The sequence below is a fragment of the Trichoplax adhaerens genome, genomic scaffold (genome assembly GCF_000150275.1).
Source record: "Trichoplax adhaerens TRIADscaffold_3 genomic scaffold, whole genome shotgun sequence".
Taxonomy (NCBI): domain Eukaryota; kingdom Metazoa; phylum Placozoa; class Uniplacotomia; order Trichoplacea; family Trichoplacidae; genus Trichoplax; species Trichoplax adhaerens.
The window spans coordinates 5039908-5154776 of record NW_002060945.1 but is presented as its reverse complement, the minus strand read 5'-3'; the positions used below and the strand labels follow the sequence as shown (position 1 = coordinate 5154776).

The 114869-nt window shown below is 32.2% G+C and overlaps 14 protein-coding genes across 14 annotated transcripts; 7 read left to right on the top strand and 7 right to left on the bottom strand.

Moving 5' to 3' along the window:
• Positions 1-4603: 4603 nt before the first annotated feature.
• Positions 4604-6196, top strand: TRIADDRAFT_54592 (uncharacterized protein; the record flags this gene model as incomplete). Its single annotated transcript, XM_002111014.1, has 3 exons — positions 4604-4913; positions 5289-5414; positions 5709-6196. The coding sequence occupies 3 exons, from the start codon at positions 4604-4606 to the stop codon at positions 6194-6196; spliced, it is 924 nt and encodes a 307-aa protein (XP_002111050.1).
• Positions 6197-6455: 259 nt separating this feature from the next.
• TRIADDRAFT_54591 (uncharacterized protein) lies at positions 6456-14840 on the top strand (the record flags this gene model as incomplete). The annotated part of the gene is made up of 16 exons (XM_002111013.1): positions 6456-7296; positions 7451-7485; positions 7619-7693; positions 8416-8499; positions 9049-9193; positions 9694-9800; positions 9967-10178; positions 10292-10364; positions 10929-11012; positions 11159-11288; positions 11369-11460; positions 12405-12498; positions 12727-12902; positions 13239-13345; positions 13853-13910; positions 14796-14840. The coding sequence occupies 16 exons, from the start codon at positions 6456-6458 to the stop codon at positions 14838-14840; spliced, it is 2358 nt and encodes a 785-aa protein (XP_002111049.1).
• A 276-nt stretch (positions 14841-15116) lies between these two features.
• On the top strand, positions 15117-17356 carry TRIADDRAFT_54590 (uncharacterized protein; the record flags this gene model as incomplete). Its single annotated transcript, XM_002111012.1, has 7 exons — positions 15117-15127; positions 15414-15506; positions 15640-15746; positions 16504-16622; positions 16790-16955; positions 17106-17146; positions 17276-17356. The coding sequence occupies 7 exons, from the start codon at positions 15117-15119 to the stop codon at positions 17354-17356; spliced, it is 618 nt and encodes a 205-aa protein (XP_002111048.1).
• A 2672-nt stretch (positions 17357-20028) lies between these two features.
• TRIADDRAFT_54589 (uncharacterized protein) lies at positions 20029-26847 on the bottom strand (the record flags this gene model as incomplete). Its single annotated transcript, XM_002110472.1, has 11 exons — positions 20029-20133; positions 20219-20264; positions 20337-20401; positions 20518-20620; positions 20719-20861; positions 20938-21062; positions 21224-21275; positions 21391-21468; positions 22242-22388; positions 26054-26276; positions 26768-26847. The coding sequence occupies 11 exons, from the start codon at positions 26845-26847 to the stop codon at positions 20029-20031; spliced, it is 1167 nt and encodes a 388-aa protein (XP_002110508.1).
• Positions 26848-34951: 8104 nt separating this feature from the next.
• On the top strand, positions 34952-37138 carry TRIADDRAFT_23040 (uncharacterized protein; the record flags this gene model as incomplete). The annotated part of the gene is made up of 3 exons (XM_002111011.1): positions 34952-35143; positions 36190-36436; positions 36714-37138. The coding sequence occupies 3 exons, from the start codon at positions 34952-34954 to the stop codon at positions 37136-37138; spliced, it is 864 nt and encodes a 287-aa protein (XP_002111047.1).
• A 2361-nt stretch (positions 37139-39499) lies between these two features.
• Positions 39500-49582, bottom strand: TRIADDRAFT_54587 (uncharacterized protein; the record flags this gene model as incomplete). The annotated part of the gene is made up of 13 exons (XM_002110471.1): positions 39500-40231; positions 40371-40919; positions 41521-41767; positions 42192-42513; positions 42647-43562; positions 43771-43831; positions 44006-44242; positions 44883-45018; positions 45121-45583; positions 46077-46227; positions 46388-46503; positions 46867-47068; positions 49116-49582. The coding sequence occupies 13 exons, from the start codon at positions 49580-49582 to the stop codon at positions 39500-39502; spliced, it is 4599 nt and encodes a 1532-aa protein (XP_002110507.1).
• A 1527-nt stretch (positions 49583-51109) lies between these two features.
• Positions 51110-57638, bottom strand: TRIADDRAFT_22897 (uncharacterized protein; the record flags this gene model as incomplete). Its single annotated transcript, XM_002110470.1, has 15 exons — positions 51110-51210; positions 51284-51321; positions 51399-51460; positions 51568-51684; positions 51783-51901; positions 51992-52078; positions 52172-52377; positions 52684-52800; positions 53041-53148; positions 53231-53311; positions 54102-54182; positions 54387-54473; positions 54680-54763; positions 55118-55178; positions 57554-57638. 15 exons carry the CDS (start codon positions 57636-57638, stop codon positions 51110-51112), a joined length of 1434 nt encoding a protein of 477 aa, XP_002110506.1.
• A 1034-nt stretch (positions 57639-58672) lies between these two features.
• Positions 58673-62206, top strand: TRIADDRAFT_63767 (uncharacterized protein; the record flags this gene model as incomplete). The annotated part of the gene is made up of 11 exons (XM_002111010.1): positions 58673-59090; positions 59538-59843; positions 60070-60200; positions 60294-60435; positions 60567-60654; positions 60766-60879; positions 61102-61282; positions 61366-61455; positions 61631-61708; positions 61866-62003; positions 62082-62206. 11 exons carry the CDS (start codon positions 58673-58675, stop codon positions 62163-62165), a joined length of 1770 nt encoding a protein of 589 aa, XP_002111046.1. The 3' UTR covers positions 62166-62206.
• A 636-nt stretch (positions 62207-62842) lies between these two features.
• Positions 62843-67589, bottom strand: TRIADDRAFT_63252 (expressed hypothetical protein; the record flags this gene model as incomplete). The annotated part of the gene is made up of 6 exons (XM_002110469.1): positions 62843-63169; positions 63294-63430; positions 63784-63903; positions 64050-64196; positions 64355-64496; positions 67102-67589. 6 exons carry the CDS (start codon positions 67587-67589, stop codon positions 62932-62934), a joined length of 1272 nt encoding a protein of 423 aa, XP_002110505.1. The 3' UTR covers positions 62843-62931.
• Positions 67590-72866: 5277 nt separating this feature from the next.
• On the top strand, positions 72867-75172 carry TRIADDRAFT_22944 (uncharacterized protein; the record flags this gene model as incomplete). Its single annotated transcript, XM_002111009.1, has 2 exons — positions 72867-73022; positions 75032-75172. Coding segments are annotated over 2 exons (297 nt in total), but the record flags the coding sequence as incomplete, so codon positions are not given.
• Positions 75173-82854: 7682 nt separating this feature from the next.
• Positions 82855-85022, bottom strand: TRIADDRAFT_14211 (uncharacterized protein; the record flags this gene model as incomplete). The annotated part of the gene is made up of 8 exons (XM_002110468.1): positions 82855-82985; positions 83085-83191; positions 83298-83511; positions 83593-83747; positions 84088-84206; positions 84427-84519; positions 84613-84680; positions 84800-85022. Coding segments are annotated over 8 exons (1110 nt in total), but the record flags the coding sequence as incomplete, so codon positions are not given.
• Positions 85023-94327: 9305 nt separating this feature from the next.
• On the bottom strand, positions 94328-97201 carry TRIADDRAFT_22351 (uncharacterized protein; the record flags this gene model as incomplete). The annotated part of the gene is made up of 13 exons (XM_002110467.1): positions 94328-94429; positions 94648-94824; positions 94943-95047; positions 95227-95356; positions 95448-95556; positions 95633-95702; positions 95802-95957; positions 96052-96281; positions 96371-96444; positions 96529-96611; positions 96698-96759; positions 96910-96998; positions 97095-97201. Coding segments are annotated over 13 exons (1494 nt in total), but the record flags the coding sequence as incomplete, so codon positions are not given.
• Positions 97202-105105: 7904 nt separating this feature from the next.
• Positions 105106-106842, top strand: TRIADDRAFT_54580 (uncharacterized protein; the record flags this gene model as incomplete). The annotated part of the gene is made up of 2 exons (XM_002111008.1): positions 105106-105320; positions 106305-106842. 2 exons carry the CDS (start codon positions 105106-105108, stop codon positions 106840-106842), a joined length of 753 nt encoding a protein of 250 aa, XP_002111044.1.
• A 2688-nt stretch (positions 106843-109530) lies between these two features.
• TRIADDRAFT_54579 (uncharacterized protein) lies at positions 109531-113900 on the bottom strand (the record flags this gene model as incomplete). The annotated part of the gene is made up of 11 exons (XM_002110466.1): positions 109531-109722; positions 109862-109937; positions 110190-110275; positions 110708-110765; positions 110868-110940; positions 111075-111198; positions 111521-111634; positions 111872-112035; positions 112193-112257; positions 112442-113266; positions 113872-113900. The coding sequence occupies 11 exons, from the start codon at positions 113898-113900 to the stop codon at positions 109531-109533; spliced, it is 1806 nt and encodes a 601-aa protein (XP_002110502.1).
• Positions 113901-114869: the final 969 nt, after the last annotated feature.

The window sequence follows — 114869 nt, the reverse complement described above, 5'->3', positions numbered from 1 at the left end:
GGATACTACTTTAACCGATAGGAAAAAGAAAACGGCAAAGCCTTCTGGGATAATTGCTAATAACCTTACTAAGTTTGATGGTTTCAGAAATGAATACTAGTCATTAAGACCAGCGTACCTAGATAATTTATCAACTCCGCCAAGCACTTCTATTTTTTAGAATCCCTGTGCCTGTTATTTCAAACGAAAATATGCTTATATGACTTAGTGAATCAATAATGTTATTAAATCTCATTATAATATCAGATTATTGAGCATACCTATTATGGACGATCTATCATCCTATAATCCCGAATACGTTACTGCAATTATCGCGTGCCAATATTTCTTTTAAATTAATTTCTATCGAAGCTATTCGTAATAAAATTCTCATATATTAAGCTTCTTGTCAAGCGAAATCGTTGTTACCCCTCATGTTTCAATTTATCGATATCTATTCTCAGTTTATGGTCTTGTCATAATTTAAACTCTGCGATATGGAAAAGTGCAGTAAAAGTCTATAAGTAAATACTGACTGAAACGCTCTTTTACTAAATGTTAAGCACACACAGCAAAGTAACATGAAGATAGAACTGTTATTAGCATAGACACATCTACAACTTTTCAAAACTTAACTCAAAATGTTCCTGTTTATACAGGAGCTGTCTAATTTATTATCAACAATAGCATTATTATTATGCCTTGCTAGGAGAGACATCTCCAAATGAGATGTTCCTTATATTACATAGCTTTTCTATCAGTAAATATTTTTAACCTATTATTACTCATTCTTAATCTTAATCCAAGCATTTATATTATCTAGTTCAACTATCATTAGCTAGAACTTGAATCATCTTACTACTATCTATATACACACAATAACAATCAATATCAAATACGTAATAAACTATTACAAATAATATTCACGTAAAAGCATTACTTATCTTACCTAGCACTGCAAGTATGGATATTTTCCATGTTAGCTACTACTGTATTATTAGACCATCATAACGGTAAGGTGATACCGTAACAGTTTTATATCAGCGCAGACAAACCAACGCTAATATCAAGTACAGCCAAGACAAGTAAAATTCTCCGTAAAAATCTACTACAATCGGAAATAACCACATTCTTAACATAATATTTTCTATCAAATGAAATCATCGATAGCTTTTCTAATTTGTTCTAAACTCTAATTGTGATTATCCTTCATTATCATTATGTGGTATCTAGTGCAAGAAGCATGTTTATATGTCAGCGTAAATGGTATCTTATAATGATATTGTGACTAAAGTATACTCGTACATGGAGGATAGAGCACAATAACTGTATTGATATTCAGCGTGGAATATCTAGTCGTATCTAAATAATATTACTTCATGGCAAACGGAATAATAGCTTCACTCTTGACTTACTTTTATAGAAATAGTTTCATTTGTCCTTATTTCTTGTAGTAGGAAATCGGATAACTACTTAGTAACATCAACTGGTATTTTATCTATGCGTATCTTTCATGTCTATTTTTTAAATATTCCTCTATTGTCATCGAAACTAGACTGACTATTTCTGTTTCTACATTTAAAAGAAGATAGGATGATATCATAGCTAATAATATTCCATAATTGACAAATTAATATGTGAATTAAATAGAACTAAACTGTTTTCTTTTTATTTATCTTACTAAATATCTAATAACTGTTTTTCCAATAGTGGGAATAAATTCACCCAGTCAATACTATTACTTGAACATACACTAGCGGTCATAAATTGCTCTTGTAATTAACCATCATTTGATTTAGAAACATATTCACATATTACTATCTGCTTTTTTCAGTTATGCGGTCCATAATACCAAAGTATTCAACAAAGCATGTAGTAAATTCCTCGCATTCTTCTTAATTGATGTTACTTTTGGTGATAATTTTATCCTTTGCAACTATTTTTATTTCATTTTTATCGGAACTTTCGCTTGTTTGCAGATACCGACAGTGTCATAAAGCTTTGAATACTATTTATTAAATAAGTGTTTAATAGCACTTGAATCTTTAACACTCTTTACCCTTTTTCACTGTAACTGAAAGAAATTACAAAAGTTGATGTATCCTCGTATTAATGGCTTCAATGATTGTCTTGTTAGAATTATACGTCTCTGATATTAATCGGACCTATAACGCTTTAAAGTAGATATTAACTCGTATTACCGCGGGATAAGCTTATCGCTGAATATATTACCATGTGTAAGATCATTCCCTTTTAGACGATATAATATACCAGTTAACAATATTAGTATTTATAACCTTAACGTAATCGATCTTAACCAAGGATAAATTTCCATTCTTTCTTTTACATTAATCCGTATTTACTGAATAAGAGTTTATAAAATATTGGCAACGTTTGAGTTAACTGGTAATTTGTACCGTTAATATTTTTAACTCCTTCACTGAGGATTGGTTTCAATTATTTACTCTTACCTAAAAATTGATAACCTATATCTGCGAGATATAGACTTTAACATGTTGGATAAAGTACGTAAATTAACAAGTAATTCTATAAACTTAACTCGATCAATCCCTATCATTTTTGTTACTGCATGAAATTTTATATGTTTATCGATCAAGCATAGAATCATTAAGCTCAATATTTAAGTTAGTAACCAATGTAACGTTTTAAGTTAATCAATTCCATTAGCTAAAGGTCTATATCCTTTCTTTTTGCTTTAAAAGATTTTATCCTCTCATATTGAAGTTATATAGTACGTACATACCTATCTGATTAACCTTTAAGCTTATTGTAATATCACAATGACAAGACTTTATCTATAGCCGGATTATACATAAACTATCGGTCCAATCATCTATACCTTAATATAATTTTTACATTTCTGTTTCATACTAATTCAACGCTAATTAACTTAACATAGGATTTACTTAATTAGGCTTCCCATTATCACTTTTAAATCACATAAATAGTTTCTTTAGTGTAATGCCAATTATTAACGATCAAATTAATTTTATCCATCTAATTTCATTTGCTCCATTATTAATATTAATCAGTTTTGAGATTTCAATCTGTTTAGTGATGTAAATATCTATATATAGAAGATAGGATAAACTCTTTCTAACAGAAATTTCCTTTATAACTAATCACACTTACTACTATGGACTGAGACGTAAGAGCTCGTAACTAAGATTCCCATTCTATTGAATATTTGGTAACTATTATTTGCTATTGTGATGTTGTAATGTTTTGATAAATTCTCGATCAGGTAATGGTATTTCAATAGTCTTCATTAAACAATATTCGAAGCCTTCTTGCTCTACTGCATTGGGAATCACGGACATGTTTCTTAAGTTAACATCCCAAAATATTCACTATTTATTAAGCAAACTAAATTCTATAATTTATGTTATCTCCTCGTTAGCTTTTCATTGACAATTATTATATCTGTAAGCTTGATTACCTGATATAATTTACTTCGATGTTCGCTATCATACGCAATTTTATCACCTTTACTGATAGTATGTGATGGTTGTACCTTTAGAGTTTCCATCAATTTGTTTAAACATAAATTAATTATGAATCAGTTACAAAATCGATGATAAAGATGCTTTATTTGAAGATAATGTCCACCGGTCTTAATTATTATTAAATTCAAAGTAATGTTGTGGCCAAAACATTAATAAAATCCCAGCACCAAGTACTGTGATTTAAATTAATTAAGAGTACCCCTTTGATTAACTAACTTAACTGACAAATTAGATGAAAAAGATGGGATAATCTGATAGCCTTGAGGCTAGATTCAAATTTGACAAACATCATCGTCATGCCACAGATCAATGATAGCAATCTTTCTTTCGACATAAAATCTTCTACGTTATTCTTCATCATATGCTTTCTGCATAAAAACCCTCCCACCGTTCTTATCTTACAGTTTACTATTCATTTTTCTATATAAATATTCTAAAAATCGTAATTCTTTTAAGAAGACCTCTTAATTATAACTTCATAAAGTTTAGTCCACCGTCCCCAATCATTAACTTAAAATCACTATTTTACCCATAAATCTTCTTTTATCCTTTTCACTTGTCGACGAGAAGCATTTTATGTTATTATCACTATAAGTTACCAGCCATTATTTGAATAACCTAAAAAGTACATAAAAGCATTACTTTGCCTATAAAAATCAAAATACCTTAAAGTTATCCATTATAATAAATTCAATGTCTGGTTCAGTGCATACATAACCCAAACCAGCAATTCCTGAAAGGTTCTTCTGGATGTTAAGTTAACATCAATTGAAGAATGGTTTTACGTGTCAAATCATTTATTCTAATTTCAATATCTGCAATCCTAGAAGTTAATTATGAGAAATTTATATAATCTTTACACTTACTGGGAAAATCAAATTTTGGAATATCATCATCTATTTATGTTTATAAAGATCATGGCAAACTAAGAATTTGTTAATATGAGATCTTAGCCACTGTTGCCCTTAGGATTTAAAACGGTATAAAGTAAATATGGGTGTCTGATTTTCATATTTGGTTGACATTTTTCCACTAGTTATAGAAATTTAGCTGAAGAATTTACGAAGCGTTCCACTAGCGTTGATTACTCGTCAAGTATGTCAAATAATTCATTAATCCTTCGTAAGAAAAACAACTCGTCATTATCTATGGCTTCGGATGACAACGACAAAGTATGGAATCGTAATCATACAGAAGAAAAAGCAAGAAATAGTTTAAGCCAATCATCTTCTTTCGATAGCCATGAACACACTAACGTCGATAGTGGTCCTAGCTTAAGCAGCAGTAGTAGCGCAGGGAGCATAAACACTTGTCTTCGTGCTGAAGGAGTTAATGTAACAGGATCAACTAGCGATAATCATAATAGTTGTGTAACCGCTGAAAAAAACAAAGGATCTCAAATTCCAGGTAAGAAATTAACATTGTGTATTCATATTGCATCATAAAATTTACTGGTAGCATACTGGATATATTTGCTATATACATAGATTGGTAGGGATACCATAATAAATGGAACAAATTAGCATATATATAAATATGGTTATCGGTATTGAGAACCAGTTGCAGCAAAAATTATTTATTTATAAAGGATTAAAGTGTTCTAAGTAGTTTAAAACTGATTTGCTATCAGCTATCACATTACAACTGCTACAGTTGAGATTATTCTTAAACGTTTAAACTATTTTTAATTAATTTAAAAATTGATTTACGAACATTTGCAATTGCGTGTGTTACTGTTTATATCTAGAAGTAATTAAAATTAATACACATATTTCAATCTAGATAAAAGTGTGTATGATCATTACAACAACAATATGGGAATTATCGATGGAACTATGTCGTTGCAACGATATCAACGTATAGCCGATATAGGTGTTAACCCAAATTTCTTTTCATCAGATCACTACAGTAAGTTCGTTCTTAGCTCTTAATTCCTATATAAAAGTGGTATATCCTTCTTTATCCATACAAATATATTATAAAATGTTTTGTGATCTTTAATATAATCACTTCGACAAATTGGCTTTAACGATTGTTTGTATGGCTAAATACAGTGCCATCCATAATGCTGAAGTATTATAGTTATATGTCAAGTAAAGAAAGGATATGTAAAACTTACTAAAAACAAATATTCTTATTCTATAGATGTATTATTACATTATACCTTATCATAAAATAAATTTAAATTATTTTTATTAACAGAGAAACTATCAAGAACTACAAGTGGTCAGAGCAGAAAAAGTAGTGGTAGTATAGAAGGACATTATCAACTTGAACAACAAAATACTGAAAGTGATTTCAATCGTCTTCGGCTACAACTTCCTGATATGAAATCTAAACCTGTTGTACCACCTCGATATTCTGATAACAACCAATCTATGGACTACAATTCAGATTCCGATATTGCAGCTCACATGCGTCGCCGAAAATTTGCCATTGATCATCATATTAGTAATAAAAATGATTATCTTCAGCATTTGCCTACTAAACAAGAAGAAAATAACTTCCTTAGGCAACATAGACCGTCACTAAAATTAAAAGAACATCCTAGTCATTATATTGCTGTATCTCGTGACGATGAAATGCTCAATCATGCTACAGCAGGTGCTAAAAAACCTTCGTACGAAGAACATATTCATCAACAAGGTAATTTTAAATCTGATAACATTCAATCGTTTGGCTACTTTTGAAGCGTAAGTGATTCAAAGTATTTTAAGTATTTAACACACTGTAAAGCTTATAGTTGGGATTATTATCACTGTTAAAATGAATAGCAAGGTATAATCCATCTTGTTATGGGTATATTAATACGTAGAATAAATAAAAGTAATACGTGGTGTTATTTACCACTAAATATCTATAATAAATTTAATAGTAAATCGATCTATTCGCAACTATTTTACTTAAATAGGATCTGAAAAATTGCATAAGTCGCACAGCACTAACAAAATGACCTCAAATAATGTCATTTCTCCTAATTCGGGTGGCTATGTTTCCGATAGCGGACCTGCGTATTACGATGATACTAAGAAAAGAGCAAATTCAAGAAAATTGATTACAGAAAAACGGGAAACCGCTAATCAATCCAAACAACAGATAGGATCGGCAAATACTAGCGATTATATCGATCTATTACGACATAGCAGCAAAAATAATCCTCAAAATCATGCAGGTGATCGTCAAGTAAAAGATAAAAGCAATTATATTGATCGGACTTCGCTGCCAGTCAAAAAGTTATCTAAACCGGAAAAATCACCAGTAGCAGTCCCATCGAATAATGATAGCCAAGTTAGTCCGCGGATTAAATTAAAAGGGGACAATGGTAAAAAAAAAGTGATACAGCAAGAAAACGAATCTGGAATCAGCAAGAGGCCTCAAAAATTAATAAAAGACAATAGTCATCCACGGAAAAAATTTAATAAAAAACATGCAGAAATGAATAAATTTTTAAGAAATTTAAACTTAGTCCGTAGTCGACTAATAAGATCAGCTAGTGATAGTACACTTAATAGCCCAATAGTGCTACAAATTACTAAATTTCAATCCAAATCTGACCTTAATGACTCGTTTAAAACGCATTTACATAAAAGTCTTAGTGATAGTGCTCTCTACAATCGCTGTAATAGAAAAAAAAATCACGGTTATACAATCAACTACAAATCGATTCTATCATCGGGTATTCCAGTTAAGACAATATTAAGTCCATATGTAGTGACAAGTAATAAAAAAGCTGCTTCTCATGTTTCACAAACAAGTATTAATTGGTCTCTAGAACCTAACAATCGAAAAGGTGAGTAGATCTGATAAAGTTTAGAAAGTATGTGAACTTAATTAAATTTTATTTTATTTCATCACGTTATCATACGTGACTGAATTACTTATGAGAACTATGAGCTTTCTATCTTATTCAATTTATTTAATATAATTATAAATATCTATGCAAGGAGCTACAACACCAGGAGTAAAATCATTTCTTAACGTAAGTTTACTCTGGATAAAAAGTGTTCTTTAACTACTATAAATATACATTACCGTTAATAATACTCAGGTTAATTTATTTTTAATTAATAATTTTGGCGTAATATGTATTTCAATTGACGGATTTAAAACAGGTAGAAGAAGTCCTAGAGGAATTTAAAAACTCAGAAAGAACAATTTATGAATTGAAGCATAAATTGAATAATAATGTAAGTTTGTCTAGAAACCTTAGATACACATACTACTAAAACATCATAGATAAATTTATTACTCGTAATTACTGTAATGAAGCATCCAATAACGTTGATTTATCAGAATCAATAAAAATTCTGTGACTAGCTGAATACATGTTACGGTGTTACCTTACCGTTAGGATAGTTTAATAGTGCAGTAGTAGTTAACATGGAAAATATCCATACTAGTAGTGTTAGGAGAGATAAGTAATGCCTTAACGTGGATATTATCCGTGATAGTTTACTACATGCTTGATATTGATTGCTATTATGTGTAGATAGTAGTAAGATGATTCAAATTCTAGCTGATGATAGTTGAACTAAACAACATAAATGCTTAGATTAAGTATGAGTAAGTGATTAAAAATATTTACAGATAGAAAAACTATGTTAGGAATATCTTAGTTTAAAATGTCTCTCCTAGTAAGGTGTAATAATAATATTGTTGTTATTTATAAATTAGACGGTTCCTATATAAACGGGAATATTTGAGTTGGATAGTGTAGTAAAAAGTTCTTGATATGTCTATGCGAATAAAAGTTCTATCTTTACGCTACTTTGCTGATGTGTGTTTAACGTTTAGTAAAAGAGCGTTTAAGTCAGTACTTACTCATAGACTTTTACTGTACGTTTCCTTGTCGTAGAGTTTAAATTGTGACAATACATAATATTAAACTATCAACTTGTTGAATTATTAGGTTTATGTTTTTCATGCCTTCCAAGACAATATTACGAAACTAAGTCACGATATAAAAGAATTGCGAGAAAAATTATACGAAAAGGTTCATTTGCAATGGAATCGATACTTATTTTGAAATAATGTTGATGAGTAGGAAGAAGTTTGAAACAATTAATCTTCTCTTAAAGTTATAATCGCTTCGCAAGAATAATTTTCGTTGTAATGTAAACGTAGCAGTATACTCGAATACTACATTTCTAATTTTCTGGATCAAAATAATCGTAACTCAATACATGTGCTGTATACTGTTCAGCAATATCTCACGAAGCAGTTATCTTACTAATTCTTGACATGACAACGTCAAGAACTTTTACAGAAGGTGACTTGCAATTGAAAATCAATGTTACGTTAAATTACAAACTCACCTCTTAAAACTTGGAGATGTATATCAAAACTTTAATTTAAAAGTTCTAGCGTAGAATCTTAATAGCCTCTAATATCTTTCCTCAACATTTATAGATATTATGCTATTTTGAGGAAAACTTATGTGTAACTACGGAATGCAGTTTAACTACTAATTTACTTACTTAATAGTAAATGATAAATCCATTCTTAATCCTCTAACTTCTCTGTTTGTGTTACTCCATTTTAGGATATTAAAATTATTGAGCTACAAGCCGGTTTAAGAGCTTATCAAAGTCAGCATGAAATTAATATTTCCAGTAAAAATTTGCTATCGCGACTTGGTAAAAGGAATACCGGTAGTGCTGGCAGTAACACAGACTCAGGATCTACAAGTATATTGGATGACTGTAATGTTCTCACTTAATAATTTAATGACACAACACACGAGCGTAGATTGTAATATTAGACTATTTTACTAAGAGAGAATAGTTGAATGTGACTTTTATAGAATTCCTTCCAGATGAAGACTTAAGAGAATAGATATTTGCTTATCTTAGGATACAGAGAACTAATTTTTTTAACTTGTCTAACCGTATAGTATTTATACCAAGAATATGTTTTAGTAATTGTAATACATGAGATGTGGTATTACGCGGCAACAATTCCTAGATGTTATCTGTAGATACGCATATACGCGTATACATCATTAGTATACAGCACTTGAGATAACATATGGACTATTCTTAGATTAAATCACAATAGCTGCAATATCTCTTTCTATTTGAGAATATAGCACTAGGATGATTAATACTGTAAATTTGAATATTTAAGCACTGAATAAAGCATTAAAGTTTGACGGGTGAGAATTTAATATCATGCCTTTCATTATTAGTTCAACTTGATCGAAGTGATACTGGTTCAATCGATGCTGGCCAGCTAACAGATGTGACTACTGATGACGAATCTGCCAAGAATAAGAAAAAGAAGAAATCCTGGATCGTAAGTACTCAGTATTTTTGGCTGTTGTGTGCACGAACAAAATATATCTTAAAAGCATAATAGGTGTATCTTGATCAAATATATGCAACAAATCCGATCCAACTTTTATACTTTTAAGCAACTGATATAATTTTCTTGGTTTTGATCTTGAAAATTCATCTTACAGGGTTTTAGATCATCGTTTGCGTCTAGAAAGAAATCTTCAGGTCGTAAAGATGATATATTTAATGCAGATATAGATGTAAGAGCTGATACGGATCCAAATTCGCCAAGAACGGCTACGGTTGGGCGATCTAAATCTACAAGAATGGATACTCCACCTAGTATAATAACTAAAAGTATAACGAACCAGGGGTCAACGGATAAAGAAGACATTCTGTAGGTCTATGTAAAATAATTAATGTAATTTATTATAGAGCTCCGAAATTAAAATAAATCATCTTAAGAAGATAAATATAGAGAAATCAAATCAATCCTAAAATCATTTGTAGTGATTCTTCAACATCGAAAGTAACAGACTTGGAATTAATCGATGAATTACGAACTGTCATCAAAACTAAAGACGTAAGTGTCCATTAATGTATACGCTGTAACTTGAATTAAGGTCATAACAATATTCTCGTTGCAATAATAATAATATCACTAAGGATTAATCATATGTTATTGAGTAATGTACACTTGTCTATTTCTTCTTTCTAAAGTAATAACCTACTGTATTTGCTTTACTTCGTAGATTGTTTGTTATCGCTTCGTTATATAGTCTATCTCATAAGCTCTTTGAATAATGATAGGACAGTAACTTAAAATTATAGTAAATCATACTAAAAAAATCTTCGGTAGCTGCTTTAGTGTCATAAGGTATAATATCTCGATTTCAAATTTTTGAGGATGATGTCTTATTCATCAGACATAACAATCACTGCCCTAGAATAACTAGGGTTTTGTAGTTTTGGTAGTGCATTTTTGCGTATGTATCTGAAATAACTCAATAATTCCTACGAGTAAGTGATCTAGCTCGAATTTACTCTTAATAAATTTAAATTTGTATAACAATGATGTTCTTGCGTTATTGTATTTGTATTACAACGTTTTACAAGAATAATGAAACTTTATTATAATAATTTATAGGAACGGCTCAATCGCTTACAAAGAGAAGCTGTTACTTCAAATTATCAATCACTTCAGTTAACTAAAATAGTGAAGGACTTGCAAGTAAGGCATTATTAAATAAATTAGTATGTGATATATTGAAAGAAATTTTGTATGATGTAGTATAGTATGGATAAATAACCGATTGCACTTTTAGTTTATAAGAGTAATTAGACAAGCCGATGTTTAAATTTATTTAATTAACATAGACTCAAATTCTACAACTACGTCTGGAAAACGAAAAGCTTAACTTTCAAGCTAATCTTTACTCGTTAAAGACGCCTGAAGCAGGCTCAGATGAATCTATCTCGTTCAGAGATGATATTGGCGTAGGACAAAGTATGTAAAGTAGATTCAAAGTAATGGAAACTTAAACTGATACAAGTAAGATGTTAATACTTGATATCTTGATCATATAGATAACAAATTAAACGCCAATGTAAAGTTAAATCAATTAGTGGTCAAGATATATGTTGGAAGTTCACCAGCATTGATACGGCTACTTATAAAGGTAGTGTTAAAATTCACTAGCAACTGTTTTGCGCTATGAAATCGATTTTTAATCCATGGTATTTTGATGTTATGATATTTCCAATTCCTGTGTGATATTATGAATCTTTATAATGCAATATGGGATTTTTAAGTAATTTTAAAATATTGCAGCTGCCACATAAAAATAGGAATGATATCACCATTGGATACCTGCAAATAACATCCAATACTCTATGGAGGAATGTCGATGAGAAATTGACTATTTTATTCAAAGTATGCATTGCTTTATTTCTAAAAGTATATCTTTACTTTATGAAAATTCGTTTACAATACTGAAATACCGAAGAAAATATTTAATTAAGTGCTATTTAGATTAATAATTATGACTTTGTGTACCGAAGTTGGTATACGAGTAAATACTTCATTTAGAAAGTTACAGGGATATTTCAATTCCGATACACTGTAATTTTTTGCTCATTCCTAACATGTAACATAATTACCACGAAAAATTGAACTTTAAGACGTAGTCTGTCCTAGCAATACGATGTCTTATTTACTATAGGTGTAGTAATATCCCTAACTTCCCAGGTAGAAATTATCCGTTCGAGATCTAGATCAATATACGTATTTATAAATACTTAATTATAAGAGAGGATCAAGTTAAAATATCAGTACAACTTGCAAGTTCTGAATAGTATTAATACAATATCTATCTCTTACTAGATTACATTTCATAAAATTATGAGAAATTGATCGAAATGTGTCAGAGTAACATAGATCAAAAATAAGACACTCATATGTAAATCAGAATTTGAAAATATATTTCATGTCGCTCTTCTACGATATATGAGAGCACTACTTATTTTAAGCGATGAATTTATGAATCATGTTCGGAATGATCATAGAAAGATCTTTTGATAAACATATTTACGATACGCATCTTGGTTGATATTGAATTCATAGAGACATTGCAGCCTAATTGATCCCGAGGGAGAGCTCGGTCTTTCAGCATCTAGCATCGAATGCTACGAAATAAATACTGTAAAGCGTTACATAGGTAAGATATGTAAGTTCTTGTAAATGAACAAGTAAAAATTAATGCCATTACTTCCTATGTTCATGATCAACTTAACAAATAGTATGTAGCTATTGCTGTTCTGCAATCGCGCTCTATTGTAGCCCTATTGTAGCTTATCTGAAATACAAAATTACAATAGAATAGTGTATACTGTTAGTGAGTGATTAATAAGTAAAGTGACTTCTTAATCCTATTATAATAATACAGAAAAACTGATTAATTTAATAGGAGATGAAGAGAATAAATCAATAAAACCTTTCCATTGTTCGAAAAAGAAAGACCGCGATATGCCGATGCTGATTTTAATCTATCTAAAAAGTGTTCAACTTGGTTTTACAGACTCTATAGTATATCAAACACTAATACCAAAATTTTATATTCAGGTACAATAGAGAAAATATTGATCGTTATGTTAGGTTAATTTCAGCTGCTGTAGGTCTTTTAACTAATAGAATTCCTTAACGAAATTGCTCTATCTTAGCCATAATAAATGTGTTAAAGAAAATTCGGTATCGACTTATGATAATATCATTAACTAGACGTATATAGTTTAAGTAAAGGCAATTTACTTATTTATCTTTACTAATGCAATAAATTTTATTTCCACATTTGCCCTAAGCGATAAAATAGTTACAGACACGAACAAAAAATCACAAATGCACATTTAGGATAACATGAAATATGAATGATCTGATTTAATTTACTTATTTTGTCTTTAGCGATATTTAGCATTGCTATTAGATAATCGCTTTGTCATAATTGATGGCGCTTCTGGGAGTATAAAAACGTTTCTTGCTTTTAAGCTAGCAGAATATTTAGTCCAAAGGTACGAAGGCAGTAAAATGAACACTTACTGTCTTATCATTTTATTTTGTTTCTTTGTACATACAGTATCACCTTTAAGATCATTAAGAATACGCTTTCAATAAGTGGTTACATTAGCTATTTATACGATTATAAAAAAATAAATGTTATTTTGCTACAGTCTAGAGGATATGCTTAGGTGTAATACAATAATTCTATCCGGCCCCTGATTAAAATTGTTGCATTCTTACGTTATCTTTTACTGATTTGAGTATCACTCTAGTTCGGATAAATTCAATATTCAAAATTTTTAATCTTTACATTGTAAATGTTTAAATTAATTGAATTGTTCGGATTCGATTGTTACACTTTCTAGTCAATTGTCTTCAACAGAGTGATACTTCTTAAAACAATTTATCTTAATATATTCATCTTTGCTCTTATTTTATCATCTTTTCATTGTAAAATATACTTGATAATACTTATATTAATATGACTAAAACCGATATTATCTTGTTATATACTAAAGATGTGACAAATCAGTTGAAAAAGGAATAGGTATCTTCAAAGTTACCAATAACGCTGAGGTAATATGGTATCAATTTGGTAAACGTCTGTTGTCTATAATATCATAATTTCTATTTTGTGTACTTTGTATACTGACTCTTTCTTTACTCCATACGAATGGGTGATAATGATATTCATAGAAATATTCGTATATTTGTTTTCATTTTACTGTCACAAACCAGTTCTATGCAAAGATAATGAAAAGCTAAATCTACAAATCTTCTCCCTAAACCACGTGTGAGCGTTAAAACTTGTCTAGGAAACCCTAGGTAGTACTGTACTCCTCTCTAATTCTACAGATCCTTAGTGATTTGTATACCTTTAACTCGATGTTGAGCACTAAAATTAAGAGCTAGCCTATTATACAGGATGCCGGGCTTATGTATCTTTCTATAGTAGCCAGTTTTGATTAGTATCAGTATTTCCCAAAATTCAGGTAATGAATTTATATCTATTTAACGCCCAATCAGTACGGTAATATTTAAAGACATAGGTATCCGATGACTAATAGAGGACAGTTAGATTACAGTTATTATTTTTTCTCATTTATAAAGTCATTCAAGTCATAATTGTAATTTACTGTAAGCTAATAACGATCACATATTATGCCACAAGGCAACTAAAAAGTATGTACTTTTTCGTAACCTAAATATGGCTATGTCACTAAACATCTCTAACTTTTCTTCTGTGAGGTAACACCTTAAAAAATTCGCTATTTGTTTTCATCAAACTTATGGTATCCTATAGTTATTTCTCCTTGAAGTAGAGATCTGGATAGATTCATTTTATGAACAATGGTCGATATCAGAGAGATCATTTTTATTTTTGACACTGATTAAAGTTCTATGATTTTTATATACAACTCTTGAAAATTGCGATACCTGATTTTATGAAATTGATTGTAGGACTTAATCAGTTACTTGAAGCAGCAACAGAGCAGCGGGTACTAGTCTACGTATTATATTATGAATGCTTTAAAAAATTTAATTGTACATTAATTAAATAGAGCTAGTTATTATAAATTGATTTGACTCGTTGCTATTAATAATAGATCCCGGGTGGTAATCATTTTAGACGAACTTCATCATCTTAATTCATTGGACAGCGTCATTAGTAGTGGAATCTTTTCCCAACCTCAGTGGTAAGATGATCGCTTAATATATGTATATATATAAATACTCGCAACATATAGATATCCAATATTTATATACGTAGATTGTAAATACATGGTAACAAGGTATGCTCAAAATGGTTAGTTTAAAACTATTGTAATATTTTCACTAAACAGTATATAATTTCTTTGTCACGTTCAACGTATGTATAGTCCCTTTATTATTGGCACAATTAATCATAACAAAAGTTCCTATCTGAAAATTCACCAAAACTTCCGGTTAGCTCTATAATATGATTACATTAAATCTTATCGATCCTTCCAAAAGTAAACACAATCGCTCTGGCATTTTTCTACACATAAAATAAAAAAATACATAAATTCTGTTTTATTTTCGGTAAATTTCAATCAGATGGATATTACTATCAAACGATAAGCCACCAATTTCAACGCTATTAGAAAAATATTATGCTATTAGATCAGCAGAATTTAACCCAAAACCGAGGTAATTAAGTAATGTTTATAAATCTGTCTGTAATGACTAAAATTAATTAAAATCTCATTGTTTTGTAATATTTTGAAGCTCTACCAGGCTATCAATGTACTAAGCTTACTATTGCATAATTTTATAATCGTAGGAATGACGCTATACCATCTGTCTGTAAAGTATTTGATAAATTGCCAAAGATGTGGTCAATAATTAATGAATCTATACTTAAATTTGGTTCCTCCCAGTTAATGCTAGGTACTATATGTAAAGCAAATTATGCAATAACTCTGGTATTTACCTAATTGCCATAAAACAGCTTTGCAACAAGATAACGTAATATACGATCAATAAGTCAATTCCTTGAACCACGTATCAAGGAACGATATCTGCACTATCACAAACACTTTTGCTCTACTAGCAGACTACACAAAGACTTAAACGCCTCGTATTTTACGTTAAACATTAAGTTGGACAATTCTTCTTTATTTCACGATATACTGTATTTATATACTATTCCTCAATAGTTCATGAGTCATAGTTAATACAATTAACATTAGAATCATTTACTGAATTAGATATTAATTATAGCTACTGCTCCCTTAATGCAGACAACAGTATTTACGAACATAGACATATAATGACTAATACAGTCTAGTCAGATTACGATATGTCCTATCACGGAACATTTCCATGATAATTTACAGTCTACCATAAGTAAATTACAATCACAATGATTCGAACTGTAAGCAGATGATTTGCATTCCCTATTATAACTATTAATTTCAGTATGTGTATAAGTGTCACTGTCATAAAAAGTCAGTGCTATATTAAAATACAGTATATCCAAATTAGAAGTTAACTAAATAAGGATAGTCTAACAGAATTATCCTAACATAGATATTTCTACTGTAATACAGTATTAAACACTGTAACACTAATAAAGACTGAAATCATTTCTAACTCTCATGAAAGTTCGGTATTACTGAATACTAACTCATGTTACAACGATTAGGTCCAAAGTTATTCATGTCTTGTCCTTCTGACTATCAAAAGTCAGAAATATGGTTTACTGATTTATGGAATTATTCCATTGCTCCATATGTAATGGAACTTGTTCGCTGGAAATTGGAAGTTAGCTTAAGTTGCTTAAGATCTTAAATTATATTTTCATAGCTTAATTTCAAAATCATGATAAAGTTGCACCTTTCAATTTTTTGGCTTAGAAGTATTACCAGTAAATGAAGTAACTTTTGCTTTTTGCTAAATAATATGCTTTTACTCCCGGAATATTAATTTAGAATGCACCCGAAGCAAGTCTAGCAGATTGGAAATCTCCATTACAAACTATATTGAATACTGGTAATTATCCATGGCAAAATAATATTAATCAAGCTAAAGCCAATCTGAGAGATATTACTCCTCACGATATCCAACGTGAGCCAATTCCAATCAAAAATGTTAGCGGTAATGCGTCATTTAGTTATCACTTAGTAATTCTATATATACTGAAATTATTGTCAATTGTTGCAACACTCATTTTATATTAACCAGTTTTTAATGACTGCAGTATGTTCTACCTCTAAAATAACGCCATATACGTATATCTCTATTTAGATACCGAAAAATCTAACACGAATAATTCAGAACAGGATCTAGTGCGTTATAAATGAGTATTATTAATAACAAATTTAAAATCAAATTTATTATGGCCATGTGCGATATTAACCGAGTGTACAGTAATCTACATAAGATATAAACTTTAATTCATTTACATTACTCTGTAGATGGCTCTATTGAAAAGGGTTATGGAAATTAATAGCCCATATGCCTCTAGTGATGAACTGCCACTTGAGTCGAATATTTAAATTGGGTTTGATCAAATCTGAAGTTAGTTTAAGTACCGTTGTTGATTAAATGATCAATTTATATCCTAAAGAGATTTAAATTCATTGATACCGTAAACCTTTCCGCTTTTATGTTATTTATAATCGGCTCGAGTTATCGAACAAATTTAATCTTTAAACTTTATACGAATATGATTTATATTATATAAGTATATATTCCTAGTTGAATATTTAAAAGGAAAACTATCCTGCTATGGTATTGATATGATCAATTATAATTATATTAGATGTAATGATGCTTACTAGAAATTTTAATGTACTTTCCGATAGTCACTTGAATTTCATATTCTCTCTCTATACAGCAGACACCCTACTGTATATGTAAATATAAAAGTAGCAGCATACGTAATTAATAATGAACTTCATCTTATTGACAATTAATCCAACAAATTAAATCTGACAGTTAATATGCTAAAAGCCAGTATTTTGTAACTTATAAATGTTCAATTGTATAGATCTATTCTATGGCCAATATGTTAACTAATCTATCTATGCAAACATATAATCCTATATACATTCACTTTGTAGCCTTTCTATAATACATATATATTACTGTATTACACTCAAACGTTGTTTCAGCTTCGAAATTTGCACGATGATAGTCTAATGCTATTGTAAAAGTTTTTACATCATTGAATTTTGGAAAATTAATATCGCTTTCAATTCTGTAAATGGATCCTTTCAGCTTTGTCTTGATAAGTAGTCGTGTTGATTAATATTTACTGCACTCGTATGCCTTTAAACATCCGGATACGAGTATAAATATCGTATATCCTAGTGCAAAAACCATGTAACATGTGTTATTGATTTAAAATATTATGTGACTTGTAATAATGCAAGATCTGTAGCGGATGTTATTAGGCTGCATATACACTTATGTGAAGTTTTATTAATATCAGATTATCTTTATTGTAGAAAAATAAATTATAAAATCAGAACTATTTTGTGTAATCAGATCTTTTATAGAGTTAAGGTATCTTGGAAGTAATTTTGATTAGCGAAGGCGATCATCAATAGAAGAGCTCAATTCCTCAATACGAAACATTAAAAAAAATCTGTTATATTACTATAACGTAATTTAACTAGAATGTAATCTTGCTCTATTACTATTTACTAGCAAAATTTCTATTCAAATAAACGGAAACATAATCTGCAAAAAGCAATACTGTACATTAGAAGAAAAATTTACTGCTAGATTATCTTAAGATATATACGCTTCCTAAATAAGTACGAATGCTGAATCAAGTCCATAGAATAAATAAATTAGTGTGGAGAGTAAAGATTTACAGTACTGTATATAGCAGTGTACTGCATTAGGGGACAAACATATGACTTTTCCTCTTATGTTATCTATAACTGGTTTAAAAATGGTATTGAGGATACACAGTATTTATTTTGAGTATCCAGGAATGTAGCGTAACAGCATGATACTCAGCTAGCAACAAATTTTTGTTCAATTTGGTACGTTATCAGCCTAAGCATAAGAAAAATTTGATGTAGTTTATATAATTGTAATGGGAGCTTAACTATTCTACGAGTTCCGTGAAAAATACTGATATTACAGCGTATTAAATTACTCTTGATTATAAGGAAAAATTAAAATAAGATTATAATCAATAATAAGTGTCAGTAAACGTTGGCTGTTTTATCAGTTTACGACAAACTTATCAGGATAACGCTATGTAACAACTGGCCATGGGTATTTTAAACTACCTAAAACTTGATTTGTACTGTAAGATCGTTTTCACTGCAGCTAATTCATTAAATTTAGAACCTTTGATGAAGATATAAAGTACTGTGTGATTAAGATATGAATATATAAGTGCACCATTATCTCGGGGTTCTAAGTAAGAGTATAAGGTAAAGTTGATAAAAAAAATACCAAACATCAAGCAATCGTATCAGAAAGCAAATTATGCCTAAGCTATTTTTCAAATCATAGTAAGAGTTGACCATTTTTACTTAGTCCTTCATAAATCCTTTGAGCACCCACATACAAACGAATTTAAAAAATTACAGCTTATTAATAACTGACAAATGATATCAGATATTTCCTGTGCACTCATAAATTGTAGTATACAATATTGGCGGTAAAAATGACCAGCGGCCTGCAAAGAATAGGCTAAAATTTGCGATAATTAGTTACAACTAGTCATCGTATTATTTTCGTCTACTTAAAATTGTAGATTACTTAGTAGGCCAGGTAAGCATAAATAGAATAAATCAATCTTATATTAGGTTTCGTAAAATGAGCTTTCATGTACCAGAGGCATAATTTAGAAATAGTTTTCTTCTGTGGCAAGTTAATTTCTCCATAGGATTATTAAAGACATGAAAAACTTAAATTCATTCTATAATAGCGTAAAGGAAACAATAATATTAAATGAACTAGTAGTGGTAAATAGGCACTGATATACATAGGTAAATTGGATGAGAAGATCAAAGGCAAATTTGATGGGCCAGTAATAGTGAAAGAACATACGTTAACAATTTCATCAGTGTAGATAATAACTGATTATTATCTGCTAAAATATGCTACAAGTGTATCGTCACAATTAATAGTAAAATTGAAGTTCGTAATTTGTCAGCATTAAAATAATACAAGTAAATCTAAAGCCATTAAGCAACCTAATTTAAACAATTGATTCTAGTTTAGGCGGAGACAAATCCATAACTTTACATATCCATCCAGCAATATCTACTACTTCAGCTTCCCATTTCTGGATGAATGGCTTTTTCTGCAGTATCGAATAATAAGTAAAGCAATGAGACCCAGAAGAAATGAAATCGTACTACTTGTTTGTAATCTATAGTTAAACTCACAGATAGTTCATATAAATCTGGTCTTTCTTTAGGATCTTTTTGGAGGCTGTCCCAAATAATAACGGATTAGATAAAACATCGCATAAAGTATTTAAATACGATCATAATATATACGCACCAACAATCAACAAATTCTTGAAACTCCTTAGAGAAGACACCTCCTGATGGAAGTCTTGGAGGCGGCTATCATAAATTCGAGATTTTTTCAAGATTTGAGCACAAAGGAATATATTGGAATTTTTGTTATTCTTGACTGTAACACACTATATGCGTATAATATCTATCCGAGCAAAGGTTACCTGATTGACGATATAATCTAACAGTTCAAAGATGGCCATTGGCTTTGGAGCATCATCACCAGATACCGCTCTCCCAGGCGGTGCAACAGATGCTGGACTAAATCTGTTTATAGTAACGCATTAAAGGCAATTTTAGAATAGTGTGCAGAAATTTTAGGTTCCTTGGAACTCTTATTCTGAAAATAAGCATGTTATACGAACTCATCGTTTGCAATTTCTTGATTTAAACTTTCGTTGTCGGGTGGAGGAATGGGATAACGGCCAATAGCCATCTCCACTAATGACATACCGAAACTCCAGATATCGGAATGTACTGTGTATTGTGACCCAGTTAAACGTTCAGGCTGATAAAAGAGGTGAGACAAAATCAAAATGACTAATAGAACTAACATATCAAAAAAATCAATGTAGTATACATACAGACATATATGATCGTGTGCCGACAAAAGAATTCGCCATTGAGTCAATAAGTTGCCCACTCACACCGAAATCGCACATCTTTATCTCACCTCTTGAGTTGACTAAAATATTGGATGGCTTCACATCTGTAATATTAAAGTAAATTGATAAAATTGTAGTTGTAAAATGTAGTCAAAAATTACGAATTTAGGACATCTGACTGACGTTTTCGTGCTTATGATATCTAATATGGTCACTTGGCTAAGTTTCAAGACCAATATTAACTAGTACAAGCAATCAAATGTACCTCTATGCATTATTTTATGTTTCTCTCTTAAGTACGTGAGACCTTTAATGACCTTTATTTAGACAAGCAAGAATAGTTATTATAATTAAAATCAAAACCCTAGATGGGATAGCATAGATAACTTCATGGACAATGAACATCTTATTTTTCAGTAAATTCATACTTACAGCAATCGCGATTTTTCCTAAAATTGGTTCAGGTATCCTCCTAGCTTTTTTCATAACTTTATCAAGAGATCCTGCATCCTAAATTAGATAGTATACGTAATCATTACCACTTCATTGGTGTTACTTTCATACTGACCTACTCCTGGTAGTCATTTAATCTTATTATCTTTATGCTAACAAGAAAATTCGGACGTTGCTAATTTGCAATACAGCTGCACGAAACAGTGAATGACAGAATTAATGACGATCAATAGTAGATACCGCTTTCGTATTCAGCTGATACAATGAATACGTAATGCAGTAGATATCAAGGGAAAATTTATGAAATTATCAGTTTTAAAAAATATTTGAGAATTTTTAAAATCGTAAAATAAAGATAATAAGTGGGCATTGAGAAGCCGTTGTAGTATTTAAGGATACTATTACGTTGTAGGTTTATAATCGGCACGAAGCAAAGACACGAAAAGGTAAGTAATATCTATACACAAACGTACTACCGGTTAATACGATCTCTAGCATCAAGCATTTATTTAATGCTACCAGAATCTTATATTAATATTTAATATAGTGCAATTCAAGCGAAGAAAAACGTGGTTTATCAACAAAGATTTTAAACTTACGGTATCAAAACTGTTGTATAAATTAATTACAAGTATTCTCTCGTGCAGATGTAAATAATACTATATAACAGATCAAAAACTTTAGACCATAAGATAAGTATAATCCAAGCTATAGAAATAATTTACCGTACCTTAATATTCAAATAAAGGTGTCAAGATAATTTTATGAAAATGATTTTAGATAACAGCGACATAATTATTTTATGGTATAGTAGTGTATATCGTCCTTACCATATGTTCCATGCAAATAGAGATCTCTCCGTCGCTGTAAAAGGCACCATAAAATCCCACAATGTATGGGGAATTGCATTCGTGCAAGATTTTTAATTCGCGAATTATTTGATTTCTTACTGCGGCTTTTATTTCCAGATGGATTAACTGTATGATAAAGAATAATGTTGTCTATAAGTATATCAACGATAATGTTGAAGTATCCGATAAGTTCATTAATACAAAAGTGCTTTTATTTAAGTAATTGGATTACAGGGAGCCACTGAAAAATCTCTGTTTAATTGATTTACTAGCGAAAGTAAAGGGAAATATAGCATCGAGACAACATTCCCTTTACTCTACAAGAAACTGATTTAATGGAATTGACACGCGCATAATCTTTACGTATACTTAGCTACCGTTCTACGGCAGATAGCAGATACCTCCCTAGAAAACTTACATGGGATAATCATTATTGCATGTTAATAGCATTGAATAAAAGATTTTGTTACGTAGTTATGTACTACTGAGTTCAAAAGCAATCAATTATAGAAGCAAATACATACGTCTACTGTCAGAGGCTATGATTGGACAAAGTTAGTGAATCAATTTTGTTTAAAATAATTTGGATAACATTTGTTGCAATAAAAAGTAAGCAGTTTCAATTTTCACTGGTTACGCTTCCCTGATATCAAAAAAATCTGCTTGTCAAGAATGTAGATTACCACGAAGTAGCAAAACACTAAAATTGAGAGGCATAATGTTCTAATAAACTATGAATAGAAACCTTGACTGTCTGCCAATAATGAAAAATCAACGATCATCTTGTATCATACTGGATGATAATACGTGAAAGTATCTAACGTGCAGAGTAAATAATTAATTATTGTACCCTGAGATGGAATTCAGTATGACCGAGAATGGTAATTTGAATAGGAATTGAATATTTGTAAGTCCGAATGAATGCATGTAATTATTGCTGCTACATATTAAAAACCTACTTTTAATAGTTTATTTTAAGTAATTAATTTACGATTGCTATGAAGTTCATTTAGATTAAGTAAGCCATATCTGTAGGCAACTATTACTGCATATAAATTATGACTAGTACATCAAATTCTACCATAGTTTGCGTTATCCCTACTAATAATTCTTCCTTTACAGAATTTGAAGTTACAGTAGCTTCTTAGTGAATTACTGCATTATCATTCAGTTAACTTTAGTATTGCATACCTACATTCAATAAAACCTCATTTTTTACTCGCTACAAAACTTTTGTAGGTGATAACTAGGCTTTATTCTTGTAATTTGAATAATGATCTTGTTTTATGACTCTGATGTGAAAGTGTACAGTAGATTAGGATATTATTGGTGAGATGATGTAATGTAATTGTACAAATGAATAGCAGATTTTTGGGCACGACAAAATATAGCACGTCAGATTATCGTTTACGACCTTTTCTACATTTCGTAACGTCTACTTTCTAAGAAGCAGACGTTGAAAAATTATCATCTATCGCAACAATTACAGAATTTCGCGTAAGATCACAACATATGAATGAAGAAACAAATATAATTAATGATACACAAAAGTAAGTTTACTTATGTGACCTGGTGTTAAATAGCATTGCTACCTTTACAACGGAAATACAAGTAAATTAATTACTGTACTGTACCGTAAAATATTCATTCGATGTACACATTAGTGACAAACGTTATAACCAGGTGCAAAAACTGTGCAAGATTGACATCATGTCTACATTATACGTTATGTCAACTATAACGAAAATACAGGGTATCCCCGACCATGGAGATAGGTTGGCAAAGAATTCAGATACTAATACTAAAAAATTAAGCAAAAAGAGGATTATACAGTTTATACATACAAACTTTGATCTATTCAATTAGAATGGCATAATTTTCTGTGCATGGACTGTTCGGGGATAAAACGTTAGAATGTATTTAAATAGAATAGTAACAGTAGGGACAGGCTATTACCAAACAAGGGATAGAACGGCCATTCATCAACCCTTGATTTCTACATACCAAGTCACTGTTACAGTGGTGCTTCATACTGTATCACTGTATAGTAGAAACACCCGATGTGGTCTTTCAACGTGTATTGCATTACACTGTACACGTATTAGATAGTAATGACAAAATAAAAGTTAACTTATCCCTCGATTACCGGTCTTTTGGCTTATCAAACATAGTTGCAGTACACCTTTTCATACTGCAATCATACTCAAGGCTTAGTATTTTCGTGTATCGAAACGTTAAGCTACTACTATTAACTACTAGCCTTACACGCATACATCTGGAGATCTTATCCGTTCAAGTCCTACATACTGTATACAGTGTAGAGTCTGGATTATATAATTATATACAGTATATAATCAGTCTACGCATTTATGTTGGTTGTTGGTATTACAGCACTATTTTACGATGATGTTTAGGGATTTGGATCATTTTTATTTACAGTTAAAAATCTATCTGTATGCGTACAACAAAGTGACGTTTTGTATTGGTTGAATTATGTAAATTTGCTGTACTTTCTCGGAATGGATAAATATCAACAGACAGTACACTATGCGTGTAAATCGACGAAAGTGTTGAAATTCTAAGTTGTGATGATAAAGAATAAAGATAGAAACATAACGCTAATATGTTGATACGTACAGCACGAGTGCTCTCATATCGTCTCAGTCCTTGGCTAATCACATTCAAAAATATACAGTTGTCCGAACGATACGAAGACGAATACGACTACAGTAGCTACCCCCAATCGTGTATATAGACGGGATACTAAATCCCATTTGACTTGAATTATATTCTAAAGTCCGATAGCAGAAACTAAAGTATTATCAGGTGTACGACTGCATGTATACAGTATTTGTCAAGAATTGGTTGAGACATTCACAATCGTATCCACAAAAAATCATTGATGATAAAATTACAGTAAATACAAGCTCACCGGTTAGCGTACTTTGTCAGAGACGGAACTGGTGTATAAAAACTGGAACAACATTGTGCAATGTTTATGTCGCACAACAAATATCTTGCTATGAAAGTTTTGTAGTAAAATTTTTGTCGTAACTCGTAACGTACTACATTAGGCTTTCAAACTTTAAATTGATTAGGTATAGACAATATTTTCGGTAGGAAATAGTGCAGTTTTGTATATACAGTACAGTATACCCGTAATCCCGTATACACTCAAAGCCTAATATGTTGTACACCAGGATAATATTTTTTGACTGTAGTATGCTAAGCTGGTGTTCACTGGCATTCAAAGGTGCGAATTAGTAAAGATAATTTATGTACGATGAAACTGTACGTTTGATAGTACTGTATGTACGACATTTATCTTCTGTATACTAAACGTCCATACGTGTAAAATTTTGATCGAAATCGCTACTCTTTGGTTAATAATTTTAAGGCATAAGTTACAGTAATTGGCGTCTTTGGGTTTGATTGTATAAATTATACTGTATTATACAAATTTTCGTTATCCTAGTACCTGGAGTAGTTGATTGAAATAAAAATCATATTCGTAGGGGTCTATGCAGAAGATTTTAAGTTATTAATATTATACTGTACTGTACTTTACTGTATTAAGTTTACCGTGGACTACTGGAACACCACGTTAAACGATATCTTGATTAAGGATATGTACAGTACAGTAATATAATCTCAAGTCCAGTAAAGTATACGATGACAGTCGTAAATTAATTAGTCATTGCGCAAGCGAGTATGTATCGTTTGATCGAAAATTTTTAAAATTGAATACGCTATCATAGCTGCTCATTTTTTTACGACTCTATCGGTAATACCTTCCTTGCCATAATCAATCCACTAGGAGTATGTCTAACTTTGGTAACAACACCGCCATTACCAGCTCCTAGCTCACAAAGCGTTTCGAAGTCTTCACCATTTAGTTCCTTAACTCGACTCTTTTGATGCAAGAAAGCTTCCAACCTTCGCCGCTGCTGATCATCAAGGTCTAATCCATCCAATTTTTTGGTTAAATTTATTACTTCATTAACAGGTACGGCACTAGCAGGGAATAAAACAATATTAGATAAAATCAAAAGAGATCAAAAGTATCATTTAAGTGCGTATCATCATGGCCTAAGCTTAAATCAATTATAATTATCACTATTCGCATCAAGTTGAAAATTGATTGGCAAGTGTTGAGTACTTTAGAACTATCTCACACAGTGACTATCATACCTTATATCAAACTATTATAGACATCAATATTACTGTACATTATATTAATGGGTTCAATAAATCGATAAGGTCTCCAAATCCAACTTTGCGTTGTTTTATTTACATTGAAGCTTACGCGTACAAAGCTATGACCCAAAATGAACAGACTACATTGACAGGACAGTACTGAATTTAGCTCAAGTATTGAAATATCATGTAGAAACCGCGATTACAATATCCTTAAAAGAAATTAAATATACTATAGCAGTAATGAAAACTTTAGCTTTAGAACAGGATGTCAAAGATTTGATCGTTTTTATTAGATACAATCTTACTTGCTGGGCGATGGATCGGGAGACTCCGGTTGGGGTAACTGTTGAAGTTTTAAATTCAGCTTGTTCTTAGATTTTGACATCACGGAACAAGGATAACAAAGTATTATGTAGGCAATATACAAATAAACGCTAGATTCTGCAACAATTTTGCAGATTAGATTATAAATTCGTTGTTAATGCGTTGTTAAATTAGTGTGAGCTATAAGGCTTCTGCAGCTACAGACTGCTTTAGCAGAAAACAAATTTTTCTCTTTCCTCGATACACAATAATCAACCTTCAAACTGCTTCAGACTCATAAGAGTTAAGACCATGTTCAGACTATTGTACAGTGTACAGTACTTAGGTCTACTGTACAGTACACTGTACTGTACGTGCACTTACAGTACAGTAATGTGTTGTTGAAGGTTTTTGCTAGCTGCGTTATACTGTACTGTATTGTACTGTACAGTAAGTACTGGTTATACTGTACAGTACAGTATGCGGTAAGTCGGAAACTCATGGGCTTCATCCTGGGCACAGTAATAAAAAGTACTGTACAGTACAGTATGTACTGTACAGTGTACAGTACGGTAGATACTGTATTTTGATTACAGTACAGTGTACAGTTCTCAGTAGTCAGTCAGATTCAGTACCCTGACCTCAGCCCCAAATAGCCACATTGCAAGATCTGTAACTGTTGCACACAGAAATCGCAAACTACAGTACAGTACAGTACTGTACTGTAGAGTAGTTTTAAGACACAAAGCAGCGCGGAGTCTGATCACAGCCAACCAGTTACCGTACTGTGCTGTCAGTATCGATCGACCGTATCGTTCAGCCCACAAAAGCAACAAGTAAATGTTAATCATGGCCACAAGTGCTAGAAAAAAGGTACAGTATAGTACTACCGTGTCTTCAGGTTATTTCTCGATGGAATTCGATTAGCATCTGTATGATTTTTGTGAGCGCAAATTTTACAGCATAATAGTTAGCTATCGTATTAATAAAGTCATCTTTGTATTTTTCTACTGTACTGTACAGTACACTACATCTGCGATAATACCGACACTTCATTCGGTGATCAGCAAATGATTTCATACATTGAAATTAATATTGGTAGGTATTTTATGCATTGAGTACAGTATAGTTGTAAGCAAGATGTACACGAAAGTACTACTATCTTTAGGCCGTTGTATACGGGCAATTGACGTTTCAATCGATTCGTATGCAAAACCATGGCAGTTTAGACTCTTTAGAACTCAATTAATTAAATACGAAGTGAGAAAACGAATGTTGATGCTTACTATTGTGTCCTAATGATACTCTTTTTGCTATGTATCAATAATATATATATGCTGTGTATAAAAGTTGTCAGGTGGTATTGCAACGAAATCTGCCGGAACTCGAATGAATATGAACCGTAAACTATTTATTGGTAGCGAATATGTAGAAACAGAAGATGTAGACACAGTTGATAACATTGGTAAACCCGGAGCTAGAGAAGAAATGTTACAGAAAGAAAATGAGGCAAGTAAATATTTATTGTTACAGTATCGTCTGCTATGTATATTACGATATATTTCCTCTTTGTTGGATATGCATTCCACAACTATGTGTTACCGCCAGTTACACTCGGTCATTATTTTACGTGATATAGGATAATTTCTAGTATGAACGGTATTCAAAGCAGTGTGCATGCATTATGCTGTAATATTTATTTTTTATTTATATTTACAGGTTCTAAAAGAAGAGAATGCCAAGCTAAAAGAAGAGCTTGATGCAGCCAAGTTAGTTAATGTTCGCTTCACAGACATACCTAAAATTTTGCAAGTCATAATTTACTATAAGACCATTATCTGTTTAAAATTCCAGTATATCAACGTCTACCAGCATACTGTTTTTGATTTCTATAATTACAATTACATAACCATTGTTAACGAGTAATGCAGTAATATACGACTAACAGTATCTAATACTGTACGTACTTATACTATAATATTATATTATTAGATCTATCTTCACACAATTACTAGATGAAAGTTCCAGCGAAAAATTTGATGAAAGGCGAGTAAATTTGCTGAAAGCTACTGTAATACAGTTGGAACGTCAGGTGAATACAGTAGCTTGTTTAGTGTGTAAATTTGCTGCAATATTTATTTACTACTTAAAGATGTTGGAACATATTACAAATTGTGCTGTGAACAAAATAGTTGAACGTTATGTTTGAACTCCCAAATTGAAAGCTGAATGACTTTTTAACTTTAAATTTCCGATATGATAGGTTTTCGTACAATCTCAAACTATAGCTAGGAATGCTGAATCCATTGATTTCTTAGCAAGTACAGTAGAAGAAGTCCTTGGTAATGTGAAGTATGTACCTTGCACCCTTATAACGGAATCAATGAATAACTCTATCAATGTAAAAACTCACAAGTTGATACTCTATTATATTTATATTCATGTACCTGTACAACTGTTTACAGATACATTACCATAGTTAATCTGCGATGATATTCTATAATAAAATGCAAAGCATTCATTGATAATAGGATTTTTTGCGTAGTGTTATCTTTTGTAATAAGAGTCCACAGTACCGGTGAATATAAATGAACTAGTCTTACGACTACATTGACAGCATAGCTTTGATATTTACTAATTAAATATTAGATTATTGCACTATTAAAGAGATTTTTCTTACTAGCATACAAATTTATTATCAAAGAGCTTATAATTAATTATTATTACCTATGATATTTCTTATTTCTGCAGATCCGTCATTGCTAGCAATCAGAATACTGATAATGCTAGCCTTCAAATTTCTACGATAACGATCAAGCGTATCAAAAGCGATTTAGAATGTTGTAAACGCCGGCTATGTAAAACCGTTGAGGTAAATAATAATACCTTTAGTCTGATCATCTATACTGTATATTGGTAGTAATAACTGAATCATGAATGGCATATTTACTGATTTAGGAATCGAAGACAGTAAACAGAAATCCAAATACTTTTCTGTTTCCAAATACTTATGTCAACCAGAAGACTCGTGATCAAAATCTGTCATTGCTAGATGTGACCAGCGGAAAATTAGAGTATCTAAATCTAAGTCAAATTGTGAGTTTTAATAAGTTTCATGTCTGCATAAATAACGTAACCTATTTTAATCTACTACACATGATACGTTTAATTACTCTAGATACTACTTGATTACTACCTATTCTTAACATTGCACTCAACAACATTGCTTTAAGATTAGTTATATACGAATATAAAACTAAAAGAGCTATATTATAGCGCTATTTTACTCTATTCTAAAATGATTCTTAGATATATGGTAGTTGGTAAAGTGCCATCATGAGTCCAAACATTTTGCTTATATAAATCAACCAACTTTCTTACATTTATATAACTATTGGTAATTTTATTATAGTTTCTTAAGCATCTGCTTACAAATTTTGATGAAAATGAAATAGCACTATCATTACAGTACTTCTTTAATTGTTTACATTTTTTATAGAGAGATCTGATCTTAATGTTGGTACTTGCACAATAGATTAGCTTAACCATAATTCGTTCTCAACCACTGTTCAGAGATGAAAGCTCTAAAATTGCGGTAAAAATTAAGATTCTAAGAAGATTTAACGAGAAATACTTTGTTTTACAGGCTCAGCTGGAATCCAGTCTTGTAACGCTTTATAAGAAGCTAACGTCATTACGAGTTTCCTTGTCTACCTTACGTTTCAACAAGGACACTGAAAAGTCTTCTTTTTTAAGCGAGCATATTTCCAGAGCGTATGGTGAACATATTAATGAACAATTTGATAGTGCTATAGAATCACTTCATAAGTCTACTCATGATCTTCTTTCACTATCGCTCTTGGTCCCATCTGCTCCATGGGTGAGATTCGTTTCTTAACATAACGCTAAAGTGTAAGAGTGAACATAATCAGATCTTCAAGCTATAATCAATCCTCTGTAAACTTTAGGTTGCTCTAAAGAGAGCATTTCCGGCGAGAATTACGCCAGCCATGGTTATGTCTCATTTGCCTTTTATTCCTAAAAATAAAAAACAAGATGTAACTCATTGTCTGATTGGTTTTGCTTATAAAGGGCTTTTCAATACTATTAAATTGATTTATATATTAATAAAATAATTGAAAGTTTTTTCTGGAATCTATTACTAGGCTATTAGTGTCATTTCTGCTCTCCTTAAGGCCGTCAATTATGAAATTCTTATGAAGTCAATAGAGGTAAATAGATATCTGTTTGCGTTTTTTAACCTGCAACTATTTATGTTCTTTTGCTACGTTTCAGCATAAATCTGTTTTACGAGAAGTTAAATTTCACCAAACAGTTTATCAAATTCAACTAGATTACATCAATTCGATATTTACTAACATCAGGTTAGAATTAATTTTAATTATAGCTAGGTATGGATATCATACTCGTATATTATAAATACTGTATAACAACATGATGTTTTAATTAATTAGAAACGCATATCAGGGTTTTGAGAAACAAGCTATCAATAAGATCGTAATGCCTTTAAAGGAAGTGCTGCATTCTTTCACGGAATTAAGTGATACAGTTTCAGGAGAGGCTTTAAGAAATTTTATTACTACCTTTAAATCGAAAACGAAAGAGGTGATCATTTTTGTAGATATGCATGGTCTAATCAGATGCTATAACCCATTCCATGAAAAATCTTATTGAAGTTGATTGCAATATTTACCTCTAGTTATATGATGTGGCAAAAGCATTTGAGCCGTACAATAATAGTGATGGAATTAGCCCCGGTATACAGAAACAAGATATTTCTAGTTTAATGTACAATAAGTAAACTTAAATTATCTCAACATTTTTATCAACATGACTAATGTAGCACATTTCTATACGGATTAAAAGGAGTCGAGGCCCTGTCTACATACAGTCAACTTTTTAATGAAAATTTGGACGAACTTACGAAGGAAAATGCTCTCAAACGAGATCAATTAGCTAGTGATCTTATTAAAGTGGAAATGGAACGGGATTCTTTTTTAGCGTCGCAATCAATTCAGGATTTACTTACAAATCCCTCTGTGAAAGACGACAAAAGCGACGCTGTCTGCAGAGAAGATCAGCAAGATGGAGGGAAAGCGTTCCGTAAGACTAGCAAACTATTACCGCACGAACAATCTAAAAAGCAGAATTTAGAAGGTCAAAAGAAGACAGTAAACGACCGTGCGCATGGATCATCTAGTACAAAGGGAATAATAGGTACTCGCTCAAACTTTAAATCTCCCAGTAGTTCCGGCGTAATAAAAAAGCAAACTGCTAGTCGGAGCGGGGACCATGAAACAGAATCTAGTATGACTTATTATTCGAAGAGCAATGTCAAGAAACAAAGTGGGACGGCTAAGAGTAAAGATGAGCGCGAGGTAAAGGATAGTAGAATCAAAGAAGCCCTTAACCCAGGAGATGCCAAGATGATCAGCACTAGTAGTGAAAAGCCCAAGAGAATACCACTAGGCAATAGAGAATTATTAAAGCTCAAGCCTCCGACGTCGTACAAGACATGATTGACAATTTCTTCTTAGTTAATTGAGGTTTTGCTAAATTTGATATATACGAGTATAACATTATTGCTTACTAGCAACGGAGTATAAAACAAGTCAGCGAGCCGCGTAGAAAGGGTTAAAAATGCTGCTATGTTGCACAAATTTCCAGTAAAATGTTTTTATTTCATTTTTTCTCGACAATTTATTTACTGGATTCAGCGCTAAGACAGTTGGCATCAGCCAGATTAGCAACATAAAACCCAGTAGAGAAAACGTTGTTTATGCTAAATCACTCTGTAATGCTATAAAAAGTACCGGTATTTGATGATAACGTCTAGTCAGTATTGCCATTGGCTAAGGGCTACTAGAATAAGATTCTTTTTCTAGTTTACGGTATCATATGACAGTATCAATATACAGTACTAATGTTGCGATATACTGTATCAGCCATGCTTTAAATCACTGTGTTTTATGCGTTGTTTTCCTTGATAACCCTGTATACGAGAGCACTGTGAACTGTACACTGTACTTTTACCACGTTGATGCTGATGACGAAATATGATTTATGATACTGAATCATAAATTCTTGTTTGCAGTCATTTTTAACTTATTAACAAAGCCTTTTCTAGCATTAATACAGCCCGTGCAAAGCGCATATGCAGAAGTTTACGCGAATAATAACAGGACCCAATCCCAACGAGGACACTATCGCTTTTATTTTCTTCGAAGAAAAAAAGGGAAAATTTTAACTTGCCATCGGGAAGAGTAGATCTTGTATCCAATATTGTAAAGATTTATGCAGTACTACTTCTCATAGTACTTTTTAAATGTTCTATACTGTACTGAGTTTTGAACTCCATTCTTAATAATATCAATGCATTCATTTAAATGTTTAGCGATTACAAGCTGTTACGCTATCGGCATTTTTACCGACGCAGCTGGTATATTAAAATAAAATTAAAATTATTATTGTTAATTGACCGATCTGAAGGTTAACCCACCCCACGGAAACACTTTTCAGTACAGTACTAAACTGTATATAGCATTACTCTGTACTGTGTATGGTGCAATACAGTATATTATATACTGTTCTGTACTACTAAACTAGAGGCATCAGGCATGGAACGTCAGGCACTTCAAATCCCTGGCAACCTGAAATTGCATGTTTTGTTCGAGATTTAAAACGCAATTTTGGATGTGTAATATACTGCAGACTTGACTGTTAACTTATTGTTGCATTGCAGCTATTGTTGTGATAATTTATTAGCAAAGATACTTTTGTGTTTCTTCAATGTTAACCTCTTGAAGAAATCCTCTTCTATTCTTGTCATAATAAAAAGAAACTATGATATTCACTCATTTGTAGTAGGTCGCGTAACTACAGTATATAACTGACTGCTACTTTAATAGCTTAAAAACGCCCTTGTAATCGTAATATGATCCCGTAGCGAAAATATTAATATATAATAATATCTATATAATATAAATATAATCTATTAGTCAATTCCTTTATTACAGAAATTTATCCAAAATATAGTACTGAGTACAGTCTACTGCTCAAGACCCTCTGACTCTGAATGGTAAGTATCTGCCCATTGAATCTCTTAGTTCATTAATCTTGGGTATTCGTGAGCGGCTCCATATTTATTTTCTTATTTATTTATGCATTGTATGTACACTGTACACTATACACTGTATAGTAAGTGTATTGTAATAATGCATAATGTACGCGTGCTGTACGAAGTATATATAATTTGATAAGCATATGTAGCATAGTGACATGGCATTTGGTTTGTACAAAAATAACTGAACAGAGGATTCACGCGTTCTCTGTACTGTACTGTATATTGCGTACGTACAGTACTGTACAGTATACAGTACAGTATGTATTCTGAAAAGGGGAAACCCATGCAGCACTGTACTGTACTGTACTGTACAGTGTACAGTACAGTACATGGATCGGTTGCAACTTGCAAGCATACTGTACTGTACTGTACTGTAGTTGCATACACACATTATTTAAAGTTTAAAGTTTTTACACACGACCGTACAGTATTGTGCAGTACAGTACTGTACTGTACTCAGTGTACTGTACACTGTAAAGTAATGTGTACTGTACTGTAGTTGCATACTGTACTGTACTGTACTGTACTGTACACACAGTATTTAAAGTTTTTACACACGACCGTATTGTGTAGTACAGTACTGTGCTATATTAGCTTACGAAAGGTCATAGAGGTAAGAAAAAAACTTACCTCTACAGTACACTGTACACTGAGTGTACAGTACGGCGTAGTTAAAACAGTAAATCAGATCTACAGTACAGTACAGTACAGTACTGCACTGGATCCGAGTGCGAATGCTCGAGTGGCTGAAACCTGAAATCTCTTGATACTGTACACTATACGGTCTGTACTGTACTGTACACACTACAGTACAGTACACTAATTGCACTAATGCAGAGTGCAGAATAAGTATCGTACAAGAGCTGTACTGTAACTTTATTCGGATATTTGCGCAGATCGTAATTATACACATACAAGTATATCATATTCATGTAAGACAAGTTCAAGATCTTGCAGTATCGTATTATCTCGTTTTTAGAGAAACTTATTAATTTTATCGTCAATTTTATGGTTTTATACTCTATCTCGGAATTGCTGTAGTATGTCGGCAGTTGGCCGAAGTGACGGTCTCGTTCAGCGCCATACAGGTGCTGCTAAAAGTAATGAAAATAGAGAAACCTCTGCTAATGGGGAGCAGTCCCGGTACGATCAAAATGAAAATTACGACAACGACAAGCAAACCAGACTGACACTTATGGAAGAAGTCCTCTTATTAGGTTTGAAAGATCGTGAGGTAATTAACTCTTTATCTTTCCATCTGAAATTTTGACTGAGAATTTCTCAATTGCCTTAGCAGAACTAGATTTTAATATACTTTATATCGACTAAAAAAGTTACTAACCAATTCTGACAATAAGTACGCAATGCAGTACAGTAAGTTTGACTTCACTGCATGTTTGATATAGTAACTGTAGTGCCCATTGCGCTTACTATCGTATCCTATCAAGTAGATTCGGTCATTTTAACTTTACTAAGGACCGGAATGAGGTAACCGCCGGACTAACTATGTACAGTATCGGCTTTGCCAATCCTCTGTTATATAGTAGTGAAGGTACATTATAACAGTATAGTTGAATGAACTACGTGTATAAGGCACTGGAATGGCCGTTGAGATGTTTGACGGCCTTCGATTGAAAATGCATTGCGACCTATATGAGATATATTTCTAAAATATTAATTTGTATTATCACTTATACTTTCTCTACCAAGTGTACAGGCATGTCAAATCAGTACATGATCGACTTTCACCTGAAAAAATAGAAAATCTTGCCTAAATATGACTGTAGTGCTGTTACCCTAATTTTAGTTAAACAGCAACACACCGTCAACGTAAAGTCGTACAGTACAGTAGACTGTACAGTACTGTACTTTGTGTCCTGAGCACTCTGTACTGTACAAAGTACAGTACAGTACAACATATTGCTTACATAATCACATAGACATACAGTACTTACTACTGATCCATTATGCTATAGTACTGTACTGTAAGAATGAGCACCGTGGACCACTCATTGCCTAAAAGTTTATAGTAGTGTTATTCGTAAAATTTTAAGGTTAATAAACTTTTGATGAGAATACTGTAGCTTAGTATAAGTATAAATTTAAGACTACTGCAGAAACTACTGTAATCATATTATAATAACCTTTAAAATCGGAATCGTTCGTTTACTATTAGATACTGTATACTATACAGTATACGACCCAACTATACGCTGCAAAGCTTCACAATCCATTTAATTAAGGGACTATAAAAATATATCTACAAATCTGTCATTCCAGGGCTACACATCATTCTGGAATGACTGTATTTCGTCTGGTTTACGTGGTTGTATGATAATAGAGCTAGGCCTACGAGGGAGAATTCAATTAGAGAAGACAGGTTTGAGAAAAAGGAGTCTTGGTTCTCGAAAGATTATTTGTGTTAATGATGAACCAACTGGCGATGTCCTTTTGGACGAAGCTTTACGGCATATAAAAGATACTCAACCTGGTGAAAATGTTCAAACTTGGGTTGAATTACTGAGTGGTAAGGCAATATTTTAATATTCAAACGGTTTACAAATAGATCTTTCGTATTTTTTCATTTTTTGTACTAATCTTTGTAACTATTGTTAGTCAGACTTGCCTATAATTTGCATAGATGTACTGTATCTAACTAATGTTGCATTGAGATTTAATGTATACCGTATTTTAAGGAGCAAGTTAGAATCGAAATTACCCTATAGATTAACGAATAATAATCTTGAGATATAGGCTACCAAGGTTATACCTATTCAATAGATATAATCGTATATATTTTGTAGGCGAAACCTGGAATCCATTGAAATTACATTATCAGTTACGCCATGTACGAGAACGAATTGCTAAGAATCTTGTGGAAAAAGGCGTCTTAACTACCGAAAAGCAGAATTTCTTGTTGTTTGATATGACAACACATCCTTTAGTCAATTTACCGGCTAAACAGCGCTTAATTAAAAGGATTCAGGATTCCTTATTAACTCGTTGGATTAACGATGCCTCTAGAATGGATCCGTTTATGCTATCGCTAATTTGTCTAGCTCATGCGTCAGACGTATTAGAAAATTCCTTCACCTCACTGATGGATGATGATTATGAATTAGCTATGAAACGAGTGCATGAATTATTAGAATTAGATCCTGAATTAGAAGCTCAAAAGCCTAATGCGAACGAAGTGATGTGGAGTGCCATCTCAGCATTCGTAAAGTAGTCGTCATTATCGAGATTTTTATTCTCTTTGTGTCCGTGACAGGCGATGGACATGATTGAATAATGCAAGCTGATAGAAAAGAATGATTAACATCATTTCTAATCTTGGACAGAAAGTCCGGGTATAGAACGAAGTTCATAAAAAGAAGATTTGTATATCACTTTTACGTAGCAACGGATTGATAAACAACTGCGATAGTTTATTTTTTATTCAGTACATAATAATAATAGTGTTTAATAGCCGCGGTACTCTTATGTAGCTGTTTTAATGAAATCTACTGTAATCATTGGTAGCTTAGATATTTATTGTAGCAGATGAGTAAGTAAGAAATTTGCAATCGTTAACCGTGCTATATATATATATATATATATATGTAGTGTTACTTAAACCAATGCTCATCTGATTAAGAGAAAATTTATCTGTCATGCAAATGAATTGGTTTTTGCTAATCGAAGCGTCTATCATAAATTTGTTTAAATGTTTGTAAGAGATAATCATAAGATATAATAGAATATCATCAGTTGCAAACATTGATCACATTCTGTAATATCTTTCTCTGATAATTGCAGTAAAATTTGGATGATTATCCTATATTTGGATTCAATAACACAATCGTCATTATCTGGATTGTAATTAAATTAGGGTCAATAAACTGTATTATGTTATAGTAAATATAGTTAGCAATTCTTGATACTAGTCAGTTATAGAACATGAGAATTCTATTAGACGCTCTGACAGTTTAAGGATGAATGTGTAGAGAAATGAGAAGGAATTTGTGAAGAGAACAATAAAGATTTAGACTGGTATGTAAGATGATGGCATAATAGAAAGAGTAGAGAGTCAGTATGATAACTGAAACAGAAGTGTATTGATCTCGACTAATTAATAATAGTAATTGCATGTTTGAAATTATAATAGGAATATGAAGTGAACCTATGTGCTATAGAATAAACGGTTGTGCTCGATAAAATAATTATAGATTATAGCTAGTGTGACATACTAGAGGCGAACACTATTCTAAACTACTCAAATTTTTGAGTTAGTAGATTGTGAACCTTAAGCTTAAAAATCTATTCATTTAGTGCAAGAAAAGAAGAGAGTTTACGCTATATAGTAGCAGAATGCATAATCTGAACTTTACTTAGTGTTACATTCTATGATATGTTCAGCAAAAGCTTTTAATACATATACACAGGTTGAACTTTCTTACTGTTGTATATGCACAGCATTATTCGTCATTAGCTAATTGATCCCCTTGATATTAAGGAAAGAGTACTGTAAAAAGTCGTTGAGGAATGAATTCATATGATCTTGTTAGAATGCCCGACTATAATGGCATCACAGTATCGCAAGCTCTGAGTTCAGAGTTTGCCTGCTTGTTTAACAATCATTCCAACCGAATCCCTAATTCATGAAACTCAGTGAGAGGATCATGTCACAGAAATCTTGTTGTAGCAGTATGTAAAACTTTAAATTTTAAATTTGGGATAATATTGAGGATTGTAGTATCTACTTGCATCATAAAGAAGCTGCACGTACTGCGTTACACATCGATATGTAGGATCGCTGTGGTTGGTTTAGTATGTAAGCAACACTTGAAATGAATAGGGCTAGAAGTAGGGATACTCGGATAAAGAATTGCGTTTGAATTCAATCCTAATCGAAACTTAGCATAGGTTTGTTCTATACTCATATCAGTGACGGAAATAAAATGTTTTATTGGTACGTAAATATTTTAAAATATAATTCCAATTCAGTTACTGTAATGTCTGATAAGATTTTCTACTTGACCAACAGACAGTAAATAATGGACGTTTAACAGAAGTAAATAGTTTTTGAATAAATTTAGAATTATCTGCGATGTAAAATTTAGGAAAGCGCGTAGTAATTACTTCACTACCCAACTGATGGTGTCGAAAATAGAATATTCTCAAAAGATGAATTAAATAAATCTACCAAAAGTATAAAGTTTAAAGTATAATAAATTCACGAATTGTCTTGAAATTATCCTTTCTGAATTCATAAAGAAACCCTATTTGGAATCACTGCTGCCAAAACGTATAAAATTGTCATTTTATCGTCTTTTAAAAAGAGAAATGTAGTAAAGTAATATCTTACTACAATATGAAAACAACGTTCACTATTACATGATCGAATAGGGTAGTGATAAAAAATATATTATTTAATAGAGAGAAAAGAAACAGGTTTTACGTTTAGTGATACAAGATATCATAGCGTGGCAATGAGAAAATTCCGCGGTATTAAATTTAAAATTTAATAAAATTTTAAGATAATTTCAAAGATTTAAACGAATTTATCATCATGTTAATACATATACAGTAATATATGGCTTACTACTTGTTAAATTGCTTCATTATTTGTATGCCTAATTTTTAGCACTACTACACCAGGCGGTGTAGATTTCAATACATTGGTGACTTCATTATATGGGAGGCCTTGCATTGGAAGGCCATTAACTTCGAGTAAGTCATCACCAGATTCAATATTGCCTGATTGGCTAGCAGCACCATAAGGTAGTATAGATTTAATAACGACCGTGCTATCGCAACCTTTGCCAATTACACCAACGCTAAATCCTAGCCCAGCCGCTGTCTTATTGATTTTAACCACCTTACAATGGCTTAAAGTATCTATCTGCGGAACTGAAGCAACGGAGTTTGGGTTACTTAAAGAAATCTGCTGGTCTACCTGAGGGTTTGTGACTGCTGATTCTACATTATTTAATAATTTTTGCTTATCTCTTTCCTGAGGTGTAACAATTGAGCGAGAAATTGAATTGTTCAGTGCTTTTTGTCCATCTGGTTTTAATTCTATACTTCCTGTGTAGCTATTGCCTGACGATTTCCGCCTGCGTGATTGTGAAATTGCAAAAGACGAACTGCTTGAAGCTTTATGTCCAGTCATTGCCGGCCGAGCGATGTGTAATTCGACTGCTTTAGTTGAACTTTTTAATATTTGAACAGTTTGATCAGAGCCTTCTGTAATTTTGATACCATCAACCGCTAGAATTCTATCACCAAATTTAACATTGCCAGTTTGATCAAGCAAGCTACCTGGAGTTACCTTCCTTACCTATTCCAAGTAAACCATTTCAGTATCAAGTTATACCAATTAAGAAATATTTTTTATTATTATTTATAAATTGTTATAAACACGTTTTCCGAGAGCTATTAATCGAATTTATTGTATGAAATAATATAAATTAACTTACAATAACGGCTCTATCCGATATTCTACTGGCTACACTAAATCCATAGGTATTTCCTTCACGGCGAATTTTAACACGATGATAAGTATCTCCCGGATTCAGCAGTGATTTAAAGCCATCAGGTTTGGTTTCCTCGTCTTTAGATTGATCGTTATGTGATTGTGCGTGCTGTAATGCCTGTTGCATAGATTCTTGGACGTTAATATTACCATCGGGAGAGTCCTTTTGTTCTAATTGAATATCTTCTACTTTAATTACATCGCGAGATATACCTGTACCTGCACTATCGGTTATTGACTTACTACGGGGTAATCTGTGGATGACCATGTCGATAATACCTGATGAAGATGCTAAAATTACTTCAGCTTCTTCTGCTGAAACTCCTACTGTGGATTGATTATTAATTGAAATGATACGATCGCCAAGGAGAAATTTATTAGAACATCCAGCTGGTGAACCTGGCTCGATGTCTTTAATATAAATATAAGACGTATCCATATGATAGCCCTCTTCCACAGTAACACCAAAAATAGCAGCATCGCTCTTATCGATCTAAAAATATTCGTAGGATAGTCAATTCGCTAGAAAACGGTAATTAAGACATGAAAGTTTTTATCAAGGTGTTTCTAATATAACAATAGCAGCTTTCAGAGAGAATATTAAGAGAGGCCCCTTACAGTTCCGTCTGCTACAAATCAACGAGTGCATTAGAATCCAATAATTTAATTTGTATTCTATTGAATTATATGGAGTATCATGCATACAACTGCTGTGCTTATCCTACTCTGGATGACATTTTATATAGTAATATGATAATAATTTTTAACCCTAAGATGGTAGCGATAATCTATAGATTGATTATAGTTTATAATTGTTAGATGATCCTATGCAGTTGCGAATTACGCTAATTTTGTTACTGAATAAAAATTTATTTTATTCTTTAACTCATAAAATAGCATTCAATCTGCTTACTTGTTAACCGGAGTTATTAAGGGATGCAATTATGGTATTGCATTGCTATTAAAACTAATTTTACTTAAAATTTATTTTAATAGCAATAGATATGAGATACAAATCTTATTACAAGGGTGAAATAATTAAAGATCACAGCAGATATACGGTACTGTATATCAACATTACTGTAAGCAATTACCTGTACTGATAAAACTGTCAGTTCTTCAGATCCTGATTTAGGAGTTTCTATAGCAGACGATGAAGGCGCATTGAGCATTGAAGTGCTTAACCTCATTAAATCAGCAGCTCTCTTAGCCCAACTGTGTGCAGTTTCAGCAACAATAGTAACCGGTCCGTAGGGTAGCGATTTGAGTATACGTTCGATTTCAGATGACGTTTTACCTACTAGGTTTTGATTATTGATATTCAAAGCAAGATCGCCCACACTGCGGAAATTTAAAATAGAATAACACAATTACCATTAAATAATTGCAATTGTTTATTGAGCTTTGATTTTGAAGGAAAATCTTTTCATAATTGAATTATTTCGTTAACGTAAGTTATGAATTAATTCTACAGCAACGATTAACTAGTAATGCTATTACAATAATAGGATGGAGAAGCAATCCAGAACGCAATATTCATATATGATAATCCCGGCAACTATGAACTCAATAGGATATATCACCATCGAAATGCGCTTTAATTACTTCTAAAGCAGATTTTCTGTAATCAACTAGCGTGCAGAGCATACTGAATTAATAGATGATTGACCTCGCTTAAAATTGAAAGTATTGGATTATGTCACATGCAATTTATAAATTTTGTTAAAGAGTATACATTTATTTCTTTAATTAATTATTCACTTACGTTAAATCCTCTTTCTTATTGATCGTACCAGTTGAGCGATATTTTACTATTTTAAAAGACTGAGACGCAAGATCTAACTCTAACTTCAATCCAAGCCCCTTAGATCGAGTTTTTTGCAAAATAATATGATAGGGTTCATCAATTTTGCGTCCTCGAGGAATACTAGATAATAGCCGATATTGATCATTTCCTATAAAAATGGATACATCTTCGTTATCTACTGAAACTTTAATATCTGCGGCAGATTTCCTTCTCCAAAATTTTCCTTTACGTTTCTTTTTAGTTTCCGCACCGGTACTAGTAGACAGTGCTCCAGGTGTTGCTATTGCAGGAATCAGGTTTTATTAATTAGTAACAACACAATTATGTTTCACTGTGATCAGTAAAGGCAACAACTGCTACTTTAGAGATGACATTGTGATTATAATACATTAACTTTGATAGATTTACATTACCTTGATTATTTAAAAGTTGATCATCTGATTGATGATCTCTACCAGGTGAAATAGCTTTGTCATTAATTACTTGCTCAAGTAATCCGTTCCTTACTGGATCTGATATTAGTTGACTATCAGCCCTTTCGTTATGTTCTTGTCCAGTAATCATGTCGAGATTATCATCATATCTGGATCCAAGCGTCCCATCAAGGATAACTGATGAGGGGGAGGCTGTAGAATCGTCATTATGGCTTTGTATATGATCTGGAGTAGTTAAATCAGTTACTTGTGAAACCTCCTCCAAGCTTTCTATTACATTAGGAATATTAATACTCGATGATCCCCTAGTTCTATTTGTACCAGAATCAGACAGCTGTAATTGGCCATCGTCGAAAATCATACTGTTACGATTAGGCTTTTCTGGTGGTTTTACAGATCTTCTCAGTGGATCCTGTTTGTTAGATAACGCTAACATTCGTTTGATTTTCATACTAACAACGGACGGCATCTCACGAAATGTCGCTTGTAAGCTCTCAGGTGATAAATCTTTTAATACCTTACCATCTACTTCTAAAATTTCATCATCAGCACGTAAACTACCTGAGCCGCCTATTGCACGTGCTGCTGCTCCGTCTTTAGCCACCGAGGCAATAAATACACGGTTATACGTTTTAACAACCGATTCTCCATCAGCATTAAAGGTGTTAACACTTTCATTTCTAACATGTAGCTGCATTCCAATGGTTTCGGCAACATCATTACGAAGTTGAACTACTTCGATTAGATGATCTTTAGAGCTCTCGCTATTGACTAATAGTGTATCAACGTCTGGACTTGATATTTCGTTGGAATTTAATGGCTCTAGAGGCTTCGGTCGAAGAAAATTTTTCGCTATTGCAACTGGACTCCGAGAGACTATAGATAATGTATGTGTCTATACGATATCAATAATTGAATATGATAGCCTGGTTAGTCTGCTTCTAGTACTACTTGGTAAATATTGCTTTAGAATTATAAATTCCATCTTGGATAAAATTGATATTATACAGTGTGTACTGTATTAACATTATTACCTTATATATTGTAATACTGTATATCAATGTTACGTTAAAAAATTTTGATATACAGATAGCTTAAATTACCCTCGATCTACTTTGAGGCTCATCAGCGTCCGTATTTGAAACATCTCGATACGAGGATGACCTAAATGTTTTTTTATTAAGGTATCAAATCATGGTTGTTTTTATTTTTAATACAAACAGATGTATATTATGTAAATGTACAACATATATTATTTACAATGTACTGTAGAAATTTAATATACTCGCATACGAGCATTTCATTAAGAATATTTCTAAAAGGCTAAAAATAAGTCACCTGTTAAGACGGTGAGGTTCTTTCTCGTCTTCGCTTAATCTCCATCCGCTTTTACCCTTACTTTCTAAAGCTTTTAAAGTTTTATCCATAAATTGCTCAGATATTTTTGGATCTTGATGATGTCTCGTAATCATGACAACATTGCCCGGCTTTAACTGGCCTAGAATGCCGTATGCTTGACTTAGAGTAACGCCGATTAAACTTGTTCCATTGACCTCTACTATTTGATCACCACGGCTATAAAAGAAATATCCGTTTAGAGATTGAGATGGTGACTGTCAATGGAGTAAAAATATTATTGTCGACTTCTTGCGTCAGTCATGAATCTACTCTATACGTGCGTATTAATATTATTATTACATGGAGTACGGTACCGTAAGCTTATCATCCACTTTAATAATGTAATATACTGGCAGTTTTTTGTTTGTAAAAAATTTTTTCGTGTAGTGTGCGATAGATGTAGAGTAACGTAATCATTACAAATTATGATTTATCGTACACTTCACTATTTCGATGTTTATACTTTCAATTGATTATATTTATTATGACTCAAAGTGATAATTACAATACAGTATCTAATATGAGCGTATAAAGGCTTAATTCTAAGTCAAACTTGATTAATGGTTCTAAAATAATAAGTTTTAGGCAAGTATTCAGTTCTATCTGCTGTACTATCTTGGCGGAGTCGACGCTAATTAAGCAATAGCATCGTTAATTAAACGAGAGGTAATTTCTAAGTAATACAGTAACTTTCATATGTAGGTAGTTTAAAGACATTGAGTCTCATACTTTTCACACAATAAAATTAGAAATGGGCTATTTTAATTACAGTCACTCCGAAAGTACCGGTAATATATTATTAATTGATTAAGCTTACTGTAGCTTGCCACATTCCATTCCTTGCGATCCTTTCTTGAGATGCTGTATAAATATACCTTGATTATATTTTCCTTTCTCATTTGCGTCAAGATCAGCTAATAATCCAACACCAATTCCCAAGCTAACATTTTCCACTATAGTACCGTCATGAAGATAGAGTGATATTGTATAGATGTTTTATAATTCTTGTGGAAATGCTATTATTTCAAATCAAATCAGTAACAATATTTGTTTACCTTTTTGTAGTATAACCTCTTCGATTACATACTCGGCATCATCAATTATTTCCTTTTGATCGCCAATTTGATCTTGTATAGGTGAAATACTTGGAATTGCTTCCAAATCTGATGAACTAGTTATTATTTGAACTGGGACTTGTGGCATATCATCTTGGTTGCCGGCTTGAATATTACTAGGTTCAGTGCTGTCATTACCATCACTAGCAGCGGAATTAGCATTTTGGATTTCACTAGATTGAGTTTGAAATGAATCTTGAATAACTTCTAGGGCAAATGTTGGAAGTTGGCCGATAGAAGTATCATCATTAATGTCGTTGTTATGGTATATATAGTCATCTTGGTCTACATTAATCGTTTCATTTAAAATGTTTTCATTATGTAATAGTGAGGGTTTTTGCTTATCAGGTAGGACAATCCGACCATTTTTAACGTTAGCGTACGGTTCTTCGTCGATTACGGTCTAGTATTAATTGTATTTGAAAGCTTAATCAATCTCTAAGCATTATAGTCTGTTATTTGTTAATAATATTCTAAATTACGATAGTATATTATTGGATTATACGCTGAGATTTGATTGGTTTGACGTTATATGTGATAATTATAATAGATGCTATTAATAAATAAATATTATTTAGCCTCCTTATTTCGAATTTGAAGAGTGGCTATGTAATAGATTGAAGGTACAATACCGTATACTAATATATAATTGAAAAGTTATAAGGATAAACAAAAGATCTACAATATAATCAATGCACTATATACTTTAAGAGATTATTATAACTAAAGTACAATTAAAAATTAGAAACCTGATATATAACGACAACGAAGCGTAGTTACTTACTTACTACGGTATAAGAATGCCGAAGCTTTTTTATTATAACAAGATTAAACTAAAGGCTATTAGATATGTATTTGTTCTCATCTTAAAATAATTTATCTAAATTAAATAATACCTTCTGAGAAGCAATAATTAACTGCATTACTGAACCATTATTTTCTTGTGCACCCTGTTGTACACATGCATGTGCTTCATCATGCGTTAACGCAAGTAAACATTTGCCGTTAATTGCCAAAAGTCGATCATGTTCTTTCAATCTTCCATCCCTATTCAATTGATAGTGTTTTGTATACATAATTAAAACAGGATGAGTACGAGTATTACGTTAAGCCTGAATATTATTAGACAAAGTTTAGGTAAATTCTTCGTCATAGTTACAATATATAACAACCACATAAACAGTTTAAACTGTCGATATGAACTTACTTAGCAGCAGCTCCTTGTATTGTAGCAATATATATTCCGGGTCTTATGTCATCCGTATATAAAGTTATCCCAAGTCCATCTGAATCAACCATAATATGCATTTTCTCTATTGACCACTATTTTAAAAATTTAAAAATTGATATTTAAGATATGGGTTAAAATTATACTTTAGATTGTAAAATCGATAAACTCCTTGTAAGTCACCGTATATGTATGTAACTTGCTCTGCCTTAAATTATAATTGTATCATACATTAGGATACATTTTTGCAAGTGCTATGCAATGATTTTATTTTTACGTTAAGATAAACCGAAATGTTGCGATAGTATCATGTCATCTTTATATACAAAAGTTATCGAAATTCTGTGCTACCAGAAATAATTTTAGCTTTAGGACTGTAAAGGATAACTTGAAATGGAAGCGATAGAAGCGATAGTACGGTAATATTTTTGTAACTACTTGAACGCAAATAGTTTTACCGTAGTTTTGGTTTTCACAGAAGATTGTGATAACAGTTCTTCTTGAAGGCGACCAATACAAGAATTTAAGCTGTTGCTGTGTACAATGGAGTATGCTAAGCCTACCATTGTGTCTAAGTTTGTTTGGATAGAATTAGCGGAAAAAGGACGAGCGACTGTTAAAGTCGTTATGCCATATCTTAGGCTATTATTGATAAACCATCTGAAATTGATAAATTCAATAAGTTAGTGTAATTAAATCTTTTATTTTGGAAACATTTAGGAATTTTATTGTAATGCTACCAGTTTAGTAAAATCTTTAGATAAATAAAAACGATTAAACTAAGTAAAGACCGGTCAATATGTAATTGGATTTTAAATAAATTTAACGCAAAAATTTCGATTTATCTACAAACAATACAGCATTCTATTTTTGAAATTATGTATACTATAACAGAGTTTAAAGAAATCGAAACTTTGTTAATATTTTATAGTTTACTGCATTAATGGTATAAAATGAAGAAGCTACTGCAGTTTAGATATTTCGTTAATGAATTTATGACAAATCGATCGGAAAGAAACTGAGAATATATTTAGCCTGATCTTTAGATAGACTTTAATTTCATTGCATGATGGCTAGTAGCTATTGCTACATACGTTTTTAGCTCTCATGAATCTGTCTATTAGTTGTCGTAGAACTAAGGTTTGTACTGTAATTGTTATACAACATCCGAAATATTGATGAAGATTTCTTACTAATGCAGTTTCTTAGCTATTCGCATACAGCGATAATATAGTACCGTAAAATGAGCCAATTAAGGCATTATACGTTCGAGATCAGAAACTACTTTCAACTGTTGGAATAGATTACGTATCAGCAAGAATGTCTTAAAAGAGGTGATCACTAGCCCACACCACCTTACATAAAGTTCTTAGAATACTCAGTAGAACAGTTTCAGCTAAATATTCTAAGAACTTTATGTAAGGTGGCGTGGCTAGTGATCACATTGTAATAATTTTACTAGGTCTAATTGAGGGTAGGAGTTTGAAAATGCTTTTAAGCGAAACTCAAATCTAGAATCAAAATTAGTATACTCGTAATCCAATAATTAAAGATTAAACAAATACGGAATTTAATGCTATCTTATTAATATAATATCATACAGTATAAAATGAATCTTTACAGCGAGTAGTAATTATTGTACTCGTACTACCTGTTTAAGCCAAAATCATATGGTTTTCTGATGTTTAGCAAATAAAAATTTTACTAAAGATTGCACTTCTAACACTAAGATTTGAAGGTCTTGCTGTGTTATTTCTTGCGTCATCAAATAATTGTTAAAGCGATAGTATGATTAAGCAACTGTACTGTAGGATCACTCAAGTTAGGTAAGTTTATTGCACTGGTAACATTTTAAGTGATGAAAAGAATACAATCTTCAAAAACTATATTAATTAAACTAAAGCTCATAATCACATTTTATTCAGTAGAACTAGTAGCTTTCTAGTTTGTTTAAAAACAGAAACAGGATATAAGTAATATTTATGACAAGGAAAGCTATAAATAACAGCGTAACGACTATACAACCTATACTAACATTATCGTCAACTTTTCTTATAAAATTAAGTTTGGATAAATGCTTATATTAACTATTTAAATTAATAATTAATAGATTGAATTAGCATCTCTTCAAATTATACTAAGAACTGCATTATTGTTTTTGGGTGATTGAAGGGTTATACTATATGTCTCTGATACTTGATGAATTTTACTATGAAAGCCATAAATACTGTGTGATTTTAAAGCTAATTTTTGTACGAGGGTAGTAGGATACAGTAGTTTATAGCTTTATTAAGTTACTCAATTCACATACCCTATTTTGCGATAAGCACAATTTAAATTAAGTACTGTGCGTAAATAGATAAAGAATACTGGAACATCATCAACAAATTGATTTAAAGGAAGCGATACAGTGAAGCTTTTTCTCAGAGAACCATGCTAGAATATAATTCAAAGAGATAGCATTCGCGCGACTAGATTAATGACGGAGTTACATGTACGAGTATATCAACAAAATATTAGTGGGACGCATAGTGTCGTTGAATGAAAGAATTTAGCCGATTTTATTTATAGATTTACGTGTGTGTCATAAAATGTTAAGGTTGACACTAGAATTATCTACATACCGTTACTGCCAATTAATTTTAGCTTTCTTGTGTTATTGCGGTTATTTATTAATAACTTAAACCATTATTTTGATATGACTTACATTGCTTTACTTGGTAAAATATGGCAAATTGCATGACCATTGATTGCTAAAACTTCATCTTCCAAATATAATTGCCCTTGTAAATTAATATCATTGATCTGCTTAACGTAATATTTCCTTGTAATTCCATCAACAGATGTCTCTGGAGTGCAAGCTAGATTGAACGGTTGGATTAGATGATGTTGACATTTTTGTATATAGACAATTGCAATATCGACAGCGAAGTCGAGATCTGATAATTTGGGTATCTTAGTTGGTAAAAAACCGTAGGTAATTAATCTATTATAATCTAATTGATCTTTTTGGTTGAATCCGATAGATTGGAGATAAGATGCTAATGATTTAATGCTAATATCGACATTATCCAGGTAATCAGTACCGTACGATTGTAAATTTTCAGCTACTACAGGTCGAAGTTGCGCTAAAAGAAATAGCGTGATTTGAGCTCGATCAGAACTCAGGGCCATTACTAATTCTCCTAATAATCAAATTACTAAAGTTGACGTAGGATATTACTGAGGTCGCAATCGATGTGGGTAACACTATCTTTTAAGATCGATAGAGTGAATACGTATATAAAGTAGGTGTGATTCAATCGAAAAAGTTAGGATGCATAACTGATTCTTTAGAGTTACATAGTTTTCTTAATTCGAAATAATTAAATTCAGTTTTCATAACAGGCATCTTTCCATCGTGTGTATCTGAACCGAGACTAACGCTGATCATTTGAATAACAATCAAGAAGGGGAGTTTAATTGTCATGGTAACTATAATTAACTTATTGTTTTTGAGGCGAAAACCAATAAAATTATCATAAATAGCGTAGCTGTAGAATTGATCCATTTTGATAAAAGTGATTATATTAGAACGATGGCCTATAATGTTACTGCAATACATGATAAACAAGATAGTTGCTCCATGAATAGTATTAATATGAATAAATACGAGTAATGGTAACAATTGTGACTGTTAATCTTTAGAGGTATCATGCTGGCGCAGCATTATAGCAACTACTAATCATCTATGCATTCGCCCGCTAACCGTATCAAGTAGACATACCATATATCCGCTATCCAGTAAACGAACTGCTTAGTTCTATAGCGAAAATAATTACTGTGTATAGCGATTTAGATAACATGTCAGTACTACGTTCTACAAAAAGCAGGTAAGTAGCAATTGATAGCTCGAGCTCAGTTCATTTATTGAACTTTGATTTAGTTTTGCATAGTATCTGTTTACAAGTTGCAACAATTACAAAGTGAATCGTAAAAATAAAAGTAAATAGCGAAAATTCTAATGTCGTACCGCGAATGTCTACACTATCGATATTATATTTTTCAATAAATCAGACTAGAAATATAAGGATTACAATAGATTAGAAGTTAATTAGGAGGGATCATCTGTATATTATTTTAAGTTACAAATAAAAAATATAATTAGTTAAAAAAGGTGATAAAGTTTCAGTACACATCGCGTTGAAATGGCTTCCATTCAAATTATACAAATACCGTAGCGGAGACTTGATGTTAAATGTATGACACCGAAAACAGACTACATGCTGGTTAGTTTTTACTCGAAGATTTAACCTACAGTCAAATGTAGAATATCCTGTAAACATCGTGAACGTGAGTTGATTCTTCGTTAGTATATCTAAAAAAAGCCCCTATGTGAAGCTAGTTTATAAAATCGTATGGAAAGGTAACGTATAGAAAAATGAATTACCCTACTGTAATCTTAGATAGTAAGTAGGCAATCCGATTTCGAAACATAGTGCTTCAGCTACAATTACACTTTCAGACAGTGCTTATCAATCTTTAAACTACGATGCGATTACGAAGTAATTTTTGCCTCGCATGTCTTGGTAGAAAGATTAACAGCAATAAGAGGAATACATACTGAATAACAGAATTTTACTAAAATATATCATATTTTTGCCGACACAAAAGCTGAAAATATGATCACAAGCTGTTCACCTAAAATGAATTTATAGAACTTTATTCACGTTGGACGTAGAATAGGATATAAGCCTTGCACTTGATAACATGCTCTTCCATAGCTACGCTTACAGTACTATCGTTAAAGTGATACCATCCATCTGAAATAGGTTATTAAAATACTTTATTGCTTAGAGAAATTTTGTGGTGCATAGAATGTATAATTTTTCTTACCTTTGTAAGCATAGGCAGTATAGTGTCCACTGCCATATCTAATTAGGAATCAAATAGTTTCATATATGAGTTGCTTAACTCTATACTAACTGCGATATAAATAAGATATGCAAACCCTGATCCATGATGTTCGACCACCGCAATCAAATCATACATCGAGCGACCGTTACTAGTTTGCTTTGCTTTCTGTGCATAATTAGCATCACGAGCACAGTTAGTGCAGTTGAAAGTTTTTCATTCCATAAACTAAATCCCAACCCTATACCGTATACTACAGTACTAACCTTTAGTGTTAAATAAGGCTTCATATCTAATCCAATCATAGGAAATTCAACATATATATCCAACTTTTTTCTAATGCACGACGACCACCTAAATCTCTTCAAATGCAAGCAGAGTACCTACAAGATGGTACACAATATTCAATTACGGTGCCACAGATCAAGTTATAATTAATGAAGTCGTTATAAATCAAAAGTCCCATTAGTTTCATACGTACTCTCGGTAAGGTTTTTATTCTTAGTTGCTTCGTTGATAGCTGCTTCTTTGTGCAACTACTACAATAATACAATTCGCTATCTTCTAGTTTTTCTAATTCGGTAAAGCTAGATAAGCAATCTAGAAGTTACGAATAAGTAGTATTTAGTATTGTTTATAAGAAACATAATGCTATAGGTACTTACAATAAACGGCATTTATATTACGTACCGGTTAATTTGCATATAGATATATCGTTATCGCCTATAGATTTATTTCGTCTACTGATAAATTCCGATGGAATGTCAAGAGAAAGATCTAAGATTAGCAGAAACTTCAAATTAGTATATCAATTCAATATCAATAACAGGCTAAATATGTAGCATTAAAGCTGTAACTTAATTGTTTTACCCAGAAATGAATCAGTCTTTCGAGAGTTAATATCACAGACAAGACAGTTGACCTCATTCAGCAATGATCCCCTAAATAACGTGGTTACTATTGTGTTTGAGACTTGCTTATTTCCATAATAAGGAGCACGCATCCTGCCTAATTCCGTATGAAGGCGATCCAGTAAGTACCGCATAAATTCGTGAGCATCTTGCTGATGATAACCCCTGTTTAAACATCGAAGCAACCTGTCATGTCTAGTCTTGCTTTTAAAACAGGTCATCGGATCTATATAATTGGACATATCCATTCTAAAAGCTAATACGGGGTACTAAATAGGAATTCCAGTTCTATAATCTCATTAAATCATTCAAATGGTGAGCAAAATATAACTCAATCTGTGCCTTTGAGTTAATTCATACTATCTCTTTTTGTAACTGGATAGTGGTTTAGCGATTTTACTAAACCAAAGCCGTTCAAAGAGATATAATTTACTAACAATTAGGTAAAAACAATATTATAGTATACAATACCTAAATCTCGGTATAAGTTTACAAATTGCAGTTAAGAAGGAATTTGGAGAGTAATATGATGAACTACTAATCTCTCCTAAGCCATCAAGAACTTTTCGTAATTCATCTACGATGCATCTGTTAAGGAAAACAAAGGAATTTTAGTTAGCGTGTATCAGGATTGATTTTACTTAATAATGACTATAACCTACAGTAGTTAACATGTCTGGTAGCTTCACTGATTAATTTAACTTACCCAAGTAACAATATAGTGAAATTTCTAAGTCATATTATAAAGTACAGTCTTATGTGATATATAAATAACAATTAGAGGGCATTAATTACAGGGTCTACGTAGATCAGTTCCGAAAATCTTACACATTATCACCCTGAGCTCTAGTATTATGAGCATGCTTCTCTTTACGGGGATCCGAATCTGTTAAGGATCTGAACGTCTTAAAGTAGCGACAGAAGGGATCTATATTGCTAGTAATTTCAAAAGTAATTACATTGAATTTATGAACGGCTATTGAGTATACATTGTTAGCAAAATTTCTGATATAGTTACCTAAGTGATTGTAAGATTGCATTTAAGTAGCACGTATTACCAAGATTTTTTAATCCCAAAATTTGATATGCCGACGTCGATCTCCTTTCTCCGTCGACCTGATCAATAAATAATATTTCGTGCTTAAGTTCAATAATTTATAATAGGCAAGTTGGCATTATTCTTGATTGATGGAATTTATTACAAGCATTCCTTAAGGCTGTATTCGCAGTACTGTATAGTTAGTCCAAGCAATTAGTTACAATTTCTAAATACGAAATTTACTGCAGTATGATCTGTGAAACCGTAAACCAATAAGTATTGTTTTGTATACATTCGCGATGGGTGTTGCTTTTTACCATCTAATTCTATTTACCTATCTATCTAAACATTATACGTGTATATACGCTATATTCCTGCATAATGAAACAGAACTAAGATTGTAAAATAACGCAGCGATTACTATAATAGTGTCTTTAATTTCATCCACGCTGAATCTTTATGTAGTTTATTCTCCTATAGGTAATTACAATAGCTACGGCTATCAGTTCATTTAAATACATGAAATGCACGGTGCATGGATTACTAACCCTGATAGTTTTCCTTAATGGTTCGATGCAAATAAGTTCACACGATCGCTTGCTATTATTTCCATCAGTTTGACTGGAAATAAAGATTGCGTCATTTAATATTGTTATAAAATAGTGACAAAATATAATAATAAGAACATTGCTAATGTAGTTCAATCAGAGCTTTTTACTTTGTGATGGAAGAACCACACATAACTACTGATATTTGACCGAAATATATAGACGAGCTAAAGTAGTATCTAGTAGAGTAGCATATCCAAACAACCTCTTAGATTACCCGTAATATTTGTGCAATGCAAGACACAATTATAAATAAAACGCTAGGTACAATTTTTAAGCTAGAAATATTCTTTGCATAGCGCTTGGCGTCAATTTTGTTCAATCTAATCATCTATGAGTTCTACCAATTCCACTATCTTCCTGATTACAAGTTGCACGTCTCAGAAATGCTTAGTATACTAGTAATAAAACGAACATGAATATAATACTTTCTAATAATAAAAGAGATACCTACTGATACGCTAGAAAAATTATAATATATTAAAAAACTACAGTACAACAGTCGTGAACCTTTAGATCATTCCTACCTTTCGAGATTAGATTGCAATTGATCGCGGATCTTCTGAATTTTATTGTCTTCGCTATCGTTAATTATGTATTCATCGCACGAGTAACTGACAAAAACGTAAAATTTCTGATTACAAAATGGAATAAATTCGTGACAAACAATAGCTGAAAGTTAACAGTTAACCGGTATGCGCTAAAGCACATCGTAAGCTAATTTCTTCGATTAGTGCATATCATAATACTAGGTTCCAATCCATTTTGAAGATACATGACTTCATAAATATACTTCATTTCATCAAATCACTTTTCTTACCAATAAACAGCAAAAGCTGGATCCAAGCATAAACAGTGCTGATTCAGGTCCTCGTAGTGTTTCTTTGCATGTCCTTTAACGTATCTAATGAGCAGATGAAGTTATAAACAGATTTACAAGGATTACGATCAAATATGACAGCCAAATTAAAACGGTGGTATTTCTGATATTGTAGGAGTATTGTAACTTTTGAACTATATATATATTATATATAAGCCAACAACTGTACCGTAATGACCATGAAAAGAACTAAACTAGCTGACCGACACGTATTATCCGCTAATTGCAGTGTTAAGCTTGGCGCACAACAAGAATAATTATACAGTACTTTAAAGCACAACACAAACATCGCATAACCACATGCGTAATAAACGAACTATAATTTAATAAATCGTACTTGATCAATCTCGCCTTGAAATGCAATAATAAACAACTCACCTGCCACAACTGATATTACCACATGACAAACATATCCAGGGACTCTCTTTAGTTTCGCATTCTATAAAACAAAATCGTTTTTAATGTCCGGCTAGATATATCCATGTAGTGTTACTTATTATGATTTAAATTTAATGATAACAGCTACATGGCTCGAATCGTACACCAATACGTACCAGAGGCTTTCTGATAATGTTATGAGAAATGAAAAATGCGTAACTTGCAACATTTTACAGTCACTTTCAGTTCAAATGATAAGTGCTGAATATTATCATTCCATACGGTATCACTCAAATGTACCGTACCATACATACTGTACTGTAAGGTACAGTACAGTACATTGTACTGACTACAAATTACAGGTTGTCGGGCGTGGCGAGTTTGTAGTGTACAGTATTATAAATCAATTTTTCTTATGTTAGGTCATTTATTCATATGAATTATCGCAACAGTAATATTTACTGAACCTTCATCTACCAGCACATATAATATTAAGTTATCTTTATTGCAATAAAGGAAGTCAATTTTTTACATCGAAATTCTAAAACGAAGGTAAACATGCTCTGTACAGTGAACGACCGTTTCCTGTCTCTTTCTTTCCCTTTAGTAGCCGTGGTCATGGACTGCTAAATAACTCCATTAATACAGTATTTAGTAGTACAGTACTACAGTGAGTGTACTGTACGCTCTACAGTACAGTGTACAGTAAAAGTGGGTGGGAATAGGGACTCGAGTACTACAGTATAATGTACTGTACAATGTGTACAGTACTGTATGATAGTGACTACTTGTGAGTTGTGATTAATGTCATGCCAGACCTCTCTATACACAGTACTGTAAAGTACTGTATAATATAATACAGTATATAATTTATAACAGTACTGTAGTGTACTGTACTGTACTTCGATTGAAAATTTGTACAATGTACTGTACTGTACAGTGCAGAACTACGAATAAGAAAAATTAATGCGGATGTTCCTTGGGCCTTGGCTAAGTTTGGGCTTTTGTACCGTTGAGATCACTAATAAATAACCTGTTGAAAGTTTTGACGACTTGGGATTGCCTGTTATCATTCGCTTACTTAATGATAATAAAATAGTTTAGTCTAACTTAAGTTACAGAAAAAAGAAAGTAAAGACCCGGCTACTTATTTATTTTATTAACAACTAAAACTTTACGGCATTGCGATGTTACACGTATTCTATTCGCGTAAATCTGGTAGTCCATGGCAGACCCTCCGAGCAAATGCTGACTGAAGTCAAACTGAAGCTTCAGGACAGAGTACAAAGATGCAAACACGCATGTAAACATAAAATGTAGCTTAGAGTACAGTATGCGCGTATGTAAGATCACTATGCTTTGGTGCAACTGAAAAGCGAGCATGCCGAATTAGCTACGTTACACTGTACAAATGAATTGAGAATCAGGTACACTAACGTAAAGCCTACAATGCGTACGTGAAACATTAAGAGACATCTACGACAAAAAAAGATCGCTTCATTCATGGTACTGTACTGTCTTACATTAACGTAAATACTAAATACTGTCCAATTACTGTATCTTACCTCTATTTGTACTGTACGGTGCTGTACTATTGCTATCATATAAAAATTCGCAAGGGAACATATTGCATACTAGTGGCACAACAATTTTGACCTTGTACGAAGTCGTGACTATCACATTTAAAATGTGAGCACAGCAACAAGTCTAAGTCTACTCAATTTATCACTACAACACTAGTTATTCAAGATCGCACGCATATACGCATATGTTATTATTTAGATGTAATAATACATCAGCAAACGAGGCTGTAGATAACGCTACATAATGACATATTTTTTTATTTCTAGGGTATTCAGTTAGCTTTCCAGAGTTGGACATTCAGTCGGAACATTCATTACAATACCGTCGATATACTGTTTGCAAGTTTATAACTTTATGTCTACTTAGGCTAGGAATCTGAATGATGCACACGAAGTAAGAATTAGGTCTGTAGGTCCAGTTTCTTTAATGATCATGTATAAGATAGTCCGTGGATCATGCAGTACGCGTGCTGTACAAAATACGAGAAGTCAATAACACACACACGTTGTGTGCTTCGATGCTTTCGCATCCTAATTCTTAAGTGACAGAATTTAGTCATTAACTATAAGTCAGATTTGGCGCGGATTATCTTGTACGCCAAGATAATAATAATAAAAATAATAAAACTTCGCTTACAGAATAACTGTATTGTTGTGTGGATGTATAACCGTATAAACTATAAATATTAAGGTATAAATATATTATTATTGCTAATAATTTAATGATAATTGTCTTAGCAAGGTTATGAAACCTTTGCAACAAATGAATCTACGTGTAGGTGGTGTTGATAGTGTAGTGTATGTAGACTAATGTAGACCGTATAGTTATACAGAATATCGCTGCGCATCTTACCTTCACAGGTCCAAAGAGAACAATTTGAGTTTTTCAGATCTGCCGGTGTTAACTTAACACTCTCCTCTATATGAGGACATTCCATAACGATAATTATTATTTGGTCGATTTATGTAATGTACATGAACGAACGGCTTGCCAGGGTTATTTAGTATACAGATTACAGAGTATACACACTAAGTTAGTAATACAGTAAGCTAAAAGCCAGAATGGAACGTACGATTGGTGTAAGCGCGATCTTATTTCGACATCGAGTTCAATACAATACTAACTCACAATGTACTGTAGTGTACAGTATTGCTAATTAGTGGTGTCACTGGTGTGTATCGTAAAAACTTAAACATACTCGTACAGTAACTGGGCAAGTTTGTTTTTTTACTGCACTACCTACCTCAGCTTCTAGTACTGTAGTCGTAGGGTGTACTGTATCAGCCACATGTCTGTTTCAGCTTTACGCTTTTTACGGTACAGTACTGTACACTACAATACTGTACAGTGGAGAACTTAAAAGGGTGGTGTTAAATCCGTGGACGTTGAACTCTACCGTACGCGGTACAATAAATTATACTGTAACCGATAGACATACTGTACTGTACACTGTACTGTACAGTACTGTACACCCTAACCCTAACCCTGTACACTGAAGTGTACTGTACAGTACGGTGGTACAGTACAGTATTTCTGTATTTCTTATTACGGAACACCAGCAAGTGACCTTTCTACAGTACAGTACAAGGTCTCTTTCTACTGTACGGTACTGTATGGTCGTGCACAGTACCGTACTGTACCAGTGACTTCTAAAAATACAGTGCTGTACTGTACAGTGTACAGTACGGCACAGTGATACAGAAAAGTACTGTACTGTACAGTACTGTACACTGAGTGTACAGTACAGTACACATGTTTTCGGGGGGATTCACTTCCATTTGAACCTTTACGAACCTGGTCCGGTCCGGTCCTGGTCAAGTCAAACGATTGGTAATCCCGTGGTCCCGTGGCAAGTTGGCTAATTTGCGTAACAATAGATCATCAAATATATAAAAGATACAATTTTGCGCAGATAAAGTTATGTATCTCGCCTTTCATAATTACTCTTGGAGCGACAGCGCTTCGATTAGCATGGAGACTACCGACGATACCACCAGTAAAAATGATCATGATAGTAACGTAGTTCAGGTTGAAGAAAATAACGATAGTTTAAACAACACATTTCCCGACGTTAATGAAGATGCAGGTAAAGTACTGGGTGAAGATGATATAGCGGAGCAAGATCAAAAAGACACTGAAAGTATTTTACAGCAGAATGGTTCCGGTAATGATAGTATTCAAGGATACAACGACAACGGCCATGATACATTTGATGAATCGGAATCATTAGCTAAAATTACTGGATTGGAAGCAATCGATAGCTCTATCGTGCAAGAAACTGCTGAAATAGACTATAACACTTTCGATGGTCAATTAGACGGAGACGAGATCGAAGGACAAAATACAACTAATTTTACCAGCGATATTGATCGTACAGAAGAAATTAAAGGTAATACCGTACTGCTACACTGTAAGTACTACAGTAGATCCTCCGTATGTCATACAGTATGCGTACACTTCATATATTACTATACTGAAACGTGAACTATGTATAGAGCAGCGATGTATACCGATTCATATGTACATATCGAACTCATTTCAGATTTCTAAATCATAATTTACTAATAATTAATGATAATTAGAAAAAATCAATGATATTCTCCGTAAGCATTCAATATACAGCAGCAATCTAGATTATTATATCTATTCTTTATGTTTTACTGTGATGTACAGCAAAATACAGTAAAGTACTGTGCATACAAGCGTACGATAGGTAAGAAGGTACGCTAGCAATCACAATTGTTCTGAATTTCGGAAATAATTATAATTATTGGTGAAATCCGACTTAAGTTACACCAATGACAGTTCATTAATTTTACTTAACGTAAATTTACAGGTGATGAAACCAAGGATGATACTGGTAGTATTAGCGAATTAGATGATAGCAATGATATCAGAGAAGACACGCACATCGGCAATAGGATATCAGACGCCTTGGGAATTAATGAAGAAGCTGCAAGTACAGATGAATCGGCTAGTGAACGGAATGATAGTAAGAGCGACTCCGTGAAGGAATCGCTTCGGGATGAAAGTGAAGGATCTAAGATTTGTTCAGGTAGCGATCAAACAGGGGAACGCACTATGCAAGATTCGATCAATGAATTTTCTAGCTCAGAAGATACACTCAAGGTTAAAACAGCAGGTAGGAGCTACATGAAGACATAGAGCATGTCGCTATAATACTCGTATTAAGGGATAAAAAAAGAAAATAGCATTAAATTACAGTATCTTAACCAACTATAAAAAGCGTACTTGATTGACTATATTATATCATAAAAATTAGATGTAGGCATATAAATGCTTATTTTGTGAAATGGATTTTTACCACTTTATCAGTAAAAGTAATTTTACCGATTTCATACGTCTAGAAATAACTTCTCGAGCAGAGAATATCGAAATGAAAGACGAAGAAGCGATAACGGTTGAAACGGTTGATGTCGATAAGAGTGATGGTCTCAATTGGGTAGATGTGGTTGGATCTGGTCAGTTAAAAAAAGCTGTAAGTTGGAAATGATAAAGACTACTAGAAATGAATCTTTGGCTGTTATATCTTACAGCATACGTGATTTGCGGTATATTTTTAACGTAATAGACTTTAGTAGCTGGCAGCGGTGTTGCACCCAAGAAGGGACAACTAGTAACAATTAAGTATTCGATGCATTTATCGAATGCAATCGTGGTGCTACATGACATGGAATCTCAATTTATATTAGGCGAAGGCGAAGTTATTCCTGGTAAGCCTATAGGAATAAGTAGACAATTAACTATAAATAAGATAAATTTAAGTTTTACAGTCATTAGATGAAGTTCTATATTGCATATCGAATCACTGAATATTTGACTGTCATAATGCAACTATTTACAGCACTTGATCTGGTGGTTGCATTAATGAATGTCGGAGAAACTGTATGCGTATTCGCAAACTCACGATATGGTTATGCCCAGTACGGCAGGTAAACAATCGAAATTATTGCTCAGCATAGATTTACGATAAATAAAATCGCCATAAGGGCGTGAGATAAATTATTACGCTATATCAAAGGCTATTTTCGATATTGCTTTAGTTCAAAGCACAATGTACCTCAAGATGCAGACTTAGAATTTGAAGTTACATTGATTGACGTTTCGGACGGACCTAATATAACTAACATGACTGAAGATGAGAGAATTGGTCTTGGGTAAAATTATTTTCATTATAACGTTAGGATGAAACGGTCGCGATATTCGTTATCACGGGTCATTCAATTTTTGCTACTTGTGTTATGTGATGATGTAAATTGCTATTCGACATTACTAATTTGCTATGATGACGTATTAATGGATAGAAACTATGGCTGTATATTAGCAGTAAATGTAACCCTTAAACTTAAAAGAGAGTGACAGTGTCTATTTAAATTCAGGCATAGAAGGCGACAGTACGGAAATGAGCTATTTCAAGATAAAAATTATTTTGCCGCTATATCTTGTTATACGAAAGCATTAAATGTGATCGAACCCCCTATAGCTATTGCTAATCCTTCTGATGAACTTCAATCGATTCGTGCGAAGTGTTGGAATAATCTAGCTGCCGCTCAGCTAAAGGTAAACGTTAAAATATTTGTTAAGAAAGAAATGTAAATATACTGCTAAATTCAATAATTTAATATATTTTTCATTGACTTAAGATTGAAGCTTACGATGCTGCAGCTAAATCATGTAAAAACGTCCTTTTAGTAGAAGAAAACAATGTTAAGGCTTGGTTTCGTCAAGCGAAGGTATCCGAGTCTTTCGTTAATTAACGATTTGATTGATCATATACTGTAAAGCATGTCTTTGACGACTTGCGCAAGTGAGCAACAGAGCATTATTTGCAGATCCCCTCTGTTATGATTTATATTAAAACTAGAGATTTTTAAGCAAAATTTTTGATTGTTATGTTTTTATCAATAGATCTACGCAGCGAAAGGAGATCTAGAAACGGCATTGGATTCTATGAAAAAAGCTTACTCCTTAGATCCTTCAAGCAAGGTATTGTAATAACATTGCGATTTTAAATATGAGTCTATAGCTAATAGCCTGCAAAGGTTATAGAGTGTAGTTTAATGGAAAGTAAATTGAAATAATGTTCGTATTCTTGAAATTAAGACCAATTTCGTCATGTAACGGCAAAGCATTTATTGTATAGTTAATATCTGATGAATACGCTGCATTGAAACAAAGAGTAACATGCGATCGAAAGAAGGAAAGAGAAATATATAGACGCATGGTGGGTGGAACAAAGAAGCTGACAAAGCAAGAAGATACTCTATTATCAAATGTTCTGGTAAGACGATGTCGTTTTTATTTGGTATAAAGACGGCGGTGGGACTAATTATATTTATATCATATTTTATCAACGTAGTCTTCGCCATGGAAAATAGCCATTGGAGCATCTGTTGTCGCTGTAACAGGAATACTTGCGGCATATTTACTATCCAGACGATAAAAATCTCTAAAGGAAGCAAATTTACTGACTAGGATCGCACAGTAAATGAATGTGAGGATTGTAATTATAATATCAAAATTAACGATTTACTGAACCCTCATCACCAATGTCGAGATTCATACGATTGTGCTAATTATTTCTATACGATTACATTATAGTTATATTGTAACTGCTGATGATGTGGACTTAATTTTACTAAGTTACAGTAGTATTGCGCACTGATATCTCTACGAGCTGAAATGCGATTAAATTTAGGCATTGGCTACGAATTTACGTATAAATGTACTTGTTCTCAAGTATGAAGCTCACTGTTGCTTACAATTTCTGCGATACGCCAGCTTAAATTTATAGGATTATCCATTATTTTATTTGTTACACAAGTGGAATCGATTAAATGTAATAAATACGTACATCTAATATTTCATACTGCATTCCTAGTATTATAGGTGTGTATTCATATTATTTGATCAGTTAACTATTACAGTAACATAAGTGTATGTATAAGTAAAAATGTTATACTAAATACCCTAAACATTACATGAGATAAACGACTTCATACGTGTTAAAAGATAATATATTGATCTCATTTATGAACAATCAGTAATCCCAGCTAACAGTTCCTTCTCTCTAGACATGTTTGATATTATGTTCACGAAATCCCACCTTAAAATTAGCTAACAACATCCTGGCATCATGGTTAAATCAGTAAAGTTCGTCAAATTTAATAAAGGCATCTAACTTAAGATTTTGTTATACAATAGCATAGCTACAGACACGGAATCGCTCCGTTTTGCATTAGAATGCTAATTACGACAAAACCTACGTACAAAATTAAAAATAGAAAGCCTAGTGATTTATTTAGTCGCCACCTGAATAAAGCTATTGTCATTATAACAAATACCACCATTGACAGCAATAAAATGACCGAACAGGCTAAACCTCGACTTTCCACGGATACAGGAAACCCGAAAATAATACTGTACAACAGCCAAGGGAATGGTAATCTAATTCAATATAAATACGAAATAAGTACTTAAGATACGGAGTTTATCAATTGTAAACATGGGATGACATTTATACCATATAGCAATACTAAGCAGCTTCATATAGCTTGATGTGATGACTTACCCTAATGTAACATCGAAGAGATTACTGCCAACAGAACTTGAAACAGCCATATCACCAAATCCCTTTCGTGCAACAATTACACTTGTTATTAAATCAGGGATACTAGTTCCAGCAGCCAGTATGGTGAGGCCCATAATCTAGATACATATGATAACATATAGATTATACTATACACAGAGACCCTTTCTAAAGTAAATTTGCTAATTTCCCTACTTAGGATCTTTGGCAATGAAACTAATTCCTGATACAGTTTATTAGTTGTCAATTTCAACAAGTGGCTACTTAATTAAAATGAACCGTAAATCCTAAGCTTTTAAGTAACTAGTATGTCATAGATATTAAAAATACGGTAACAGGTAATAAAATAACTTTCTACACCCTAGCATAGAAACAACTCATCCCAAGTTAAAGTTAAAAGTTTATTTTAGATAGTGCTTTATGAGATGAGTAGATTCATTTGCTTATAAAATTGCGGGCATCGTTTCTTTACCTCTGGTGGGATTCCAATAGTAATACCTATTTCATTAGACCACCAAACCATAAAGTAGGAGTAAACTGCAATCCATACAATGCTGCCAATAAATCCAACTAAGTAATATCGCTTGCCTCTCTATGTACATTCCGTATAATGAAAGATCGAATTTTATGTTAGGTAATCAAACCAATAACATATTGATTCCAGGAAAATTTATCGAGCCTTACTATTTAGTAAAGAGCTCTTTGCTTAAATTTTAAACTCGTATTATGATTACATACCGGTCTTGCGACATTTGGTAACGTGTAGTACAAGAGAAAGGAAATGGGTAGTACGATGATATAAATAGCTCTCCGTTTAAATGATTTAGGCCATGAAAGACTGAAACCTTCATTTTCATATTCCTCTTCTAATTCAATATCCACTTTCTTTTGTTAATAAGTGTATAATAAAATACTGTTCGTTACTTTGTTACGAATGCTAAAGATTTATAGTATATTTGCAGACAAGATGAATTTCATAACAAAACTATCGTATAATAATAACCGTTAGACAAATATAAAAGTAAGTAACTAGAGTATTCTACCTTCCCGTTTTCGCATTCTTCAATTGTAGAATTTCTTGCGTTATCAGAAGACCCGGTAACTGATCTATCCTCTATGGTAAAATTCGAAGTTAAGGTCGCCTTACTACTTTCTTCAGCTTGATTGCCAGTTGGCAATTGATCACTTGAAGGAGTAGTCGATAAGTTTTCCGGTAATGTAGTTTTACGGAGAGATTCTAGGTTTTTTTCTACCTCAATAGGTGAAAGGTCATGACCACTACCTTTAGCATCATCTATGGTGTCGACAGTGTTCACAGGTATAGGTGGTTCGTATACAATAGGAGTAGTTGATAGTCTTGGAACTGCTAGATTGATTGCTTCATTTCCTTTAGTATCAGTTTGAGGCGTTGTAGCTACGTCATAGCGAACCAGTTTAACATCCGTATCCAATGATGATCTCATAACGCTGTCGACATGTGTTAAAGAAATGGGAGATTTTCGGCATAGATCCTCATTACTCTCAATTTGCCGATTAGATCTGGACTTAATAGTATCCGGAGATATACTATTTTCGAGCGTAGTTTGCAAATGATTAGCGATCCGTAAAGGATTATCTAATAATAAGTTAAATCATAGACAATTACAGTTTAGCCCTTTTGGTACATTCAATTAGCTGCTGTTGAATTTGTATAAAACAAAGAAAAATATATATTCTTAGCAATGTAAGATTTTAAATTCTAGGATAAGAACTCTGCTCCAATGATAATTGTTATTGATTGTTTCCCTATTTGTATTGTAACGATATTATTAACCATCAGTATGTAAAAATTCGATATTACGGGCCAGATTGAGGTAATTTAAGTATTAAAAGATAACAAAGAATTTTTAACCTCCTTGAAATACACCGTTTAGTAGGTCTCTGGTAAACTTATAAAGATCTTACTACGAAGAGAAAACTTGCAATGTGATTGGCTATTACTCGTACAGCTTATCACTGTCCATTGGCTGATTAAATCTGTATTAGACTTTTAAATCCGCATACTATTGACATAAAATTAGCGTTTTCATGACTTTTCTATTAAACAATGATGAAAGATGGTTATTATATAAACATAGCATCCAATTAACTGATAACTACGTAAAAATAGCTGCCTATGTATACGGTATGTACATCGGTTATTACAGTTGTGGAACAGAAAAGGCAAATTACACACGGATATTAATTAGAAATAAGGCCATATCTATCGGCAGCAAGTTTAAATGATAAATTTTTATGAAATTTAAAAAATTTTAAAATGTTTATTATTCATAACTGCAGTAACTATATATATCACTATTTTGCCTAAAAAATTGTAAGGTCTCAGTAGTCCCAGTCATTCGTGTATCGAACTCGTTCACGAGTTCTTAGCATTTAACTGGGGCCACTGCAGTTATAATAGTATTATGATATTTTGACAAACAGAAAATGTAGTCAACATCACACTATCATTCTTGCACACTTGCACATAAATAAGAGGATTCATATAGAACGATAGCTACGAAATCACCAACTAAAAAATTGTGTATAAGGGAGAAGTTAGAATAGGCACTGTCAGGTTGTACACTATATTTCTGTTAGTGTATCACGCTATCTATGCTTTTTATACGGTTATTGTTTCACAAGGGATTATAATATGCTTGTGTTTATATACTTGAGTAAAATTTAGATATTATAAGCCAAATCATAAAATTCATAAAAATATAACAAAAATTGCGATTATCGCTAATATGTATAGACAATACTACTAAATTATAAGATAAAAAGGACGTTTAAGCTGAATGTTAATGTTGCATTACTTGCATACAAATAAATTTTAATTTCATAAACATGTAAGCAATCTAAATTACCTCTTTACACTCAGTAATTTACGGAAAACAATTGAAATGTTCTTGAAATGGCTTATCAATTGTAATTTCAATATTGCTCATGCTGTAGTATTGTACATGATTTTGGCGTTTGAAACAAAAAAGGGCTTTCTATTTATATTTAACGTTTATTTATTGATTCATTTTCTTCAGATATTAACTTATAAATCGTGATTTATTTTTGTAAACTGTAATGCCAAATGCGTTATACTGTACGGGTATATACTCGTATGTCGGTGTTTACTATGTCACAGTATACATATACAGTTAGCTTTTTGACAAGATTACAATCAATGATCAATCATAAATACTTTGGTGTTACAGCTAATATACCATACCTTCACCAATTGGATCCAATGTAAACAGCAACAATTTCATGGGGCCATTACGAAATCCTTGATTTTTTAGCTTGACTAATTCTTTGTACTAATAATGTGTTAAAAGTTGTAATAGGAGTAAAATTGAAAAAAAATTTATTAAGCGAAAAACGATAGCAAATGGAATAAATTGATTATGCAATATCTTATTAAACTGGAAATTATTTTCTGACAGTGGTAAAAAATTAACTGCAATAACACAAAGGATTATGTTATAAAGAGACCATTATCATGACAACGTTTATTGTCAGTAATTCTAAGATTTTCATATAATTTATTTTGTAAATTGAGTTTTCCGCCTCAGTACTATGAGAATAAATGACGGAAAAGGATAACGATTTAAAATTTGCTACGAGAATGGAAGTTCTTTAAATAAATTACGCAATTTTGATAGTTCTATAAAGGATAATTTATTTGCATCATGTGCGTCGCTGTAATAAGAATTGCTCAAGATTAGTTCATCGTACCTTTTGATTATTGTTTGGCGTGTCAGTATCATCATTACACTGAGAGACTGGAGTCGCTGTAATTATTCTCCATCTAATAAGCTGTTTTTTTACCGTAACTTCTATGACCGCATTATATTTCATGAAGGTGCAATAGATTATATAGAAAAGAATCAGTAATAAGGATTCATACCAGTAAACTTCAGAATCTGTGAAGGCAATTACTAGCGCGCAAAGAGCCAATAAATAAAATATACAATCTCTAAACAATGGCCACCAAGTAACTTGAAGCACTTGCTTTGATAATATTGCACACATGCCAATAACGAATAAAATATTAAAAACAGCTGAACCGATGATTGTGCCAAATCCAACGTTAGAACGTGCGATAAAGGTACCAATTAAAGATGTGAATAACTCAGGTGCACTACCACCAGCAGCCATAAATGTTGCCCCAGCTACGTCTTCTGAAATACTCCATTTTACTACAATAACTTCTAAAGTAGGCACAAAATAATTATCGCATACGATAGATAAAGCAACAAACATATAAATAACACCGATAAAATGTAAAACAATTGCTCCATTTGATTTTTGACTTTGCGTAAACACATCCTGGGGAAAAAGGCTACCATTTCGATTAGGCGGACCAACCGGCCGAATAGGATCATCTAATAAACGTCGATTTGTCCATGACTGGGAATGTCTAACTCCAGAAGCTATGTCATCTTGAGCTATCATATCGTTTGAGAAAAAAGTGTACATTATAATTAAAGATGTCATCGGTAAAAGGATTCGTATCGTCATTGATTTCAAAGACTTAGCCATGTTGCCAAATATTAATTAAGAATGATTGACTGAAAATGCGTCGTATCCTATGACGGTGCTAGTTTCGTTCAGTTTCAATCGCAAAGTGGAGAAAAAAATTATCATAAGTAATGATATACCAACTTGTATGTATGTACAGTATACTGTATAGTATCAACCAGGAGTTATTTCAAATGAATGCTGTTAATACGATTTCAAAAGGAATGATAGGAACTGTTGTAATACAAACTATAGTATGGAACAGTTAAAATTGATATACGTTGCCAATAGAGCATACAATACGTTGTAATTCATTGCAAATAAATCATGTATCAGTATAATAGTCGGTATAAAGAGCTGGCAATAGCTTTAAAGATTCCCACATTCACAAACTTTGGCCACGATAGACGATAAGCTGTTACAATAGCTCGTACGTGATTGCTAGTGTAGATAGACACCGCGATAAAAATAAAAATATTTCTTCCAGCTTTATTCAATTTTAGTTTCTGTCCGTGTCTATCAGTGATCTACGACAATAACAAAAAAATTAAACTATTAATAAATTTGGATAAGCAACAGTCACAATGTTCCTCTCTCTCAGTTATGCTGTAAAGGAAGACGGCACGGCACTACTTGCAGGTATCTAGTATACTATACCCGTACGTATACAAGTATATATGTATGTAAGGCGTATGCTAATTTTACCGTTCCATATACGCGTAGTTAAATTAGTAATTAATTACTCACTGAAAGCAAAGACGGGTGGGTGTATGAAGAGAAGTTAAAACAATCTGCTGTACACGGGCCTGATTATTCACTAGTAAAATCATTCAATAAAGTAATCATAAATCATTTTAATTAACGGAAAGTAGATGATAATCAATTTGATGAGGACTATTATAATTTATTTAATCTGCAATATAAGGTACTGTACTATAGGAGAATTACGAATTTTACGATACCACTGCAGTGCATTACGTACAGTACAGTACATATATTTAATTAACTAAAAGCAAGGCAATTCGAAAAAGATTTTACAGGGGATTAGTCGCTATTTTTTCTTGGTTTCATACGATATTAATCTTAATTAATTAAACTGTAAAGTCTTTTGCTACTGTACAGTATAATACTGTACAGTATGTACGGTACAGTCCTAGTCACGTTGATTACAGTACTGTACAGTACTGTTCGCTGATACTACAGTAATACAGTGCACTGTACGTAAACATGAGTGGGTTGAAAAAGTTACAAGCTACATACTGTACACTACACGCCTGTACGCGATATCATGCTTCATTGAATTAAATAAAGGACATACGCAATTACGCATATGATACTGTGCTATACTGTGCTTGCGATAAATGTACGATGAGTGCTTTATGAAAAATTTACAACGAATAAAATCGATTATTACTACAGTACATCCCCTTTTTCTATTATTTCTATGCTATAACACAGTAAAATAACACCCTCTAAAAAGTAGAAAGTATTAGTAACCACTGCAAAATGACTTTTGAAACTTTAATTAATCAAATTCACTAGGCTATGTGTCATTGAAATGCCCTAATTATAACAATTATAAACAAAATTTATTAACTAATAATTGGAAGGCGTCTTATAACGTATAAAAATAACTAGTGTACAGTAGATACTAGTGTTAAACGATTTAGATTAAGAAAGTTATTGAGTACTTTGGGAATGATTCAACTACAATATACGCGTAACTACTGTAAACTATACCTTAAACTCCTTGTACCGTATAAATAACAATTCAAAGCCCAACAATTTGATTAGACGTTACCTCGTTACATTAAAGCGTTTCGATTCTATTTTGTAGGGTACGGTAATGGCGGTATAAAAATTTAGATGGCAGTCAACATTGGTAATAGATAGACATCAATAAAAATGAATGCTCTTGTAAAATTGATGATCATCATCAAAGGTCACCAACTGGCTGATCGATGTAGTGTTATGATGATTTTAATGGCTGTTATACGCGCATAGTACTGTACAGTATGTACAGTATGATCTAATTCTGTACAATATACTGTACTGTATTATTGCATTGCGGTCATGAACAGTGATACTCTTCGTATCTGGTGTCATGAGCACATTGTCGAACTTGCATTGTATATTTATTGTTTCACCGACGTCTACGTAAGTGTAGATATTGTATGCATGTCTCTTCATTTGCTGAAGTCTGTATACATTACCAAATTGTTTTGTTTTTATACCTGCTTGGTGTATTTATTGTACATTAAACACTGACGTATAACGGTATAGAAGAGCTTATTATCCGGAATAAATGCAGAATACAATTGTGCCATATTTCGCATTATGCTTTTATCATCGAACAATTCGTCTTTTAGATACTCATTTAATGTATGATACTGTACATAACCGGAATATAACTACAGCATAATGCTGTATTATGTAGCATCAGTAGTCCACACGTCATTATAGTCTCACTATTTTGATTACAATTTGAAAGAGAAATATACTGTATAGCCAGTATGATTAAGTGTACTGTAACGTAAAAAGTACAAGCACGTACAGCACAATAAGAGGGTGGGTTCCACTAGTATAATTAATGGCACAGAAAAGCGAGCACGTAATGATACTGGCCATTCAGATACTGCAGTTACTTAACAATTCGTAAATAAATAAAAAAATAAGAAAATAAATATTAGCTTGACTTGTATTTCGACATTTTTAATTTACAGTACTGTATGATGTTATGGTACAAACCAAGTCTAATGGTTGTATACTGTAGTGTAAGAAGAGATTATATATTTATCTTAACATACTTCATAAAGCTGATTGCGAATATATTATATTATATTATAATAGAGTGTTGCCTTCCCTCTAGAATGTACTAGTAAGTGCCAGTAGTACGGTTTACGAAGGGATACTACTGTACTGTATATTTCTATAAATGGGAACTAAAAATTATGGCATTATACTGTACAGTATTGTATTTACAGTATTTACAGTATTCGTATTCGACCAGGGTAACAATTTACTAACAAATACGGAGGCTATCACTGTAAATCTGTGCTAATACAGTACAAGTAGGGTAAAAATCACACGTATACTGTAGGCTTGTAGACTGCTTGGTAAATTATAATTACTAGTGCAAACTCCCGTCGCTTTGCTGACGGTTTACGATAATGTGCTCATTTAACAGATAGTATTACCATTTGATAGACCTGTCAGAGGTTCAGTGACTTTATACCGAGTAGGCAACATTTATGTAGTAATAAGCCAAAATAATATCGAATCACCGAAAGTAAGCGGTTATATTACTGACTGTCGATTGCTGTAGATTGCTCAAATTACAGTCATCGTTAATTGCGTCTACTTCCTTCCTCGACCCTTATGAGACATTAAAACAGCATTTCTTCTGTCCTTACTGTTAATGTATAATTACAAATGTACACGCAGTCATGGACTTCTAGATATTCCATGGCACAGTAGTACTATAGGCTACGTACTGTACAATGTATGTACAGGGTGGGCCCGAAAGATTTGAATGGGCTTAGAAATTTCAATTTTAAAATGTTAAGAAAAGCTACATGAAATTTATATCATTTTATAGACCAAGAGTTGCCCCTTGTAAATCTACAATTACAATCTTCGAATAAAGTAGGGAAAATGCAATACTTGACTTAGAGAAAGTGTATTATTGAGAACAATTTTGACTCTAAGATATTATGAAGTAACACTTTTTCCGTTAGTTAGATGGAAGTTTTGGCAATAATTACATAAAAACTACTAGATGCACCTTAAACTTATTAGTCAATGCCTTGCCTGGATTAGACTAATCGCTCTCCTCGGACGGATGGACATTCCATCCTAGATGTGGCCGAAATGTCTGTCCACCCAAGAAGTAACAAGATTTTCTCAGAGGTGTTGTACTAATAAAATCATTGCGTCAAACCAGAGACTACTCATCAAAAATTTTCCCTCAGCTGCTTTCTGAGAACTTCTGATTTTCACTTACTAAAAAGGTTTGCGTAAAAACGTGACTTCAGAATAGGAATGGTAGTCTACATGTAGTGTATGACTTGGGCCACACTGAGGGCTGCGTGGCGCGGACAGCGGGAGAACAGCATGTACCCATTCTGTACCACGGATCAGTAAATATCGTACATCCCGGGCGTGTCCCGGGATGTACACACTGTACTGTACTGTATTTAGTAGTCTATGACTGCACGCTGTGTACAGTACTGTAGTCAAACAAAAGTCGTCTGGTTTCGATCTGTACTGTACTGTACTGAAAACCCGTGCATGTACTGTACACTGTACAGTACAGTTATACTTCAGTATAACTTCCAAAGCAAATTAAAACTGTAGTATATATAGGGCGGCACGATAAAATAAGTGATAAAACTCTACTCGTTAAATGAGCTAAATTTACTTGGAAGTACGTGGCCGTGAAGGATAGATTTCAGTACATTACAGTAGTCACTTTTTACGCATATTTTACATTATGGGGTAAGTATGCACTACCGATATCTTTGCTCTTTAATATCGGAATATATCTGTAAAAATAAATAGATGATGGCTAATTCATGATACAGTATTAGTAGTCAACACATCACAAATACTTAAAAATACACGATACACACAAGTTTTCTGCTCCCTTTAATGCAGGAAAGCAGAAGAATGATAACGAGATTAGCAACTGATGCCATTGAACTAGAATAAGGAATACTATAAAATGTTAACTCTAGTATATATTCATGACATGCGAATTCGTTTTTGTTTACGTAATAGTAATCGTTTACTCTCTTAAAATATTATGGTGGCGTAGTTAATAAGTCACGCTGGTCAACCCCAAGTGCGACTGTACGAGTAAATACACGAGTCAGTGATTACTGTAGATATATACAAACGGACTAAATTGCTTCCTATCCTTTCCTATCCGTAATCTTAGAATTATAAAATCGACATTAAGATGCCACCTATTGGTAGCATTATATAATTATATAATTATTATCATTTTTAACTTCCAGAGAACAACCTCTATTCACCACTTCTGCTCATGTCTTCGAGATCGATCCAGAAACGAAAAAGTCATGGCTGCCTTCTTCCAAGCTAGCAGTACCAGTATCGTTTTATTGCGACCCAATGCGTAGTCATCACAGAATAATTTCCGTCGACGGTACCAAGGTATGCAGTATAAAAACATCAATGCTGTATCTACTATCACTTTGATAGTGCAGTATAGTAGATCGTCGATGCATCACTACTTGTACCTACATACGATATTTAAAAGTTAGCTTCGATACTCGTAATACAAGGACAATAATAATAAAATTCTTTCTTATAAATTAATCGGGCTTTATGCTGTATTTTGCGTAAAAGACATGTAGTTTCAGTACAACTTTTGGATTATACGATGTTGAGTGATATATTACATATAATAATAGCCATAGATAGCATAGGAGTATATTTGATCACTGCAGCTAAAGAATACCATGAACTAATCAACTGCTGATATAGTGTACTGTACTGTACTTGTAAAGTAGTAGGCTACTCGTATGTGCATATCTTAACATATAGATGTACGTGCATATTCTAGAGTAATATGCGTAATCCTTGGTTTCTCTGTTCGCTAATAATTATAATAAACGCTGATCGCAGACATAATATAACGCAAGCCTACAATAGCATTTAAGTATACGGTACTTGCTAAGGAATTGGGATTAGGACTATTGATCCTTTTATCGACAAGTAATTATAATTATCAGACATGCAGTCACGGAGCACTAAAAGAATGCAGTGAAGGCAGTGAACAGCAATATACAACCAAGCATCAGTTTTTTAACTTTTTGTTAATTGCTCTATTTGACCATGATCACGCAATCTAATAAAAGATATTTTCGGCTTCGCCTACGGTACCGTTATTATGGGGCGGAAGTATAAATAAAGTATTAGTACAGTACTGTGACCCATAGACTGTAGTTATAAAAACAAATACTGCTGGGTTTTGCCTTAATGCCTAAAGTGTAATTTTCTTCCCTTACTTATACAACATACACCTAGTTCAAACGTTCACTGTTAATTATAATTAGATACGAGTATGACGATAAAATCTAGTTGAAATGACTTTAATAGTCTGGATTTTACATGGTTGCTTGAGTTAAAGTAACAAAAGTTAAGTCGATACACTGCCTATTAACTAGTTTTCTTTATTACCAGGAAGTAAAAATAGTTATATTTTAATTGTTGGTGTTGTATACTAGCATGATTAGCAATTGTTTACTACAATTTTACTATTTCGCCGTTTCGTACAATCAGCCGTCATCTTTACTATTTAGGATTTGGACAGTCAGTTACTTAGCACTGAATCTGAGATTAAACGGCGATAGTCATTAATTTTTTGGTATCATTTTGATAGTATTGTACTAAATAATAGTCGCCTATGACAATAATTTTTTTATCAAACATAGAACAATGTTGTAAGAAGTAAAAATTCTTCATGCCGGATATTGAAATTACTTTGACAGAAACAACACTAAAAATTAATAGAGATTTACATAAGTATTAACAACACGATTACGATGATCTTACTTTGTTACAATACTGTACTCGTAAATCGACGCAATACAATGTAGACGCGTACATTACAATTATACGCGCGTTGTAATTTTCACAACTCATTTATAGACTACTTGGCAAATCAGAAAATTCAGTAGTTTAAAATATGATATAATTTTTACGTCAAAAAATTAACATTTGATCTTACTATAATAATCTTAGTTCCATATTGATACTGTAATAAAGATCTATCTTTACAACATGATTCAGCTAATTTCTTTCACTTAGCTTCATGCGTATTCTTATGTCCCATTCCGGCTCATGGGATGATATGCGAATCCGGTATACGGCTCATATGATGGTATACGAGTAGTCAATCAACTGGATAATTACGAATAATTGTAATTTGTTAGTTTCAATTGATTTGCATCATTGTGCTTAACTCAAAAAGTCGAAAAGTGCCCAACGCTCGATAACGTGAACGATAGTTACTTCACTAATCTATGCATACCAATCTTTCACAACAATTTCAAATTCACGCCTTTGTATTACGCCTATATGTACGAGATTATTTTACCGAATTTCTCTACGAATTAAATCTTTCCATTTCTAATGATTACTTTCTTTCTTTCATTTAGGTCATTGTAAATAGCAGTATAACACAGAATATGCATTTCATGAAAACATCGGCCAAATTTGGACAATGGTCAGATGCTAGAGCTAATACTGTCTATGGATTAGGATTCTCCTCCGAAAGCGATTTAAATAAGGTAAGTTAAAGAGGACAGTAGTAATTAAACGTTATGATAATTTAAGGTGTTTGTGTTGCAATTTTTGTAGAATTTATTATTTTTAAGTTCCTCAATCCCTGCACAATGCTTTACTAACTCCTAGAATGTATGAATTAGGGCACAGTTTCTAGCTTTATCAATACTATTGCTGCTAGTAGATCCTTTTACCTTCATCTAATATAGTATCACTTATAACTGTTTCTTCGCACTATCATTATTTCCATAGTTTATAAGATATACATTTATATAAAAGTATCATTATATTGTACATTAAATTTTTTAGTCATTTATTCATTTCTCTGTTAATGGATCTTAGATATATCTATTATAATATGGTCTTACTCGTCGGACGTAGTCAGTTTAAAGGGTATTTTAAAAAGTAACTGGTATATAGATTCAATTTGAACAAATTATTAGCTACGACCTATACCGCCCGAATCAGAAATTAAACTACTACATTTATGCATTACGAAGCCTACTTAAGATAATTTACAATGCATGGTTGTAGTACAATTATAGATCGTCAATAGAATAGGATAGAGATCTATCAATATTATCTAGCTCTCTGTTAATTATGAAACCTAGCATCCTTTTTCTATCATCATCAGAATACTATATCTTATATTTCATATGTTTAGTTTCTTGTGATCATGTTCTGTTTAAACAAAAAGACATACTTCGTAATGATTCTTTTTCAAAAATCTTTACATCCTTCGTTTTCGTACAAATAGCGATACATTAAGCTAAATATAACGAAAAGACGTCTAATCGTTTATATGATATTATTAACATGTCTTTATACTATACAGTATATTAAATCTGCCTAAATAATGTGATGTAACACAGACTACTATCGAAGGATGAAGATGTGAAGTGATTCATGTTTATTTTTTTCTCTTTGTATTACCAAACAAACAGACTTTAAGTATTTAAAGATACATATTTAATATACTTTATAGAGTCTTATTATGCGGGTTTGTACAAGTAATTATGTGCTATATGATTAAGTAATTATTACTAACGAAACAAAGTGACCATAAGGTAAATTTTGACAATAAGAATCAAGGAGATATACTTATATTGCGCTTCCTATCTTGGATGATAATTAGCGAAGTATAACCTTTCTCTGTTATATATTGTAATAATCATACACATAAAACATTGAAATATGGATATCGACACAATTGTGAGAGTACACTACTTATCTACTGATAATTACAGAAGATTATAAGTAATATAGAAATCTATCAGCTTTCCTTTTACATAACTTTATTCAAAATTTATAATATCCTTTGTAATGTTATAAATTATGATTATACATAATCTGGCAAAAAGAAAGATGGTATATATGTCTATATAAGAGTACTGTATGCATCATGAAAGCAGAAGATGAGTGGTTACATAATTGTTTATTTTTATAATTGAGAAGATGGCGTGATATGATACAATACATTTTCAATTAAACACCACGATGACGTGAATTTTCCTTTATTGCAATATGTTACCATCAATTTGGTTTAACTGCCTATTTGACAATGGTCTAGTAATAGTTTAAATTGAAACTATTTGCTATTCAAGATGTTAAAAAAGCTAATATTCGCGTACTGTAAATACTAAATTACTTATTGTTATAACAATTCCGTATCAGTTCTTGAGTACCAGGTATGTACGACCACGATGAATATTAATTTACGATATTGCACGCAGTATACTGTACAGTGTACACTGTATACTGTATGTACAGTGTACATATACACATATGTTATACGATAGTATTGTCATTATCGAAGGGTTTCTTAGTTATAAGATCAATTAAAGAAAAAACTCAATATAAGACTATATCTTAAATTGAGACCGGTTTAGTAAAAATTAACTTTGCAATTTTACATATATTTTAAAATAACTAAAATAATCAGACGACAGATTGCATCCCTAATCAGACTGTTTTTTCTACGATAAGGGCAGACTCCGATGATGCTGCGAGTTAGTATAGATAAAGATATTGTGTACTTTTGTGTCCATTTCTCCACTTTTTGATTTAGCCTTCCGTTGTTGATCTGTTTAATTTTATTACAGTACGTACATTACAGTAACTGTAATAACAATACATCCACGGTATACACGTAATACAACATAATGTATAACATTGTTTTATCATGTACTCGTAAATTTGATACTCCTAATTTTTTAACAATGTAGTTCGCCGAAAAATTTAACGAAATGACAGCCAGTATTACCGCTAAATCTCAGCAACAAAATTCGGGAACAGAGACTAATGGATATAACAAAGATTCAACTGAGAATAAAAAAGTAAGTTATCAAGAAAAAACGTTATGTAAATTCGGCTAATTGTAAAATTAAAATTTAAGTTGTTCAATGTACGATTTGTACTTTCTTATTTCACTATAATTATTTAGGTAAATTAAACCACTTTCAGTTGGTCACAGATATTTATATTGTGTTTATTGATACTGATGAAGAAGATATTTTAAGTAATTTAAACGAAGATCCCATTATTTTTTTGATAGGATCTTGCCAGTCCATTATTGGATAATTCCAAATTACAATGGTAAATACCTTCATAGGGATATAATATACATTATTTAGTCTCAATTCACTTGAAAAATAAGAAGCGCCGTAAAAATATCCTTTTTTACTCGAAGGAGATTGGATGGTGAAATATCAAATCTAAAAAGTAGGAATGAAGAACTATCGTCATTATTGCAAAATTACAGAGACGAGAATGAGCAATTAAAGATTAAAATTCAACTACTAGAAGAACAAAAGAATGCTTTAACAACTGAAGTATGCAAAAATTGTTTCCTTAAATTTCATTTTCTGTGAATTGATTTCTGTTATAAAATATTACTTTCATCATGATATTTATAATCAACTATCTTAAAAGTTAAACCAGAAAGATTTACGTAATAAGAAAATAACTACGCTAGAGGAACAACAACAAATTAATATTCAGGTTAAAATAATATCGAAATTGTATTAAAATTTTTGTTTTGTACGCGCATTTTAAGAATAAACGAATTAACTAATAGAGTTGATAATTTCCGGCCTGTAATAGACTATTGAAAGATTACAAAAAGAATTACAAGGACATGAAATCCTTGAAGAAGAGAATGAACGGCTAACGAGCCAATGTCAGGTAAATTTAGTGAACCAGAACTACAAAATATCGAGCATGAAATTTCTGAATCAAGGTACTAAATGCAATTTTACGAATGAATTTTCGTAGGATCTAATCAGAGAAAATAAGACGTTGAAAGAACAGATCAATTCTCTGCCTTCGGGTGTTGATGAAGAACTTTCGGATATGAAATTATTGCTGAAGTTAAAAACGCTACAGGTTACCTTAGGAAGTCGGATTGGCGAATTACAAAGCGTACACGCGGAAATATCTTCCTTATTAAATCCACAGGAATATAGCTGCTAGTTAAAATCTGTTCTTCATATTTTCGATTACAGTCGTTGCTATTTATACACCATGTTAAATTTTATTACACTGATAAAATTTATTCTAGTTACATTGCCTAAGGAGTTAAGTAATCATTTCACAACTGGAAATCTGTTATAGGTTGAAATTTTTTTCTATTCTTTAGTCCATAATTTAGCTAAAAACATTACTATTATTAATTAGCTTAGTTATTGACAGAATAATTCTTTATGCTAGTCTATGACAGTTTAGATTACCCTTAAACATCTATCGATGCTTGTATAGTAATGATTAATTAATCGAGATATCTGAGCTGAAAATGAACAAGGATGTTTGGAAGGCCTCGTTAATAAGTAAGAAAATCTTGTCAATTATAAATCTACTTGTACTTTCTTATTGATTAATTATTTACTATAGCTATATTTATCGTATTTCGATCGTGAAAGTACATAACCAAAATTATTGTAATAGTAGATTACTTCAATCCTCACCACGTTGAAATTAACTTAAGAATATGGTTCTATTTTTTGATAAAGATTTACTATATATATTCTATATGATGACTAATACAAATACTAACAATTGTATACGGCATGATTGCGCAGCATAACGAATTACGTTCATGAGTGTTAGTGATAGGACCTTACTATATTTACGAATGCATATGCGGTTGTAATTGATTTGTTATAATGTTCATATCTATAATATCAAGAGATACAAGGAGACATGGGCTATCACTTTTAGTACGAGAAAATTTAAGAAACTGTTAGCGTGTGATATGTCTTATCCTACCTTGGTTTTACTTAACGTACAGTGTAGTAATGTCAATAATTTTTTTCAATTTTATGCTATTTTATTGATGTAAATAAATGATTCCGCTATTATAGTTTCATTTTGGTATATATTTGTATATTGTTCGACAAGATTACTTTCTCACCCTTTCCTGTTAATATTTCAATTTATGCATGTATTTTCTATATACTATAAATTGTAACGACGTAATATTCGATATATGTGAAGAAAATATGATAGATTAAGCATTTGCACATATCATCAAATTGATGATAGAAGTGTAAAATTAGATAATAAAGATGGTTAGGCAAAGTACAGTAGTATTAATTAACAACTCATGCTATACCATCTCATGAATAGGTACTACTAATTGCCCAAAAGCCTTGATAATTCAGAATGAATATATCTGTAAATAACACTGTATGAAATAGTATCCAAAAAAGTCTAATCATAAATAATATCTACTAAAGATTTATAGATCAGTGTAAGATTAGAGCAAAATCGGTTCTCTAGTATATAATTCTTTGCAATGGTTAAATTTTACCAGACACAATCTTTTCGTGTTAAAGTAAAAGCATTTGGTGTAAACCTCCATACAAATTTTATCAGCTATTAATAAATTCTTACAGTTACGATAGTAATTGGCATTTTCAATATCCGCGATAAACTACAGTTGTGCAGATTGCTCATTTTTGTAATAATCAGACGAACATCTAATCTTATAAAATATAGTTTATTGAAAAAGAGCTTAGGCAATTAAATTAAATCTACACTTTTCGTTATCTGTTATAGCGTTTCTGTTTTGAAACAAATGTTGTATAAATACCTCTAGCCACTATACAAATAAAACCTTTAATTATTATTCCACTCATAAAACATCAATCTTTATTTAAGCTAATTTTATCATAACTGCTTCACGAAAGATCTTATGTAGCTTTAGGTAGTAGCGGGCCCTTTGGAAAGTAAATATCTAAATCAGAACTTTACCTCCTCTCAGAATGCTACATTTCTAATTAACTCACAGATACAGTGCGACTGTACGAACATTAGAGTCAACAGTATATACGGTTTTGCTGACGATGTCAATATAACATAACGGGCTTACAAGTGTGACCACTTTTCTGTCATCAATACAAAATTTGTAGCTTGTTGACTATAGCAGCTTGATAGCACCTTAAAATTGAGTCAACTTATACTTAAAAGTCGCCTTAGGCACTGACATCGTATCAGCGAAGGTTTTAGCTTCGTTCAAATTATTGTGATTTTATTTCTAGTATTATATAGAATTGCTTGCATAACCTTAGACAAGGTTACTTAGTAGAATAGTATAAAACATCTACATTTTTTACAGATACCGTAGATGCGCACCATTGACAAATAATAGATTCACCGTTGAGTAATAAATACCACAGAAGTGCTATTTTTAGTATCAACTGCCCTTGATATTTAAAAACAGCAATATAATACTATCACCGTTTCATATTTTACTATTATAACAATATTTAATAATTAATTCGTCTGTACATACGAAATTTATAATAAGTAATAGTTATCTAATTAATAAGCCTATCCAATTTCTTTTCTATTTGATCAGATCACTTAAGTTACTTTAAAATTACCTAAGGAATGGCATATTTTGCATTTTACTAATTTTTCTACTATCGAAATAATTATTTAATAACTTTCCAATGCATTTTAGAATTTTACACTTTACCTGATAAACATTTATATGTACTATAACTTAATAGGTAACGGTGGCGATTTATCCTAAAAACAATTTTATGGAAATTCTACTGACAAGGCAGCACTAACAACTTAGGTACGCGATAAAAAGGACACAAAATACAATACAGATAAAATTTATGATGATATGAGCTATTTTGAGTTAAGTATCAAAAACAGGGAATAATCATGAATCGAGTATAAAGTTTTACCTATGGTAACATGACTCATTTATCAATACCATCTAGGCCGGCATATTACAAACGGTAACTCGGAGTTTAAATATCGTTAGCTAGAATAATAAAAGGGCTGCTGATGTTCCTTTAAGTTTTATATAGCACACATCAGAGTACCTAAGTTGTGTTGGCAAATGTTTACCTCACAGCATAAATCTACAAATTTTACTTCGGTTGAAGAAACGTGAAGATAAAACAGATATTTTCTATACGAGCTTTTTGGTATTTACATAATAAAGCAGGAATTATACAAAAAATTTACAAATTTCAATTTCCAATGAAACCGAATTTTAAATGTAGATTATAGTGTATACTCGTAACTTTACTCTTGAAATAATTCATCAAGAAATTGTATCATCTCCGAACAATCCTGGGAATTATCAAGTAATGGTATGTCAGACTGTTGAGGTGTCGGACTAGAATTCTGACTGAATACCATCGCTCGATTGTTGAGCCCATGAGAGTTATTGGATGTTTCTTTAGATTGGCTCATTATAGAATGGTCAAATCCAGATTGCCGACATTCAGCACCGTCTGCAGATGGTGAGCATTGTTGTGAAGGATATCTTTGAGTCTTTAAGCGAGGATACCTATTTGCCTCCATACGTTTGCTTTGGTTTACTGTCTGAGTAGCAAAGTTGACTTGGTTATGTTTCTTCCACAATTGTGATTTAGTGTCTGGGCCTTCAAAATTTCTATCGCAATCAGCATTCCACTGTGAACTTAAGTGCACGTTATTACTATCAACGCCATCGGTTATTCCATGAAAACTATTGTCATTTAAAATATTCGCATTTCTACTTCCTACAGTACAATTTGAAGCGAACTTCGAACTACCATTTCGATTTTCTTGTTGTATTTTCATTGGTTCCACGTAATTTCCTAATTGTTGAATCAATGGAGAAGTATGTAAAGGCGAATTCTGAGTTAGGGATTGCCGTTGCATATTCATTGAGGACTTACTGCTATTATTATTAAATATACGCATTTGATTATTCGATTCTCGTAGATTAACCATATCTCGAATATATTCATCACGATTAGGCACAAATACATGGCGTGTTTGACAATTTGAATAGGTTGAAGTCATCTGTGATGGTGTTATGCTCGATAAAGGCATGGATGTGTCTGCAATAGTTGCAGGGTATGGGTTATTAAGAATATCTGAGTTACGATATCTTTTATTATCTGAATTTGGAAAGGATGGACCATTCCGGTTGACAGCCTCACGCTGAATATTCGAATTTCCAAATTTGTAGACATCCGGATTTACTTTGGTATAATTGGCCAAACCTTGCGAAGTTGTTGGTGACGTCTCTTGGCTGTCTAAATCCAAAGTTGTTGTTTCAGTACTTGCCACTCTATACACAAATTGTAATAATCATACAATAAATTAATTTCCGGACAAACTTAAAATGAGGCGACATATGCAACCTTCATTAATACAATGCTTACTTATTCAATTGATGGTCACAGACGATATATTCAACTTGTCCTGAGCACGGATTTAAGAAACTGTAACACGTATTGTGCAGCCATATCCAATTATTATTAACGGTACGAAATCTGTAATTGATGCGAAGTTTCTGATTTTTCATTGTCAGCACTGCAGAGATGAGTAGAAAATGGAAGTATTTATTAATAGTTAAAAATAAAATTTCGCTATAGTTGTAGGTACGCATACTATGTTTTGATATCTGCTGACCTTGTTTAAAACTTTCTTCTAGCAATTCTCGGTCACTAGGGTGACAATAATTTACGATGTTTTTACCTAGTAGATCTTTCGGTAGAAATCCTGTCACCGATGTAATTCTAAAGATTATCACGTATTTACATTTTTATTAATAATACAGATAAAAGGTGTATATCTAAATCTTCATTAATAGTACTAAAAGTTACAATTGTGATTTTCTATTACCTTTGATCAATAAAAGTGAAAGTACCATTAATATCATGCCTTGAAACAAAAGTTGTGCCTTCTTCATCTGCAACCGTAGGGGCAGTCGCAAGCAGTAGCTTACCAATTGCTACCAAGCAAGTTCCAATACCGTTTTCGCTCCCAAAGCTAGAAAAAGAACTTTCTGATGAGTCATCATCTGTAATTCCAGTTGGTGGCCAGGATCGTATATATCCTGATTGAGTGATTGAAATGAAACCAAATGTAACAATTATAAGCTATATCGCTATTCCATAAGCATTAACAAGTATTTAACCTGCACAATGGACAACTTTGTATCTAGTTGTAACACCATTCGGATTGGTACTTGAAAATTGATCCTCTTCATATTCGACGTCGTAGTTATCGCTACCGTACCGCATTCTACATATGAAAGACTTACGAGCGCCTGAATCAGATCTATTTAAGATACTGTCGTCTCCTGTCGATTTTAAATTTTTGACATGTTAAATAATGCTTTCTTAAAAAATCCGGAGAGAAAAGTTAAGAAATAAAGTCAAACTATACTATTACCTTGATTATTACAATCCTTTCGCATTTTGTAATCTAAATAGATAATAGTACAAAGGAATTCACTTAAAAATATCAGTTAAACCGGGTTGATATACAGCGCAATGATGCTTATTATTTCTTATGTGCCGCATGAAATGGCTATAAAGAATACAAGTACAGTAATCAGATTTACCAACTAGAGCTAACTTATTGCTTAATTACATGGCAACAATTGAAGTTAAGCTAAATTCTAGACTACATTAAATAGAAAATACCGTTTGTTAATTGAGAAACTTCGTTATCCGATAGCTGCTCCCTTATCTTAGAAGTATCTTCTGGGTGAGCGAGCTCATACAGTGACCTACCGGTCCAATCATCCTATATTATTTAAAGAAATTATTTTTAATCAATGTAGTTATTCTCATTTTATTGAATATGATTATAAAGTTTGAAGTGATAAATAAATCAAGTTATAAATTTTCTAAACGAGCAAGGACAACCATTATTTTATTATAATATAAAGCATAAATTTATCTAATGAGAATTACATAAATTATTTTAGACTTGTTAGTGTCATCGATTATCTCTATCAATTAACCTGTGATAACTTTAAAACATTTGATATAGCGTCTGAAACATATAAAAGGGATCCGTTATCGCAGGAAACTACAAATAAAAATCCATCTGCAGCCTGTAACAATAACAAATTAATTGGTATTAAAAAACGATGTATTACTAAAATACGTATACATTGTTACAATACCAGCAAATATCGTTACAGTACCTCTAAAATTAGCTGTTTAATTTCCTGATCAGATAAAAATGACGATCTGCACACAGCTCTTGATTCCACTACAATTGCAATGAAAATTTTTATATAACCTCTTCAATTGACACTTGCAAACAATCCGTCGCTAATACTACAAAAATAAAGATGACGCGTTAAATTTAATTATCATTAATAAATTTACTTTCTTCCTTTCTTAGTGATTTCATATGGGATACAGCCATTTTTAGTATAGTTAACTTGTCAGGTCGCCTAGGTAGGCTGCCACAATTAGGCAGCATATTAGATAATTCAGCAACATATGCGTTCATCTTATTTCGCCTGCGTTTTTCGATTTCGCTATGATTTTCTCTAGCGCACTTATCCTTGATGCTTGTATGATCGTCTTCATTACGATCTTCTGGCTCTCTACAGATTACATAACAAAAATATGCGTATTTAGCTGACATTAACTACGTATTTTACACGTATTTGCATTTGTGTTCTATTACTCATTGAATCAGGGACATGTATATCACGACACGTACAAGCTTAAACATATTGTATTGTTCTTTGAAAGAAGCTAGCTGGAGATACAATACATACGCATAGAAAATTCGACTAGATATCTGATAATAATTAAATACCCGTAAACGACAACCAATATAATAAAACTATTTTACTTATTTAGTATTTAATCTAAATCAAGGTAACAGAACACTATCCAGTGCTTTTAATTTTGATTAATTAAGTATCTATCAGTACAGTAATATAAAATTCCCCCAAATTTAAAAAGACAAGCGCAAGTGAACATCGAAATCGTATTGCACTTTTTAGCATCCATCAACAGATAATTATTTACCAATCATCATCACTTATTGTACTATCAATTTTATCATCATTAACACATGAATAAATTATCACAATCGACAGAACCATTATTACTTTTCATAGCCATCTAACCTTACGACATAATAACATCATCTTATTTCTGATTTAGTTAGAAAGAACAATTTACAGTAAGATGTATAACTAGTTTGCAATCAATTTATTTTTAGCGGAATAAGAAAGCAGAGATTTTCGCCAGAAAAGAGCATTAACGTACGTATGCACATCCTACGTAAGTATCCACTCTTTATCTACCTCATATTAATTCAAGGTAAAAGTACTTATCTTCAGTACAATTCCTTGTCGACACTTATCATAAATTTGTTGATAGAAAACAATAACAAAAGCAGTTTTAATAAAACTTTTAACGAGGAAAATAAGCAAATAAATGTTATAGTTGTACTTTCTTAAACACTCCTATTCATATATCCATCGGAAATAAATATTTAGCCATTATCCCAGTGATCTAATATTATTTTGCCTTAGAATTTATTTGGATTTTGCATAAAGAATGACTTTTACGTATTGAGTTTATTCCTTTCTTTAAACCACAAAAAGACTTGATATTTTTAATTAAGTGATCATTAGTTTTTGTTAAAACTTATATTTAATAAGAATATCATGTTTAAAATTTAGGACTAAAGGAAAAGTATCATATACGTATGTAGTAAATCGATCGACTATAGGGTAATTGCTGCTTAGACGAACTCACTCTAGTCAAATCCTTATCGATTAATTATACTTATTAATTAATATTTGATGCCTCTACTTAGATTTCTACGGACATATCCTTAACTATTACTTATTACTCGTACCTACAGTAAGTATTCTGCCTACTTATAAATTGCTAGATCTAGGAAATAATGATTCGTCGAGAAATTATACCAAATAGTTGAATGCAAGGTATAAGAATTTAGCTATCGTTGTGAAGTGGTTGTCTCAAGAGCAGTTGTCCCTAGTAAGTCTGGATACCAAAATCGATCATAATTCGTCAGTTTACTTAGTCCATTCGAAAAAAGACTATTTATTAACTACTTAAGTATCGTTAGAATGAAGTCATAGACTAAGTCTTAATAAGGCTATTTTATATCGATAGAGGGAAGTGCTGTTAAACTGTATAAATTCATTCAAACAACGGAGAATAATTATAAAAGAAATTACGTGATATCAGACTTCGATGAGATAGTAATTGTTTTCAGCCGATTTGGCAATTGCAAATTGACGCTTAGGATAAACAATGCGTTGGGAATCAATAAGACATATTTAAAATTAATCAAGCACTTCTTCTACTTCGTTATAACCGTTTCTTGAAAGGGTTATAAGTATCCAGGAAATACCGTAAATTAACGTCAGTATTCACAGATAATAATCTCTTATAAATTACGCTTCGAATATAGTTCATGTCTTCTTTGAAATTGGACAACTTTTAAAATAAATTTTAAATTTTATTTTATACTTATGGTTTAGATCGTGCATTGAGAGACTCCCAAGTTTCAAGTAAATTAAGTGTCTTTAACGATATTTTACGGAATTAATATCTAATACTAACACTTTTAAGATCTAATAAATATTTACCAGCTTAAATCAATTATCTGGCAATTTCATTAGTTAGTCCAAATGAAAAGAGATAAGATGCTTATGTACATGAGCGTACAACTTATCTGTATGCATGGAAACTAACCGTAAATTGAAATTGTATGCCTAACCGAACAGAACTTCAGACATATACATATACGCATTTTCACGTCTATTATAAGCGCCATAGTTTTAATAATATAATTCCCATCAATATTCGATCATTAAAAATGATGTAAATATTAGTAGAAAGAATAAATTAATTTTCATTATTTAAGGTTGAAACTAGGTTTTTAGCAGCCATTGCTGGAAGTTATGATAATGTGCTTAGTTTAAGTCAGGACCAGCTACGACATGCCAAACACCCCAAATGGATAATATCATACTGGACACCGAATATACAGTGTATGAATGAGAAAATTTTCAAATAAAATAATAATAAAGGAATACAGTTTATAGAAAAAGCTGCCTGTTTATTGTACAGTACAACATTTATACGTACGCCTATAAATATAAATAATATATAAAAGGTATTTTGCATTCAATAAATTTAATCTTAGGTCAGTTACTGTGATTTGTGTCTCGATTTATCGTTCTCTACATATGAGCATACCGATGAGCAGTACACATCAGTTCCTATTCGTAAGATAATTTTGTATCTATAATCGGGCCCAATTATACGATACGATGCCTGTACGTCAGCGAATTTTTCACTAAGAATGAATGCATCCATGTTCATTAAAAACTTCTAAGTGAGCCTAAATTAAAGTAATATTTATGACTGCTGGAAAGATTCAATATTAACAATGCAATCAGAATTGAGAAGCGATTATGTTGAAAAACAATAAACCGTCGCCTTCAAGGCTAGACATAAAGGAGATTGAATGTGGGGATGAATACAGAAACCGTCAATATTATTTCGGTACCAATTTTATATCTGGTATCAATAAATGAAATCATTCATAAAGGTCATATAATTGGCCGTTATACTATATATCAGTTCTGACATCTGTCCTTCAACAAATGTGAATAACGACTTAAAGAAGATTTTATTAAAATAGATAATCGGTAAATTATACACACAGTCTGCCTCTACCTATACTAAACAAGCAAGATCCCGTTAGCCAAACGAACGTACCGGGTACGCCAATACGAACTGTATACGTATATATTTGTCAAAGTTTTCTAATGGTATTACTGTATAAACATATTTCTACAACGAGACTAGAGGATATACCATGCATTTCAAACCAATTTTTAATAAATTTACTTAATCATTTACCCGGATGTTGATAATTTATCATGCTAAAAATTTAAGGTCATTATGATATAACAATTCCAAAAATGATATCTCATTTTGTTGTATTTGATAAATAAAATATTGAAAATCTCAGCGATGCACCAGGAAGATAAACAGTAATATGGGCAATATAGAATGTACTGTACAGTATATTATTGCGGCCACAACAACCCAATATAAGTGATTGCCTCTATTAAATATTTCAAATAATGTACTTGAATCTAAAAATTTACCCATTACGTTTCTTAATCGCAAGCGAAAAACTATTGTAAGACTTTTTTAACTCTATCGATTCATTCCATCAATAATAATCAATTGATTAGAAGTGGATAAGTAATGTGAAAAGTACCAGAAGTTTAAAAAATTGGATATATAGTACTCCACCAAGTAGGCGTATAACTGCTCTCACCACAGTTTTTATAACTAATTCATATGAGGCCACTTTTATGCACAAGTACATTTAATTAATCAAGTGCATTGCCTCTTAATGATGGTACTGTAATAGTAGGGATTTAGTAAGTTAAATTTTGGCTAACTTACAAAATACAGTATGGTAAACTGTACGTGTGCACCATATAATATACAGTATGTGCAGGCACGTATTATATAGAAATAAGATAATTTTGTGATTACATCTCGAACATTCTTTCCGTTGAGTATTTCAATTTTCAATTACAGCTATATCAATGTCTTGAATACTAGAAGTAGAAATTGTATTTCTTATCGCAGTGCAATCAGTGAGCTGTGTAGTATTATAATTATGCTCACATGGAATGGGCACATTTGGTAAAGGTAACTGTGTTTATCTACAATAATGCCGAAAGTTGATGTATAATACAGTACAGCAATACTAATAGCTATAATTCTTACTATAGAAATATTCTTTTCCTTTTAACATTTTTATTCGTGCTAAATCATTTAGTAGTCAACACTAGCAGACCTAGTACTGTTAATTATGAAACAGACATGGTGATAGATTAAAGACCATGGCACGCACAGCTATCTCCTAACTTACCCCTTAAGTCGACTCGTTTGCTTTCTTTTCCTTAATTTGCCGTCGGTTGGCGTCGCTTTATTCGTATTGTCCTTATTTGCTTTATAGCGATAACAAAAAAGAAGGAAGGCGCTATATTATTTTTAGCAATACTAAAGTATCATTAATTTCATAAACTAATGAAAAACTAAAAAAACTTATCAAATCGCAATTTTAATAATTAGTCGTGCAATTTTGTAAAGCAAATAAACTCACTACAAGAACTACACGATATGATGTATGATTGTGCCGTAATATCTGAATGGAATCAGAAGCTTCTATTTTCTACCGCATTTTACTAGTTTACTGTCAGTGAGAATAGCAAACGCAGCTGTAATGGCAAACTTCAGCAATCACTATTAGAATTATTTATTAGTCAAGTTATTAAGTGATCATGAATCATTCATTGGTCTAGTTATTAAGTGATCATGGTACTAAAAAGTTTGCTGTACCATAGATTACTCAAGGTCTTCTTTCAATTAGTAGTCTATAACTGCACGTATCTATGCATGTAAAACATTTATAATTCGCGACTAATTCAGAAGTATACGTGTGTTAACCTACGATCACATAAAGTTGCTAGAGTAGTTACTATTTACTCTATTACTGCACTATGGGTTACTGTTTCTTCTAGCAAGCTACACTCCTATCTATAGTATTACCCTTTCATCGATATATTTGATAATTGACAAAATCTGATCAGTGTTAACTAGAACGGCAATAATCTAACATTTGCTGAATTTCAGCAACGTGCCATACGATGTATATGATACTGTATGATTCAATTTCTCAATCATATGGTAACCTAAAACTTCTACCATTACATCATTTTATGAAAAAAGCACCAGTCTATGCCTGATTTGGCTTACTCATTTTACTATACATCATTAGCTGTATTCTACTGTTATACAGTATAAGAAATATGTAACTACTACTTGAATATTCTTGTTCAATCATGAACGATCAGTCGTACTGTCAAGGTAAAGCTAGTAGGTGGGTTTAGCTTAAATTATTCCGTTTAGTTAACGATAAAGTACGATATTTGGATTATTAGCAGTAAAAGCATGTATCAATAAGTTGATATTATAGATGGAGTTATAATATTAAGATTAAGATTAGTATTATTTTGCAATTTATAAAGAGTCAAATCTTCTTATATGATTTAAGTGATTAGAGTAGAGGCATTTAGCAATTAGAATTAATTATAGTCCATTGGAGTACAAATATACCTTAATAAAAATAACAGTAAAAAAATTAGTTGTCATTACCAGTAGTTTTAATGTCCTTTTTTAAATTATTTATGATGTCGTCGATTGCTAAAAATGAACTGTTGGTAATCCATGATCCATTGATCAACCAATGTATCATGTTGAAGTCTACGATCAGCCATCTATGATGAGGTGAATGAAATTGAATTTTTCTAGGTCGAACGTACACTGTACAAGTCCAGTAGTGATGCAACTGACGATGGAGTAGGTATACATTACTATCGAGATGTGTCAATATGCTGCAATGGTGGGTTAATTATAGCGAATCGATAAATGTTGCCTTCAAATATGGATATGTACTGTAGAAGTAAATAGGGTAATTCAAGTAGAGTAGAAATCGACGAGTTTGGCTGCTGTACTGTACAGTGTTAATTTAAAGTTGATATCTACCGAATGATTGCATGGACTTTTATTCTATTATCGCTACTGTAATCAACAAACTTTAGCTATCAAGGAGAGAGAAAAAAATGAAAATCCGCAATAAGATACACAAGCATCCTTGTCTATCAAAATTGGCTATATCTAATATTAACTTATGCAGTAAAGTACTAACCAGGCATCCTCAGATCGATGGCACCCCAATGGATAATATCAAATTTTTCTCCGACCAATAATCAAAAGTTGTGGTTTTAGTTTTAGCCGTAGCGGGTACACTGTCCACTGTCCAGTAATCTGGAGTAATTTTCCTTCTTTGGCCTTTCATTTTATACTCTTTTACCTTCCAGTACTGTACCGTACCGTACACTTATGTAAGGTGTAGTTGGATTACTAAATTCAACGATGAATTTCGTAGTCTATGGTCGGAACTTTCGTCTTCAGGTCTGCAGTACACTCTACAGTACTCAGTACTAATACTGTACAGTACATACTGTATTAGTCTTAGAAGTACTGTACACTGGCGTACTGTAAACTGTACACGAACAACTGCAATAATATGTCTTTCTACTTTCTACTTATAGAATGAGACGAGAGAGAGATGTTTCACAGAAGAGAACTTTATTACTCTAAGTCCGTCAGGTACAAGGTAGAGAGAGATTGCTACAGAGACATAGTGTACTCTACAGTACTAGGATCAAAGCTAACGGAGTGGCGTCTCACTTTTGAGCAATGCAGTATGGGCTTTCCATGTTTTTATTGCAGTATTGTATTGAGTATTTTATTTCAGCAAAATATCTAATACAAACTATCAGTCACTGATACATGCATAGTCAGTCTAACCATTTTATAACTAGTCTATACCAGGGACTCCTCAACTACCCCCTGCTTCATAAAATTAAGCTTCACGCTGAAAAAAAAGCCAACTTTTGTGAAGCCTAGGGTGGTTGAGGAGTCCCTGCCAAGGGGTCAGTTCATGAAATATCCTCAAATCGGGAACTCTTCGAAGAAAAAAAGGCGTTTTTTTCCGATCTCCACATTACGTACAGTGTACTGTACCTCTATGGCAGTACATTACAGTACACAGTCTGTACTCTACAGTATACACTGTACAGTGTACATACTGTAGACTGTAGAATAAGTAACTTATTTCACTTGTAAATCACAAATTAACTACAGTTATCCATTAATCCATAAGCTAAGTAATCTTCGAGATGTACTGTATGAATACTGTACGAATGACTGATTGATCAATGAACGACTCTCGATTAATAATATTAGAAGTTACCACGAACATAATAATTATACTGTACACCGTACTGTACTGAACCCTTAGTTATAACCCGAGGATTAGGCGCTACTTCGGTCAGCTTTCAGGCTAGTAGGGCTCTTCAGCATTGCATCAAAATTTCGGCTTCAAATTTCTCGGGATTTACGGTGCTCATGCTCACAGTGAGCATGCGTTCGCAGGTTTTTCCTTTTACTGTCTGCACCATAGAGAGATCTTCATGGATCTGGTCTGTAGAATTGAATTCAAAGATAGATCGGTACTGTAGACCACTCACCCACTGTACTGTGCAGTACAGTACACGTCCTTAGCGTAAAGTACAGCACAGGACAGTACAGTTACTATAGTCCTGCACAGTTATACAGAATAATAATTTTTAATTTTTAAATTCGCTCAGTTACGATTTTACGTTCAGAAAAATCGAATATACTTACAATACTATACAGTACACAGTATACAGTATACTGTACAGTATAGTATGTACTGTAATAAATATTATTGTTTCAGTAATTTTCAAAGGTACAGTACAGAAAATAGTCCGTCGCCTTTTTATAGGGAGAGGGATGGATTTACGTAAAGTATTCGAATATATGTACATTACAGAACAGTATGTACAGTATATTATTAATTTATTATGCGGTACTTTCTCTAGGAACTTTCTAATTTTTTTTTTCCTGTAGTAAAACCCAACATTGTAATAGAATGATATTAAAGCAGTTATATTCAAAAAGAAAATAGCACATAAATTCAGTGTTGTTTGTTTTGGCGTAAATTCGATTATCGCAACATTCTGTATTTGAGTTATACAGTAATTACAGTAGTCCTAGCCAGAGCCGAACTTAACCAGATAGCGCTAATCAATAAAGTCCATATACATTTCGGTACTTCATTACCGTATAATGCACACACGGTATGATTGAATCTATCCGGAGATAAGCACTAGTGCTTATACTGTAGTTTTAGTATACATTTTAATAAACAAAGCATTAATCCACTCTGTGTAAAAATATAAAATATTAAATAATACAACGATGAAAGTATTATACTGAGAGCCATATTTATTAGAAGTCAAGCTAAAAATAGAAATCGTTGCCATTACAACATTAAGAGAATGATACACAAACTGACTCAAATAAATAAGTACGTAAGTATTATGCGCAACTTTGCTATGCGTTTATTGTCATTTCGATAATCAATATAAAGGAAAAAAAATTTGAATGTAGTTAAACTGAAATTATAGTCATTAGTCACCTCTGCTTATGATTCAAGATAATAGTAAAAATACAACAGTATCTTCTTAGTTTCGTAATTAGTGATTGTAAATATCTATGAAAAATATACTTCTCTGATAATTTTTTTGGTTAAAAATTATTTACATACACGTATACAATATTAAGTACTTAAAATTTATTTACAAACCTGGTAACTGCAACTAAGTCTGTATATTTTCTTTCAGTGATTGAAAAATAACAAAGAATATGAAGAAATTTGAAAGCCCATTCAACAAAACATGATTTATATGAATATTATCAATTAGTAAAATAAAATCATTTAATAGATTCGATGAAATTTTCTGGTAATTCTGACAATTACGTCATTGACAAGATGATACAATAATTTTTGTAAAGTGTATAATTCTTGTTAGTGAGTTGTTAACAATCGTAAGCTAATTCATCTGATTCCGTCGACGAACTGCTATCTCCAGAATCGCTGTCAACAGATAAAACTTCTGTTTCGTTCGGTATGTGCAATTCAAAGGTTAAAGTTGAATGCTTAGGATTGACTCTATGCCTACTGTCTTCTTTACCCGCAGATTCCCGATCAGCTGTCGTTTGTGCGTTTAATCTACTTTTACTGTTAAATATTTATGAATATTAAAATATATTAGCTGTTAACAAGCACCAAGCAATTCTTAAGACACACTCGTAATTTAGATACGGTTAAATCTCAACAAGTAATAGTCTGAACCAAAAAACACAAGATCTTATTGTTACGTATAGTATCGTTCACCTAGGCACTTTCCGTAAAGATAAATCTTTCATTTTTAGTAAACCCCTACAAAAATCCTTTCCCATGTCCTCTAAAGCTGTAGTATTAATGTGGTATCCCTAACGAAATACAAACAATAGGAACATTAACTTTATTACATCGGATACAATATACATATGTATATTATACATAATAATTATAATTGATGAGAGAAAAATTAGCGGAAACAACAATTATCATTTGTCTTGCTGAAGTGAAACATTTGTAACGAAGCATATTATTAAAGTTGCAGAGTTAATAAATTCAAAAGCAAGATTAGCAATGCTTAAGGTTTAACCTTGTAAACTCCTTGATCCATACCACAATAAGTACTCTCCATGGTATAACTGCGCAAAATGCAGAGCTCTCTCCAAAGAACAACACGAGCAGTCGATTCTTTACACTTTTCTACCGCAAAACTACATAACTGATACGAAAAGACTGGCGAAACCTCCTGGAGAGCTCTTGGAAGTGCCTTTATAAAATAAATAGTTTGAAAAAAGGGGTTCTTTCATCGTAGTCAGATCTCACTAATATGTGAACTATAAATAAGATGGCATTAAATAGTGAAGACAACAGCCGTAAGTACTAACTCGAAGCATTTGATCCTCAGCTCGATGATTAGTATTCGTATATGGATAACAAGCATATGTAAAAATATTCTTTCTACGAGAATGCCCATGAAAATCACAAAATATCTACAGTGTTAAATAAGCACAAACAGTTACAACATTGCACCGCAATTGATAGGAGATACCAGAACATGTTTACGATACAGTAGCAATTATCGACAATAATAGTAACAATACATAGCTAGGTGTATAGGAATTGATTAGTATGCTATAGACGTAAATAAGCAAGCCACTTTCCAACTTACCAAAGGTGATTTACCAATAGTGACCATGTACTGTATTAGTCCCTTCGTATGATAAATAGTGGGATGTATTCGTGGATCGGGCGATATCCAACATCGGTTTAAATCATGACCCGAAAGTGAACATCGGTGGCTATTTCATGAATTTTACAAGAGACGTAAGTATTACGTGCAAAAAATGTGAAGAAAAATCTTAGCATGCAATCTATAGAATGATTACTTACCATCCGTTAACAACTCCATCAGGATTTAGCATAGGAATTATCTTGAAGATATAACTCTCTCTAAGTTGTATCGCACAATCATCATCGCTCGTAATGAAATCAAGTAAGCCTGCAATAATTACAATAATACCGTAATGCCAGCATTAGGAATTTCATTACAACTTGCAACATTCCAGAAAAATTACCTTTCATAATCCAGCTCGAATTGCTTTCGCCTGGATGTACTCTAGCAGAAAGAAATATGTAAGGTCTTCTCTCTATAGCATTGATCAGGCGAAAACATTACATCAGTTTTCAATCATGAAAAAGAAATTAAAGTAAGATTATTTGCACGTCTAAACATTACATACCCACAGGAACATATTTGTCATCATTAAGTCTTTCTTTATTCGGACTATTTGTAATGGTCATCAAGTTACAAACATTGCCGTTTAGAGTTAAACAAAGCTCTTGACATTTGAAGTAAATGGAGTTATTATCGGCAACGTTTCGAATATGTTCTAAATGTACCTAAATACAAATAACGTCGATCATTAACCTAGATCGAGTAGCTGATTTTTCCTTCACCTTACACAAAAAACTTTAAAACTGTGCAAGTTTATACCTTCATGGTAGAATACGTATATGGAAAATGATATGCTAAAAAGCAGGTATCATCGCTATGTGGGAAGTCAATTGCAAAACTCATCGTATAATATGATTTCATGCCACCACCTCCTGCAGCAATGCTACGAGGAAAGTGATTTTTATAATAGCAGATATTACTTCCCAATCTGATCCAACCGACGCCTTTATTGATAGCGTCATAGGCCGAATAAAATACAGGTTGCATTCCTTTCAGAATTACGGAAAAAGAATAGTAAACATGATAGCCTGAGCCAATATCGAATATAAAATTTATTTGCTACTATAGTTTTACTCACCATAATTAAATTGGCTATTTTTCTTGATACAGTTAATAATGTTGAATTGATATCGAATGCCCTTGAGCATATTTCTTATCTATAATATTTAATTTTTTGGTTTATGACAGCGTCTTAAAAACTTTTTTAACAATACAGTTTAACACAAGAACATACACCTAACCTCGAAATAAAACCATTGATGGTGCTGTTTTGTATTTATATCTGGGTTGAGCAGAATATCATATTCCTGCGGTCTTACCTATAATTTTAAATAAAAAGCCTTTAATTGTTAACAATAAATCAAACATAACTGTCATCCTCAAAGCCATGACGAATTTTTCATACCCTTATCACTTTCCTAAGATTTCCGCATTCAAATCGAGAGTTAAAACTGAGTGGGGGAATCTCTGTTTGATTTTGTCTGTAGTATTGAAGTGGTGATATACGAATTTCTTCGTCAATAAAAAAGAATACTCCATGTCTTCGATATCTCATTTGATCAGCTTACCTTAGCTCAAAATTTTTAGTCGATTCTTGAATATTTGCTTTAGATTTACTTCTTATTTCGATATCAAGATCATAAACAACATCACTCATAATCTTTCCGGGGAAAATAACGCGTTCAATATCTGATAATATTTTGTTTCTGTAACAACATATATAAATTTACATTTAAAAAGAGATTATACGTCACTATTGTTGAGTCATGAAGCATTCCACGAGTATCATTGACATTCCTAACCTTTGCATACTATTTTTTCTTTCAACTAATGGCTCTAGTGACTCCGGCGACGAATGTCCAAACAACTCAGGCATAGGTATTTCTGTAAATGGTACCACACTCTTTGTAGTTAATGACTCATTGACAATATTTCTTTTACCTCCGCGTAAAATATAACCTTCAAAATTTACATATCTTGAAATGAAAATAAATCATTATTATTAAAGTGCCAGAGCAGTCAATGACATTTAATATTTATCACGGTATCACTGCAAGATAAAGATACCCTAATTTTAGATTCTGTTGTTTCATGTAGTCATCCATAGTAGAGCGTTCTGATTCCTTAGAACTTGAAGAACTTGTACGATCACTAGCAGTGGCAATATCATCTTTTGAAGAGTTTTCTACGTTTCTAATCGGGTCTCCTATATTATTATGGATACCCTGTATAAAATATCTATTAATATTCTTAATGTGTATATATTGTACTTAAGACAAAAATTTCAATTTAGCTAGATTTCCTACAGCAATTAAATTCAAAGGATCATTCAATTGGTTATCATTCAGCTGAAAAGAAAGAGAATTGAGTAGTTGACATTGTTATCTACTTTTATGTCGGCTAGTTGCAGGCTTAGTCGAGAGAGAATTACTCCCGAATAAATTTATGAAACATTGTTACTCACATTCATCAATTCTATTTCAGGAAAGAACGCTTGATACGATGCTCTTAAGTCTTCCTCCGACCTAGTTATTTTAGGAATTCCTTGCTCATTTCCCTGTAATCCTTCGACGTCATCGTTATCTGAGGGTTGACAAGAAACACCAGTATCTGCGTCTTCATAATCTCCATCACTATCCGAAGGACTGTATTCATTACCATTATCTTGCCCGCTGTTGTGATCCATATATTGTTCACCTTCGTATTAACATCAAATCATAAACAAGTAATTACGTAATATGAAATTAATCATAACCCATTTCACTAAATGCTTGTATTAACTTGAAGGTAATCATTACGCTCACCATGTACAGTTGGAAGCTTAGTCGCATTTAAATTATTAGCATCAAGATTAAATTGTATCGGACTGTTTAGGTTTGCCACCGGTAGACTAACTTCAGGATAACAGCGACGTAATATTTGAGTACCAATGGTTATTAAACTGTCTAGGCCCTTGTCTAAATAGCAAATGAAATAAATTTAAATTCTAAATTTTAATATGTCCGACATAATTACAAGATATTTACTTGAATACATGAAGTTCTATCTTACTTTCGCAATACTCTTTACACAACTGGTATACAATGCGAAAACCATTACACTCTTCAAATTTTCGTTTACCAGTTCCTTTAATTGAGATTAAACAAATAGCTTGTTGCAGAAATAATATTTAACACTTGAGGTAAAAGCAAAACTTACTTGTAAAGGTTAAACTTTTTAATATTGTCAAAATAGATTTGCGTAATGATATTTGCTTATTTCTAACGTCAACTTTGTGCCAGCTGATCGCCAAATCTATTACTGTGGTTACGCCACTTTGATTGACTGTTATAGTAGCATTGTTTTCTATCATAAATAAGAACTATCAGTATCAATATCAGCAAATAATTGTAGCTGCGTGCTTATATCTTACTATTTTGCACCAATCGCGACATTACTGTGAGACATGATCTAAATAAATTTGACAGATGTAATATTGAAAGGTCAATAAAAATAAAACTGGCTAAATATTTACATAGATATTAGAAATAGCTAATATTAACCTTAAAGTTAATATATGACGATTACCACAACCCGATATTATTCGCAATAATGCAGTAATTGTTCCTGCTTTACCTAATGCAATCAAGTTTAATGCTACAAAAAATATAAATTCCTATGAATTCCTGTTGCAACCTTCAAAATACATAAATTGTGAACGCACATTTAGTTGCTAGCAGCTTGACGAGCTGCAATGTCGGCTGAAGAAGTTTATAATTAGTAGTATTTTGTTTCAGTAGATTCGCTAACACATCCAATAATCCTGATAGTCGGGCCTTCATAGCAATTTTCTTATCTAGTTACCGAAAAATCACAATGGATATTAATTGTTGACAATGCCAGTTAAGTGTACGTAAATGTAAACAGTAAACAGAATACAAAATATAATAAAAGAGATCCTCGATTAGCAGCAGAATCATACCTTTAGCTCCAAGTTTAGATAGTAATGTTACAAGGATTATAACAACCTCATCCTGAGAACTAAACTTAGACGCCTTAACTAAACTATCAATAAGGACTTGTGTTATCGTAACTTGTCGAGCAAGCAATGTCGAAATTGGCCGCTTCCCTATGTGGTTGATAGATAGTCAAAGAATTACACGCGTAAATAACTCCAGTAAATGTTCACAATCTACAGAGTAATAGAAATATAAAACCTAAAATCATGAATTTCACGTACCAAAGACCAACAATTCATCGATGGAAGAGGCAATATTTACCAATACTTGAGTATCCAGAACGGTCTATATATATTTTGTCGACAAATAGACATTATAGTTGATATACTTCCGTACCCCCTCGAAGTAAATCATAACAAATACAAATGCTGTACAATAGAAGCTAGGGTCTATTGTATAAAGATTATCAACGTTTCACACGCAATACGTTTCACATTACGTAAAACAAGGAGCTACCGGGCTACCAAATATTAGTAACTAATACAGGGTCAAAATAATAACCAGAAAATTTGCGGGTGGTGAACTAAAAATAATTTCTACGAAACCCTAACTAACTAAAGTAGCTTTACGGCAACATGGCTACTTTTAATAAACAAGTTACAGTAAATACTGACCTGAACACGTACACATGCAGCAGTTGGATAAGTACATGTACATAACTAAGAAACGTGTTTTACATACTACTTAGATATGATACCCTAATAATAAAAACGATTGTATGCATTCTCATATGTTAATTATCCTTTACTTGCAGATTATAGATATACAATAAGTGTACAAGCTTGAAAGATAGTACCTGTAAAGTCACTAACAAAACTGGAATGTAATCGGAATCTTCAAGTAACTTTTTTCGTGCCTTTTCTATATTTATGAGAGATCAGCATTCATATGTTCAACTTTACCATCCAAAAATATTGTATAATAAAATAGTATCGGTAGATATTTCTTAGAATATAACATTAGGTACTGAATACACGAATCGCTGCGACTACTTAGTAAAATTAATTATTAATGTTTAGGAAATCTATTCTGCTTCCACAGTACTTCTATATTCAATAGATTATCATTTGTAGTATGCCTCTACAGTATTCTATTTGCCTCCTGGATCAGTGTTATTGATCTGTAGAATATATTACACAATCATAAAATCATATAAGATCACTGCAGTAAAATGCATAGACTACATACTTGTAGTATTGTATATAGCACATACACTCACATTCGCTATAGTACAACAGACGAATTGTTAGTAGAAGCTCTAGTCCTAATCACTAACTAACAACACTCTATACTAGTAAGGCTTATTTGTAGGATAAATCAAAGCTTCTAAATAGTTATCACTATCTACTATAATTAATTGACAGTGATTGTAACCCGTAAGTTTAGTAAACAACGTTTTAGCATATTAAAGAGCAAGAGCTAAGCTAAATTTAAATAACCTGTACCTTGCGTGGCAAGAGTTTGCTTAATCTTCAAAGTCACATAGCGAATGTGATCCAAATTTTTTTCGCTATGGTGAATTAACTTTTCTAACGTCTCTATCAAACTCTCGATCTTTGACGTTGTGCTAAGAATACGAAAGGAGATATTTTATAAGTTAATATAAAAAACTTTAATATTTCAGCAGATATCAAATGAATACTAGAGTTTGAGGTTGTCCATCTTCATGTACAAAGTATCCTCTATCGCTGTGCTACACACAAAACGTGATCACTGTATGCTTCCAATAATGTCTTGACTATTTGACGTTTATTAAAATTAGGAATACTTATGGTCATGCGATCAGTTGAAGATATTTCAGAGACTCTATGTTATATAAATCTTTACTAACTTATTTCAGTCTACAAACCGAATATCTGAGGCTGCAAATGTATGAAGCATAGTGATTGCATATGCTTATCGTAAAGTAATCATTTTAAATTTAAATGTTAAATTCAACGATATAAATTTAAAACAAGCTACCTTGATTTACACCTAGCCTTGAGGTACAGTATACAGTAATATTATGGTTCTGTAACCAATGCGGATAACTCTGGTATGCTCTGCATTTCTTTAGTTAATTTATGCATGAGTGCACGATATATAAGTATGCACGCGTATGTTCTTCGATTGTGCAGTACATGTTATCAAATTATAAATATATTCATTTATTATTGAGTCATCGAACCTTCCCCGACATCTATTCTTCGCTTTGACTCTGAATAACGCACTGATATCCTTATTAACAAGCGTACACGCACCTGTTCGTGATCTATCTCTTTCATTAACGAATCTATAACATTACATACAGTAACCGTAAAGCACTTTCTGCAACTTTTTACTCTAACAATAGCATGTCCACAGTAAAAATACTTGTATAACATCAATATTGATAAACATGAATAAAATTATTATTGCAATTTACAGCTATTATAGTGATATCTGTGTAGTCCTTCGTATTTTTTAAAATTATTAATCAACTATCGCGTCAATCTACATGTTGTTTATGTACTGCACAGTACTGTATATTCGAATATTCTAAATCAGTAGAATCCGTAAATTATGCGGTGCAGACGATCAGATTCAGACTCTGACATTATATATAATTTATTAAACAATTTACGATCCTAACCCAAATTCAGTCCTGTGTCATTCATATCTAAATTAATTATAATTATTGGCCATAGCAAATTCAACACGAACTTATTGAGATAAAGCCTTGTTACTATGTTTACGTTCTCAGTAATGATCATTTTATTTTACCGTTATTAACGTTTAAACAATATTAGTATTGAAATACTAATAAGCGACTCTTTCGCAGCATCGTTAGCTCCAAGATTACTACACAGTGCCATACAATCAGTTCTGCATGCACAGAGAATGGCAGTTTCACCATGGTTCCACAATGGTATATTTTATTGTCATATTAGATATCCATTAAGTAACAGTACCCCTATACGTTAGTTTACAGAATTACGCAACTTTTATACAGTATTCTACCGTCACTGTTAAGTGCATTGATTCATCTTTCAGAAAAGAGCTGTAAGAACTGTCCGCACTCTGCAGCTTGACGGCGATCTAATAATTATAAATACTCTCTCATCCTACAGAGTGACAACAAATTTACTGAACTGTTAACCGTTGATTACTTAGAATTTACAGTAGTAATCCATGCCTTAACCTGTTAATGTTGTATACGTATTATTATATAGTGTAAGCCCACCGCTATCAACGATTATGAAATGCTGTCAACGAGCTGAAACTTGAAATTTATGTTACCATGACAGAGTACAGTATAGTAGATCTTGTACTACATTAAATTTAAAAATTAATTTCAATTGACTACTATTCCACCCGCCACAAAAATGTAACCTGATTTCTAAATGGAATGTGTTGCTGAGCATGAAGTGTATAAAAAGACGAAAAATGAGGCGTTAAGTTACACTCCAAGTGCCCTACGGCAGCCAGAATGTATTGCAAGATATACAGTCGGCTGAAGGCTGAGGGGTCAAATCGTATCATAAATCGTGAAGTGTTGCAAAAAATTTCTTGTCATTCGTCTGGTGCCGTGACTTGCAAAGCATAAGATAATCAATTTCCTCTAGTTAGGCTCTTCAATTTTGCTTTACAATGCGGTAAATGACAATGTTATGATTAGGATTGCTATTCGAATGTATTTCTTTTACCGTTAAATTAATAATGCAGCTACACAGTGCTGTATATCGTATCCTACGTTTTACAGTACTGTACAGTGCAAGTGTACAGTATAGACTATATAGTATAGTACTGTATAGTATACAGTAGGTACAGTAGTTGAGTATTGCTGTAGTTGAGATCGCGATACACCTAAGTGTGATGTGAATTAAAGGAAATTTGAAGAAACTGTCCGTACAATATATGGTATTAATGTATAAATAAATATAAATAATAATCAACTATCGGATTATAAAACTCAATCTTACCTTTGTAGTTTACTCATATTTCATAGTGAGGATATCATAGGGGTTTCCCAGTGTCTGCAATCGTTGGTTGTACACTTTGACTATGATGATGAATACAGTAAAAAAATGAATTATTTCACAAGTTGTCAACACTAGCAGGATTGTTTATGAGTATGTGTAACTACAGTAGTGTACGTACACTGTACAGAAGTGAACAGAACAGTCGTGTGTAAAAACTCGGAGTACAGTATGCCAACTACTGTAGTGTAATGTACTGTACTGTACTGTCTGTACTGTACACGGTACAGTATTGTACTGTACACTGTACAGTACAGTACATGTACAGTACTGTACAGTACTGTATGAATACAGGTTCTCGGGTGTACTGTACACTGTACAGTAGGCCGGGCCCAGCCATAATAACCCCGATTACTCAGATACTCAGCGTAAATGCCTTAGACTCTTAGAATAATGTACAGTATCATCGTTTAAGCTATTTAAGCTGAGTATCTGAATAATCGGGGTTAATTGTACAGTGTACAGTACAGTACAGTACTGTACAGTGTACAGTACAGTACAGTACTGTACAGTACAGTTTAAGCATGGCTTCTTTTGTAACGACAGTTTACAGTACTGTACATAAAGTTCTTACCAAGAATATTTATCTGAAACTGTCCAGTGTCCGTCCAATCCGCCAGTAGAACAGTTTCAGCTTAACATTCTACAGTAAGAACTTTTATGGACCAAACACAGTACTATCAACCTGATGCTGTACGGTACTGTACTGTACACTGTACAGTACAGTGTGATCCAGGTTATCAGCACATACAGTATTACTGTACTGTACTGCAGTCTGCCTATACGCGCATTTTTTTACGAAATCCGAAAAATTCATTTTTTATTATACTGTACTGTATGCGTAGAAATGTCGATTGATGTACTGTACGTATATATTATGTTACATTGGTTAATACTAAAGTATTTCATTTCATATTAAAGAATCGAATAAGAAAAAGATCACACTTTACAGTAGAAGTCCATGTACTATACTGTACTGTAGGTACGGCCTCTAGTTCTTCGTATTGTACCCCTCTGACAGGCATCACAGAGATACAAAAAGTATTTTCTCTTTTGATATGTGGCGACTACACAGTGTAGCCCTAGACAGAATGCATGGAACTCATTGTAAACTGTACTTCGCTTAAATTGCTCTACTGATACATTATTATTACATACTGAACAAAGTATTCCAAAAATCGAAAGTTTTTTTAGGGAAGGGATGCAGCTGCGAAATCGGGTTTGCGCTGTTGGCATTTTGGATATTTCGATTTGTTTTTTGAATTAATAAGTCTGTTCGATGTAATAAATCTGTAAATCTGTATTAATAATAATAATTATTAATACTGTACATCTGACTACGGACTAGCGTTCTGCAATCGGAGTTGGTATTTAGTCGAGTGGGGGGTACTGAATACTACAGTACTACAGACTGTACAGTACAGTACATTATAGTGTACTGTACAGTACCGTACTGTAGAGTGAATACAGTACAGTACAGTACTGTACTGTAAACAGTTTAAACAGTAAAGACTATAAAATCAGGTAGTGGCATACGCATGCACAGCACACGCATAATTATACTGTACTGTACTACTATAGTAATATTGTTATTACAGTACTGATGAAGCAATTTCCCAACTTGAAGTGTTGAATAATACTGTGAATAGTCAACGCTGCAGTAAATAAAAAGGTTTTGAAAGAACCCGATTGTCGCTTAAAGTAGTGTACACTATAGTCTATAATTAATTCAGGCAAAGTGGTCAGTGACACTGAATTTTAATTTTACATTCAAAGTGTGGTATAGCATTAGAATTAATTCGCATTTTCCAGCTACAATGTCCTCAGATAGGAAGAAGAGAAGTGAAAATTTTTCATATGAAGAGACTAAATGCCTGATCGCTATCTGGAAAAGTAAGGTAATAGAACTAAAGAGCCTTAAAAGGAACCATCACGTATTCAATGTCATATCAGAAGAAATGCATAAACTTGGCTACGATCGAGATTCACAGATTATACACTTCAAAATCAATAATTTAACACAACAATATCGGTAAGTGCTTAAAATAGCTACATTGCAATCAATAGCTTTGCATTTATGTAACTGCATAGAATGATATAGTCAGGAACTAAAGAATAGTACAAGTCTCTACAGTACAAGACGCATTTTCAATCACAGCTCGATTTACAGTATCTGCACAAATGAAATCATAGTCATCGTAGCATGGATTACAAAAATAGAAGTGGACATACAGCAATATTGATTGACGATACTGCTGTTCTATCGGCATAGTTTTACTGCATCGATATTAAATTTTATATGCCTTCGATTACTGCTATCACTCACCTTAAAGGTACTATAGCCATTTTAAAAACACTGGGAAAGTCGATTAGACGTTGTTTAAACAACGGATTGTTTTTAAATCATCTCGTTTATATCATCGTCTTATATACTGTGAAATGTGCAGGCTGCATAATCCGATGATCACACTGAGCACAATGCACTTCTCAATTTACTACATTGAATAGTATTTTTTTGATATGTCATTGATGCAATCATGCATTGATAATTTTTTTCACTCATATGAAGTCAGTAGTAAATTTAGTACCATAGAATAATAACAATCGTAACAATACAGTACCACAACGTTTATGATTAGACCAAACAAGTATCTTCTTGTTTTATTTTCTACAGAGATGATAATGAATTGTTTTGGACATAGTAACTATTTTGTAGTTACATTTCACTAGTCAAAGCTGTATATCGTAATATGATTAGTTCCAAAATTTGCCAATTTTCGAAAAAGATGCTATTTCGGATAGTGGCTAATTTCGAAAGTGATAATTCGGTACAACATTAAATAGTTCTTACTGCCCGCACTCTACAATAGCGTTCAACAATACATCTTTCATGACGTATATTTCTTATATATATATATATATATGTATTACCCGTGCATCACTTTATACGACATTGTGTAGCAGGTAGGATACCTGATACTTAACTCTTCTCCGCGTAACTTATTGATTAAACTAGAAAACTACAACGCAAACTACAATCTGGCGCGATTTCTCATGCGGATGTCAGCCTACTGTGGCCGTTCTTTTGCCCAATTGAAGAAATTTTTAATTCAGTAATCCATTTTTCAGAATCTGAACAAGATAAGATCTTAACGAATAATATATCCTTAGATAAAATCGAAACCAATAACGTAACGCACGACATTCATCAATCTATTCCTCTCTTTGCCGACATGACTCGTGATAATGAACGAGTTTCTATGAACGACCCTAAAGATAGTATTAGAGGTGAACATGACGAACATTTGGCAAGAATGCGCTTACTTAACAAGGCAGAAAATAGACAGTTATTGAGTCTTTCTAGGAAAAGAAAAAGAAATCTAGAAGTCGACGACGTATTGGAAAATTTACTTAAAATGCAACAAGACTTTAATTTATCGTTATCCAAAATTCACAATGACCAAATGACAGCATTAAATCGTTTGATTGAGCTACAACAAGAATCTAACAATATACAGAGCAAAATGCTGAAGTTACTAGACAAAGCCGGTTAACTTGATCTTAAAAATAGAAGTATATATCTATATATATATATATATGTATAACTTATATATTATATGTATTTCTGCCATATATTAAAGCGATTTATTCGATTGTTACAAGATCTGATTCCACTAAAATAATTGTAAAAATATAATCACGATGATATCGTATCTATCTATTAGATTGTCATGTTTTTCTATATCGAATTACTTACGGTACTCTTGCACAAATGACAGTTAATTAAGGTAACACTTGATGCTGTGAATAGCGATATGGCACCGTAAGAAATATATGCACATCTTATATTCATATCTACACGATTCCGCTTGATGCACCCGACCTTCAGTAATTCTCGAAAATTTTTTGGTAATAGTCGTAAATATTTAGACAGTGGTTTATTACTACTTTCAAGCTGAAATAATTGTATACACCTTCATAGAGATTCATGAAAGGTATCACCTATATATCTTACCATTTTTGAACTGATATAATTATCATTAATATAGCTATTGTATGCGTATTGCACACATGTTAATAGTCTCGTAACTAATATACCACGAGTACGTGATTGTATTTATCACCTTACTCTTAATACAATGCACACATATTGTACTAAATTATAATTATTTATTGAACTAATATGAGTGCGATATAATATATTTTATTTTATCGTGCATACTTATTTTTACAAAGTATTATGTAATTAATTACACTTCGTTTAGTGCATTGCAGTAATATACGTATAAGGAGTTGCGTAACTTATTTCGTTTTTATTTAAATGGTACAAAACTGTTCGAGCAGAAGTATAAAAATTCAGATACCAGAACACGTGCAGATCATTGATCAGATATTAGCCGAATACCAGTTGGTATCAAATCCTGAAACCTGGACGGTATAACTTAATTTCGGTGCGATAAAAATACTGTAATAATATCTAAGATTACTACCACAGAGAATTACAGTAACAGTAAATTTTATTATAACTAATACCAATTATCAAATTATATAATATATAATTATATGCGCATATGTACGTATCACACATATTATATGACGGTAATGTTTCACAGTAAAATATGCATTAATCTGTTATAAGAACAATTTCGTGTGATAGAAATAACTATAAATGAAAATGTGAGAGACTGATACTTTTGTGTGACTATGCATGGTACAATTTCTAATGCAACATGATTTACACGATAAACCGTTAGCCATACTACAGTATAACAAATATTACTGTATAGTACGTACATATAGATTAATTGACCCTCTGTTTCTATATCATAAATTAAAGCCATAATACGTGTACTGTAAGACCCGACACGTTATCGGTATCTTTTAATTAAAGATTTGAATAGAGAAATTTTATTTACCACTGATACTTTCGATATTACAATTCCACGTGGTTAGTAATAAATACCATACCGTTTCAGAGTATATACTATAGAAATAGACGTTTAAATATTTCTAAATGGAAATGATAAAGAAATTTCATTCGGCAATATTATTTGTACAGTATAATACTGTAATTTCCACTTCGCCGAAGCACTCAGCAAACTGAGTATTATACAAATCTGAATGATTTAATTGCTACATGTTATCATTGATTCGTTATTGAGCTAGTTTTAATAAAGGAGTTGTTTGATATATATTACGATATCAGTGTCTGTTTGGGACAAGTACGCTATACCCGTATGGTTATGACTCCAAAGAGCGCCTTTGTTTGTCAGCTAAAGATTATAGCCCTGCGCATACTAGAATTTGACATATTAATTAGATGACAAAGCGGTCATATTACAATCTCAAGTACAGTATAATCAAGATCAAGTTAAATTTTTCGTTATGGAATTGGTTAAGATTCTTTCATCACCCCCGCTGTTAGCTTGGGCGTATTCTGGAAATAGCATTTTTATTAACCCTTTAAAATTTACAAGCGATAATATGGATAATATCTTAATATCATTTAGCACTTCAGATTCGTATCCTGCTCCCTTAATAGCCCAAGCATCCCACCAGAATATTATTTAATAAATAATAATTATCCAGCAGTCAACAGTATTACTTCAAAAGGTTTAAATTTATTATCACGTACTGTACAAATATTTAAAATGATTAAGGAAAATGTCTGTCTATAGCATGAAGATCCTTTATAATTAAATTACTTAAAACGACCAATATTATTAGTGATTCTTATTGCATGGTTATTAAGGCAATTTTACTGCTTCTATATAAAATTGTGTGGCCTTATCGTATAATACTGTACTGAATCTGATATCTGATCGAACGTCAATACAAATCTTGGCTCTACGAATTTTAACAAAATAAGAAGTTATATTATCGCACATGTACGATTTGTAAATAAAAAGCAAAGTGTCGATAACAAAAATAAGCAGTAGTGTAAGTGATTAAGTTTAAATAACTACTAATCACTAAAATAAGCGCTACCTAGAGTCAGTATATAGAATTATGGACATATTGATTTTTCGTATCCATTATTCTATTCTAAGTCGATAAATCTGGTATCACCATCGTTCAACGCCGTAACCTATGTCGTATTCGGTATGAGATAATAAATTATTATTGATACATTTCCATGTTCTAGTTTTTCGTTGGCAAATGCAACATCCTATGTGCTAATCATGAATATTATCTTGGTTGATAATGAAAGTATCGGTCTTGCGACGATATATGCGGGTACTTTATGCAAGTCCAGAAGCTTGCAACTGGGCTTTAAATTCAGTAATGGTATTTCTTCTGCTAGCAATCTTTTCTTTACCAAATATTATGAGCAATGAATCAACTAATATTTCCATAAATTCGAACACTGTTAATACCGATATACCAATCCATAAGCCTAAGACACCACCGATGTCGCTAGCTAGGTCAATTTCCTAGTGGCAACAAGACGATTGATTTAAATAAATTGATCACATGAAATTTCTGGATAGAGCTCCAAAGTGATAAGCTATACATGGTTAGGGCTATATCATCAATCCCATGTTCGTGCTATTAGTTTTTAATATTACTTACTGAGTAGCGTGGTGTTTGCTCGATGGTTTCAAAATTGAGTTCTTCATAATATATATTTACCGCTACCAAATTTTTTCTGAGAACAATAGTACAGGATATCAGTCATGTCTGATGTTAGAGTATTCGTGACGGTAAATACTGTATGCAATCTTTACAAATTAATAGCACCTTGAAATATCTTGCAAGACTATAAATAAATTCAATCTTATCGTAGATCTTTGATATGTAACAAAAATTCTAGCTAGAATTAACTATTTTTAATTTTATGACACTGAAGACGCGATATACATATAACAAATCTTTCAAACTTGAATTTAAATTGTGATACCTGAGAAATGGTGTCACAGTCTTTCTTGTAAGTTGAAACTTAGTAAGATCTCTTTTAAAATACTCCAGTAAGTCGTTGTTGTTATCCTGTTATTAGTAGAAAAATGCAATACACTTTTACAGTTAATAATTGTATACCTTAATATTTTATATCTAACATAGATAAATATACCTTAAGGGAAATTACAAAATTAACGATATCGGTTTAAACATTTTACGATTATAAGTATATGGTATGCATAATTTCATATTTTATCATCTATATGTATTTATGAGGCATCCAACCTGGTCGACCACACCCTATTCTCGAATTGATGCCTCAAAGATTATCAGTTAGTATGACGATAGATAACAGTATTTCGGGTTATTTTTATTCTACTAATAAGCTATTAAACACCATCTAAAATATTTCCGTAACCATCATAAATCATTATTTTGGTAGACAACTGGCTATTTATACGTTTATGCCTTATGTCTTTGGTAACAACATATAATCTTAATTCATAACACTATTCTTACCAAGTTAACCTCCGATGGGAACTGCGCTTGCGATGTGGTAGCCTCGAATGATTGTTCGCTACATCAGGATAAACATACGTAAAGTACATATATCATGAGAATTGATAGCGTTGACTATTAATGTATTCAAAATGGTCCTTATCTCAATGTTTATGCATACTTGCATGCTCGCACACATCCACAATTTATTTTTCCAGCGATGAACCTATTTTGCAATCTAGACTGACAGTTGACTGTAAAAAATGAACCGTACACAATTATGCTATCATTTTTTATTTCGTTGAGTTTTGATTTATTACCATAATCTATTCACATAATACAGTCTAACAGTATAAAATAGAAGAGAGATTTAATATAAAGTACTTACTTTCCGTTTCATTTTTTAAGCTACAAACTTTCAGCCCTTTGGTTGAAGAGGTGAAGCTATATCTTGCAGCTATGCAGCCGCACGTTTTATTCTGCAGACTTGCAATACAGCTCTTGATACATCCCTTTATTTAAAATTTTTTTGCTATAATTACTGATATATGTCTTGATATATCATAGTAACAGCCAAACTTTGTAATAAACTGGAAACTACTTGTTGTTATTAATATATACTCGTTCATATAAATATGATAGCAACAGATACGATTACTATATCATTACATCAGACTTTTAAAACTTGTAAAAATTCTTAAAAGCTCTAAGGTCCTTAGGCTAACGATAGATAATTCTGGTAATCTAAAATGTACTCAAACACTCAAGTTTACCGTATATCTCAGTCCATACTATCAATATATTAAAAATTAATATACTGCAACATCATTTTACCTTATAGCTGTAACGGTCAGAACCATTTTCATATATGTTCAAAGTCTTATTATTTGGGGGATGTTTTAGACAGCCTTCTTTATTATAGGGTGTTGATAATCGGGAGATATTTCTCTAAAGATACAATGTAGTAATATCGTTTTACATTCTTATAGGTTATCATATAAAATGGTAAAAAGCCGTCATTTATAGTTATTAAGGAATTTATAGTAACTTTTTTGCCCTAATTAATCATCAGATTCTATTATGAATCATATCTTTCCATAGCAGATACTGAGAAAACGATAACCGAAACCTCTAATTGATTGCAATTGAATTCAATCCCCATGATACGCAATGGACGTCTCTTACCATTTTGAGTCCAATGGAAGTTAATGCGCCTGGAGGAACATCAAAGCCTTCGTCTTCAGGGTTTGGACGTACTCCTTGAGGAGTAACTGCGATCCTTACTCCTGCAGTTGGCACTTCTCGACTAATATATTCGGCTTTATTAATATCTAGATATAGCTGTAACCCTAAAAATAATATTTAATTAATAGACCATTCCTTAAATCCATCATTGATCTGTTATTATCAAGAATGGAATAGATAACAGATACAGACATGTAGTACTTTGATATTAAAGAATGTAGTATTAATTGAGTAAAATATAAGCAGTTTACTGCCACTCACCAAATAAAGGTCCAGGGTAATTAACTGACTCAATTCTTTTCCCCCGTGAATTGCCTGTGTTAAAGCTAAAACAATTGCCATAAAGGTAATTGAAGGAGATGGAAAAATTGCTTGTGAACAGTAAAAATAAAAACATAAGTTAGTACGATATTACAAATTCAGGCTGGCTAATAAGTGGAGATTACTTAGAATACAATATTGTAAGTAGCAGTCCGCATAAAATTAGAATTTTTTTAATAGAAGCATTACTTCGCGGCACATGGTTTCTGTTTAAAGGTACACTTTGCAATAAAATTAGAGGCTTGCGTTCCAAGTTCATACATTCTTTGATCTGTCAACCTATTAAATAACTCTGCGCTAATTTCAGAGAAAAGATGATAGTTTTCATGACTTTTATCCAAATTTTCAAACTGAACACCAGGTGGTGGAGTTGGACGATCAATATTTTCATTCACATCACTGCTCAGTGATTTCTTAACTCTCGGTAGTGACGTTTTAGTTCCTGTTGGTGTAGCTGTTTTCTCTGATTCCTTTGTTGATCCAGCTGCAGTACCTCCTTGCGAGTTTGCTGCAACCGTACTAGCAGCCGCAGCCGCGGTAGCATCTTGCGGTACCTTATTGGTAGGTAAGGGGGTTGATGAGTTACTATCAGACTGTCCCACAGTGTTGTTGCTTAGCGATGAATTATTAACTAGAGGCGATGTTTGTGAAGTGTTAACTGATTCAAAATCTCTTCCATACAGTGGTCTAAATATTGGACGTTTGATCATCTCACTTCTTAACATAGGATTGAGATTACAAATAGTAATAACTGGGAAATCTAGTTGAGGCTTGAAAGAAATTTTCAAAGTAACATCATATTCAAAACGATAGTATTTCTGAACAAGATCCACTGCCATAACAGTGCAAAGGGAAATCGCTGCTATGGTTAATATAGCCCATAGGATTCGCGCTTGTGTAGTCTGTGCTCTAGCCATATTGGATATACCTTGAGCCCCACAATCTTCAAAGCCTCTAGATACGGTTATAGCCAACAATCGCTTCTTCCTAACGGATATTCCACCGTTATGTTGACTGAAAATTATATTAAATTAAAAAAGGCGAGTAGCGAAATTAATTTTTTATCCTTTTCATTATAAACTATTTTATTGTATATATTACTTTACATCCTACAAAGCATAGTTTTTAGGGATCTAGAAGAGACCAATCAATTAATTAAAATTGAAGTTTATAATATTTACTAGTTTTTATTACTGAATCGAAAAACAACTTGAAATCAACTTTGATATTGTAATTAAAATACATATAAAATAGTGAATTGTCAAGTAGATACAAGTACGTATGTTTATAAAATCTCAACTGTATTCTTGTAGTCTTAAGACACTTGTAGCTTAGTGTGTCAATGCTAATGTGTATCAATTTTTATGGCTATGAACATGAAATCTTATATATTAATCATAATCTTTCAACTTTGTGCTACATCATTTCTAAAAAATTTCGAAATATTATTAATTTACTAAATGATACTGATTCTCTACACTCATTGAAATTTTAAATTGAGTATGAAGATGAGATAACTAATCATAAGAAAATATTACGGCACGATTTTAAAATATATCCCTTTTAATGAAGATATGAAACTGTTATAATTTTTTGATCCATAGGAATAGGATTATTACCTCATAACCTTTAACTGCTTGGTTGGCATTATAGATTCAATGTTCAACGCAACTTCTGAACGAAAATTTCAACGCGAAAGCTGTTTCAGTATCGTTAATAATCATTTACCACTATTTCCAATGATATTGAAAATATAATAATTTAGACTAAAATTGATGCGGTAAAGAACTTAATAACTGTAATATGTAAGAAGAACAAAAGAAATTTGCCTTGTTGTGATTATGTAAAGTTTAATTCTTGAACAAAATACGACAGAAGGTCGTTTGATATAAAAATATAGTATTATATTATCGCTATATTTACCTTAAAAAAGAAGTCATTGTTAAAGAATCAATTAAGTTAATATGCCTTTATTAACGCTTGCGTCATGTGAGCAGAGTAGATCCAGGGCATATCGAAGTCATTATTACGCATTATATAAAATAAAAGAGAACTACGTCAATTGTAACCGCTGCTATGGTAATAAACAATGGATAGATGACGTTTTAATAATATATATCCAATTAATGTTTTATCGAACTAATCAGGCTAATTTATATCGATTTTAATAACTATAATATAACTAATGCAGATAATTTAACAATAACAATAACAGGATGGACTGAGTTATGAGAGCCTATAGTATCGTAACCCCTTAAGTAAACCGTAAAGATTACTTCACTCGCTTTATGAATAACTATTAGCTATCTAAATTATGATATTGAGGTTTAGCTACGATGGGGCCATTGATTAATTTATAAATATACCACTGTAATACTTTCCTAATTCTGAAAATTGGCATCCTATAAGTATGAGATTTTAGCCTACAGCGGCAACTTATTTACATATGTGCACAGCTTCATGATTTCATAAGCAAATAGTTACTATCTTTGATGGTTATATTTAATTACGTATGCAGTAATTACTAAATTTAATGTAGGTTTTTTAATTGATATCACGTTTAAACCTACAAATAATTTTATTGTTTTAAGATCATTAACCATTGGTTAATAATTTT